The sequence below is a fragment of the Myodes glareolus genome, chromosome 9, assembly GCF_982192425.1.
Source record: "Myodes glareolus chromosome 9, mMyoGla1.1, whole genome shotgun sequence".
NCBI lineage: Eukaryota > Metazoa > Chordata > Mammalia > Rodentia > Cricetidae > Myodes > Myodes glareolus.
In genome coordinates this window covers 53,005,701-53,146,538 of record NC_142034.1, presented here as the reverse complement: position 1 = coordinate 53,146,538, position 140,838 = coordinate 53,005,701, and the positions used below count along the sequence as shown (strand labels likewise).

The 140,838-nt window shown below is 44.0% G+C and overlaps 2 protein-coding genes and 2 pseudogenes across 10 annotated transcripts; 2 read left to right on the top strand and 2 right to left on the bottom strand.

Annotated features, from left to right (window-relative positions):
* Window positions 1-3,665: 3,665 nt before the first annotated feature.
* On the bottom strand, window positions 3,666-37,599 carry LOC125409507 (NACHT, LRR and PYD domains-containing protein 1a-like). Of its 4 annotated transcripts, none has more exons than XM_048448600.3 (17): window positions 37,455-37,599; window positions 36,962-37,206; window positions 36,102-36,426; window positions 34,901-35,065; window positions 31,308-32,970; window positions 25,748-25,918; window positions 24,381-24,551; window positions 21,183-21,272; window positions 19,835-20,005; window positions 17,272-17,363; window positions 16,447-16,618; window positions 12,708-12,931; window positions 10,587-10,846; window positions 9,949-10,074; window positions 6,726-6,867; window positions 5,983-6,027; window positions 3,666-5,589 (listed from the first exon to the last, which is right to left on the bottom strand). In XM_048448600.3, exons 3-17 carry the CDS (start codon window positions 36,349-36,351, stop codon window positions 5,291-5,293), a joined length of 4,041 nt encoding a protein of 1,346 aa, XP_048304557.3. In that variant the 5' UTR covers window positions 36,352-36,426; window positions 36,962-37,206; window positions 37,455-37,599; the 3' UTR covers window positions 3,666-5,290. The 4 variants fall into 4 exon arrangements, with proteins under 4 accessions (XP_048304557.3, XP_048304555.3, XP_048304556.3 ...); XM_048448598.3 differs by having other exon boundaries at window positions 36,102-36,358; XM_048448599.3 differs by having other exon boundaries at window positions 36,102-36,358; window positions 36,962-37,176; window positions 37,455-37,595.
* Window positions 37,600-41,534: 3,935 nt separating this feature from the next.
* On the top strand, window positions 41,535-45,819 carry LOC125409511 (U6 snRNA-associated Sm-like protein LSm5 pseudogene; annotated as a pseudogene).
* Window positions 45,820-51,331: 5,512 nt separating this feature from the next.
* LOC125409508 (NACHT, LRR and PYD domains-containing protein 1a-like) lies at window positions 51,332-124,891 on the bottom strand. Of its 6 annotated transcripts, none has more exons than XM_087910358.1 (17): window positions 124,442-124,889; window positions 121,984-122,799; window positions 120,960-121,100; window positions 119,309-119,473; window positions 117,869-118,033; window positions 95,394-97,071; window positions 91,083-91,253; window positions 84,954-85,124; window positions 82,526-82,615; window positions 74,335-74,426; window positions 73,686-73,785; window positions 72,413-72,636; window positions 67,053-67,315; window positions 66,403-66,528; window positions 65,408-65,549; window positions 55,015-55,059; window positions 51,332-54,601 (listed from the first exon to the last, which is right to left on the bottom strand). In XM_087910358.1, the coding sequence occupies exons 2-17, from the start codon at window positions 122,132-122,134 to the stop codon at window positions 54,306-54,308; spliced, it is 4,020 nt and encodes a 1,339-aa protein (XP_087766484.1). In that variant the 5' UTR covers window positions 122,135-122,799; window positions 124,442-124,889; the 3' UTR covers window positions 51,332-54,305. The 6 variants fall into 6 exon arrangements, 5 of the variants coding, with proteins under 5 accessions (XP_087766484.1, XP_087766486.1, XP_087766485.1 ...); XM_087910360.1 differs by lacking the exon at window positions 124,442-124,889 and adding an exon at window positions 120,193-120,274 and having other exon boundaries at window positions 121,984-122,124; XM_087910359.1 differs by lacking the exon at window positions 119,309-119,473 and having other exon boundaries at window positions 124,442-124,890.
* A 9,389-nt stretch (window positions 124,892-134,280) lies between these two features.
* LOC125409582 (CD2-associated protein pseudogene) lies at window positions 134,281-136,299 on the top strand (annotated as a pseudogene).
* The last annotated feature ends 4,539 nt before the right edge of the window (window positions 136,300-140,838 follow it).

Below are 140,838 nucleotides of genomic sequence, written 5' to 3'. Positions count from 1 at the left end.
GCTTTATCTGGTGATGGCTTCTACTAAGGCAGCTACAACACCATGGAGGAAGCCTGCATGAAAGGCCAGCAGTGAGTGACAGAGGGGCTGGATGCTTAAAACAGTTCACTCTCAGAAGCTAACGCAGTACTCTAAGCCACAATTTTGTGTAACTGGAATCATGTAGTGAGCATTTATTTCCCCTCTAGCATTTTAAATTTAATATTTTAATTCCAAAAATTTTATACCATTTTTTAGTAGTTTTTTTCCCCTCTCTCCAACATAATATTTTAATTAATTATTTGGGAATTTCACCCAATCATACTCATTTTCCCATCCCTCCCAGGTCCACACTCCCACCCTTTCACCCTTGATGGTTTATTTTTTTAAAATTTATTTATTTTTATTTCATGTGCATTGGTATTTTGCCTGTATATGTCTGTGCAAGGGTGTCAGATCCCCTGGAACTGGAGTTACAGACAGTTGTGGGCCATATGGGCCTCTGGAAGAGCAGCCGGTGTTCTTAAATGCTGAGTTATTGCTCCGTCCTAGTAGTTTATTTTATCTTTGCATTTTGTTATATGTTTATTTATTTTTTTAAAGAATTTTTAAATACAATCTTTACTCATTTTACATAGTTATCCCATCCCCACTCCCACCTCTCCATCCTTCTCTCCACCCCACCCCCCATTCACTCCTCAGAAAGGGTAAGGCTTCCCATGGGGAGTCAACAAAGGCAGACACTTCCCTTGGAGGCAAGACCAAGGCCCTCCCCACTACATCTAGACTGAGCAAGGTATCCCTCCAAAAAGAATACACTACTATAGGGCAGTTCAAGCACTAGGGGCTAAATCCTGGTCCCACTGCCAGTGGCCCACAGACTGCCTAAGCCTCACAACTGTCCCTCACATTCTGGGGACCTAGTTTGGTCCTATGCAGGTTCCCCCACAATCAGTCCCAAGTCAGTGAGCTCTCACTAGCTCAGCTGTTTCTGTGGGCATCACTATCATGGTCTTGACCCCTTTGCTCATATTATCGCGCCTCCCTCTCTTGGGCTGGTCTCGGTTTGCTTGGCCCAGTGCTTCGCTGTGGGTCTCTGTATCTGCTTCCATCAGTTGCTGGTTGAAGGTTCTATGATGACAATTAAGGTAGTCATCAATCTGGTTACAGGGGAAGGACAGTACAGGCGAACTCTCCATTGTTGTTTAGTCTTATCTAGGGTCATCCTTGTGGATTCCTGTGAATTTCCCTAGTGCCAGGTTTCTCTCTAGCCCTTTTATGGCTCCCTCAGTCAAGATATCTCTTTCCTTTCTCTGCTGCACTGCCCTTCTCCTTTCTTGAGCATCCCATTCCCTCATGTTCTCCTTATCCCTCTCCTTCTCCCTTTCCCTTAACACCCTTCCTCTCCTCCCTTCCTAATTTTCTCAGGAGATTTTGTCGGTTTCCCCTTCCCAGAAGGGGGTCCAAGTATGCTTCTCTTAGGGTTTTCCTTGTTACTTTGCTTCTCAGGGATCATAGACTATGAGCTGGTTATCCTTTGCTTTACCTCAATGTAAATCCAACCACACTGACGCTCATGGAAGAGAAAGTGGGAAGTAGCCTTGAACGCAGGAGTGCAGGAGACCACTTCCTAAATATAACACCAGTAGCACAGACTGAGAGCAACAATTAATAAACTGGACTTCCTGAAACTGAGAAGCTTCTATAAAGCGAAGGACACAGTCAATAAGACAAAACAGCAGCCTACAGAATGGGAAAAGATCTTCACTAACCCAACATCAGACAGAGAACTGATCTCCAGAATATAAAAAGAACTCAAGAAACTAGACATCAAATTACCAAATAATCCAATAAAAATGTGGTACAGATCTAAACAGAAAATTCTCAACAGAAGAATTGCAAATGGCCAAAAGATACTTAAGGACATGCTCAACAGTCTTAGCAATCAGGGAAATGCAAATCAAAATGACTCTGAGATACCATCTTACACTGGTCAGAATGGATACGATCAAAAACACCAATGATATAACATGCTGGAGAGGATGTAAAGTAAGGGGAAAACTCCTCCATTTGGTGGGAGTGCAAACTTGTACAGCTACTTTGTAAGTCAGTGTGGCAGTTTCTCAGAAAATTAGAAATCAACCTACTGCAAGACCCAGCTTGGGCATATAAGGAAAGGATGCACACTCATATCACAAGGACATTTGCTCAGCTATGCTCATAGCAGCATTATTTGTAATAGCCAGAACCTAGAAACAACCTAGATGTCCCCCAACTGAAGAATGGATAAAGAAAATGTGGGACATTTATACAATGGAGTACTATTCAGCAGTTAAAAACAATGACATCTTGAAATTTACATGCAAATGGATGGAACTAGAAAAAACATCCTGAGTGAGGTAACCCAGACCCAGAGAGAAAAACATGGTGTGTACTCACCCGTAAGTGGATTCCAGCAGTTTATTTGTAATTGCTAATTTTTAAAATTTTTTTATTTTTTATTTTTGAGACATGGTTTCTCTCTAGTTTTTGGTGCCTGTCCTGGAACTAGCTCTTGTAGACCAGGCTGGCCTCAAACTCACAGAGATCCGCCTGCCTCTGCCTCCCGAGTGCTGGGATTAAAGGCGTGCGCCACCACGGCACGGCTGTAATTGCTAATTTTAATACAGTATTCTCCCATGTGCATATCACCACAAAGCATTTTTCTATTTATCTGTTAGTGGGTTTGGGGTTGTGTCTAGATTTTTAACTATTAAAGGTTTAGCTTCTCGGCCACTTGTTTACAAGTCTTTGTATGGCCGTGTGCACTTGTTTATCTTGGGTAGGCACCAAGTTATTTAGAACAACCTGTGTTAGTATATCGACTGCCTGGACCCTGGAAACCTAATCAAGGAACTCTTTGTGTGTGTGTATGAGTGTGCCTTTGTCTATGGGTGACATTAGTCGTTAGGAGGATGCTGGCTCTCAGTGACGCCCTCCCTCTAGCTCTCAGCTTTGACTGCTCCCCACCTGGACTCTTGTCTGCTTTCTCCTCCTCTGCTTACTTACAGCCCCGCATTCAGCCCTCTTCAGAATTATGGGTGCTGTTGCGGCTCCATCCTGCAGGTGGCAGAAGCGGGCAAGCTCTGAAGGCCCAAGGCTAGCTGCTCCCACTAGAAACATTAGCAGATCCTGGGGTTTCCTGTATACACAAGTGGGAGGACTCAGCACTTTTGGGTTCCCCTCCTTTCCCAGGGGAAAGATTGGCAGATCTTCTAGAACTGCAGGCTCCAGTTCAGACTTCTACAGTTCAGCAATGTTTTTATCTTCCAAACTCCTACAGAACAGTCCTCCCCTCTCCCCCAAGCTCAATCAATGAGTTTTCTAGTCCAAAGTCCTTCTACAGTCCTCCCCCAAACACACGGTCAGGTCTCTCACGTCAATACCCCATTATCCTGGTACCAGTTTCTGTCTTAGGGTTACTATGGCTGTGATTAAACACTATGGCCAAAGCAACTGGGGGAGGAAGGGTTTATTTGGCTTACTCCTCATACTTACGAAGTAGATGGAACTGAGGCAGGGTGTGGGTTTTTGCCTCCTAATTTTCTTTTCTTTTTTATGCTTGCCAAGTGGTAGGTGGAGACTGTCTTCTGTCCCCTACCACGTTCTTATCCCTTTCCCCTCAAGAACGGAGTGGGCAGACAGAATTGAGTACAAATGATAGGTATTTTATTTTTCAAATTGGGATTGGCAAGGTTCAAGGGGAGCAAAACAATTTAAAACAGACTTCCACATGGGACTAAAATGAAACAGGTTTGAACTCTCTGTAGCAGTGGGGTGTTCTCACAGTTCTGAGAAGTGTTCCAGCGAAGGGGAGTGTTTCAACTCAGCAGCCTGCAGAGCTCAGGGATGCCAGCCAAGAGCAGCCCCTTGTGGAGCAAGTCCGTGGGTACCTACAGGAGGGGCGTGAACTCCCGCCCGTCTCCTGTTCTCCTGTCTCCAGAGGGTCTGGAAGGTTGGAGTCACAGATCGCTGAAGCAGCAGTTCTTGGAGGCTGGAAACAGTCGCAGGAATAAATTCCCCTTTGCCACCCAGCCAGTGCCAAGTCCTGGAGGCTGAGGCCAAAGCAACTGAGTCCTAGAAGCTGGCTTTGAGCAAGCTCCTTGCCCAGGACAGAAAAACCTCAGGTGCAGGCACCTCCTGCAAGTCTGCCCTCTTCATGAGTGAGGTAGGTGTTTGGGTAGGCTCTTTGAAGTACAAAGGGCGTTTTTGTTTTTTTCCTGGAGAGCAGGAGCACCAGGCTTGAAAGTCTTCCTTTCCTCTTTTTCCATGGGTTCTTGCAATAGTTCTGGCTTTATAGCCCTGAAATGTGGGGACTTGTTTGTCAGGATGCTAGCTAGAGCCTAGCTGGCTAAATGTGAATATGCAAATAAGGTGAAGAAATAGCACCAACCAGAGAAGAGCTATCAAACCCAGTGGTGGAAAGACCCCAGAGCTTCACCCTTCTCTTGCATACGGGTAGGAAAGGCTATAGCGGTTTCTGCTGTGATGTTTGCAGATGCTTGCTGTGTCCAGGCTGCTCACTTCATTCATCAGGGCTTTAAATGAGATTCAAATGAAAGAGCTTTGAATTCTCAGTAGCAGTGGAATGTTGTTCTAGTTCTGAGAAGTGTTACAGTTACTCTGAGTGTTACTGCTCAGTAGTTCTCTGTGTGGGGTGGGGCTCTTTGCTTCTGTTTGCTGCTACTGTTTTAACCACTTTTAGCAGCCTGCTATCTGCAGCTTCTTTGTCCTCTAAGCTTGAGTCTGCTGGGCACTGGAAAGTTCACAATCCTTCTGACATTTGTATACAGTGCTACAGTTCCTAACCGTATAGTTGTGGAATGTTGATCTCCTTCACCCACCAAGCAGTGAAATCAAGATATTGTACCCAGTGCCCGTTGTGTACTTTTTGTTTGTTTGTTTGTTTGTTTTTTAAAGGCAGGGTTTTTAATTAGCTCAAAGTAGAGTGTGGCCTGAAAACATTACATGGACAATTCCAGAAACAAACAATTTTTAAGTTTTAAACTGTAAGCCATTGTGAGTGGACTCATAAAGTATGTCCACTGCCAAGGATGCCTCACAGTCACCCAGATGGCCCCCTTGGCTTTCCCAGGTAGGCTGTCCAGAGGGAATAATGACATCTCTGAGAATGCGTCCTGCAGCTGGCAAGACTGTTGGAAGCTTTACAGACCAAGACGAAGCCAAGGGGGATCACAGATGGTAGGACTGAGGCCAAAAGAAAGATCAGGCAGGAACGTGATTCAAGGCTCAGGCTTCAGCTGCTGAGCTTTCAGGAAACCCATTCCCCAAGAGCCCTGGCCCACACCTCCCAGAGTTCTAAGATCAGGTAAGAATGGGTCTCCTTCAGAGCTTGGTAGAACTGACTTTTGCTGGCCCGGTCCCAGGACTGACTATAGCTGAACAGCCTCCGCATCTTGTTGGGATTGGTGGCCTCAGCACGAATCATCTCGTACTGCTCTTCACTCAACACTTGACCGTGCAGTCTGTCTAAGACAGGGTCCACTGAAGTCACTCGGGCCACCAGCTGCTCCCGATGCTGGTCCACAAAGTGCCGGAAGGGTCTGGCGACTGTGGGTGAAGGCAAGACTGGTAATGATCCAGGAAAGATTCCCACTGCAGCCTCTCCTGGCTCATTCTCCACTTCCGATTCTTATCTCATTGTGTCACTGGCTTCCTTTTCAGTCTGGAAAGCCTTTTGACTACCAGAGAAACCCCTCATCTCCCCTCATGTCGGTGTCCAGCCTGACACCCCCATGGGAACAGGAAAGGTTGTGTGCTATGGCCCCTATTGCCAGCAGCAAGGAGCATGGGGACTCTGGATGTAAAGCTCTCCAACCCCACCCTGGTGAGGCCTGCAAAGTGAGGGTCCCCTCTTTTCTTCTTTCCTTTCCGTCCAGAACCAGATAGTGCATGCACCCTGAAATTCCAGCTACCTCATCTGATCTGGCAGATGCTACTGACCTGTAGAGGCTGCAGCGACCAGGTTGGATGCAGGTTTGAGGTCCCCTAGAGGAAAGGAGAGATGAAGAAGCATCTATAGCAGGGCTATTATAAACTCACACGACATACCCCGAATCTCTCATCTAGATGCCTGGATTCTGAGAACAAGCTGCAGATGAACTCTGTCAGCATCCGGCCCGAGGGTAGGATGGACCTACAGACAAAACTTAGGTGAATTCTTTCCTTATGTCTTTAGGAAGCTGAAGCCAGAAGTTATAATTTTAGACTAATAACAAGAAGGATAATTTCTAAATGAATAATAGCAATTTCTTCCAACATCATCTCAACCCATCTTAGCCTGTCTTAGCCTAAATTAAATTCCTGGAGAAGAACTAACCAAGTCAGAGGATAGGTTAAAGTACTTGACACTTTGAGTAGAAATCTATTCCCTTTCCTCTTTAATATTTTTGAAGAATTATTTTTGTAATTTTAAATTATGCTTGTGTGTGTGCCTATGCACATGCGTGTAGGTGCCTATAGAGCCCAGAAGAGGGTGCTGGATCCCCTGGAGCTGGAGTTATAAGTAGTCATGAAACATGGGTGCTGGGAAACAAACTCAGGACTTCTGGAAGAGTTGAAATTCTGGTCAGATTGTGTCTCTATAACTTAGAGACACATCATTTCTCTGGGGACATTTCTTATCACCTGGCCCATCATAGATCTTTCTCCTACGTGTGTACACCTTGGATTTGTCCTGCATTTACCTGGTTTCAACACGGTTTCCCAAACTACAGCATCAGCATTCTTGTCTTTTATTTCCAGCCGGATCCCTGATTGTAAGCGGCCCACATAGATCTCTGAGAAGAGCTGGGCTTCCGTGGAGCTCCGGTAGCACAGCTCCAGTTCCTGGAGAGAGCAAGAACCTCTGTGTGAGCAGCCATTGCTTGTTTGAAGATGAGGCTTTTCCCACTTTAATACCTTTTGGGTCCTACTCCATTACAGAAGGACATTTTCCTGCCTGCTGAAGCCAATCAACAACATTGACAACATGTCCTACCTCAGAAGGGTGAGAGCCCTGAGGAAAATTCACGGACCAGCTCAAGGGTCTTTCTCAAAGCAGTGCCCAGATATTCTAAGCCAAACACTTTCCCCTTCATCTTTTTCTTTCCTTTAGACAGAATTTCTCTTTATAGCCCTGGCTGTCCTGGAACTCACCCTGTAGACCAGGTTGACCTTGAGCTCAGAGATCTACCTGTCTGCCTCTTGAGTGCTAGGATTAAAGGCATGTGCCACCAACCACCTGGCTGTCCATCTTTAATTGGGACTTCCCCCCTTACTTCCTATCTTGAACCCAAGCCCTTATTCCTTCAGTACAAAATTTCATTCCTAACAAGTCTTAAACCTAAGCTGTTTCCAGTCAACAGAAAATTTACATCTATCCCTTTTCCTAGGCAAATCCAATCCAAGACAGAAGACTTGATTCCCAACTGTCTTTTAAGAATGCCCTTCCCAAGTCTCTTCAAACTCAGAAAATTGTACAACTTTCTGGTGAGTGCTCAGGTCCCCGTCTAGGCACCATCTATAACCTGTTCCTTTCTCTTCCCATAACAACCCGTTTATCAAAGCCTGTTGCCTTTACCAAGAAGATCAATTTGGATACCTGCCACAAAGACCCATGATCCTTTGGGTCCTGACAGTTTCCTGTGCTGTCAGTTTTCTGAGTCTATCAACCATTCACCTCCATGGCTGCTTCCTTAGTTAAGCTACCATGGCCTCTCATCTGCAGCCCTTTGACTCGTTTCTACTCTGCTCTAGTCCACTTGTCATCCATTCTCTCCTAGTGCTAGACACATCTTTATCAGAGTAAATGAAGTCCTGCACAATGTTTATGATTATGATTTATGTCATGTTCATGTGTCATGTTCATGATGGAGTCTTACCTTTGTACTTGGACAAAATCAAAGCCCTTTAACAGGGTCAAATGGACCAATGGCCCTGGGAGATCTCTATTGTGACCCCATTTTCTGCTACATGCACCAACTCTGCCACGCTGACCTCCTCTTTGACACTCAGTTATTTCAAGCTTGCTCTCACCTCTGTGCCTCTGCACATGGTCTGTGTCTGATGCACTTCAGAATCCTACATGCCTCAAGTCTTTATGTCACTGAGGCCTCAACTCAAGTGGCATCTTCTCAGAGGTGTCTCTCTGACTGCCAGTGGGAGTAGCCAACTCATTCTCTGCTAAGTGCAGATCCTACAATTGATCTTGATCAAAAGGCTGAGAAGCGATCCCGAGTCACTCTCTCACAATGCTGTATTTACTTGCTAGCTCTCAGTGGTACTGGTTACTCTTATTCATGCAGGACTGTCTGTCCACTCCACTGACCTAACTTCCTTGAAGCATATTCATGGCACTAGGTTAACACCCACTAAATGAATAGATTATCTCTCTCTTATCAATTGTTAGCAACTGATATGCAGGAGGGCTCCAAACTGAGCGTCTTGCCAATTTATCCTTTGATTCCTAATTTCCAACTCAAAAGCAGATATCACCTCCTTTCAGTACCTGTCACCTAGGTCAATATTAAACAGGACCATCAGGGTGTGTGTGTGTGTGTGTGTACATGTGCCATGGTGTGCATATGGAGGTCAGAGGACAGCTTGATGGAGTCAATTCTCTCCATGTACCATGTGGGCTCCAGGGATCAGACTTAGGTTGTTAGGTGTGGTGGCAAGTGCCTTTATCCATTGAGCCGTCTTGCTCACAAGACTCCACCTTAGTTTTTGCTAGGCTGGCCAGCTTTCCCAAAGGATCCTCCTGTCTCTGTCTTCCCAGCACTGGAATTACATGCAGCTTTTGATCTGTGTCCTGGGGGACTTAACTCAGGCCTTCATGCTTCTATGAAATCATACTTTGCTGTCATTTCCTCAGCCCCTTTTTTTTGTCATTTTGTTTTTTAGTTTTGAGGTTTTTTTTTTTAATTTTATTTTTTTGGACAGGGTTTCTCTGTGTAGCCCTGGCTGTGCTGGACTAGCTCTGTAGACCATAGACCAGGCTGGCCTTGAACTTACAGAGATCCATCTGCCCCTACCTCCCAGGAGCTGGGACTAAAGCATTGTGCCAGCACCTGGCTTATCTGGGGTCTTATATACAGTTGCCAGCCAGTGTCCTGATAGATCTTTCAGACTGAACTCACATGCATCTGACTCTGGCTCAGCCACAGACCACCATTCACATATGCTTTCTGTTCACAAGCAGAAAATCTGAGAGAGTTATGGACATTTGGGGAAAACAGATTAATGCTCAGTAGCTTTTGGTCAAAGACTATTAGGAGAGTATACACTGAGAGCGAAAAAGTCAAAAGCAGCCCCTGGTGTCCTGGAAAAATCTCAGACTCAGAGCTAAATCTCAGTGTTGGTGCAAAGTGTTCCAAGGCTTGCAGGCCAGCTGTATTACTGCTTTTCCACTGGACATGCACAAAGCATCTTCTTTAAACAGGTTACCATGGAGCCCATAGAATCCTAAACACCCTAACAGTACACACTACATGAGTCTTGTATGGGCAACAATCCCAATACTCTACTTGTTTTGGTTTCACCATAATAGCATTCAGTTTGTTGAGATCAGGCATGGAATTGTCCCTGCTCTATGACAATACCCAAGACAGAGGAAATAGGCTTTCTTAGTCCTTCCTGCCAATTACCAAACGACAGACATCCTACAGTGGTTTCTTTCTAGAACCATTTTACTGAGATGCCCTATGATGAATAATAAGCCAGGTTCATTTGACTCTGGCTTTGGCACAGTACATCCTAAACACTACTGTGCCCTAACTTAGTCCATCCATCTAGTTAGCTAGTCTATTCACCGTGGGTCTCAATCGCTTTCCTCCAAACCTCAAGTGTGAGTTCCTGGAAGACCCACCCTACAGGTTTTCCCAAGCCTGACATCAGACCTTGGTGAAGGACAAGTATCAGGTCGTTTACCTTGGGTGTAATTTCCATAGTCCCTGAACCAGACACGGTATAGCGAGAGCCCACATAAAGGGAGCCCATTGGGGGAGGCTTGTGTATTCGCACAAACTGGAACTTCATTTCTTCATCATCTATAGCCTAAGGAAGATAACAGATAATAATTTCTTCTCTATATAATCTCATCGAATAAGGTGAGATGTTGGTTCTTTTGTGTGTGTGCACGGAAGTGGGAGTGACGGTGGTGGTGGGGATGGAAACAAACCCTCTGCAGCCCTCTTTCCCATGTACCGAACAGACCGCCCCACTCTAGGTTGTTCCATGTTCACGGTGGTCATAGAGTCGCTGACAGAGAAGTAGGAGGGAAAGGTTGCAGGTTGGGCGTGGAGCCTCCCTGTTCTTCTAATGCCATGAGAGAAGCCCTAGAAGGCTGTGCAGAGATGAGCAAAGGAACAGTAGATGCAGGGGAGACTTGGGGTTGAGGGAAGCAGACCAAAGCTGAGCAGAGGACAGATCACTCACCCATACCAGGGACCGTTCACTAGAGTCCCACTCTTACTCCCAGGAGAGCACCCCGCTGGGATACTCTCTGACTGCATCTCATGTTTTCCATCAGCCCACCTTGGATGGGCCTTTGTGGTTCTCCGTGTTACCTTTCGAATAGTGCAGTCATTGGGGATGAGGTAAAGGTGGAATTTGTGCTCCTCAGCATGAGGTTGATGGTAGAGCAACGTGATGGAGGTGATGGGTAGGAATCGCCGGGTGACAGGGATGATTTTCAGCATCACTCCTAAGGTAGAGAAGCTGGGTTCTTTTAGAACCGTGCAATGTGGCTCCACTTTGGCTGGCGTCTCCAAGACCACCCCGTCCTTCAGAAAGTGGGCCACTTGGAACTTTGAGGTGTCCTGAATTCCTGTCCAAGAACGGAGTCAGAAGACATAGATTAAGTGCCTGACTGAGCCAGGCTTGGGATAGTAGAGGCCAGGACTCAGTCTCAGAGAGACCTTCTGGGGGAGGTATGAATGACCCTGACCTCTCATAATCCTAATCCAGGGGAATGGATTTGGATGGATCTTTAGGGAGGCAATGAGGGCATGAATGTAGAACCCTCTTGAACGGGCTTAGGAAAGAGCCAAGGGGCCTTTTCTGCCATTTGAAGGAACAGGTAGAAAATGCCATTTACAAAGAGAATAGTCTTTTCTAGACACTGAATGCACTAGCACCTTGATCTTGTCCTTCCCAGGAGACCTCAAAAGACATTGTTACCAGTTTGGTGAATTCATCCCTGTCCAAATCTGACCTGCAGCTCAGGAGGCTTTGGATATATTCCTTTGCACTCAAAGGCCCCCTAATTCCTTGGAGGAAAATTCCCTTTCCCAGGCCCAGCTGATGGATCTCTAGTTCTCAAATGGAAGCTGGTGACTCCCATCTTCTCCATGCCTGTAGGGATGGTAATGTTTTTCACATGCTGACAGACTTTGGTACTAAAGGTTGTCCGTTAGTTCACTTGGTACATAGTCTTTAGAAAAATCTCTTAAAATAGCTTGATTTATCCCATTTCCTGTTAGAAGCCAAAGGAATATGATATGTAAAAAACACTTAAGAAATGCCAGTTAATATTGCTACTGATAAGTAGCCCGGGCAGTGGAGAGATGTCCTCCCTCACCCTACCCCCTACCTACCAATATCTGAGGCAGGTGGGAGAGCTGCCCCTGACCCTCATCCGCTGCAGCACTTGGGATAGTCTCCCCTGCACCTTGCCTGGGCAACACCATAGAGCTGACCTGAAGGTGTAAGCATGGGAGATCTGACCCTGTGGATATGAAAGCAGGAGAACTGGCCCCACCCCTTGCTCATCAGCGCAAAGGGTGAACTCACCAAGACAGTGCAGGAGAGCTTATCCTGGTGGTGAGGACAAGGGAGAACTGAAGGGCTGACCAACCCTGAAAGAACCCAGGCCCAGAACGAGGATTATGAGTTGGCCCAGCACAACATCCACCCCATCTGTGATCTGCTGGAGCACTGTGTAGGGACTGGCCCTGCAAACACAAAGCTGCAGGATCTCCTCAACACAGGGAAACAACAGAATATCCGAGAGGAGTTCCACTGAGGCCCAGAATTAACAGTGTAGCAGAAACCAGAGGCCTTGAACAAGACCAATGATTCTTTGTAGTGAACATTCGCAAGAAAAGATACGTGGATGTGGTGTGACTCAGCGTGTCACACTGAAGCTTACATGATGAGATTGACTTTTTAAAAAGATTTATTTATTTACTTAGTTATGTATACAACATTTTGCCTGCATATATGCTCGCACACCAGATCTCATTACAGATGGTTGTGAGCCACCATGTGGTTGCTGGGAATTGAACTCAGGACCTCTGGAAGAGCAGCCAGTGCTCTTAACCTCTGAGCCATCTCTCCAGCCCGAGATTGATTTTTTTTCCACTTAAATTTTATTTTATTTTATTTAATTGTGGGAGGATGTTGCATGGGCAGAGAACAGATATGAAGGGAGTGGGGAAATGGGATGGAGATGCATGGTTTGAAAGACACAAAGAAAAATAAAAAGAGTTAAAAATATTGCAGCTGAGGACATCAGTTCCTACTTAGGGACTCTTTTAGGTAAGCTCTACCTTCATGACCCTCTGTGTCTCTCTAAGAAAGCCATGAGCTCTTTCCTCATCAACCTCTCTATCATCCTACGTTCTCCTCTATGACCAGGAAAACCTCCCACTACCACTCACCCTCCTGCCTATCCTTCCCTTGGTTACCTTGGAGAGCCACAAAATGAGGCAGATACACAGCGTCAACAGCTCCCTGCTCAGCCTTGATGTCAAACAGAGGCCCAGCCACCATGTGACTCTGCTCCAGGGGAGTCTTGCCCAAGAACTGGCTCCAGGCACAGAATTCTATCTCTATGGTCGCTGCCCTTGTCACCACAAAGCGAAGACCAGTGCTGGGCCAGTGATAGGAGCCAGCCATGGGGAACTGAACTCTAGAAGATGCAGAAACAGACATGAGTTGGACAAGATCTGCTGACATGCTGGATGCAAATCTGATACAAGGCTATGAACACACCGTTTTCAGTCAAATCTCGGAGTCCTGGCTCTTTTGCTCTCTGCATGTGGAGCCTGAACAAAGTATTAGCCTTCTGACTCCTAGTTTCTTTATCTGTAATTAGAGGCAATGACAACACCATCTCATAGATCTGTGGGTACTGAGTGATCTAGAGAAAACCTATAGGTAACACACACCTAGAGCAGTTAGCTGCTCCTGTGATAAAGGTGATGAAATAGGTGTGTGTGTGTGTGTGTGTGTGTGTGTGTGTGTGTTTTAAGTTCTGGGGGTCAAACTCAATACACTTTATATGGTAGGCAAGAGCTCCACTGATTGGCTACATTTTCAGCTCTTAGTGTTCTTATTTTTTTTATCGGGGCCTCTGAGTTTCAGCCTTAGCACCCCTCAGGATTCAGAACAGGATGCTAACAGAGAGTGAAAACTGGCTAAAAAGGTCTGAGGGTGAACCAATCAGCTCAAACACATTTCCTCCTCATGTCTCTTTATTCTACTCATGTCTCTTCATTCTTTGAAAAAGTTCCTGCTCCCCACAAGGCTTCCAGTTTATATATACATATGTATGTATGTATGTATGCATATATATGAATTATATAAGTATATATACATACAGACACAATTAGCAATTCTTTAGGCAATAATAACGATACCAAGCATGCATTTCTTTTTTTTTTAAAGATTTATTTATTATGTATGCAGTGTTCTGCTGGTGTAGGAGTTCCTTTTGTCTTTGTGTTGCTTTCATTGATTAATAATGAAATTGCTTTGGGCCTGTTGATAGGGCAGAACTTAGGTAGGCAGGGAAGACAGAACTGAATGCTAGGAGAAAGAAGGGCCGAGTTGGAGATACGCCATGGATCTGCCAGAGACAGACACTGGGAATTTTACCCGGTAAGCCTCTGCCACGTGGTGATACACAGATTAATAGAAATGGGTTAAATTAAGATGTAAGAATTAGCTAATAGGAAACTCGACCTAACGGGCCAAGCAGGGATTTAATTAGTACAATTTCTGTGTGGTTATTTCAGGTCTAAGCTAGCCGCGGCCAGGATGAACAAGCGGGCCCTTCCCCTGTATGTCTGCCTGCAGGCCACAAGAGGGAACCAGATCTTGTTATGGATGGTTATGAGCCACCATATGGTTGTTAGGAATTGAACTCAGGATCTCTGGAAGAGCAGTCAGTGTTCTCAACTGCGGAGCCATCTCTCTAACCCCCAAACATGCATTTCACAGAACCACAAAACCAGATAAGTCTGACAAAGTAGGGGTCTGTTTTAGCTTACTTATGCCTCATAGCAGGTGTGACTATGGAGCACCCAGGCAGATACTGGGAAGATTAATTAAGGAGGGAGATTTAAATTAGTATAGAATTCTAAGAAGAAAAGCTTTTTTTTGTGTACTAACTACATTTCTTACTAATTAATAAGTGTAGGAAAAAAGGGAATAAAATACGGCAGGGCTGTTGGACTCTCTGAGCGCTTCTGCTGCTGCTTCCTTCTGCAGTGGCTGGGAAAGCAGGATTGTGGTAACCATGGCAACCAGAGTGGGGAAGGAGGGTAGCGGATGGTGCTTGTTTTGTATTGGTGGTTTCTTTTTTCCTAACTGAATTAAAGGACATTTCTTAGCACTAGATCAGAGTGAAAAGCATGGTTATGTAAAGTCCAGAGACTGCCCTTTCCAACCCCTCGCTGAGAGGCAGGGCGCTGTACCTGCTGGTGCGCAGGTGAGAAGGAGTTCCTTTCTCTGGGGCTGGTTTAGTGATTCAAGTATCTTTCCTGTATCTCTAGGGGTAAAGGCACAAACAGTTAATTTCCTAGACTAAGTTCTGGTGTCAAACGAAAGTGAGATAAAGGAAAGTACAGAACGTTAATAGCTTGTTTGGGTAGAATAAAGGCCAGAAGGTTACACTCTCCTGAGTTGGCTATTAGAGAATTCAGGGTTGCCAGGTCACGCTTATTAGTAAGGGCAGACTTGCTCTCTCCTATTCAGTCAGTGCCTGTCTTTGGAGACCAAATGTGGTCTGTTTGCCATGTCTCTCTCCTTGTCAGATGTCCTGTCATAAAGGATGATTGTGGGGGACTAACTTTATGTAGATTTGACTGTGAGAACACAGGTTTTTTGAATGAATATTTTTATACCAGGGCCCTACGCTATGGGGTAAGGCCATCCAGTAACCATACGGAAGGGAGTTACGCTCAATAATTAGTGCACTGTTGAGTTTTTTTTTTTTTGGAAAAATCCCACTATGGAAAAGAGGTGCTATGACTCCACAAGGGTTTACAGAAATGACAGCGACTATTCAAAAGACAGGTATTCCCGGAGCCTTGCCAATCAGGTTCCTTCACTGGAACTAACTGGGAGTTAGTCTAGAGACTTGTCAGCTGTACTTCTCACTGTGTGGCCTTGTGGGCTGTAGCAATGTTTAAAAAGTGTATTTCTTTATAAGGGGCTAAGGCTGGAGAGATGACCTGGCAGGTAAAGGCACTTTCTGCCAAGCCTGAAAATGGCTGTGTGTGCTCACACAAACCCACTAAATAAAAATGAGCATATGCTAAGGCATATGTTACTAGTAATGATAAATTTTTGGCCTTGAAACAGCGCTTTACTGGGACCTTTAGTGACTTTCTCAAAGGCTCCCCATTTGGTGACTGGCAGGAGGGCAAGAGACAGTTTCCAAGGGAGGAAGTCAAGAGTGACCGTTTCTCCAGCTGAGACAAGTGAGCATCACCATGTTGGAGGAAGGTAATAGATTATGGAAGCCCAAGTCACTCATTCCTCATGGGACTATGGTCCTTGGAGAGCAGGGCTGCTGTATTCATCCTGATGCTCGTAGCTTCTAGTGGGTTCATGGCACACAGCGGTTGTTAGCTGAGCAGGATCATTAGGATACAAGGGTTTAAGTGAAATTTAAGAGACATGACACGCCAAACATAAATTAATTGCGTTGCAATTAAAATAATCACCTGTAAAAAAGACATTTCACGCCCTTGAACAAATGTAAGCCCAGGGTGTGGTCTGTTTAATTGAAACGAAAGATTGCCAGCTTTGTTAGATGTGGTGCCATGCTAGCTATGGAAGACCTTGTTTTAGTTTTGGAGGGATTCTTAGTGAAATGTTTATGGAGAGATCACCAGATACTGGAGACTTAAAATACTGTAATAGTAACGAGAGAGACTGAATGAGAGTGGTTGAAAAGAGTCTGGCAAAGCTAGGTTAACAGGATGAGGAAGCATTTTGCTCTTTACTTATGTCAGTGTTTGGAAACATTCACCTCTAAGCTTAGTTTTTCACCGTAAAAGGGACACGCCCACTGTCTCAGCCCTGCCCCTGCCCGCTGGCCTGGTAAGGAGAGGGGTCATGCTATGGGGGACTGGTTTGTGTTCTGTCTTTGGAATCCTTTGTGGGGACTGGAATGGAGAAGGCTAGCTCACTCACCGGTACAGGTTCCTTTCTCTGTCAACCACCTCAGTAGCCACAGGTCCTGTGCTACCCCAGAAGCCATCTTCAGTCTCAAGAGACTCTGTGAGCTTGTTTCCCGGAAAAGAGTGAAGCAAGTGGGGGAGTTTCAGCTGTGCCGTGGGTAGACTTGCTATCTTTGGAGCATCCTCTGGAAGAGGCAGGAAAGTGGCCATGCTTTATCATCCAGGAATGTCTCCCCAGCCTCTGTCTCCTGCTAGACTAGGGATAGGCTCTTCCTGAGACCTGGCTACAGCGGGGAATGTGTCTGCTGTCTCTGTCCCTGCTCCTGGGGCTTCTCTGTTTCTTTCAATTTTCTCTCCCTCTCCTTGTCAGCCCTCCTTCTTCCCCTTCCTTCCTGCATCTATCTCCCTTTTTCTTGTTTTCACAGCTTACCTTCTGAGGACCAACCCCCAAACCTCGGCACCTGCTTCTGCCTAAGGCCTTGCCTTCCTTCTTCCCTGTGGCCCAGTGTTCCTCTCTCCAGCATTTCTCCAGAGACAGGTTGAAAGAAGATGGCTGGGCAGGGCCGGATAGGTGAGTTCCAGGCCTTCCCCCCTGACAATGGACATGGTTCCCTGGTATAGAGTGTGAAGCATAGCCTAGACATGTGTGAAGCGTAGCACTGGACCCTGACACTGCGAGAGAAGAAAGCAGAAATCCTTCCTCTAGATTCTAAATGTGAAAGGTTTTGCAAGAAGGTGTTTCTTTTTTCAATAGGGAACCTTCTTTGCCCCATATCAGAGACAGGGTAGAGATATGATGGTCCCATCCTGATGCTTCAGGTATGGCCCCTTCACATACCTAACTGTAGTCTCTGTCGCTTGAGTGGGGATGGTTCAGCACTTGTTTCTCCTTTATTCAGATCCAGAGTAGAGACCTTCACACGTGGTTTCCTATACACAGAGATGTTCTTCTTCTTAGATGTCAGGGGAAACTAGGCCTGTCTATAAGACATCCCCACCTATAATCTAACTCATCTGAATTTGAACTAGGCCCATGATTCTTCTCTAGGGCACGTCTCTTCAATCTCCCTCCAACAGATCTATCTAGGTACCCACATCAGAACTGATATCATCTTGATCCCCATTTTTTAAAAAAATATTTATTTATACTTTTTATGTATGAGTGCTCTCCACGTATGCCTGCATGCCAGAAGAGGGTATCAGATCCTATTATAGATGGTTGTGAGCCACCATGTGGTTTCTGGGAATTGAACTCAGGGCTTCTGGAAGAGCCGCCATTGCTCTTAATTGCTGAGCCATCTCTCTAGCCCCTCTTGATCTTTTCTTTATCAAGTGTTGTTGGAATGTGTCTATCAAGGTTCACTATTAAGTTAATCTTCAATGCACCTGTGTTGGGAAGGGGAGGTAAGAGGTATTGGGGCACAGGGCCTCTGCCTCTGTGACTGGGTTAGTGTCATAATCACAGGAGCAGGGTCCTGTGACCAACTTGGCTTCTTATTCTCACTGTGCTCTCTGGTCCTTCCCTGTTCTGCCCTGGGATAGCAAAACAAGGAATAATTCCTTAGATGCAGAGCCCACACTTTGACGCTCCTCAGTCTTTAGAACTCTAGCAAACAATCTCATTCTTTTCAATGTATCCGGTCAAGAGGAATTAAGACAGTCACCCACCCTGACAGCACCTCTCAAGTTTCCGTCCTTTCTGCTCTCTACTCTCCACCTTCACAGATGTCACCCATGTCGGAAAGAGGGAGGGAAAGAGAGAGAGAGAGAGAGAGAGAGAGAGAGAGAGAGAGAGAGAGAGAATACGGTGGCCTGAATCACCTGCATCATTCTCCAACAGGTCTCTCTGCCCCTGCTCTCACCCTTCTCTAGTCCAGTTTCTATAAGGTAGCTGACCAAAAGACAGGAAGCTCATGTCCCATCAGTGCTGACGCCTGGAAGGGCTCTCCTCTGCTTCTTAGAAGAAAGCAGGAAGTTCTTAGCAAAGTCCAAAGGCATTGCCACAGCCCTGTCACCCTTGAGCCCCAACTATGCTGCCTTTTTTCCTGATCTAGACTAGTGGCTTTCAAATTCAGTGTGTGTGAATGTCACCCGGATGACCTGCTAAATCAGAGATCCTATTGACGAAAGCTGGTTCACTCCCAGATTCTAAATCAATTGGTCTGGAGTGGGCTTTGAGAAGCTGTGGCTCCTTTTTAATTTTGTGTGTATGATTGTTTGTCTGCACATGTGTATGTGTAGTTCATGCGTGCCTGGTGACCACGGAGGCCAGAAGAGGGCCTTGGATGCTCTGAACTGGAGTTGCAGATGGTTGTGAACCACCATTTGGGTGCTGAGAACTGAACCTGAGTCCTTTTTAAGAGCAGAGAGTTCTCTAACCAGTGAGCTTCCCAATCCCAAATTGCCATGGTCCATGGCATAATGTAGCAGATGACAATTAATAATTCAGATATCAACCCACCAGATAAATAATTCTCTGATGGCAGAAGCCCATTTCAGGTAAGGCTTACAAGGCCACTGACTATGAATACTGTTTGCTTCTGTCTGTAGTTTAACATGTGCAAAAACAGTTGTGAAATCTCCTCAATATCTGTACTGTAATGAGTGTTCTCATGTAATGCGTACATGCAAGCTCATGGTTACATCTCAATCTTGTGGGCATTTATTCTGTGGACTATCTAAAAGATGACCCCTCATTAAGCTGTATTACTTATTTTACATCTATAATGTTAACTTGCACAGAGTTTGATGAATAAATTCAATACAAAGAATTTCTATACTAGTCAGGAATTTTAATTTCCTGAGAACTGTTTAAATTCAGAGCTTAGGCTGACATAAGAAAACGGTTGCATCTCCCCAACTCTAAATGACTAATTTAAGGTTTCAAAGTAACTTTAGATTAAGACCAGGCTGTCTTGCTAATGGATTTTAGGATAGACACTCGCAGAAATAGCAGTCTAGTTTCTAAGGACATACTGAGCCCTCTGGATAGGTTGTAAATACAAAAATGTCCAGTGATTTAGCTGGGGAATGATTTAGTCCTTGCATCCATTCCTGACCTCAGTTTGACTGGTCTACAGAAAATAACTTGACTCTGTAATGCCTAATGAGGACTGTAGGTGTTCTGAGGTAATCAGAAGTTACACATATGCTGGGTGGCCGTAGCACACACCTTTAATCATAGCACTTGAGAAGCAGAGGCAGAAGAAGGCAGAGCTCTTTGAGTTAAGGTCAGTCTGGTCTACAGAGCAAGTTTTAGTACTGCTAGGGCTACATAGAGAAACCCTGTCTCAGAAAACAAACAAACAAGCAAACAGAAATAAGCTACAGACAGGATAAGAAAATATATTTCAAGATTAAAAACACTTTTGCCAGGTAGTGGTGGCGCATGCTTTTAATACCTATGGCAGTTTGAGTGAGATGTCCCCCATAGTCTGTAGCACTGAACACTTGGTCTCCAGCTGGTGGTGCTGTCTGGGAGCAGTGGGCTTGGAGCAAGGAGAACAACACTGGGGGGTGGGCTTAGCCGTTTCAAAGACTCTTGCTGTTCCGGTTCCCTCTCTGCTTCCTGCCTGTGGGTTAAGATGTGAGATCTCAGCTGGGCAGTGGTGGTACACACCTTTAATTCCAGCACTTGGGAGGCAGAGGCAGACAGATCTCTGTGAGTTTGAGGCCAGCCTGGTCTACAAGAGCTAGTTCCAGGATAGGCTCCAAAGCTACAGAGAAACCCTGTCTCCAAAAACCAAAACCAAACCAAACCAAACCAAAACAACCCAACAACAACAAAACAAATGAAAACAAAAACAAAACCAAAGCAGCAACAACAAAAAAAGTCAACCACTTTTATTTTTAGTGTGTTATTAGTGAATGCCCTAGTGAATGCCCTAGTGAACTCATATTAAGAAATTAAGGCAAATCTAGGTTCCTACCAAAGCATTTACAACACGGCTCTTTTTATATAAACACTTCTAGAAAGCCTGGCATTTTCGCTAAGCACAAAATGTTAGATAATGTAATGAATGATTCTTTATTTCCAGCTGCAGTTTATAATCAATTAAGAAGTTGAGATTTATTAATTGGATGTATCAGGATGGCTAGGTTTCATATCATTTACTGAAATGTGACCTTAAAATGTAACTCCTGTTGATTGTATATAGCTGTTGAGATAAAGAAGAGCCTGAGGTCATCGGGAGAAAATAGAGTCTAGATGGGAAAAGAGAGCAAATGAGAGACTAAAGAAAGTTACCACCAGAATGCGTGCGTTCCTTTCCTAAAGACCTTCAAACAAAAAGGTTTCCTGAAGCCTTCGCTACTCTGTGTCATTTCCTTTACCACCCTGAAGCAGCCTTGAAAGCTGGTCTTCTGGCTGCAATACCAAAGGCCTGTGTCTTTGTCTCCCATGTGTGACTTCATTGCTCCAGTGTTCTGGGTTCACTGTGGAACTGGTGGCCACTTATGACACTATGCTGTGCCCAAAGGACTCTCACTCATTTACTTTGTTTTTTTTTTTTTTAATCTTCTCAATTTCCCATGGAGGGACTTAAGAGGCAGGCTATATGATCCCATTTTCACCAAGAACCAAATGAATAAAACCAGCGCAAATGAAATCAAGACAACCTACCTCATGATAGTTGCTATGGTTTCCTGGTTTCTTCCTGTTTTGATTTGTCTCTCCTGCCACCCCAGGGCTGTTTCCTCATCTCTGAGCTCTAGACCAGACCTAGGATCTCAGTTTGGGTCACTCCTTACCGTGTGCTCTCGATGAGCAGCTTGGGATTCTCTGCCTTCAGAGCCTTAAGTTCTGCCATCACCTGGTCATTCAGAGAGCTCGAGTTCAGCCTGCAAGCACAAGGGAAGCCATATTGTCCTGGGATACACTAGGGAGCATGAAAGACTATCACAGTCAGGTTCCTCAGAATTAGTTATGAGATAAAGCCAGTGAGGGAGCTTATTGGGGTGTGTTCTTTGACTAACACCAGGATAGAGAGGAGAGGCCAGTTGCCATGGAGAGAGACAGATGTGGTCATGATGTGGTGTCAGTGAGGTCTTAGCCAGATCACAGGCATATCTGAACTGGGATGATGGCCTTTGGAACTGTCTAGAGTTGACTTTTTATACTTCTACATGGGTCAGACTCTAGATATGGACCATCCTAGGAAGGGGACATGACTGGATGAGGTGGTTCTTATTGGCAGCCATCAGCATCCCAGTGGTTGGGGTTGTGACTTTGTCACAGAAGGGACTCTGGACAGTTGTTTAAAGAGAATATAGAATATCTGTATTCTAGGATTTTGTGAGAATCCTGCTAGACGGAGAGAATCTCTGTCCCACTCCTTTACCCCCATTTCAGTGCTGGAGATGGAAGTCTTGTTCTCACACATGGGTGCTCTCTATCGAGCCACATCCCAGACCCTGGATTGCGTTCAGCCTTCAACTTCCAGAGCTTCTGTTGGTTTAGGAGAAATGCCACCTTCCCTGGGCCTCCATGTCCATAACCAGGGACACCATCACTGCCTCTCAGCCCGCTGTGAAGCAAGGACAAGCAGGAGAGGAAAGACTTCCACACTTGCAAGAGGCTGTGCAATGTCACCATTCCTGCCCTATGGGCTGTTCTCTCTGGGGAAGGAGACGGAGCCATTGAAGCTGAAGTTTGTTCCTATCTCCAGGAGTGAAGGAGGCAGCTAAGATTTGACAAGTCACCGAGATGTGTCCTGAGAGCAGACCTGTGGCAGAGGCTCCCCCGGAAAGGCTCATCAGCAGGTGGGAGAGAGTCGGGGTGTAAGCTGGATGGGCCATCTTCCAAAGAGAGGCCAAAAGCAGACTCCAGCACCATACCCTGCTCTGACTGCTCTCTTGGGTTTCAGAGTAGAAGTGGTGGTCCTGGTGGTGAAAGCCACAGGGCATAGCCTACTTGGACCCTCTGCCAAATGTAAGCACCAGAGGACTCTGGCCAGGAACTGTAGGGAGTGTTCTTCTAGCTCAAACTGGGGAAGGGAGAGGAACCTGGATGCATGGAAGTAGAGAAGGACATTCAGGAGGGAAGCATTCCTAGTTTGCATGCAAATCTATGGCACAGAGACAACTCCCATTTCAGTCACACAGGGCCGACTCAAGCCCCTTCAAGGCTCTAAGTTTGCCCAGGCCTTTGGCCTCCTTTTGTCTCAGGGTCTTCCCCTACTCTGCTTTTGTCGGCTGTCCCCAGGTTGGCCTCAGAGAAGCCCCCATGGACCCTTCCGTGCAGTCTCCCCTCCCACAGCATTACACTCTCACAATACTATTGAGTCCACAACATCCAGCAGAGCGTGTCAATGCTGGATCACGTGATCACAGGTGATCTATGTCTGTCTCTTCCCACCCAGCTTCCAGAGGACAGAGTCATGTGTGCTTGTGTCTGGATCCCTCGGACCTGGACCAGTGCTGGGCACACAGGGGCCTGATATGAAGGAATGAATGAATGAGCTACCATGGAGCAAAGTGAAACCCTGTGAACATGCGGCCTCCTTTTTAGCTTTCTTTTAATTTATTCTTTGTGTCTTTCACATCATGCATCTCGATTCCATTCATTTTCCCGTACCTTTGTATCTACCCTCTGACCTTGCAACCTCCCTCCGAAAATAGAATAAAATTTAGGAGTAAATAAAAAAAAGGAAAATAAATCTCATCATGCATACTTTAGGGTGACACAGTGAGTCACAATTTACCCCTTTATCCATACATCTTTACTTGCAAGTGTTCATTGCAAAGAATCATTGGTCTGGTTCGAGGCCTCTGGTTTCTGCTCCACTATCGATGCTGGGGCCTCACTGGAACTCCTCTTGGCTATCCTGTTGTTGCCCTGTGCTGTGGACCCTGCAGCTTTGTGTCTACAGGACCAGTCTCCTCACATGCTCCAGTAAATCACAGATGGGATGGATGTTGTGCTGGGCCAACTCATAACCCTGGTTCGGGGCTGGGTTCTATCAGAGTTGGTCAGCCTGTCAGCTCTCCCTTGTCCTCACCACCAGGGTGAGCTCTCCAGCTTGCCCTGGCTAGTTCACCTCTTGCAGCAATGAGCAAGGGGTGGGGCCATTTCTCCTGCTTTCATGCCCTCAGGATTGGCCCTCGGACATCTACACCTACACCAGCCAGGTCCAGCCTCAAGGTCAACTCTCCCACTGTGTGGGGAGGGCATCTCTCTCTGCCTACACTACTATATGACAGATGAGGGAGCGTCCAGATCGCCCATGTTCACCTTTATAGGGCTGGCTAATCTGCACCCCAGTCAATAGGGTGAGCTCTATTGTGCTGCCCAGGTGAGGTGCAGAGCCCACTTGCCCAAGTGCTGCCAATGGTAAGGGGGAGGGACAATTCCCTCACCCACCAAAGGTGGTAGGGGCAAGAGCAGAGGGCATCCTTCCTTTGCCCTCACTACCACATGACAGATGATGGAGCTGTGGATCCCATTCTTCCATCCTCAGGGCTAGCACACCTCTCCCTCTACCAACAGAGTCAGTTCTACTGTGCTACCCAGGCGAGGAGCTGGGCACACTTTCCTGAGTGCTGTAGCTGGTAAGGGGAAGGGTCAGCTCCCTTGTTCCTTTGTCTGTTGCAGGCAGCAAGGGGTGAGGGGCAAGGAGTAAGTGGGGCATCTTTGCCCCACCCGTGCTGACAACCTGCAGCCTCATTAATAAATATGATTCCACAGTACCCGGCTGCCCAACTGTTATTATATTTGTTTATACACATGTATATTTTATATCACTAATATGACACTACCACATAATAGATGAGGAAATTAAGTTGGGAAACACAGGGACTTGCTAAGCCACGGTATAAGTGGCAGAAACTGGTCAGGAGCCAGGCTGACTATGCATTATCTGTTCTTTTCTTTTCCACATCAGATCCTCTGGTACCCCATCTTCTGCCCTCCCTGGTCTTCTGGTAGAAGAGACTCCCCCAGAGTCTTACCTCAGGATTGTGAGGTTGCAGGCAGGATTCCTGAGCCCCTCACACAGCAGTCTCACCCCTTGGTCGCCCAGGTCATTCAGCTGCAGATCCAGCTCAGTCAGGCTGCGGTTGGTGCTCAGCATAGAGGCCAGATCCTCACAGCTGCTGGCTGTGATGCCACAGCTGACCAGCCTGCAGGAGAGATGCACTCTGTCATTTGCTGAGAGTTCGCTTCTCTGGATAGTGGGGACTGGGTCTCCCTTTCTGGTACCTGCAAGTCCTCATTAAAGGGAAATCGGGGCTTCCCTGGCTTGTAGAAACTCTCAAAGTTTTAGTTTTCCTTTTGTACCTAAGTTGTCCCTGAGGATGCAAACCACCTTTGCTTCTCACTCCTAGTAAGATTTACACCAATCCTCCTATCCACCACATTAACTATACACATATAATTTATCCAATGTCCAATGTGTACATCAGAGTTTAATTGGCCTACATTGTATACCCAAGTTTAATAGGCTACATTGACCTAGCTAAATAACCAGAGACAATGAATATAGGATGTTTAGGTAGTTTAAATATTAAGATCATTGATAGGCCAGGCAATAAACCAATGAGCTTCTTGCATAAGAATAGAAGGTGAAAGAGAGTATGGCAGGTTTGTTTGGACCTGAGAGCCTGTTTTGGGCTCCCCAGTATATATTGGGATCTGGAGTATGCGTTGCTCAGGCCAGGGCCTTGTCTGCAGTTGGCATCTGTGCTACATCTCTGCCTTTCCATGTCTTATCAGGGTGGAAAATTCTATGTGTCCCGTAGCTGAGCTGCAGTATCAATGGTATATAATTAGAGGTTTACTCCTCTGTTGCTGTTGTGTCAAGGAGGGCCAAGCTCTGTGAAATCCACAGCATCCCACTAGTGTTTCCCAAGAACCATGCAAAAGTGAAATAGTCTATGAAGACATAGACTAGGGCGTGATCTCACTTGTCAAGTGAAACCCTAGTAAAGATGGAGTCCATAGAGTAGAAGGTGGTTACAAGTGCAGAGAGGAGGAGGAAGTGGGGATGCCATTCCCTGGCCTGGAGCTTTCTTCCCTCTGCTTCATTTAGCCTCCTCCTCTGTACTCCTCAGTTCTCCTGCAGCCACTTCCTCAGGATGTTTGCTTCACTGGAGCCCTCATGGGCCTGTTGTTAGCAATAGCTAGTGGGGGTCCTTGCTGAATGTTAGTCTTTCAGGATCCCCAAGAAATCCCATTTGTTTGTTTCAATAGCAAGTCTGGTATCATGAATGTGGTCAAATAGGTTCAGTGAATGTTTGATGAATCCCAAGCCTCACCCTAGACTCAGTTTTTGTCTTTGTTCTCCTGCCATTCAGGGGAGAATCCAGGGCAGACTCACCACAATGTCTTTAGGTGACATTTAGCATGTCTCAGCATCCTACAGAGACTCTGCACTGCAGAGTAGCTCATTGGATTCCCACTTAGGTCCAGCTCCTCCAGGCTTCCTGTGAACTCAAGAGTGGAGAAGAAAACCTGCCAACTGGCATTAGTGATTGGGGTCCACCTAGACCTGAGGGAAAGAGAGGGAAAGGAGGGATGTGAATTACATATGCATAGTCTGAAGTGGACAGACACACACTCCACAGTGAGATTCTATCCTGACTCCAAGGCCTCTGTGGAGGTTTGAACAAGAATGTTCCCCAAAGCTCACAGATTTGAATTCTTGGTTACCAGGGAGTGATACTATTAGGAGGTGTGGCCTTGTTGGAGGAAGTGTGTCACTGTGGGTGGGCTTTGGGGTTTCAAATGCTGAAGCCTGGCCCAGTGTCTCTCTCTTCCTGCTACCTTCAGATCTGGATGTAGAGCTCTCCGGTATTTCTCCAGCACCATGTCTGTCTACACGTACCATGCTTTCTGCTATGATAATAATGGACTAAACCCTTGAGTGTAAGCCAGCCCCAAGTCAATGTGCTTTCTTTTATGACTTGCTGAGGTCATGGCATCTCTTTACAGCAATAGAACACAGACTAAGACAGTTTCAATGTGCCAGCCTCAGGACCGACCAACCTCTACGCCTACTCTTCTTCCCTAGCATCTTGGTCCTTTATCTGTGCTGTTCCTCATCTACGGTCTTTAGCATAGCATGCTGTGGGCTTGTTTTGTGTTCTGTTTCCATTTCAGTCTAGGTGTTCCTCGAGGGCATGGACAGATGGGTGGCATCTTTTCTTTATAATACCAGTGTATTACCTGTACAGAACCTGGCACAGAGGAAGACATTGGTAGTTCAGTCTTATTTTCTTTGACATGTATATACCTGTTTCCTTTTGGTATAGAATTCTGGAGTCACAGTGGCCATATAGGTAAGCTGGAGATGGGAAGTGGAGCATTCAGGAGAGGTGGTTGAGGGAGATTCTGTGATGGGATGTTGAGTATGGTCGTAAACATGATGGCCATGTTGGTTTACATGGACCCCATCCCTTTCCAAGAATAGAAGACCACAGAGAAGTTCCATGGAGAGAACAAAGGGAATGTCTCGGGAGAGAATGTCTGCAGGCTGAGTAGGAGAGAATTCTGGAGTGTTGGAGTAGATTCTGCCCTGTGTAACTCCTGTTTGATTAATTTCTCAATTTTTACATACTCCTTTATCAAGCTTGTTAGTTGCAGGCTTCAGTGACTCAAGGTTGATCCCACACTTCAGACAGCTATTTCTGTTCTCTAGTTAACTGAAGTAAGTTAACTCTTTGACCTAGTGTGTCCCAATTTGTTCCCAAGGGTAATTCATCCCACCACCTGCGCAGTGTATAGAGCCATGCAGAGGTGACCAGACAGCTGCCTGCACCCCAAGCTGTGCCTAACTCAGTCTACTTAGTTGCAAAAGCCTGGACCACAGGGGTCCCTGCTACTCAGAAGACTCATGAGGATGACAGGATATTGCAGTGTACTTATTTGTCATTCTGCCTGCAGGAGCCCCTCTTCCCACCCCACATCCATTCCCTGGGGACTCCACTTCTTGGTGCTGATCCTAGATCCCCTTCGCTCTTTCCCACAGACTTCCAAGCCTTTCATCCTAGCTTAGCCCCACGTCTTTATGTCATCAGTGACCCACAGAAATGCTTTCAACAGGGATCCAGTGGCTACACTGAACTGGGACATAGGTAGATAGCTTTTACTATTCTTCCTGTCCTCCTTGCTAGTCTTTCCAGACTTAAGCAGGTCTGCAGGAGTCTCTTCTCCCACCCCACCTTCATTCCCTGGGGACTCCACATCTTGGTGCAGACTAAAGGTCCCACTAGCTTTTTCCTGATGCTTCTCTCAGTCTTTGTTTCTCGTTGTTCTCCATCCCTTTGTATCATCCACCTAATGGCAGAAACACTCTCTACCAGGGACCCCACAATGACCATATCAGCCTAGGACTGAGAGTAGGCAACAGCGATCACAGAACACAACTTACCTCCAACAAAGACAAGACCAGATAGCTATACCTAGAAGCATCTCAAATATAATTTCAGATGTATAGAATTTAGTGCTAAACAATAAACATGAACAGGCAAGAGAATATGCCTCCTCCAGAAGCCAGCAACCCTTCAATGGGCCTGAGAAATGCAGTTTAGCTGAAGCACAAGACAAGACCTTCAAAATAACAATTATGAATATGTTCAAGGACCTTAAAGAGAATTTGAATAAATGCCTTAATGAAGACCGTGAAAACAAGTTGAGTGCAACAATAAGAATAAGACATGAAAATAGAATTTAGCAAATAAATAGAAACATTAAAGAAAACCCAGACTGAAATAAAAGTGGAAATGAAAAAAAATTCGGGATGTCAAACAAAAACCTCCAAAGTAAGCCTCATCAAAAGAGTACAAGACATGGACAAGAGAATGTTAGGTCTTGAAGACAAGGTAGAAGAAATGAATAGCTCAGTCAATGAAAATGTTAAATCTAAAAGATCCAGGCACGAAACTTCCAGGAAACCCAGCACATGATGAAAACACCAAACCTATGACTAGAGAAAGGAGAAGAAATCCAGATCAAAGGCAAAGGGAATGTTTTAAAAACAAAAACAAAGAACAAAATTTCCTCAATCTAAAGAAGGAGGTGCCTATCAAGATGCAAAAAACACTATGGAACACTAAACAGATAGGACTGGACAAGAACTTCCAATGATCAAAACACTAAATGTACAGGTTGAAGAAAGAATATCAAAGCTGCAAGGGAAAAAGACCAAGTCACATAAAAAGGCAGGCTCGTTAGAATAACATCTGACTTCTAATTGGAGACCTAGAAAACCAGACGGTCCTGTATAGATGTTATATAAACTCTACAAGACCACTGATGCCAGCCCATACTACTATATCCAGCAAAACTATCAATCATAATCATTGAAGAAAGAAAAACATTCCATAATAAAATAAAATTGAACTAATTTCTATCTACAAATCTAGGTCTCATATCCCCATAAAAAGACACAGACTAACAGATTGGATTAGAAAACAGGTTCCACCTTTTGGCTACTTCCAAGAAACAAACCTCATCATTTGGATAGGCAGTGCCTTGAAACAAGCTAGAATTATCTGCAAAGAAGAATCTCGGTTGAGCAAAGGTCTCCATCATTTTGTTTGCAAGCACGTCTACTGGGCATTTATTTTTTTAAATTGATGATTGATGTGGGAGAGCCCAGCTCACTGTGGGCAGTGTCACCCCGGGGATGGTGGTGGTCCTGGATGTATAAGAACGTGAGGTGAGCAAGTCATACTGAGCAATACAGTACACCTTGTTCCTCCACAGCCCCTGCTTCAGTTCCTGTCTGACATGAGTTCCTGTATTGTCTCTCTTCATGATGACCTGTGATGTGGAAGTGTAAGCTTAAGTAAATTCTTTCCTCCCTAGGTTGCCTTTTGTCTTAGTGTTTCATCACAGCAAAATAAACCCTTGTTGGTGAGGTTTTCTGTCCTGCCCAGTTCCTGCAAGTCGTTAAGTCCCAAAGAAATCATACAGAGGTCTACATTACTTATAAATTGATTAGCCTAGTAGTTCAGACTTTTTATTAACTCTTATAACTTATATTAACCCATTATTTTTGTCTATGCTAGCCACGTGGCTCGGTACCTTATTCAGTGAGGCAGTCACATCTTGCTTCTTCTGTGGGCAGTAGCCAGGCAGGAAGTATAGGCGGGACATTCAGACAGGAAGCAGAGGCAGGTCAATGAGAACCGGAGAATTCTGGGAAGGAAGCTCTTCCCACAGTCCTGACCTGGCCACAGACCAAGCAAGATGTGACTGCCTCGCTGAAAAAGGTACTAAGCCATGTGGCTAACACGATAAGAATAATGAGCTAATATAAATTGTAAGAGTTAATAAGAAGCCTGAGATACTGGCCCAATCAGTTTATAACTAATGTAGACCTCTGTGTGATTTCTTTGGGACTTAACGACTGTGGGAACTGGGCAGGACAGAAACCCCAGTCAACATAGAATAATGGGCTAATATAAGTTATAAGAGTTAATATGAAGCCTGAGCTAATGGGTCAATCAGTTTATAACTAATGTAGACCTCTGTGTAATTTCTTTGGGACTTAACGATTGCGGGAACTGGGCAAGATAGGAAACTCCAACAATAACCCTTACTAAGACAATAATCAAATAAAAATGAAAGTCATTTCATTGAGCCACCTTCATGTGTATATATATGTGTGTGTTATATAAATATTCTTTGACTGCATTTATTCTCTTTAACGCATTTCATCCTCTCCTCTCCTCACCACTTTTCTGTTCTCGAATAGTCACTCTACTACATTTAAATCAATTTTTTATTTCTAAAGTGAGTTTTTTTCTCTCTATTGCTCAACTTCTCAACTTCTAAATTCAAAAGTCTAAATTCTAAAGTCTCAAACGTCTAAATTTCAGCTATTTTTGAGCTTTGGCCTTCTGAGTAATGGAATGACAACCCTATGTCGGCAAGTCCAGCTGGAATGTGGGTTTTATCATGAGAAGAAGCTTGAAAATGTGGAAATAGAAGACTGAAAACAAGCCCAAACCCAAATCATTATTCCTCTGAGACTCTTTCCCTTTCTGGTCCACTTCTGTCAACATTCTCTTCTGCAGTGCCTTGTTTGTGGGTGACCATGGCAGGTGTCATTCCAAATGGCAATTAGAGTACAGGACTGCTTTTCCTCCCAAATTGTGAGGTCTTAGGGTAGCAGTTGTATTTTCTTTTTTTTTTTGTGATTGGGCCTGTCATAAAATAAATGCTTAATGAATATTTTTGGAATGACTCAATGGGCATCCGATATTGAGTAACCACTGATACTGAGTACTGATATTGAGTACTCACTACTGCTACTCACTATTGCACAAAGGCATGGGGCCTGGGAAGGGAAATCCACCATGCTGCTAGGAATAGAGGGTGGATAGGGATTATTTAGGTTGAGTGCTAAGGGCCACACTGGCATCACTGACACAAGTAAGTCAGCTTTGTAGAGAAAGATAAGAACACACACACACACACACACACACACACACACACACACACACATTGATGGGGAAGATCTCAGGACCAAGGTCATTGTCATGGGGGGGGAGCATATTGCCTGCAGAAGCTGAATGAGCAGTTTCTCAGAGACAAAGCGTGTTAAGAGAGGGGAGTAGAAGCTGTGGACCCTCTGATGCTGCTGGAGGGTCCAGGCAAGGTGAAGGTCAGCATAACAATGAGCCTGTGCAGCAGAAAAGATGGGTCCTTACATAGTCAGAGGGAAAGACAGCAGTTCAAGGCCCCATCAACAGTCAGCCATGGAGGATCATAGGTGAATTAGACAGGTGGTCAGGTTGGCGGCTTGGTGTCCCTGGAGACTTGTATTCTATACCCTCTTGAACCAGCTGAGAGTGTTCCTGCTGCTCAGAATGTGTGGCCTCATGCCACATACAGAGAAGGTGGAGGGAGAGGCATGTGTAGATACTCACAGAATCAGCCTGGGGACCTTCAGCGCTTGTCCCTGATGTCCACCCCTGTCCAGCTGAAGTGCCTTCACCTGGTGGCAGAACTTAATGCAGAAAGTGACCACCATAAGCTCCACATCTGTCTGAATCACCAGCTGCTTCACGTCTGCCTGGAATCCTGGCTGTGCCATATCTGTCTGGACATGAACCCTTGTTCCTTGAAAATTGTGCATTGCCTGTGTCAGGAGGTCCTCATCCTGAATCTCATACAGACAGTGGAGCAATCCAAGTGAATACGAGTGTTGGAGGTGGGCTTCCTCCAGGACCCTCTTGAGCAGCTCCCACCTCCTCTCCAGAGGCAGCCAGCAGGTGACGATGGTCTCCATCTTATCCATTGCCTGGTCACTCAAAAGGCCACACAGGAAGCGCATGGCAGGCGCCTCAACCAGGTCAAGTCTTCCATAGACTTCTATCAGCTTTTCTACAGTTTTAAAGTTTTCACAGTTGTCCTTTTCCTCTTCGTAACTCAAGACACAGGACATGGCTGCAAAGAACTCCTGGAGACACTGGTGGGCAAAGCTGTAGTTGGTAGACTTAGGCTGCTTCTGAAGGACACCCGTGTTCATGAAAGTGGAGATGACAGACCCAGGTACCTTCTGTTTCCTGAGGTCCTTATCACTGAACAGACTCTTTTTTCTGCAGATCCCTTCAGCAGCCAGTGAGCAGAGCCCTCTGAGCTGGGGTCCCAGGGGCTGAGTCGGGAGAGCCTGGGAAAGGTATTTCAGGCAGAGGGCTGTGGTGGTCCGTGAGGTCAGTGAGAGGTCCTCTCCCTGATCCATCTGCTGCTTCAGGCAGGTGCAGACCAGCCAGGACACCCAGGGCACCAGGCACAGGGTCAAGAGCACTGGGTTTGATTCAACCAAGGTAAAAGCTGTAATTGCTTCTCTTTCCTCTGCAAAGTATGTGTAGAAATATTCCTTCCGTCCAGACTCAGAGAAGCCCAGGACTTCCACCCACCGTGGCTGCTCCAAGGAAGGAATGAGTGTGTGTAGTTCTGTGGTCCGAGCTGTGAGCAGCAAGGAAGCTGTAGGAAGTAAGGATTTCCCCAGCAAACTGCCCAGCAGTGTGTGCACTGGCTGTGACTGGCTCCAGTGCCGAGAGAACTTAGGATTCTGCAAGACCCATGCTGGCTCATCTATGCCATCCAGGATGAAGAGCAGCTTCTTAGGGTGAGACAGGATCTCTTCTATGAGATCCTTGTGGACATTCTCATATTTTTCTATGAGCTCAGCCAGACTCAGCTGCTTGCACTGGGCCAGCTCTCTGCAGCTGAAATAGAAGACATGCTGGAAGCAATCCCTGTAGAGCTGGCCTTCCCCCCATGCTTTCCTCACCTGCCTGGCCAGCACTGACTTTCCAATGCCAGCAGCCCCCTCTAATATGACTAACTGAGGCTTCTTCTGGCTACCTGGGCTAGGGCCAAATAAGTCTTGGATGACAATTGGATGTCCTCTGTCTTTAATGTCCTGGTGCCCTCCTTCTCTCACCATGGACCTCTGGCCTCTGGGGCAAGATTTTTGTAAAAGTAGCAGCTGTGTGTATTTTTGGTGGAAACCTTCAGTTTCCCAGGACCGTGTATGGCAAGGGCTCTCTCTTCTCTGGTTCTTCCATATTCTTATTGAAGTTTCTAAGTAAGCAAGAGAAAGAAAGGACATAAAGTAACAGTGAGTTGTTCGTTCATTCACCCATTCGTTTAGCCAACAACCAAATAAATTTAGACATTTTTAAAAATGGGGTGGGGGCATCATTATGTAGCCCTGTCTATCCTGGAACTTGCTGTGTAGACCAGGCTGGTCTTGAACTCACAGAGATTGATCTTCCTGTGCCTTTCAAGTGATGGGATTAAATATGTGCATCCCCATACCTAGCATGATTTGGGCATTTTTTAAAATTTTTTTATTTTTTGGCTTCACAGTTCAAAGTGTGATGGTTAAGCTTTTTTTTTAAGTTTAATTGACTGTGCTTAAGAAATCTATAAACCAAAAATGCCTCTAGCTGTAAGCCCCACTTGCCCATGGACCTAAGTTCTGTGAATGTGAGATAACAATCTACAGCGACGGTAGAACCTTTGTCCAGCAACTGATAAAAGCAGAGGCAGAGACCTGCAGCAGGGCCCTGGGCTGAGCTCCCAAAGTCCAGCTGAAGAGTGGAAGGAGTGAGAATATGAGCAAAGAGGTCAAGACCACAATGGGAACACCCACTGAGGCAGTGTGTCTGAGCTAATGGGAGCTCACCAACACCAGCCAGATAGGGAAGGACCCAGCATAAGACCAAACTAGATACTCTGAATGTGGGTGATAGTTATGTGGCTGGGGCAGACTGCAGGGCCACTGGCAGTGGCACCAGGATTTATCCCTACTGTTTGTACTGACTTTTTGGAACCCATTCTCTCTGGATGGATACCTTGCTCAATTTAGATATAGTAGGGAGGGCCTTGGTCCTTCCTCAAAGCAATGTGCCTTTCCCTCTTAGGAGTGGATTGGGCGGGGGGAGGTGGAGTGGATGGGAGAAGGGAAGGGAGTAGGAAATGGTATTGCTATGTAAAATGAAAAAAGATTGTTTTCTTTTTAAAAAAATAAAAAAATAAGCCATGTGCTTTGGCTTCTGTAAACAATTATGGTTGCCTAACCCTAACCCTAACCAATGAGCTCGATCACACATAGGTGGGTGGAATGTAGGCAGGGAGTACATCAGGATGTATTCTTGCCCCTGATTGGATGAAGGTAGGAAATATGTAGCCTTATGGGTGTTGCCTTTCTACGTTTCTAACTAATGTATTTCACTGTCATTCTTTGGGAGTCCCAGGTATAAACCTGGCCAGTATCCATTGTCCTGGCCAATATTTGATAAAGCTTGCTTCAAATTTGGTTCGAAAACTGTGGTAGTGGTCTTATTCTCTCCCGGTGGCTTTAACGAAAGGACAGAAATGAGAGACAGTGGTGTACTACTGACTTGTTCCACATCACGCAGGAAGCGGTAACATCTGAGGGCAATGGAGTGTGATCTGGAGCAACCACTGCCAGAACTGGGCGTGTGTTGGGGTAAGAATGGGCCCTGAAGGGAAAGAGAAAGAGAGGGAGAGGGCTGGACTTCTACCAGCAATAACACGGTGGGGGAAGAAGTCACTTTCCCATGCAGGATTGTTCTAGATCCCAGCCTTGGCTCTGCTGATGAGAACTCGTGAGTTTGGACCAGTGACCGTCTCTCTGGCCCTTCTGCTCTGGGCAGAGGTGACTGCTTTGATGTGGTGAGAGGAGGAAGCGGCAAGGGTGTGTACTGTGTCGAGAAGAGGAAGAAGCATAGTGAGGCTAAATACGGCACTGAAATAAGGAAGAAGCAAGGGTTTGGGTTGAGGCTAATGAGATTAGAATAAACCCATCTGACAAGAGCAATTTCAGCACCACAGAGCCCAGAAAGATCATTTCTACCTTGTTCCTCCCACTTCTGAATTCTGGCTGCTTCTTTCACAGCGCCCCCCCCACCCCCACCCCAGGCTCCCATAGTGGGAGATGTTCTGCTGTCTCACAGACCCACACAGGACTCTTAGCTCAGCTCACCTCTCGTTCTGCACCTGGACTTGGTACGTTTCTTTTCAGAAGTTTTCTTCGTGGACATCGGGTCAGATGAAGAGTGATGGTCTGGCCTAAACCCTATAGAAGCGAGCTGGCTGGAGGACTCCATGTGAGATGTGCTCGGGAAACTGAGGAATGAGGGATCATGGGCTGTGGGAATGAGATAGTGGTTGGGTGTTTATCAGGAAGAGGCAGGAGTCCAGGGGAGACACTGAAGTTCTTCATGCTAAACCTCCATACGCCCTTTCATAGACTCTGTGGAACAATGCTCTCACAGGTGTTGCAGGGATACGGTCCTAATCTGGGGCCATGAAGTTCATGCACCCGCCCTGGTTCTGCCTTCTCTAGGTGAATCACTGGTCCTCTCTGATCTTTAACTCCTTCATTTGTAGCTATGCTTTTCTGCCTTTCAGGGTTACAAACAATAATTAAGCAATAGCAGCAATCAAAGGCACTTGTAGATACAGATCGTTTATTACTTGCTAAACTCTGTATGATGTGGATCATCATTTAGCTCAGAGACCTCAGGAAGGCAGGTATTTACTCTCCTGTTTTACACGTGAAGACACAGAGGCAGAAGGAGGTGAAATGACTTACCCAGGGTGGTGAGGCCATGACTGGCACCTGTCTTTGTCTAGTTCCCAACTCATTAGCAAATAACTACGGTACACAAGTGTTCCTCCTAGGAGCTGGCTTCACCTCCATCTTCACCCCTCTCAGTGCCCTTCTGAATGCCAGCTTCTCCCTGTTGCTGCTTCAGAGTGCTCCTTCCCAGTGCCCATTAGGACTACATGGGGTCCTGAGAATGTATTTGGGTAGAAGGAGGTGTGGAGCTCATGGGTTCACTAAGAGATTCCAGCAAGACTTCTAGTTCCAGCCAAGGATGGAGTCTGTGAGCTCTTTTGATGGGAGGTTAGCTTGCCCCAACTGAGACTTGACAGGAGGGCTAGCGATGGCGATGTGATAGTGTAAATGATAGTGATAGTGATAGTGATAGGGATAGGGATAGGGATAGGGATAGGGATAGGGATAGGGATAGGGATAGGGATAGGGATAGGGATAGGGATAGGGATAGGGATAGGGATAGGGATAGGGATAGGGATAGGGATAGGGATAGGGATAGGGATAGGGATAGGGATAGGGATAGGGATAGTGAGGGGAAGGTTGGGATCCTTTGTGTACTCACTCAGTGTCAGGTCCTTTTCTTGCTGGGCCTGGTTGATAAGCTGCTTCATGCCCATCTTTTTCCAGATGTGGAGGGCCATGTTCCAGGCCTGGTGATTCCCATATTGAGCCACCAGGCCTGAGGCTACCTTTGTGCCACTGGCCTCTGGCCAAGTCGTTTGGTTTAACAGCTGATGTTGGAAATTTCTCAGCTCTTCTTTACTCATTTGCTCCAAGAAGTAGGTTAAGCGTTGCTGGGTTCTGTCAGACATGTCTGCCCTGGGAATGGGAATGATGGGCGTAAGGACACAGGGACAGTGGTCTCCCAGTGCCTCGGCCTTTACCACCTGCAAAGGGAAGGCTCTCATTGGGGTGATGTTTCCGGGCCTGGTGAACTCTATTCAGCCGTCAGATCCCAGGTTTAAAAGTCTAAATTATCCGTGTTTGGATGGTTTTGGGAGGTAGGAAGGGAAAAGGAGTGGCAGGAAGTTAGAGGAAGGAGAAGACACAAGGATGCACTGCAGATCTGATCATGAGGATGAAGGGAAGGGCCCAGGTCTAGTCAGGTAGAGTGGCAGACAGCAGCGAGGAGGAGGATGGGGCGTGGGAGGAGTTGGAAGATGTAAGGATAGAAGAAAAAGGAGACGAGAGGGTGAGGGAATCAGAGGATTGAAGGATGGGTGATGGGATATTGACAGATGGAGGAATGGGAGGATACGGACCCGAGGATGGACAGCCTGGAGGATTAGCAAGTGGAAGAATGAAGGTAGTAAGGGTGGGGGAGGGTGGAGGAATGAGGGTCTAGAAGGTTAGAGAGAGGCTAGCAGGCAGAGTGGATATGATGGCAGAGAGATGGAGGAATGGCATGTGGGTGGCACTCACTGTTTTGTGGTTCCCACTTTTTTCTTTTTTTCCTAGAACCCACACTAATGAGGTCAGTCTTTCAGCTCCAGCCTTGACAGAAGGTGAGGTGGTGAGGGACAGCCACAGTGGCACTCAGAGATCACAGGTGAATCCAGGCTAGCCCCTTTGAAGTTCTCTTTAGAAACCTCCTGGTCCAGGACATCACTCAGGGGTAATAATCCAGAGTCAGCTTCCTGGCAGGAAGGACAAATCACCCAGGGAAACTGAAAGAACAGTGAAGTCAGGCGAGGGGAGCATCCTGGACAGGCTGTGGCAGATGCAGGCACATGCGGCATAAGGGAACACCCAGCAGCCTACCACCCACTTGAGCTGGCCTTCGGAGTCCACACAGGGTGGGGCCCAACCCTGGTTCTCAGGATGGAGCCTCACGTCTGCCACAGCACCCACTTAGTAGAGTCTGGCCAGGGAATATCTTTCTTCACCTCTCTTGGTTTGGAGCCCCACAACTCACCTTGCTCTTCTGTGGTGCCCCACGGCTGTGTGTCCCAGGCTAAGGCAGCTGTGTGGATCGCAGAGACCTCAGTAAACACATCCTTTGAAAGTGAAAGTGACCCTGGTTCCTCGCCACAAAGTCAGACATCAGGAGCCTGCGCAGATGATCTCTGTCTTTTGGCAGATCCTCAGATCTCTGGGCTTTCAGACTGAGAATGACATCGCTTAACTTGTTTTCTCTCATGGACTGCCACTAGAAATTTCTAGAGTTCTGATGAGTCCTGGGTTGGAGGATCCAGCTCAGGAGGTTTATCCAGGCTTGCTGAGGCTCCAACTCCCTGAGTTTAGGATTCACTTCCCAGAGCCGCAGTTTGCCCATTTAATATGCGGGATGTCACGGTTTGCCAAGCAGTGTCTGATTACTCTAGATCTTCCCTCCCCTCTTTCTCTCTCTGCTCTTCCCTCTAATGCCTCACCCACGGGTTATTCATTTCAGCAAATGGCTCTTTAGGCCTAAAACACTGGGTCTCTTCTCTCTTCGAACATTTTTATTTTTATTCTACTTGTATGTGTGTGAGTCTGTGAGTCTTCCATGTGTGTGGGTGCATTTGAGAGCTGGAAGAGGGTGTAGGGTTCCCCTGGAGCTGGAGTTATAGGTGGCAGCTAGCCACCTGATGTGGGGTGGGTGCTATACTATGCTGTGATGTGAACTCAGGTCCTCTGAAGAGCAGCAAGAAGTGCCCTTAACTTCAGAATGATCTCTCTAGTCCCACTGGGTCTTTTTTTTTTTTCCTGTGCCATGAACTTTCCCCAAATCTTTACTTCTCTCTGACACCGTCCTTTTTCAGGTGTGTGGTGAGTGCTTGCTTGTATGAGTGTGGGCTCATTGGTTTGGTAGGGCTACAGTCCTTGCTTGCTCTCCAGTTCATTTACTGAGGCAAAGTCTTGCCTTCAGCTGCGAGTTTATGGATTTGGCTAGTCTAACTAGTTAGTCATCCAGCGTGGGTACGCCCTGTTCCCTCCTCTGGAGCTCTGGGATCACAAGCTTGTAGCCACGCCCAGCAGGCATCTGTGAGGATGCTGTGGATCAGAGCACAGGTCCTCATGCTTGCATAGCAGCCGCTTTACCCACTGAGCCATTGCTGCAGTCCTGATACTGGCTTGTAAACAGATCTGTAATCTGACCCTTCTCACTGTGCCCAAGGAGACTGCTGATCCAGCCAGTGTCTTGTATCTCTTCCCCTGCTTCCTAACTTTCCGTGCTGATGTTTTTGGTCTCTCAGTCTTGAATCCAGAGTTACATATCTAATATTTAAGGTCACCTCTTAGCTCACACCTTCCTGTTCTTTTCATCTCACTCTGGGTGAAACACTGGTTCCTTTCAGTGGGTCACAAGGCTCTACCTGTCCTACTCCATCCTACCCTGTCCCTTTCTGACACTATGTCCCAGTTTATGCTCCTCACTCACTCTGCTGTGGGCCATCTGCTCTACCTTCGTATTCCTTGAACACACCAGGAACTTGCTCACCCCAGGACCTTTGCACTGGCTTCTCTATTCTTTTTGAATGACTTCCCACAGGTCAGAAACTTACTACCTGCTTTCTGAAGCAACACTTCCCTTCTAGAATTTTTCATCATTCTCCTTCTTGACATTGTTATCACCCAACAGCACAGACTTTCTTTTGCTCATCTCCTCTTCCCCCTCTTCTTCTTTCTTGGTGAGACAGAGTTTCACTGTGTAGCCCTGGCTGTTCTGAAACTCTATCTATAGACCAGGCTGGTTTTGAACTCACAGAGATCTGCCTGTCTCTGTCTCCTGTGTGCTGGGATTAAAGGTATGTGCCACCACCACTGGCAAGCAAAAACTTTCTTTCTGTCTCTTCTATCTACAAAGAGAATGGAAATTCTTAGAGGCAGGACTTATCCTGTTTGTTGATTGATATAACTCCTGGGTCCAAGTTAGTGCTTGACCTTCTATATCAGCACAGAAATACTCACAGTCTGAGATGTGGTGTCTTTTTTTTAAATATTGATATTTATTTATTTGTGTGTATGGTGATTGGTGTAACATGTGTATATGCACATGCCATGGATCACATGTGCTAGTCATAGGAAACCATTCAGGAGTCAGTTCTTGCCTTCCACCATGGACAACCCTGTGATCCAATTCCGGACATAAGGCTTGGAGGCAACTGCCTGCTGTGTGAGTCTCTTCCTGGGAAAACACGATTGATACAGGAGGGCCACACCCATCTGGGGGGTGCCACTCCTTGGCAGGTGGTCCAGGGTTGTATAAAAAAGGAGGCTGAGCAAACAAGCCCTGAAGAGCAAGCCAGTGAGCAGCACTCCTCCGTGGCCTCTGCTGCAACACTCCTCTGTGGCCCTTGGTTCCTGCCCCGCCTCCTCAGGAAGGACGGTAAGCTGTAAAGTGAAATCAAGCTTTCCCCCTCAAGCCGCTCATGGTCTGTTGTGGTGCTTTTCACAGCAACGGAGAGTAAACGGAGAGGCACCCTGTGTTTTAACAGGTTTCCCTCCAAGATGATTTCATCTCAGGCAAAATTGCTGTATACCCGTGTCTTCACCTGCTGAGCCATCTTGTTGGAGCCCCGAGAGATTTGTTTTATTCTTTTCTACCCTTGCTTTTATTTTCCCCTCCAAACTTTTTCTTATACAATATGTTTTGATCGTTCAAACTACTATAACTCCCACCAATAATGAATAAGATTTCCTCTTTCTCCATATCCTCAGCAGTATTTGTCTTTTGTGGTTGTTCTATAAATAGCCATTCTGGCTGTGGGGAGATGCCGTGCTAGTTGAGTGAGACCAGCCTCCATATATTTAGATGTTTGGGCCCCAGTTAGTACAGCTGTTTGGAGAGGATTTGATGTGTGTCCTTGTTGGAGGAGGGGTGTCACTAGGGGCATGCTTTGAAAATTCAAAACCCCACACAGTTCTCAGTGTCTGTAGTTTTCTCTCTCTCTGCTTGCTGCTTGTGAATCAGGATGTCAGCTCTCAGCTACTGCTCCTGTACCATGCCTGCCTGCTGCCATGCTCCTAGCCATGATGGTCATGGACTCCAATTGTAACTCTCAAATTATTATTAATATTTTTTATCTTTTTTACATAATTCTTTATTGACTCTTTGGAAATTTCACGTCATGCACCCCAATTCCACTCACCTCCCAGTCCCTTTATATACTCCACATCTGGGTAGCGTGCCCCTCAAAATTAATTAAAAACAAAACAAAAAAATCTGGGTTGCTCTGCCATCTTTTCAACACCCCTTCATTCATCCGAGCAGCATAGGAAGCTGCGGTGTGCCACTTCTGTCCAATCATCCCCACCAGCAGAACGTTCATTGCAATGAGTCCTTGGTCTGGTTCAAGGCCTCTGCCACACCATCATCACTGGGGGCATTGAAACACATCTAGGAAATCCCACTGTTGCCCTGAGTCATAGAGATCCTGCTGCTCCACAGGACTGGTCCTTTAGCATCCTCCACTCGGTCCCTAATGGGGCAGTTGTTAGTGTGGGGCAACCCAAGGCCCAGCTGAGCTGGTTGGTCTGGGCCACTGGGTTCACCCTCTTAGGCAAGGGGCAGAGCCAGCTCTTCTAAGCCCTTGTCATCAGGGCCAGCTCTCCCATGCCTGTGGTGAGGTTTGTGGTCATCTCTCCTGAGTGTGTCTGTCGAGGGGTTGGTTAGCACCCCTGCTGCAGTGTACAGCAAGGGGGCAGGGACAGCTATCCTGGGGTCAGTGAGGGGCAGGACTGGCTCAGCACTGCCCTTTGATTTCAACACACGTGGTTTCGATGACCCCCTGTGGTAACTTGAGTCATGGACATCAGCCTGAACCCTGGCTGCTGTTGGACCATGAACCCAGACATGGCCCACAGCAGTAGCCCAAGCTTGGATGATACTGTGGCCTGGTGAAGCTGTGTGGGCCAAACAGACTTGCATAGTCCTGGTTGCAGCATGGCTCTTGGATACCAACATGGCCACAGGATGCAGCCTAGACCATAGGCATTTGTGTGACCACAGGGGCATCATGGGCCACAGACATCAGAGACCCCCAACTGTGATAGGACTGTGGACCCAGTCATGGTCCCCAACAGCAGTCTGGGTTCTGACAGCACCATGGCCACAGGTGGCAGCACAGCCCACTCGGATCGGCATGGCCCCTGCAGCAGAGCAGCTCTTGGACACCAACAGGTGACTGCCCAGACCCCTGGCATCAACATGGCCTTCGACGGTATCAGGAGCCATGGGAGTCAACTCTGGCTACAGCAGGACCATGAACCCAGACATGGCCCTTGGCAGCACCCATTGCCCTAGTGGCAGCATGGTCTCAGACAACAGCCTGGCCACAGGATATGGCCTAGACCCCTGACATCTGTGTGACCTTTGGTGGCACCACAGGCTAGGAATATCACAGACCCCAACTGTGGTAGGACCACAGATTCAGAAGCGGCCCTCAGCTGCAGCCTGGGCCTGGATGTCACCATGTCACCTCATGGCATCGAAGGCCATGTATGTAACTCTGGCAGTAGCATGATCTTCAGATCCCCACCTGGCCTCAGGTAATGGTCCAGACCCCGGGTATTGCATGGCCTTTAGTGGTAGCAGGAGCCATGGATATCAACCCAGTCCCTGGCTGCAGTAGAGCCAAGGACACAGCCTGGGCTCTATGTCACCATGACCCTGGTGGCCTCACAGGCCATCCAGATAGGCCCCAGTGACAGTGTGACTTTTAGACATCAACATGAGTGAGTCCCATAATATAACCTTTTAATTTCAAATGGTCCCATTTGTTAATTTGTCCCATTTTCTTAATGACTAGAGCCGTTGCCAGAGAGGCCTTCCCTGTGCTTGCATCAGGAAGTGTTTCCCCTTCTTCCCCTCTAGCAGATCCAGGGTTTTGAGTGTTGTGTTGATTTCTTTGGTGCATTTGGAGTTGAGTACTCTGCAGGCTGAGAGGAGAGGATCGTTCTTCTACATACAGGTGTCCAGCTTATCAGCACCACTTGTTAGTGAGGTTTTCTCTTTGCCAGTGAATAAGTATTATTGTCACCAATGAGTGTTTTTGCTTGTCATTTTACTGTAGAACAACCCCCCTATTTTATCATCTAAAATATTTTCCGCCCAAAGATTCTTAGTCAATAGACTGCTTTAAGCTAGAACATATTTGATATGTTATTCAAGAAATATATTAAAATAATTTCAAGCTGTGTTACTGAAGTATGAAAACACTGCAAGAATAGGTGATTAATTTATCTTAAAACTTTATGGTTGAATTTATAAATCTTAGTCTGTTTTATTAAGGTGTGGTCCCAGAAGTCTGAAAACCATACATTTGCTGCATATACTTTGTAGAATCATTATAACTTCTCTTGGACAGTTTAGATGAGACAAGAAAAGAAACAAGAAGTAAAATTAAATTTCCTGATTTTAAATAATCAAATAATGTTTTAGCAACACTTGATTATATGCATTTTTATACATAGTTTGTAGCTACATCTTGTGTGTAGTTTCATTTGTGTATCCTCAAACATTTGTTGACCAATCGTGTGACTTTTCTGGGGAGATGTAAAATTAATATCTACACTTAACCTCTGACCTTTCCACATCACAAAGAATGACTCATTAAGCTCATCTTAATGAATAGAAATGAATCTATTAGAGATTATTCATAGAGCAATGCAAGACCCCAGGCGTTTGCAGGGACTCCCTCACCTGAAGTTGCACCCACCCTCTCTCACCACTCTCATAAATCCTTTGACTTTGTCTGCCTTTGAATTGAAAGAAACTTTGCTTCCTAGCACCACCTAGTGTGAAAGTTGCAGAGGTGATCCAGGCTCAGAGGGTAGTCAGTTCTTGCCATTATCAGAGGTTCTGGGGTTTGAACAAACACTGCCCATCTTGGGAAGATTCCCTTGTATCGCTGCAGTCAAACATGTCAGATTAGCCTCATTCAGGCTTGTTGCTAGATGGATAGGACAAGGATTCATAGGTCTGTGTCATTCACCAGCTGGCACGCAGTCCAGACCCCTCACAGTGGCCACATCTCCAAAGAAGCACTACATGTTTGTTTAAAGCAAAACATTCTTCCTGATTGGCCACAGTGGCTAACAGGACCACAAATCTGTCTCAGCCCCTGCCACTAGACCTTAAAGACAAGAGTATAGGATTATGAATTGATGCTGTTATGAGGAGCAATAAAGAAATTATAGGTAAACTTTTAGGATTTGGTGATCTTGTCAATAGGGTGTGTCACAGTTTGAAATTACACCAGAAGCAAAAAGGATACAAATTTAGGCTAGAGTTTACTAAATGGAAACAATGTACTAGTGCTGGTTCCTGTAGAAGAAGGAACTGAAGTAACAATGTATTTTCTTGAGTTATATTAGATTCTGGCTCCCTGAACACACTCCACTAGGAGCTTGTTTTTTTCCTGGCAAAACTGGCCTTTGAGCAAGGAACTGTCCATGCATCGACCACTGACAAAATGCATGATGTCCAGACAGGACAAGCAGGATACAAGAAAAAAAGACTGTCAAATCCTGCCAAGACAGAGTAAGACGGTTTTGAAAAATTTTCTGCCTCTGAAAATGGTCTGTCAGTTACTCTAGGCCTTAGCCAAAGTTGGTTGCTCCAATGTTGCAAATGAGACTTCAGGTGATTGCCCAGGTAGTCAGTTGTGTTTGTCATTTGGTGCACATTTTGGAAGTTACTTGATTGCACTTCCTGCTTACTCAAGTAATATTATTTCCCATCTCAGGTCTTTGATGGAGTTGAAGACTATATAGTTATAGTTTTCCTTAGTTATGATAAAATATAAAGTAGATATAAATATTGCAACTGTAATCTTGCTTGATACCTGTTTTGTTATATGTAATTTTACTATGTTAAAGTTAAAACCTTTCTTTTTGTTTAAGCAGAAAAGGGGAGGTGATGTGGGATTTCCCTCTGTATGCTGTGAATACCATTGGTTAATAAAGAAATTGTCTTGGGCCTGCACAGAGCATGATAGAAATAGGAGGGGAAAACTAAACTGAATGCTAGAAGAAAGAAGTGGGAAGTCATGGAGCTTCCACTAGAGAAAGACATACCAAAACTTTATTGATAAGTCACAGTCATGTGGCAATACACAGATTAATGGAGATAGTTTAGGATATAAGAGGTAGCCAGAAATATGCTTAAGTTGTTGGCCAAACAAAATTGCAAATAATATAGTTTCTGTGTGATTATTTCGGGTCTGAGCAGCCAGGAACAAACAAGCACCCTCCTACAACACTCCCTGCTCCCTTCCCCCTGGACTTTTAATGTTTATATTGTGCAAAACAGAGTTTTTGCTTAAGGGAAATACTTTGAAGACATATGCCCATTTTTCTATGTTAACACAATTATTTTGTAATAAGAGGGTTTTTTTTATAGACTAAAAAAAGAAGATGTTTTGGTAAAAAAAAAACAAACCTGTAAAACTTTTGAGATATCTAGAGCCAAAGATTTTGGTTTTAAGTTCTGTAATATTTCTCCCAATGGATACAAGATATTAAGTAAAAAAATCCTACAATATAAGGAAGGACCATGCAGGAAAATACAGCCACCCCCTCACTCCCCCACACTCCCAGCAAAGAAGCAGGTTCCCTCAGTCCTCTGTTATGACTATTGATGTCAGATCACACTGAGAAGCACTTTTTTTTATTGATGGCTAAGCTACAGATGGTAACTTGACAGAAAACATTCACTAACCTGTATTACAGGAAAAAAAAAAAAAACCTGTTCCCCCAGCAGACAGTCACTTAAGTAGATAGCTGACATTTTACAGCCTAATGTCAAATGAATTTCCATTATGCAACCTACTGACTTTAGGACATTTAAAAACAATCAGCCCTTAGTCATCTTTAAGTTCAATTTTCAGAAGTTTCCTGCTACGATCATGCTTATTAAAACGTAAAAACGTGTCAATAAACTCCTTGTTTTCATTGTGTAAAGCATATCTCTCCCAAGTCACTGGCTCATGTTGGATGAAAGTGTATTTTAGAGTCTCCATTTCTAAATTCTGTTGTCTCTTTAGGACTTATTAAAGATCTGAAACTTACGGCAGATTCAGGAGTCTCTTGGTGACACCACACTGTGTGTACTAAACTGACAATAGCTATGTGGGCTGCACAGATCACATCTTGAAATGCTAAGCACGAGAAAGGCATCATAACATTTTTTTGGGAAATTAATACCAAGATATTCTATTCTCTAACTATTGTCCTTGCAAATGTGCCATTATATGAGTGACACAACAAAACCCTTGTCCACTGTCCAGATTGCTTGTGCTTTGCACCTGCAGAGTCCAGAGGAGAAGATGGGAGGCACTGGGAAGCGAGACTAGCAGTTCTGGCCATGGGTCCGGCAGGTAGGGAGCAGAGGCTTGATCTAGAGGGAAACCTGGTGGCCTGGGGAAAGAGACTGGCAGGGATACCCTTGGGACAAGTACACAGCATTGCAAGCCTCAAGTGCCACTGTGGCAGGTGGGTGAACAGTAGAGAGGAATCCCACCTTTTTGTCATTCTTTTTTAAAAATTAAGAAATTATTTGTGTATTTGACTGTGCACTTGTGTGTCAGTGCTAATGGAGTCCAAAATAGTCTGTTGGGTCCCATAGAGTTGGATTCACAGGTGTGAGCTGCCTGATTAAAGTGCAGGGAGCAGTGCTCTGATCCTCTGCAAGAGCTTCAAGATCTCTGGCTTTTCTGTCTGCAAGGTTCTTAGAACCCTGCAAGAGACCCTGCTCCCATGCTGAGGGGATCTGGAGAGGTGAGTAAGTGGCCACATGGTCAGACAGCCTGAAGTGCCACTCTCTGGGACAGTCCTGCGGGTACTGAACCTATGCCTCCTAAGCTTTTCTGGCCATCCAGCAGGGTGTATCCCCTGCTGCTGGCTTTCTTTACCCCATTCCACCCTGCCCCCAAGCTCGCCTCTTCATCTGTGAGGTCCTTGGATCCCCCAACACAGCCTGCTTCAGGGTAGAGGGGATCTGAGAGCCTGCTCCAGTGCTGAGGGGACCTAAGAGAGGGTAGACCAAGAAAGACCCCCAAGTACACAATCAGCCACAGCAAAGATTGGACCAAGATGCCAAGACTCTGCTGGCCTCATTTGAAGGAAGAGATAGGTAGGTGACAATGCAAGAATTCCTCCAGCATCCTGAAAAGCAACATGATAGCACCAGAATCCAGCGAACACACAACAGGAAGACTTGAACATCCTAACCCAGAAGAAGTAGAAGAAATCGACTTTAAAGTAACCTTATGAAAATGATAGAGACCCTAAAACAAGAAGTGAAAAACTCCCTTAAAGAAATGGAAGAGAAGACAAACAAAAAGTTAGAAGAAATTAATAAATCCCTCAAAGATAACCAAGAACACCAAGAAAAAGCAATCAAACAGGTAAAGGAAACAGTTCAAGACTTGAAGACTCAACACAACTCAAAGAAGGGAAACACACAAACACTACCACCAAAATATAACCGGAGTTAACAACCACTGGTCATTAATATCGTTTAATATCAATGGACTCAATTCACCTATAAAAAATCACAGGTTAAGAGAATGAATATGAAAATAGGATCCAGCATTCTGTTGTTTACAAGAAACACACCTCAACCTCAAAGACAGACACTACCTCAGAGTAAAAGGTTGGGAAAAGTTTTTCCAATCAAACGGACCTAAGAAACAAGCAGGTGTGGCTATCTTAATATCTAACAGAATTGATTTCAAACTAAAATCAATCAGAAGAGATGGAGAAGGACACTTTATACTCATAACAGGAACAATTCATCAAGATGAAGTCTCAATCCTGAATATCTATGCCCTAATATAAAAGCACCCACATATGTAAAAGAAACATTACTAGAACTCAAATCACACATCAAACCCCACACACTAATAGTAGGAGATTTTAACACTCCTCTCTCACCAATGGACAGGTCAACCAGACAGAAACTTAACAGAGAAATAAGAGAACTAACAGATGTAATGAATCAAATGGACTTAACAGACATCTATAGAACATTCCACCCAAACAGGAAAGAATATACCTTCTTCTCAGCATCTCATGGAACCTTCTCGAAAATTGATCACATACTCAGTAACAAAGCAAACATCCACAGATACAAAAAAAATTGGAGTAACCACCTGTGTCTTATCAGATCACCATGGAGTAAAGTTAGAATTTAACAACAATACCACCCCCCAAAAAGCCTACAAACTCATGGAAACTGAACAGTCAACTACTGAACCACCCCTGGGTCAAGGAAGAAATAAAGAAATTAAAGTCTTCCTTGAATTCAACGAAAATGAAGACACAACATACCCAAACCTATGGGACACTATGAAAGCAGTGCTAATAGGAAAGTTTATAGCACTAAGTATCCACAAAAAGAAAACAGAGAAAGTTCACATTAGAGACTTAACAGCACACCTGAAATCTCTAGAAAAAAAAAAGAAGCAGACTCACCCAGGAGGAGTAGAAGACTGAAAATAAACAAACTGAGAACTGAAATCAACAAAATAGAAACACAGAAAACAATCCAAAGAATCAATGAAACAAAGAGCTGGTTCTTTGAGAAAATCAACAAGATTGACAAACCCCTATCCAAACTAATCAAAAGGCAGAGAGAGAACACTCAAATTGACAAGATTGGAAATGAAAAGGGGGACATAACAACAGATACTAAGGAAATACAGAGAATCATTAGGTCTTACTACAAAAACCTGTACTCCACAAAATTGGAAAATGTAAAAGAAATGGACATTTTTAAAGATAAATACCATATACCAAAATTAAATCAAGACCAGGTGAACAATTTGAATAGACCTATAAATTGTGAGGAAATAGAAGCTGTCATCAAAAACCTCTCAAACAAAAATAGCCCAGGGCCAGATGGTTTTAGTGTAGAATTCTACCAGAACTTCCAGGAAGAACTAATACCTATGCTTCTTAATGTGTTATACATAATAGAAACATAAGAGTCATTGCCAAACTCTTTTTATAAAGCTACAGTTACCCTGATACCAAAACCACACAAAGACTCAACCAAGAAAAAGAATTACAGACCAATCTCACTCATGAACATTGATGCAAAAATTTTCAATAAAATATTGGCAAACCGAATCTAAGAACACATCAAAAAAATCATCCATTATGATCAAGTAGGCTTCATCCCAGAGATGCAGCGCTGGTTCAACATACAAAAATCTATCAATGTAATCTATCATATAAATAAACTGAAAGAAAAAACCATATGATCATTTCATTAGATGCCGAAAAAGCATTTGACAAAGTTCAACACCCCTTTATGATAAAGATCTTGAAACAATTAGGGATACAAGGATCATATATAAATATAATAAAAGCAATACACAGCAAGTTGACAGCTAACATCAAATTAATTTGGAGAAAAACTCAAAGTGATTCCACTAAAATCAGAAACAAGATAAGACTGTCCACTCTCTCCATATCTCTTCAACATAGTGCTTGAAGTTCTAGCAATAGCAATAACACAACATAAGGAGATCAAGGGGATTTGAATTAGAAAAAAAGAAGTCAAACTTTCATTATTTGCAGATGATATGATAGTGTACATAAGTAACCCCAAAAACTCTACCAAAGAACTCCTACAGCTGATACATCCTTCAGTGATGTGGCAGTATACAAGATCAACTCAAAAAAAAAAATCAGTAGCCCTCTTATACACAAAGGATAAAGTAGCTGAGAGGGAAATCAGAGAAACATCACCTTTCATGATAGCCACAAACAGCATAAAGTATCTTGGGGTAATACTAACCAAGAAAGAGAAAGATCTATTTGAAAAGAACTTTAAGTCTTTGAAGAAAGAAATTGAAGAGGATACCAGAAAACAGAAAGATTACCCATGCTTGGATCGGTAGGATCAACATAGCAAAAATGATCACCCTACCAAAGGCTATCTATAGATTTAATGCAATTCCCATCAAATTCCAACAAAGTTCTTCACAGACCTTGAGAGGACAATAATCAACTTTATGTGGAAAAACCAAAAAAACCCAGGATAGCCAAAACAATCCTATACAATAAAGGAATTTCTGGAGGTATTACCATCCCTGATATCAAACTCTATGACAGAGCTACAATAATGAAAACAGCTTGGTATTGGCATAAAAACAGAGATGTTGACCAATGGAATCAAATCAAAGACCTGGATATTAATCCACAAACCTATGAACACCTGATTTTTGACAAAGAAGCTAAAATTATACAATGGAAGAAAGAAAGCATCTTTAACAAATGGTGCTGGCATAACTGGATGTCAACCTGTAGAAGAATGAAAATAGATCCATATCTATCACCATGCACAAAATTCAAGTCCAAATGGATAAAAGACATCAATATAAATCTGACCACACTGAACCTGATATAAGAGGAAGTGGGAAGTAGTCTGCAATACATGGGCACAGAAGACCACTTCCTATGTATAACCTCAGTAGCACAGACAATAAGAGCAACAATGAATAAATGGGACCTCTTGAAACTGAGAACCTTCTGTAAAACAAAGGACACAGTCATTAAGACAAAGAGGCAACCTACTGAATGGGAGAAGGTCTTCACCAGCCCAACATCAGACAAAGGTCTGATCTCCAGAATATATAAAGAACTCAAAAAACTAGACATTAAAATTATAAATAACCCAATTAAAAATGGTATACTGAACTGAACAGAGAACACTCAAGAGAAGAATTTCAAATGGCCAAAAGATACTTAAGGACATATTCAACTTCCTTAGCTATCAGGGAAGTGCAAATCAAAACAACTTTGAGATACCATCTTACACCTGTCAGAATGGCTAAAATCAAAAACACCAATGATAGTTTATGCTGGAGAGGATGTGGAGTAAGGCGAACACTCATCCATTGCTGGTGGGATTGCAAACTTGTGCGCCCACTTTGGAAATCAGTGTGGTGGTTTCTCAGGAAATTGGGAATCAACCTATCGCAGGATCCAGCAATACCACTCTTGAGAATATACCCAAGAGATGCCCAATCATACTACAAAAGCATTTTTTTCAACTATGTTCATAGCAGCATTATTTGTAATAGCCAGAACCTGGAAACAACCCAGATGTCCCTCAATGAAAGAATGGATAAAGAAAGTGTGGCACATCTACACATTAGAGTACTACTCAGAGGTATAAAACAGTGACATCTTGAAGTATGCATGCAAATGGATGGATATAGAAAACACTATCCTGAATGAAATAACCCAGACCCCCAAAATATGAATATGGTATGTCCTCACTCATTAGTAGATTCTAGCCATAAACAAAGGACATTGAGCCTATAGTTCGTGATCCTAGAGAAGCTAAGTAATAAGGTGAACCCAATGAAAAACATATGTAGATCCTCCTGAAAATTGGAAGCAGATAAGATTGCCAGGCAAAAGTTGGGAGCATGGAGGTGGGTGGTTGGGGAGCAGGGGAGAGGGTGAGTGAGAGGGGAGAAGGGGGGGTTGGGGAGAGCTTGGGGTAGTGGGATGGTTGAGATGGAAGAAGGATGGATATGGGAGCAGGGAAGGAGATATCTTAACTGAGGGTGCCATTTTGGGGTTGGTAAGAGGCTTGGCTCTGGAGGGGTTCCCAGGAGGCCACGGGGATAGTCCCAGCTAGGAACCTGGGCAATGGAGTACAGGGTGCCTGAACTGGCCTTGTTCCGTAGTCATACTGATGACTATCTTGAATATCACCACCATAGAACCTTCATCCAGTGAAGGATGGAGATAGAGACAGAGACCCACATCGGAGTGAAAGAGCACCTAGAGGGTGTCTTAAACACTCGGAGACCCTCGCCCAAGAACCAAGTCCGAGCCACTGGATGCAAGAGCAAGAGGCAATTTTTTATTGTTCACAGGACCTGCGGGTGCTACAGTCACATAGAGAACTGAGCACACCGGGCTGGGTTTGGGGCAGATTATATAGGGTTGGGGTAGGCAGAAGCAAACGTACAGAAGCAGATGCATGGTTACAGGGTTCTCATTGGTCAGTTTGGATGAGGCGAGGGGTGAATTTGAGGGCAGGTCCCTTGGCCCCCTGGCTGGGATCAAAGAAACCAGATATCCCCTGGTCCCTGGCCGGGATCAAAGAGACCAGATAATAGCTGACCTGACCCTATCTAAAGCACATATGGTTTCCGTTCCCCTCCCAGGCCAGGTGTCTGACCATAAATCTCCTGCAGCCTGTGAGGCTGCCCTCGCCCCCTGACCTCAGATATCCTGCCAGATGTCTGACCATAAATCTCCTGCTTTGCAGCCTGTGAGGCTGCCCTCGCCCCCTGACCTCAGATATCCTGCCAGATGTCTGACCATAAATCTCCTGCTTTGCAGCCTGTGAGGCTGCCCTTGCCCTGACCTTCCATTATTTCTATCTGTTTGTGAAAGAGCCTTGCAGGATGGTGTTACTGCAGCTAAAACTGGGTCGGGGTCTTCCATTAGCACTGGACTGAGCTCCCAAGGTCCAGTTGAAGATCGGAAGGAGGGAGAAATATGAGTAAGGAAGTCAGGACCATGAGGGGTTGGTCCATTCACTGAGACAGTGTGCCTGAGCTAATGCGAGCTCACCAAATCCAGCTGGACTGGGACTGAACGAGCATGGGATCAAACCGGACTCTCTGAATGTGGCTGACAATTGGGGCTGACTGAGGAGCCAATAATAATGGCACTGGGATTTGTCTCTACTGCATGCCCTGGCTTTTTGGGATCCTAGTCTATTTGGATGCATAACTTCCTAAGCCTGAATGGAGCGGGGAGTACCTTGGACTTCCCACAGGGCAGGGTACCCTGCCCTCTCTTAGGACTGGAGGGGAAAGGGGAAGAGTGTGTGGGGAAGCGGCAGGGAAGTGTGAAGAGGGGAAGAAGTGGAAATTTTGATTGGTATTATTTATAAAGTAATAATAACAATAAAAGAACTCTGAATCACGGAACCTTCTGTTCAGCCACCCAGTTTACTGCTGTTCATCAGTTTCTTTTTCCTTTTTCTCTTTTTCTCTCTCTCTTTCTTTCTTTCTTTCTTCCTTCCTTTCTTTCTTTCTTTCTTTTGTTCTTAAGATAGGGTTTCACTGTAGCTTTGGAGCCTGTCCTGAAACTCACTCTGTAGAGCAGGCTGGCCTCAAACTCAGAGAGATCCACCTGCCTCTGCCTCCCAAGTGCTAAGATTAAAGACTTGTGTCACCCTCACCTGGCTGTGCATCAGTTTCTTAACCTGTGAATCCCACCCTCCATATGAATGACAGATCTAAAGGTGGTTGTTGCAAAATTTTGCCAAGAGCAAAATGTTTGTGCATATGCAATGGCCAAGCTTAATTCAAATGTGCATTGAATCTGAGATGTTTCTGACGTGTGTGCCATGTTGGATCACGTGACTTCCTCACACCTGTGCATCTGAGCACACAGCCTGAGTACTTTGTACTGCATGAACCTGCACACCACACAACCCCTATGATACACCTGAAACACGTTGCCTAGGTCTAGGCTGTTGTTAACTGTGATTGCAATATTTTTCTATACATACAAGATCTTCTGCTGTTATAGAAACATGATAGCTTCATCATGAAATATAAATATTTAAATATTTTCTTATTTTAATTCTTTAGCATGTAAGTATCACGTTAACATATCTTTGCATTTTATTATGTGAAATCATTTGGTTTTAAAATTTGTATTTTTAGTTGCTGACTTGAGTTACATAAAGAGATGCTAAGTAAATTTTGCCTTGGAATTAGAATGGAATTTCCACCAGCTTCTGAAACGTGCATTGCATGTCTATGTAAATCACAAGAGATGCAAAATATCCACTGTGGCACAACTGACTCAGAGACAGATATTGGGGTTCAACCTGAAAGTCAGAAAAGTAAAACAGCTAGTCACTGGCTCTTACCTCTACCTCTGTCCAAAATGGTCAACCTGCTTCTAGGAATCTCAGAATGAGACTGTGTCAGAGAGCTGTCTTCTGTCTTATACTCCTCTCTAGTGCTGGGATTAAAGGCATGCATCACTACCACTCAGTTTCTATGGCAAACTAATGTGGCTACTGGGTTTAAAGGTGTGTGCCACCACTGCCTGGTCTGTAAGTCTGACCAGTGGGTCTGTTTCACTCTCTGATCTTCAGGCAAGCTTTATTTATTAAAATACAAAGGAAATATCAGTACAATTCACCAACTCTGAGACACATTGAAGTTTACCTATATCTTACAGCATCAAATCTTCAACAGAGATTTAATTCATTATGCAAAAAAATAATCCACCTCGGTAGTTTTCAAATTTGGTGTCATCTTTATCAAATTGTAAACTATAATACAACAAGAAGTTATTTTAATATAAATTTATTTAAGATTGAAATTCAGTAAAAAATGTTCGTTTTATATTCTTATATATCTATATACCTAGGGTTATATAAAATTTATTTGGGAAAAAGAGGCAGGAAATGTTTAAGAAGCCCCCTTCCTTCCCTATTCATAAGAATTTACTTTCCAGGGAAAGCACCATCTCATTGTCTCCATCCCCATGCTCCCAGTTCTGCTTGTGTCATGGTTGGTCAGGTGGTTTTGAGACTGGTCACTCATAAGAGCAGGCTGGCCAAGGCCTGAATAGACTTGCTGACTCTGTTGGAAGTTTCCTGAGATGCTCATCCCACATCAACAGGCTGGGCAAGGCCAAAAGGAAACATCTGGGTCCACAAAGAGCTGTCCTGGAAACAGTGGCATCAGAAAGGCAACTCAGGTGGCCACTGGTTTGTAAACAGAGAAATCGAGGGCCAAAGGAAGGTCAGGCAGAGCCAGGACTCAAAGGAGAGTGCTCATCCCTCAGAGATCCCGCCTGACTTCTCAAAGAGGTCCATGATCAGGTGAGGATGGGTCTCCTTCAGAGCTCGGTAGACTTGGTCTTTGCAGGTCCTGCTCCAGGACCTGCTGAGGCTGAAAAGCTTCCGCATCTTGTCTTGGTTAGTAACTTCAGCCCGTACAGCCTCATATTCCTCTTCCCTCAGCACCAGACCATGCAGCTTGTCCAGGAGAGGGTCCACTGATGTCACTCGGGCCACCAGCTGCTCCCGATGCTGGTCCACAAAGTGTAGCAAGGCGGGAGCATCTAGGGCTGAAGATGAGACTGACAATGAGCATAGAAAGGCTCCTCTGTGAATTCTCTCCCTGGCTGCCCTCTTCCTGTTCTTTTCATCCATCTCATCTGCACTCCTGGCTCCCTTCTTCTTCTGGAAGGTCATTTGAAAAATATCTGTACCTTCCTGAGGTCAGTTACTAGTCTGGCAATTTGTATGACCAGGGCAGGGGTTCATGGTAGGGTGTTCAGGTTGGGAGTGGGTGGAGTTATTGTCTCCATGGAAAGCAGCAAGGGGCCTGAGAGGAACTCTGTCCTGAGCATGCACCTCTTCTACCTGTCCTGGTGAGTTAGCGAGGGTCCCTCCTTTCTCATTGCCATTGTCTCAAAGATCAGGTGATCTCCCAGCAGAATGCTATTGGTTTCTCTGGCCTCATATAGTTGTTTCTTACCTTTGTGAACTGCAGGCATCATGAGCTGTGCAAGTCTGAGATCCCCTGGAAGACAGGAGAGATGAAGCATCTGTAAGGATGTCTGTCACCGACACTCAGTGCTCTCTGTGCAACTCACAACCGTGCCTGAGATTTTGAGAATGAGCTACATAAATTCTGATATAATCTGGAAGGTGAACATTTCCTTACTCACATGGAAAATCTAGGCACCAGGCCTATCATTGTTGAGGGAGAAGACATGTGAATGAGAAAAAGGCTTTTCTTTCACATATCCACAGCCTCAATTTTATCCTAGACTGAATTCTCATGGAGAAATAATCTAGTCCTTTGCTGACTTCAATCTTTTGGCATTTGATTCAGGGTAGAAAGCTACTTTCTTGTCCTTGTTTGACCTTGTACACCCACAGGCAACAAAATTCTAAAGTCACTCTTCTCTAACAGTTTAGGGAAGCCATCTGAAGGACTGAGCTTGTAGTACTGGAATCCCTGGTTCCATTTGTATGATGGAAAGATGATATTCTTTACACTCCATGTTAGGAGGGCCATTTTGGTGCATCCTGACTGAAGCATCTAATGAAGACAATGAGTGACCATGAATTTAAAACCAAAATTTAAGATTGAGGACACAAGAGGGCCATGATTATAATCTCCTAGTATCTGAATTCTTTCCCACATGGAAGAAAATAGATCTTAATGAGTCCCAACAAAAATAATTAACATGTAGAAGAGGTTGGCTTAATATAAAGAAAAATAGCAACATTGCCCCTATCAGCTAAGGATCACACTATGAGATGGGTATGAACAGTATTTAACCTTTCCAACCATCTTACGAGTTACTCATTCTGATCTTCAGGTGAGGAAGGTCAGACACATATGAGTTAAGTCATTTTCAAGATTCCTAAGGAATAAGTGCTTGAGTGAGATTCAAATGCTGGCCCGCTGCTGGGGCAGGTCAGTTCTCCACCTGTGGCTCACTCAGGTCAAGGCTGAGCAAAAACCTATTCTTTGACCATGTGTGGAGCCTGTGAGTAGCAGCTCAGGAGCAGGAACCACCATTGTCTGACAGCTAACATGGGTGTCTCTAGAGCTACTAATGACAGAAGCTTAGTTTTGGCATTGTGGGTTCTGGATTAAGACTGTATTGTTAACTGTACTTATAAAATTTCACTATTTGTTTATCTCTTGTCAGCTTGAAAACATGGATGAGGCTACAATAGCCAAATAAAGAAATAAATAAAACCCACAATTTTGGACAGAAAAACCTAACCATGGAAATGAAAGTACTCTATAAGAAAAAAAATTAAAGATTTAAGCATCAAAGAAAAGAATTGAGGAAGGCCTTAGAATATGCAACGACACCTTTACCATAGCCATTGTTTGGAAGAAATACACCATACTAAAAGCATGCTACATACTCAAAACAGTCCCAATGAAGAAGACAGGGACATTCTTCACAAATAGAGTGCAAAAAAATGAGAAACACAAGTGGAACCACAAGAGAATAGATGTCAGAAACAACTTTGTGGAAAAATTCATCATACCTTATTTCAAACCAATATTATAGCCAGTGCAAAACATGTCCAGATCAATAGAGCAGAATAGACGACCTGGATAAAATCCCCATAACCACTATTTGGCCTTTGACAAAGAATCCAAAATACTCTTTGAAGAAAGAACAGCCTGCTCAACAAAAGATACTGAAAAAACTACACGGCAACACATGGAAGAACGAAACATCTTCCCTTTAAAAAGCCAACTCCAAATGACCTAAGAGGTCAATGTGAGACCCAGTGCCCTGAAACTGGGAGAGGAAACGTAGAGAGAGCCTTACAACACAGCAGCATAAGTCAGGATTGTGTGACTAAGACTCTGACAGTCCAAGACATAAATCCAAAAGCTGATAAACTGGATCTCAGGACACTAAAAAAATTCTGTATGACAAAGGAGACTCAATTGAGTGATGATAAGGTGGAGAGAGGAAGAAATGACTTCCCAGCTAACATGAGACAGGAGTACTCATGGAACTAAAAAAATCCTAAACAAGAAAATAACCCAGTTCTATGATTGGCCATAGCAGTAACAGAATTCTCAAAGAAAGAAATGCACATGGCTAGCAAACACTTAGCTATTAGGGAAAGACAAGTTTAAATTACTTATGATTCCATCTCATCCCTTGAGAATGTCCAATATCAAGGATACAAATGTTAATGAATGCCAGGAGGTGGTGGCACATGCCTTTACTCTCAGCATTCATGAGGCAGAGGTAGGTGGATCTCTGTGAGCTCGAGGTCAGCCTGGTCTACAGAGAGAATTTCATGACAGCCAGGGCTACACACAGGAAACCCTGTCTTAAAAAAAACAAACAAAAAAACCAAATGATAAATATTGTTGGAGTGTATGTGGGGACAGAGACACACTTATACACTAGCATATTAGAGTTTAAACTAGTGAAGCCACTGTGAAAATCAGTCTGGAGGCTTCTTAAGAACTAGAAACAGAACTGCTATATAACCAAACCCTAGCACTCCTGGTAACATATTCAAAGGAATATATAGTCTACTGTGGAGACATTTGGATAACCATGCTCATTGATGTTCTGTTCACAATATCTTGGAAATGCAGCAAGCCTAACTGTCTATCAATCGTTAATTGTGTGGCATTTTTACACAATGAAATTTTATTCAGGTGTGAAGAAAATGGCCTTATGAAACCTAAGTGTACACAATAGGAAAAATAACGAGGAAGATAAGCCAGGCTCAGAAAGAAAACTCTGCATCGTGCCTGGCAAGACATTCCTTTTGCTGCACTAGTGGCACAAGTATGATGGGAGCAACCAGTAGCTCCCTATTTACACTTCGGCCCACTCCACATGATAAGATCCATTCCTAGCTTTTTAAACTGATAAAGCAAACAAACCCAGGTCTTTGGAGATCTTAGGCCCTTGAGAGAATATTGTTTAAAAAAGGGCCTCCTAGGTATCCTTTAGATAATCTAAAGTGGCCCCTTAATGGCACCTTTGATCCCAATATTCTGTCGGAGCTTTCTAACTATTATCAGCACACAGCCAGATGGAAGGAGTTTCCTTTTATCTAAGCCTTTTACTATCTGAGCTCTAAGTCCTTACAAGCTGTTCATCTGCTCACATGTTCCTGGCTATGCCATCTAAGCTGGAGAAACACCCCACTTACGCTCTGGACCTTGCTAATGAACCCCCACCTTTCTGACCTCAGCAGGCAGCTACATCTACCTCTTTGCCTCTCCAAACCTCTTCCCCTCACCAACTACTCTGTCAGCCCCTCTGGATCCTTCCTCCTCTCTGGTGGCATGCTGTGGCAACCGCCCGGCTCTAGCACGCATTTTTACTCCTTCTTTCACACGCTCACGTGCTGCTAAAGAACCCAACCCTGACCAAGCCAAGCCGCCGAAGTTCTCCCGTTGCGAGAGGTGGCCAGTATAGATGGACTTGTCAAGGTACATGTTCCTTTCTCCCTCTAGAACTCTCCCACGTAGAGCAAAAACTGGGTTCTTATATATCTAATTCTACCTCTTTCATAAAGCAATCCCAATACATCACCCATCTTATATTCTCACCTTTCATGATATTTATATAATCCTATCTAATAACCTACTTCCTGAGGAGCACAGGTGAGTTTGGGAGAAGACCAGAGTACATGCAGATGAGGTTCACCAGACTAATGCAGCACACTTCCTGGGGGCAGAGGTGGTCCCTGAGCAGGAACGATTCTGGAATTATAATACCCCAGGTGGTAGTTTAGCCAGAGACCAGTTTTTAGCTTGCCTTCTTGCGGGTCTCCGTAAGGCTGCCCCCAAGCCAGTAAACTATGATAAACTCTTAGTGGTTATTCAGGATATGAAGGAAAATCCATCTGCATTTTTAGAATGCCTCACTAAAGCTCTGTTACAGTATACTAACTTAGATCCAGAGACCACAGAAGGCAGACAGTTACTCATAACTTATTTTTTTTTTCCTCAGAGCTACCCTAACATTACGGCTAAACTTAGGCATTTGGAGAAAGACTCCTTGACCCCACAGGCAGAAGTCTTAGCGTTGGCTTTTAAGGTGTACCATGCAAGGAATGATAAAACTCATAACCATAACTGTCAAATGCTAGCCTTGACCACCCGACTGGCTGAGGCGACAGACTGCCCGATCCCTGCTGTCCGTGCTGCTCCCTTGCCCCTCAGGGCTCAAGAACCACTGGGCCCATGTTCCAAATGTGGTAACATTGGTCCCTGAGCCAGAGCATGCCCTAATCCTCATCTTGGTCCCACGAGACCTTGTCCAAGATGCCATAGGGAAGGGCATTGGACAGCTAATTGTCCTCGTTCACATGGTGGTATGGAGACATCAAACCCAGAAAATTCCCAAATTGGACTTCTAGGTCTGGCCATGGATGACTGAGGCTGCCCTTTGACCCAACTACAAACATCATCTGTATATAATAGGAAGCCAAATATCACAGTATCAGGATGGTCCATCTCTTTTCTCTTGGACACCGGAGATACATACTCAGTATTGAGGGAGTTTTGGGGACCTGCCTGTCCTTCTAGTTTTCCTGTTGTTATGGTAGGGGTTCAGCTTTACCTACCTCAGCAGATCCCACCACTTAACTGCGTTTTTTGGGTATTTGTCTCACTCATTTATTTTTAGTCATGCCAACCTGCCTGGTACCTCTTATGGGAAGAGAGACTTTTTTTTAAAAGCTAAAGTAGGAGTTTCCATTTTGTTTGCTCCTTCCATTCTCCTCTCCCCAGATTTGCCAACAGCTCTCCTCTTCCTCCTCCTAGCCTCCTAACCTCCCAGCTCCAACGTGTCATTTCTTTGCCAGCCTCTCAGGTGGACCCCCAAGTCTGGTACACCCCAAACCTCTTTATTGCTAAACACCATTTCCCCATTGTTATCCAATTACAGGATTCTACTAGATACATTACCCAAGCTCAGTACCCTCTCTCACTCCAGATCCTTAGGGGACTTAAGCCTACCATCTCTGACCTTCTAAGGAAAAAGCTACTTTGCCCCACCTCTTCTCCCTTTAACACCCCTACACTTGCCATTAAAAAGCCTAATGGAGCCTATTGCCTGGTTCAAAACCTCTGGCTCATTAACTGCAGTGGTCCCCCTTCATCCTGTAGTGCCTAACCCTTACACACTTTTTTTTCCCACTATTCCTCTAGGAACCCCCCACTTCTCAGTTCTAGATCTCTAGGATGCTTTTTTCTCTATTCCTCTCAGCTCTCAATCTCAAAATATCTTTGCCTTCACCTGGACTGACCCCGACACTCACCTCTCCACACACCTCACCTGGACCATCCTTGCCCAGGGATTCCGGGACAGCACACACCTGTTTGGTCAGGCTTTAGCTTCTGATCTACTCTCACTGTCTCTCCCTAAGCCTAAACTCATACAGTATGTAGATGATATTTTACTTTGCAGTCCATCCTTGGAGATCAGCAAGACTGATACCTCTGCTCTTAAAATTTTATGTCCAAAAGGGGCTATAGAATCTCACCTTCTAAGGTCCAACTGTCTACTTCTCAGGTCATTTACTTGGGATTAACTGTTACCCCAACCCAAAAAGCTATTACCCTAGAGAGGAAAAAAACTAATTCAGTTCCTTGAAGTTCCTTCTACAAAAGAGGAAATTTTTTTTTATCATTCTTAGGAATAGCTGGCTTCCTGTGCTTCTGGATTCCCTCTTTTTCACTCCTCGCCCACCCCTTATATGAGGCTGCTCTTGGCTCTCTGTACGAGCCCCTTCTCCATCCCATTACTAAGCCCTTCCAGAGACTCCAACAAGCCCTTATCCAGGCTCCAACTCTCCATCTCCCAGATTTAACTCGTTCTTTCTCCTTCTGTGTAACAGAAAAGGAGGGATATGTGCTTGGAGTCATAGGACATCAGCTGGGACCTTCCTTTGCACTTGTAGCGTACCTGTCAAAGAAGCTAGACCTCACTACTCAGGGCTGGGCACCCTGCATATGTACTTTAGCAGCCGTTAAGCTTATTCTTGAGTCAAAGAAACTAACCTTTGGGTCACCTACCACTGTCTTCTCCACCACAATGCGTCCCATATCTTAACTTATAAAGGTTTACAAACCCCTCCTTCCTGAGTTCTTTTCTTTCAGGTGCCACTAGTGGAAGATGCCACACTCACTTTTACTTTTCAATCTTGCCCACCCCTTAATATCTAAAATCTCCTACCTCAACCTAATATTAATTATTCCCCATCTTATTCTTGCATAGGAACCTTAGAGGATCTACTGCCCCACTCCTCACATATACAGGAGGGCAAACTGTCCCAGGCCACTTATACCTGGTACATAGATGGCAGCTCCCTTTTAGGTGAGGGGACCCGCAGAGCAGGCTATGCCATAGTGTCAGATACTGGGGTAGTGGAGGCACAGGCACTCGCTGCCCATACCGCTAATCAGCAGGCTGAATTAATAGCCCTTACCCGTGCCTTCCAGTTAGCACAGGGGCAATCTTTAAATGTTTACACAGACTCCAAATATGCCTTTCATATCCTCCTGTCCCATGCAGCTATCTGGAAAGAGCACAGACTTATGACAAAAGGAGGATCCATAACTAACTCAAGTTACATTATGGACCTGTTAAAAGCCTCCCATATCCCCAAAGCTATAGGAATTATTGACTGTCAGTCTCATTAGACTGACAGTTCCATTATTTCCAAGGGAAATAACCGGGCTGACCAAGCAGTTAGAACAGCAGCATTTCAGAGTCCAAACCTACCTCAATCACTTCAGGAGGTTCATACAGTACAGCTCACATTCTTGCAGACACTCCCTAACACCTAGCAAATTCTGTCCTATCTACATCAGCTCTTTCATCCTAATAGCAAGGCTCACCTCCAACCCACTCCTGAAGACTTAGAGACTTAAAAGCTATCACTGCCTCTTGTAAAATCTGTCAAAAGCCAGATTCCAAGTCCAAATATCATAGTTTTCCCTTTTCTCACTCATCAGGCCAGGGGCTCCCTTCCAGAAACTGGCTGGCAGCTTGCTTTTACTCATATGCTCACAGTCAGATGAGTTAAATGAGTTAAATATTTCCATGTCTAGGTGGATTGAAGCATTCCCCACCACTAACAAGAGGGCCCAGACAGTTTCTGATATTCTTCTTTGATAAATTATCCCGTGGTTTGGAATCCCAACCCCTCTTCAGTCAGATAATGACCCAGAATTTACCTCCCAGATCTCTCAAACTTTATCTAAGGCTCTTAATGCTCCTTGGCATTTTCATATCCCATACCATCCTCAGTCCTCAGGGAAGGTAGAACAAATTAACCGTTCCTTAAAGAATGTTGTTGTTAAGATGTCACAGGAGCTTCACCTTGACTGGGTGAAGAGCCCCTGGCTCTTCTCGGGCTCTGGCTCTGGGTTCTCCTATCTATCTTGCCCTTTGAACTCATCTATGGGTGACTGGTTTTAACTCTGGGCCTCTCACTTGATCACCTGCTTATGCCACTGCTGTTTCATCTTTGCTCCCTATTATGGAATTTTACTGAATACTCACCACCTCAGTCATACACCAACCCCTGCCCATTTTCAGTTAAAATCAGAGATCAGGTTCTTTTATGCCCCCCCAGACCAACACCCCTTTCCTCTAAATGACAGGGTCCCTTTAAAGTAATTCTTGTAACTCTCATAGCTGCCAAGCTCAAGGGCCTCCCTCATTGGATTCACCTGTCTCATCTCAAACTTTTTATTATTCCAGTTTGGGGCACCCCCTCCTTGTATACAGTAACTCAAACAGGGACCTACTCCCTTAAGTTCCAGAGGACATCAAGATCAGTTATGTTTTCTCCAGTTCCAGAAGAATGAAGTCTCACCACCGTACTCAACTCTCCTGTGTCAAAACTCCATATGCTTCCCTTTCGAATTCTCCCTTTTTCTTTTTCCCCTATTTACTTTGCCAATTTCTACGTATCTCCAATGCTATACTTAAATTTCCAGTTAATCATTCAGCTGTTGTTACAGGGACCAACATTAAACACAAAGCCAGAAGTACAAAGACTTTCAGAGGCTCAGGCAGTAAGAAACAATAACAAGTTTGGGAACATTCACAGCCCCAGACGCCCAAGGGAGACTCACAAAACGGGCTTTAACATAACAGGTTTAGCACTGGCTGCAGCAGTGTCTCCTGGATGTTAAGGTAATATCATGGTGCTAAAGAGAACAATTGCCTTAAGGTTTGCTTCAGGTAAAGCATTAAGAGGTCTAATAATTCCCCTTTCTTCTCCTCTCCTCTCCCACTATACAACTATCATCTATTCAAACACTATACTATCATAACCATAAGCTTTTAATATGTCTAAAACTTATCTCTTTTTCATTCCTGGTCTTGGGACCCCTGGGAAAGTCCCTCCTCCACCTCGGGAATCCAGGGAAACCCCCCTCTACCTTCCATCTTGGGACTCTCCTCCCTCAATCACCAGGATCTAATTTTTTTTCTAAACATAATCTTCTGCCTTGTCCAAGCTGCTGGCCTGCCACTTCTACAGAGCCCAGGATCACGGAAGTAACCAGCTACCCCAGGATGTGGTCAAGCACTTCAACTCTCTGATGCCCACAATGCCAGCAGAAAGCAGCCTTGAGGATTCAATACCCCATTCCCACCCACTGGAGACCCCTAAGCCCCCCAATTTTTTTATAATAAACAAAAGGGTGGAACGTTATGGTTCTTACTGCACAACGCTGCGGCCGGCACTTCCGGGTTCCAGGGCCACGCATGCACCGAGCAGCGCCCAGGCAAATTAAATAGCCACCTAGGGTCCTTAGGCCCTATGTGACCTACATGCAACGCGATTGCGTCACCTATGCATGACACAGCTACATAAGCGCTTGTGTGCATGCGTGAGCTTCAGTCACCTATGATGTGGCTATGTACGCCACTGTGCGCATGCGCTAGGCCATCTTTACCAGCAGGACAGGTCCAAACTCTCTCCCTGCACCAACTTTCTCAGGCCTGTGTGCATGAATCTTTCTCTTTAATAAACTCTTAAAGTGAGTTTCATTGTGTGTTTCGTGGTCTGTTCTCTCTTGCGCCGGGTAATTTCAGAAGTGGAAAGAATGTTGAAACAGATACGGAGAAGGGCTGTGAAGTGCTTTCTTCTAAGCAGGACATGACCATCATGGACTCATAGCACCTGCACCTATTGTCTCTAGACCACACAAATAGGGCTTGCCCATCACTCAGCTGGACATGGGGAAGCAGTTCACAGGGACAGTACCACTTACTGCTAAATTATTGGCAAATAATAGATTATGAGGACAAGGGTCATCTGTATGCCTGCTAGTGAGCTCATTGGGTTTTACTGAATAGTGCAAAACCCATGGGTACACAGTTGGTCCCAGTTAAACTCTGTGAGACACAAAGCAAAACTTTGTGAATGTGGAAAAGAGATTTGTATTGAAGAAGAGGGGCTGGCAGGAGTAGGAGGGAGATAAGAAGGTGTGTTTAGGGTGGAGTTACTAGAATGCACTTTATGCATGTATAGAATTGTCAACAAATTTATTTAAAAATGTGTGTGGATTTGAGATTGAGCATCTTATGTTAGCAAAGTCCTTTCATCTTAAAACTAAGATATTATGTAAACTGGAGCCAGATGCTTTGTGCATCTCCAAATCTGTCACTTCAAGAGTAGTGGGGAGGAAATTAGGATACAGGACTGAGAAAATGAGACTTATAGTATGTGGTGATTTGGACATGATAATGCTCATGTGTTGAAGGACCAATCCTACAGCCATATTAGAAGGTGATGGTTCTGAGGACTGTGAATTTATGAATGACATCATACACTAATGCACTCATAATTGTGTGAGCACTGAGAACGGACACTATATAAGAGTGTACATGGAAGAAGTAGGTCACTGGAGGCATGATCTGGAAGAAAATATTTGCATGGACTTCATTCCTTCTTCTCTTTCTCCTCCTCTCTTCTTTCCCCTGTCTCCTTCATTTCCCCTTTCTCTTCTCTTCCCTGGCTCTCATTCTAGCTCCTGCTCCCACCTCTCTGCTTCTGAGCTACCAGGTAAAGAGCCTCCTCTTTCACCAGCTCTCACTCCATGGAATCTTGTCTCACCTTTGGCTCAGAGAGATGGAGGCAGCTGACCATGAACTGAAACTTGGTTCTAAGACCATGAATCAAAGAAAAACTTTCCGTTTTTAAGTTGTTTACCTCACCTATTTTGTCAAAATTGGGAATCGCTGACTAACACAGCATCATAGATTAAACTGTGGTCAGACCCCCAGTTTTGGATCTAGCAAATACCAATAATTAATGAGAACACACCTTCCCCACTCATTGCCTTTCTTTAACTTTTGGGGTATCTGGACCTAAACACATTTTACCTGGTTTCAGCAAGGCTTCCCATATAAGTTTCTTATTCTTCTTGTCTTTGATTTGCAGATTAACCCCTGAACCCATACAACCAACACAGATCTCCGAGAAGAGCTGGGATTCCCCAGTGCTCCGGTAGCACAGCTCCAGTTCCTGGAGAGAGAAAGAATTACTGTGTAACTACTCACCCTGTGGAAGGGATAAAGGTGGGCTGTCCCCACCCCCATACTTTCGCGATCTTGTTCACCACATTAGACACTGGCTATCTTTCACACCGAGGTAACCCACAGCCTTTGCATACACGTCTTTACTCAGAAGGTTGAGGACCCAGCTGGGACCCCCATCCTGCTGATTCTGTTCTCATCACTCTGACAAAAACCGGACAGAAAGCAACTTAGGGAAGGGCTGATGTTGTTTAGTTTCATGGTGGGAAATTCATATAAGCTGGAGGTCCATTCTTTGTGGCAGGAGATTGTTGCTGGGCTCATTATACCCCAGAGGATCAGCAAATCATACCCTGAGGTGGGAAGCAGGGCATGGCTATAAGCGTAACGCCTGAGACTAATGACAGGCTTCTGATAACCAGGGCTCACATATTTGTTTCCACAAACTCTCAAAATGCTATCACTCACTGGGGACTAAGTGTTTAAACATGTACATCTGCAGGAGTCTTCAGATTCAAACACTAACATCTGAGGATGAGTGAGAGCTCATCCCAGAAGTCCAGTTCACACTGCCTAAGCCAGGACTTGCTCTCTAAGCTTTGTTTAGATGGACTCTCCTCTGGGACATATTGAATCTAAATTCTTAGCTCTTCAGGTCCAACCTACACTCCTGTGTGGCCCCTTAAATTGCTTTCCACCTAACTTTGATGTATCTTTGCTCATCCCAAACCTCATTTGTTTTCTCCCCAATTTCAGTTTGCTGCAAAGCCTTGTAACCTGCCCCACAGGTTTACCATGCCTGACATCTGACCCTGAAGAGTAGCAAACACTTGGATACTCACCTTTGGGATGATTGTCAGCTTCCTGGAACCAGATATGATGTAGCGGGAACCAATATAAAGGGAGTCTACTGGGGGTGGCTTGTTTATTCGAACAAATCGGAATTTTATTTCTTCATCATCAATGGCCTAGGGAACATTGCAGACAGCGATTTATCTAGATTTCTGGGCCACAACATCCGGTTTGAATAAGGTGAGACAATCATTTAGTACATTTTTTCTTTTTTTTGGTGATTGGTTGGTGACACCTCCTGACAACTGTGTGTTCTGCAACACAGATTGTTGACTAATTGGCTCCTGCCATGTTCATTGTGGGGACAGGTTGTTGTACCAGAAGAAGGGAGCTGGCTACAAATTGTGCATGGAGAATTCCCACCTTCTGATGGGGGAAAGAGGTCATAGAAGGATGTTCAGAGACTGGTAAATGAGCATCAGAGGCATTTGGGGGAGAATCTGTTGTAAGGGGGCCAAAAACAGAGCAGAATCACACACACACACACACACACACACACACACACACACACACACACACTTTCCCCCTATAGAACTGCAATCCCACTACCAGTTAAGAATCTCTCCAAGGGGCTCACTGTCTACATTTCATGCTTTCTGCCAACCCACCCTGGCCTCACTATTGTGGTCCTCAGTGTCACCTTCCGAATGGTGCAGTCATTGGGGACCAGGTAGAGGTGAAATGTCACATCCTTGGGATTGAGGTGATAGTAGATCAGTGTGATGGAAGTGATGGGGATGAAGCGTACAAAGCCAGGGATCATTCTCATTAGAACTCCCACTGGGGAGAAGCTTGGGTTTTCCAGCACTGCGTAATGCCGTTCCACTCTGGCTGGAGTTTCTAGGACCATCCCATGTTCTTGAAAGTGGGCCACACGGAACGAGGAGATGTCCACCTGTCCCTCTGTGAAAGAACAGATTTAAAGATATATATATATATATATATATATATATATATATATATATATATATATATATATATATAGTTTTTCCTGTTGAGCCATTCTTGGCTAGAAAAATGGCACCCTAGGACTTAGAATGATTGTGGTGGTTTGAATGAAAATGGCTACCATAGTTGGTGCAATTGTTTGGGAAGGAGTAAGAGGTATGCACTTGTTGGAGAAGATGTGCCACTGAGGTGGGCTTAGACATTTCAAAAGCTTGTGCTGTTTTCAATTTCCTTTCTTTCTCCTCCTTTACAATATGTACGTTCTCAGTTACTGCTCTATTGCCAAGCCTGCCCCCTTTCTGCCATGCTTCCTGCCCTGATGGTCATGGACTCACCCTCTGAAACTGTAAGACCCAATAAAATCTTTCTTCTGTAAATTTCTGTGGTTGTGATTTATATTTCACTTGTATTTACTTTTTGATGCTTAGAGAAAAACTATGATCAAAATTTAAGTTTTATTCATTAACTCCCAGTGAAAACACAGCAAAACTATCAGCTGTTTCTTCATTATCCATTCACCGTGCCAGGGAGGGGAGTGTAAGCTGCTGCCAGTTGTGACTCCTGCAGACTGACCCCTTTGGAGGCAGTTTACCTTTGACCCTGTCTAGTTGATAGTGGAGCATTCACAGTGGAGTGGAAGTTCTTGATTTTCTCATTCACGGATGCTGTAAAGAACACAGCCTCAGACACCTCTGTCAGAAACTTGAAAATCAGCAAGTTCTTTGAGGTGCTGCCGTCACCAGCTTCATTGTCTTGGGATTTGCAGTGTTTTCTAAATTCTGAGTTGCAGAATAGAGTTTTGCTGTTATTAAAGAGACCCAAGGGTATCTTTTTACACGGAAGAAAAACTGGATAGATCCCTGGAATGATTAATGTCAAGTGTGAACCTGATGAAATATAGCATCATCTTGGATGTAGGCCTCAGGGTATGAGAGGAGGAGATCATCTTGATTGGAACAATTGAGTACGGAAGACCTATGCACTGTGTATACTATTCTGAGGACTAGGACCCAGGGCTGTGTAAAATGGAGATGGTCACGAGAGCATGAGCATTCACTGTCCTCTGCTTGCTCTGTCCACACAGGCTTACCAGGTGCCACAAGCTCTGTGTTCTCAGACTCCCATGTCATAATGAATGGTTCCTCTGGACTGGGAGGAAAATAAATCCTTTCTTTCTTAAGCTTCTTTGGTCAAGTATTTTGTGAGAGTTATAAGAAAAGTTAACCTTGACAGAATATTGATATCAGGACTCAGACTTTTGCTGTAATAAACACAATCATGTGGTTCTTAAGCCTCTGGAACTATTTTATGGCTGGAATGTGAAAGAATTTTGTAGCAAGGACTAGGAACTCACTTCCATGCTGATGACAGAGCTTATGGGGCTATTTGGGTGGAAGCAGGAAGACAAGATTGCTGAGAGAGACAGTGGAGGCCAGCCTACTGTTGCAGAGAGTAGCAAGGTTTCTATTGGGAACGGTAAAAGGATCCATTCAACCAGTAGTTTAGCCAAGAATCTAGATTTATTGGGTTAATGTCACGAATATGTGAAGATTAATTTAAACATAAGGGACTAATTTGGCAGGAGAAGTTTCAAGACAGAAAACACTCAGAATTAATTATACAAAATCAGCTGTAATTCTTAGGGATCAGTATCACTGAAGGGAAAGCTGCCCTGCACGGTGACAAGGGGAAAGGTGTCCTGAGGACAAAATCTCACTCTTTGTAGGCTCATGTTGTAAAGATCCAAATTCCTTTAAAGGCACAAAAGCCTTTAGTTATGGTGCTCCCTGTTCCACAAATGCAAATGCCCGTGGAAGTGTTTTCCATGGTCAGGACATCTTATAGCTATCATCCAGGGAGCAGAGCCAGGCCACATCTCAAGCTATCAAGAGAACTTGGCAGTGTCATCCTGTAGTGTTTTTTTTTTTTTGAGTTGAAAGATGCTAGATTGATGGATCACCGAGTCATACTGCACAGTTTCAGATAAAAGCTGTGATGAAAGTCAATGCACTTGTATCAAACATTCTGCAAGCTTGAGAGCTCATTCCATGGACCTTTGAAAGTGAATTCTAAGGTGGAATGGAAATCCTTGGGTATTGTAGAAGCCAGGCCCACATATTTTCTGCTAAATAAAGTTTTAGGCAAGGAGTAGAGAGATGGTCTAAGGAGAGGCTGTTTATGTTTTATGTGATAGAACTGGAGGGGTGGAGTTGTTTGGAGTCCAGTGAATGACATCATGAGTTTAATAGCCAGACATGAGGCTGTAGAATTCGGTGTTTATGCTGACAGAGTTTTGTCTTGTTGTGGTCTGGTCATTTGATTTCCTGATTCTTCTATTTTTGAATGGCAGTGTTTATTTGTGCCATTGTATGTTGAAAGAATGTATCTTGTTTTTTTATTTTATAAAAGCTTATATTTAAGACATCGCCTTGAATATCTGATAAGAGATAGTCTTTATGAACATTTAGACTGTTGGAATTATTAAGAACTAAGGGGACCTTTGAAATTGTATTTTGCATTATGAGACAAAGCTGAAACTTTAGAGACATGAGGTAGAAAGTTATGAATTAAAGTGATGTGTTGGGTGTCAAGTTGACACTAGATAGAATCATGATGTTGAATCTCACTTGTCACCTTGATGTGACCCTTGCTAATGGAGGCACCACTCTGCAACCCACCATTTGCCTGTCCTTTCAGCACTGAGTTTGCTTCAACTTGCACCATGACAAACAGTATTGCACTGTGTATTGTTTAGCAGGGAACATTTCTATTTTTCACGGGTGGCTGCTTGGGATCAATAATTATTAAGAAATAAGACAAGAAAATTACTCTAGCATAAGGTTATACAGTTTAGGATTTCCATCAACGACATACTAGCTAATAGTTTTACTTATTAGGGTGAAATAGAGAACCACATTGCACTGAAATGCCCTATGTGTGACAGATTGTGGCCTTGAAATCCTGACTTTCTCTAGGTCACCTTCAGCCCCAGCACCAGACCCTTGACTTGCCTATGCTTTGTGCTGTGCAAATTTTCACAGAATCCCAGAAGATGCTGTACCTCGCCAACTTCCCTTCTTGCTAGGGTAAACTCTAGTCGTGACCTTCTCAGGACTTGAGGGGAATGTGGGGGGATGGACCTGCTTTGCTAAGACCAGAAATTTCCTGAGGCATCTGAGATGACTTGATAAGTTTTTCTATTTCTTTTCTTCTTTTGGGATTTGGATACAGGGATTCACCATGTATCTCTAGGTAGAAGTCACCCTACTCTTGCCCAGCCTTCAGAACTCTGGGATCACAGGTATGTGCCACCACCTGACCCTGTAACTGTCCTCCAGTGTATATTGTTCTTCTATAAGCTTTAACAGAATCATTCATATATATCTGAATATATATATACACTTTTCCAACTGTGTAGTTTTTTGATCTGAGAGTGGGGGTAGGAAATAGAAAAGGCGTTGACTTTCAGGGAAGAGCTTCAGTGGTGACTGGCGAGGTGTTGTTCTTAGAGAGACCAGGAGCTCTGTGTGGAGCTGCTGGACTGGTGTCTTTAGACACACTGGGAAGCCACCATCCGGGTAGCAGTGCTCCTGTGTCAGGGTCTGGAGTGTAAGACCTCATGAATTTATGAATGTAACTATTGTCTTTCTTTGTTTTGTGAGTTCTTTTCAACTGAGTCCTGCTTGTTTACTTCATCTTCATTGGTTTTCTTCTTGGGGCGTGGCATTAAATGAGAATATTTTTAGTCTGAGGGATACTTTGCTTTCTATTCATGGTTCTTACATCAGCTGGAACTGTCTGCATTTCTATTTTAGTTTTTATGACTTCTTCAACTGTCAGGTCTTCCTCCTTGGACCTTCTCCTCGTCTTCATCACCATGAACAAACACCACCTCCATCTGCAGTGAACTGGGTTCTCCTGGTCTCTATGGGGGAGCAGATGGCTGTGCTCCTTGAAGCAGGAGAGGAAGTTGGTCTCAGCAGCCACTGTACAACACCTTGTTCCTTGATGTTGTTACTTTTTTCTTTCATAGGCATAGTCTGGCTGTGTAGACTAGGCTGCTCTTGAATTCTAAATTCTCCTGCCTCAGCCCCAGGAGTTCTTGGTTACAGACATACAGTAATGGCTTTTTTTTCAAAAAATGAGATCTGTCACTGAGAGCATTGTATATATTAAAACAATGTTCTTTTTGGTCACATATTGTAGTTGTTTAGCTTGGTGTTCTTGTGGTACTCTTAACAGTGGGAGTGGGCTGTCTCTGACTCTTTTTTTTCTGTACTTAGGACTATTTTCTTCTTACCAGATTGCCATATCTACCTTTGATATGAGGGTTTGTGCTTAGTCTTACTGCAACTTTTATGCTGTCTTTGGTTGATATCACTTTGACCCTGGCTATTTTCTGAAGAGAAACAGAGGGGAGGGCAAACTGTGTGGAGCAGAGAGAGGGAAGCTGCAGTTTGAGATGTTTGCTATGAGAGAAGAATGAATAAAAATAAAAATAAAATCTTCAGAAAGATTCTTTGGAAATCATGGAGGATGGGACACTTTATGAGTTCCTCTCTTAGGAAATCCTTCTTTTGTTTTTCCTGTTCTCAAGTGGAATCTGGTGACATCATTTTCTCCCTGCCTGTAGCAGTGTAATGGCTCACAGTGTTGGTAGACCCTGAATACCAAATGATTCTTGTTAGTTTTCTTACTCTTACACTGCAACAATCTCTTTAAATTTCTCAGTTATTCTCAATTCTGTGCTGGGCCCCCGAGGGACTAGATGTGTAAAGAACATTTAATAATCACTAGCAAATATTGCTACTGAGGACATCACTTTCCACTCAGGGACTCCTTCAGGTAAAGCAGAAAGAAAGTCATAAGGCTGGGAGACACGTGCTTCAAAGAGGGGATGAGAAAACAACTCAGTGTCCACCTTCACAGTCTGCTCTGCCTCACTAAGGAAGCCATAGGCCTTTCCTCGTCACCATCACCCTGTGCTCTGCTTTAGGACATGGCAGGTCCTCCCATCACCTCCACCCAACTCTTTATGCTTCCCTTGGTTACCTTGGAGATCCACAAAGTGAGGGAGGTACACAGCAGCCACAGCTCCTTGCTCAGCCTTGATGTCAAACAGAGGCCCGGCCACCATGTATATGTACTGCAAGTGAATCTTGTCCAGGTGTTGGCTCCAGGCACAGAATCCAATCTCGATGGTCACGGCCCTCGTCACCACAAAGTGGAGTCCTGTGTTGGGACAGTGGTAGGAACCAGGCATAGGGAACTGAACTCTGGAAGAGGGAGAGGCAGACACCAGTGAACATCAATACTGCTCATCTGCTGGAGTAGACCCAGTGCAGGGCTGGGGACACTGCAGACTTGAGCCAGATGGCTCTGAGTTCTGTTTCTTATAGCTGTAGGTGGATTCCTGACTAAGTCACTTAACCCCCAAATTCTCATCTGTACAGAGGGATGATGACATCATCTTATAGACCTGTAAGTACTGATGGATCTAAGGCAAACCTACAAGTAACACATACCTGCAGCAGTTAGATATTCCTGCGATGATGAACTAGGTCTCTCTCTCTCTCTCTCTCTCTCTCTCTCTCTCTCTCTCTCTCTCTGTGTGCGCGCGCGTGCGTGCATATGAGAGAGAGAGAGAGAGAGCGAGCATGTGTGTTAAGTTCTGGGGATCCAGCTAGGACCTTGGACACTCGACAAAGGTTCTACCACTGAGGTTCATCTTCAGTTTTTAGACTTTATGTTCCTGAAGTTAAGAGACAAGAGAACCCAAATATAAAGAGGGAGCTGATACTCATTAAAACATGAATAAAATAATCTGCAGAAAAACCACATTTAAGATAATAAGCAAAGTTGAGCACAGATGTTTAGATGGAATGAAGGACCCACATCAGCTCTGTTGATGTGGTAATGGTGTGCTAGGTCATGGAAGACAAGGTCCTGTCTTAACTGTGGGAGGTTTTAGTGAAATCTTTATGTTTAAATCACCTGATGTCCTGGACTCACACTACTGTGACAGTGATGACAGAGGGGGAATGTGAGCAGTTGAAATGAACTTGGAAAAATGGCTGCTGGAACTGAGTAACTGGACAGGGATGTTCTTGTGCTCTCCCGTTTTGTAAATAGCTGAAAATTTTATGAAAAAGGTCCCACTTTTTAAATAACAACCCAAACTTCTTATTCCAGTCCTAGCCTTGCCTCCTGGGTTGGTGAGGTGAGGAGGAGACACAGTAGAGACTAAGTGGATGCTATCTGTGGGGGATCCCTTGTGGAAAGTGTGCTGGGGAAAGCCAACCTTTGCCAGGCAGAACTCACTCACCGGTACAGGTTCCTCTCTCCGTCAATCACCTCAGTAGTCACAGGCCCTGTAGGACCCCAGAAGTCATCGTCAGTCCCCTGTGGCTTCATGTGTTTGTGTCCTGGAGAGGTAGGGGAAGATGGATGGAAGGCCCCGGTTGTGCAAGTGTTCCTCCTCTAGAAGAGGCCAGGCACTGCTCACTCTGTGTCTCCTCAGCTCTCTTCTCCAGGTTGACCAGGCCACTTCCCGAGTTTACCTGCATGTTATCTGTCTGTCTGTCTGGCAGTCTGTCTATCTGTCGTCTGTCTGTCTATCTACCTATCTATCTGCCTATCTACATACACACATATGTATACACACAAACCTATAGTATTGTTTTCCTACTGCTACTTGCATTTTGAGCAACCATAGCACCCCATATCTGCTCCCAATCCAGTTGTTGTGTTTCACTTCCTATTGATCCAGAAGTGTTGGCTGTGGGCGGTCACAAGGAGATTTGGAGTGGGCAGATAGAGGGGTAGAAATGATATAAATACAATACTCTCACTCATGTTTAAAATTCTAAAAAGATAACAAAATAATTTTTAAAAAGAAAAACATGACGACTTCCTCCCGCAGGTGCCCCTTCATCCAACAGTCATGACGCCCTGGGTCTGAACCCTTCACATACCTGACTGTAGTCTCTGCTGCTTGATTGAGATCGAGGTCTCACCCATTTCTTCTCCATCTGGGTCCTTAGTGGGTACATGTGACTCCCTACACCTAGATATGTTCTTTCTCTCAGATGTCAGGAGAAACATGATATCCCCACATAAAATCTAAGTCTTTGAATTGTGACTCAGTCATATGCTTCTTCTCTGGGCCAGAACTCTATGAAGACCTTATTCTCCTAGGCATCCATGACCCAGACCTGGGATCATCTCGACCCCTTCTTTGCTTTAGTTTGAGTGTGTTCCCCAGTGTTTACTCATTAGAAAGTTAACCCCCAATGTCACAGTGTGACAGAATGAAGGATAAGACACAAGGAGGTCACAAGTGCTCTGCTGCCACGAAGGGGTTAATGACAGGAGTAGATTCCTGTGGCTGGACAGGAATCACAAAAGTCACGTTGGCCTTTCACTCTCAGCCCTCCCAGTTGCACAATCAGATGGAACAAGAAGGATTTTTTAGATGTAGAGTTCATGATCTTGCCCTTCCCTGTATCCAGAACTGCAAAAAATAATCTCAACTCTTTATGATAAATGCCCAGTGTCAGACACTGTGTTAAAGCTGCACAAAACAAATAATCATTCACCCTGAATTCCAATCACCTAGACATGACCTTCTGAATCTCTCTCTTTTCTATTCTCTATTCTCCCCCTCCATGTACTCTATTCTTGTCCCAGGATGGAATGAGCATTGTTCTGAACCTCTTGCTGGCGTCCCTGCTTCTGATCTGGTCCCTTCTTGCTCATTTTCTACATAGTAGCTGACCATATAAAATGGGTGGAGATGCCCCTTCATGACTGAAGCACTGGACTGCCTCTCATTTTCTCTGGAGAGAAAAAGAAGCCACCTTGTTGTGGCTCCTGTCCACCTCATGACCCTCCTATGTCACTCTTTCTTGCTCAAATCTAGACCAGTGTCTCTTAAATCACTGTGTTAAAAATGTCACCTGTACAGACTAAATTAGAAAGCTCACTGAAAGAAGCTGCCCCTCCTGAGATTCTGAGTCAGCAGGGATGGAGTAGGATCTGAGAACCTGCATTTCTGTGGAGCTTCCTGGTGATGGTGAGGCAGAGCAGATGGTCTCACACATGGTTTCCTGTCCCTCAATGGAGCTATTCTCTCTGCTTTCTTAAAGCCTCTATGTATGGATCTCCATGAGAGCAAGAGTAGATTCAGACCAGGGTCATTTGTCGAGGCAGGACTGAGCCAGCGACCTGGGCCAGAGCAGACCTGAGACAACAAACTCCAAAGGAACAGGTACAGGAGACAATCACTGAGTGAGTGGGCCAGTGACAGAGACTGTTGCAGGTCTGGACATGAATCTGGGACCTCCAAGGGAGTAGATCAGAGCCAGAGACTTTTGCAGGACCAACCCCAAGCCAGGGACCTCTGCAGGAATGGATCCAGATCAGGGATGTTTACAGAAACAGGTCTGAGCCAACAAACTGGGCCAGAGTAGGCCTGAGACAGCAAACTCCATGGAAGTGGAGCAAAGCATGGGAGCACTGAGTGACCAGCAGGAACACAGAGTGACCAACAGGGTAACTAGAAATGTGGTACTGACTATACCACAAGGAAAACCCATCTGACCCTTGGATCCACTGGCACCTAGAAGACTGATTATCAGAATTACAGACATCCCCAACTACACCAATTAGAGAAAAGATGAGTAGACAAGAACACACACAATACCACAAAGAGCAACACAATACCAGTAAAATATAGAGACCTTACAACAGCACGACTTGAATGACCAAATAGAGATGAAGCAGAAGAAAATGACCTAAAAAATAACTTCAAAAGAACGTTTGAAACTCTTAATGAGGAAATGAGAAATTCCCTCAAAGAAATGGAGGAGAAGACAAACAAAAATTGGAAGACATCAGCAAATCCCTTAAAGAAAACCAAGAAGAAGCAAACAAACATATGAAAGAAACTATTCAAGAATTGAAAACTGAAATAGAGACAATAAAGAAAATATAATCCGATGGATTTATAGAAATAGAAATCATGAGAAAACGATCAGGAACCACAAATGCAAATATAAACAGCAGAATACACAAGATAGAAGAGAGAATCTCAAGTGCTGAGGATACAATAGAGAAAATAGACTTATCAGTCAAAGAAAACATTAAATCTAACAAAAGTTTAACCCAAAATATCCAGAAAATATGGGACTCCATGAAAAGACCAAACCTAAGAATAATAGCTATAGAAGAAGGAGAAGTTCAACTCAAAAGCACAGAAAACATATGTAACAAAATCATAGGAGAAAATTTTCCAAACCTGAAGAAAGATATGCTTATGAAGATACAAGAAGCATATAGAACACCAACCAGAGTGGATCAAAAAAGGTCCCCTCACCACATAATAATCAAAACACTAAACATACAGAATAAAGAAAGAATATTAAGAGCTGTAAAGGAAAAAGGCCAAGTAACATATAAAAGCAGACCTATCAGAATTACACCTGACTTCTCATTGGAGACAATAAAAGCCAGAAGGTTGTGGTCAAGCATTATGTAGACATTAACAGACCACGGATGACACCCTAGACTATTATATTTGGCAAAACTTTCAATCACCATAGGAGAACAAAACAAGATATTCCTTGACAAACCAGATTTCACCAATACCTAGCCACAAACCCAGCCCTATACAAAGAACTAGAAGGAAAACTCCAACCCAAGGAAGTTGGCTACATCAACAAAAACACAGACAATAAATGATCACACAGCAACAAATTCCAAAGAAGGGAAAAACACACAAATTAGCATCATCAACAACAAAAACTAAATTAACAGAAGATAGCAATCACTGGTCATTAATATCCCTTAATATAAATGAACTCAACTCACCTATAAAAAGACACAGGCTAACAGATTGGATACAAAAACAGAGTCCATCATTCTTCTACATACAAGTAACACATCTCAGTCTCAAAGACAGACATTGCCTCAGAGTAAAGTGTTGGGAAAAAATATTCCAATCAAATGGACCTATGAAAAAAGTGGGTGTAGCTATCCTAATATCTAACAAAATAGACTTTAAGCTACAATCAATCAAAAGAGACAAAGAAGGACATTTCATATTAGTCATAGGAAAAATCTTTCAAGAGGAAATCTCAATACTGAACATCTATTCCCCAAATACAAGGGCACCCTCATATGTAAAAGAAACACTTCTAAAGCTTAAGTAAAACATTAAACCCCCCACACTAATAGTGGGAGACTTCAACACTTTACTCTCACCACTGGATAGGTCAGTCAGACAAAAAATGAACAAAGAAATGAGAGAACTAACAGATGTTATGACTCAAATAAACTTAACAGATATCTATGGAATATTCCATCTAAACAGAAAAGAATATACCTTCTTCTCAGCATCTCATGGAACCTTCTCAATAACTGACCACATACTTGGTAACAAAACAAACCTCAACAAATACAAAAAAATTGGAATAACCCAATGTATCTTATCAGATCACCATGACTTAAAACTAGAATTCAACAGCAACACTAATTCCAGAAAGTCCACAAATACATGGAAATTAAACAATGCTCACCTGAATCATCAATGGGTCAAGGAAGAAAGGGAGAAATTAAAGACTTCCTAAAATTTAATGAAATTAACCACACAGCATACCCAAATTTACGGGACACAATGAAAGCAGCGTTAAGAGGAGAGTTCACAGCACTAAATGCCTATATAAAGAAGCTGGGAAAATCCCACAATAGTGAATTAACAGAACACTTCAAACCTTTAGAACAAAAAGAAGTAAACTCACCCATGAGAACTAGAAGGCAGGAAATAATCAAATTGAGAGCTGAAATCAACAAAATAGAAACAAAGAAAACAAAACAAGGAATCAATAAGACAAAGAGTTGGTTCTTTGAGAAAATCAACAAAATTGACAAACCTTTATCCAAACTAACCAAAAGGCAGAGAGAGAGAGAGAGAGAGAGAGAGAGAGAGAGAGAGAGAGAGAGAGAATCCAAATTTACAAAATCAGAAATGAAAAGTGGGACATAACAACAGACATGGAGGAAATCCAGAGAATTATCAGGTCTTATTTAAAAAACCTGTACTCCACAAAATTGGAAAGCTTAAAGGAATTGAACAACTTTCTGGATAAATACCACTTACCAAAATTAAATCAAGAACAATAAGCAAATTAAATAGACCTATAACTGCTGAAGAAATAGAAACAGTCATCAAAAGTTTCCCAACCAAAAAAGCCCAGGTTTCAGCTCAGAATTCTACAAGACTTTCAAAGAAGAACTAATACCAACAATCTCCAAATTGTTCCACACAATAGAAACAGAAGGAACGTTTCCAAACTCTTTTTATGAGGCAACAATTACCCTGATACCCAAATTACATGAAGATATTACTAAGAAAGAGAATTACAGACCAATCTCACTCATGAACATTAATGCAAAAATAATCAATAAAATATTGGCAAATCAAATCCAAGAACGTATTAGAACCACCATCCACAATGATCAAGTAGGTTTCATTCTAGAGATGCAGGGATGGTTCAACATACAAAAATCTGTCAATGTAATCCACCATATAAACAAATTAAAACATAAAAACCACATGATTATCTTATTAGATGCTGAAAAAGCTTTCAACAAATTACAACATCCCTTCATGACAAAGGTCTTGGAGAGAGCAGGACTACAAGGAACATACCTAAACATAATAAAGGCAATATACAGCAAGCCAACAGGCAACATCAAACTAAATGGAGAGAAACTCCCAGAGATCCCACTGAAATAGAAACAAGACAAGGTTGTCCACTCTCTCTATATCTATTCAATATTAGTTCTTGAGGCCCTAGCTAGAGCAATAAGACAACAAAAGGAGGTCAAGGGGATACAGATTGGAAAAGAAGGAGTCAAACTCTCACTATTTGCTGATGATATGATAGTTTACATTAGTGACCACCAAAATTCTACCAATGAACTTCTACAACTCATAAACATTTTCAGTAATGTAGCAGGATATAAGATTAACTAAAAAAATCAGTAGCTCTCCTGTACACAGATGATAAATGGGTTGAGAAAGAAATTAGAGAAACAACACCCTTCACAATAGCCACAAATAGCATAAAATATCTTGAAGTAACTCTAACCAAACAAGTGGAAGACCTGTATGACAAGAACTTTAAATCTTTGAAGCAAGAAATTGAAGAAGACACCAGAAACTGGAACAATCTCCTATGTTCTTGGATAAGTAGAATTAACATAGTAAAAATGGCAGTCTTACCAAAAGCAATCTACAGATTCAACACAATTCCCATCAAAATTTCAGCAAAATTCTTCATAGACCTCAAAAGAACAGTACTCAACTTTATATCAAAGGACAAGCAAACAAACAAACAAACAAACAAACAACCCAGGATAGCCAAAACAATCCTGCACAATAAAAGAACTTCTGGAGGCATCACAATACCTGACTTCAACTCCACTACAGAGCTACAGTAATGAAAACAGCCAGGTATTGGCAGAAAAACAGACAGGAGGACCAATGGAACTGAATAGAAGACCCACATATTAATCCACACACCTTTGAAGATCTGATTTTTGACAAAGAAGCAAAAAATGTCAAATGGAAAAAAAGAAAGCATATTTAACAAATGGTGCTGGCATAACTGGATATCAACATGTAGAAGAATGAAAATATCTATCACCATGCACAAAACTCAAGTCAAATGGTTCAAAGACCTCCCTCAACATAAAGCCAGCCAAACTGAACCTTATAGAAGAGAAAGTGGGAAGTACAATTGAACACATTGGCACAGGGAACCACTTTCTAAATATAATCCCAGCAGCACAGATACCGAGAGAAACAATTAATAGATGGAACCTCCTGAAACTGAAAAGCTTCTGTAAAGCAAAGGACATGGTCAACAAGACAAAATGGCAGCCTACAGAATGGGAAAAGATCTTCACCAACTCCACATCAGACAGAGATCTGATCTCCCAAACATACAAAGAACTCAAGAAATTGGCCATCAAAAGAACACATAATCCAATAAAAAATGGAGTACAGACCTAAACAGAGAACTCTCAACAGAGGAATCTAAAATGGCTGAAAGACACTTAAGGAAATGTTCAACATCCTTAGTCATCAGAGAAATGCAAATCAAAACAACTCTGAGAATTCATCTTACACCTGTAAGAATGGCCAAGATAAAAAACACTGATGACAACTTAAACTGGAGAGGTTGTGGGGTAAAGGGAACACTTCTGCATTGCTGGTGGGAATGCAAGCTGGTACAACCCCTTTGGATGTCAGTGTGGTGATTTCTCAGAAAATTAAGAAACAACTTTCTTCGAGTAATTCCACTTTTGGGTATATATCCAAAGAATATTCAATAGTGCCACAAGTGCTCAACTATGTTCATAGTAGCTTTGTTTGTCATAGCCAGAACCTGGAAACAACCTAAATGCCCCTTGACTGAAGAATGGATAAGGAAAATATGGTACATTTACACAATGGAGTATTACACAGAAGAAAAAAACTAATGGCATCTTGAATTTTTTAGGCAAATGGATGGAGCTAGAAAACATCATCTTGAGTGAGGTAACCCAGACCCAGAAAGACAATTATCACATGTACTCACTAATAAGTGATTTTTAAGTATAAAGTAATGAAAACCAGCCTACAAATCACAATCCCAGAGAATCTAGACAACAATGAGGACCCTAAGAGAATCATACATAGATCTAACCTACATAGGACTTAGAAAAAGACAAGATCTCCTGGGTAGATTGGGAGCGTGGGGACCTTGGGAGAGGGTTGAAGAGGAGGAGAGAGGTAGGGAGGGGAGCAGAGAAAAATGTAGAGCTCAATAAAAATCAATAAAATTTTAAAAAGCAGAGTCCTGGGGTCCTGGTGTTAGGGAGGGACTCAGGTCCCTTCTACCTTTTAGTTGTATGAGACCTGGGGAATCAGTTCACTTTTCTGAGTGTTCATTTCTTCCTTTATGTATGCTTCCCTTCATCACATTCCCGTCCATCCCGAGTGACTGTGAAGATTGACCTTGGTGGTTTTTCAACAGGTTTTGTGATTGGTAGATTAATAAAGTTATTGTATATGAGATTGCCTCTCAAGCCTGTGTGTCAGTGCCTGAGCGGTAGGAGGTGATTTGTTTATGGTCTAATAAATATATATTTAAAAAGTAAAAAAAAACCCTCTATGTCTGCATGAATTTTTTTTCCTTTTTTACTCATCCCTCATTTCTCATTTTTGAGAGTTCACTTCTGCTCATTTCAGTTTTGGATGAGGTCATAAGGACCACCATGGCCCTCATAAAGTCCCAGGTACAATTGTGTGGACTGCGGGAGAACAAGCGTCTCCTTCCTTCTAGACAGAGTTCATATCTACCTTACTCACTGATCTACCCTCAGATCCTGAAATAGTGCATGATGTGCAGTAGGTCTACAGGAATGTCTGTTCAATGAATGTCTGACCCTCTAAGCCTTTAGTCCCCCTCCATTTCATGTGTGTCATAGCAGCTGGGACCTTGGGAACAGAGATTGACTAAACTGGGAGAATGTGGGGCTTCAGCAGTCTTTCGAGTGGATGAGTCTCTCCTGTCCTATGGCTTCCCCTCCCTCCCATAGTACAGTGTGTGTGTGTGTGTGTGTGTGTGTGTGTGTGTGCGTGCGCGCACACACATGTGTCTGAATATTGGGATTGGGATAGTGATATACATATTTTTTTTTCTGAGAGTCTTTCTGTCTGTGTCTTTCTCTCCTCAGTGTGGTGACTGCTGTCATTGTTCCTGTGCCCTGGGTTCACTGCTGGCTACTATTACCTACTGTCATCACACTTGTAGGGCTTGAGGACTCACCACTCCCTCAGCTTTGTATATTATTATATCCTGATTGAAGAAATTAAGAAGGCATGTTATATAATTCTATTTTTTTTAAACTCACACAACTGTAACACACACACACACACACACACACACACACACACACACACACACACACTACTCATACCTCATTTGGTTCCTGATTTCTTCCTGGCTCTGTTTGTCTTTCCCACCACCTCAGGACAGTTTTCCTACCTCTCAACACTGGAGCAGGCACATAGGGCCTGGGTTGACCAGTAGGAGTTCTGTGTCTACTCCTTACCATATGCTGGAGATGAGCAGCCATGGATTCTTTGCCTCTAGGAGCCTGAGCTCTGTCATCACCTGGTCACTGAGAGAAGCCAGGTCCAGCCTGCAAGCAAAAGAGAAGGCTATTTCTTGTGGGATCCACCACAGTATCATGAGGCCTCAGAGTCCAGGACCCTGGACTCTGTTGCCCGTAGAGCCAATGAGGAGCCTTATGTAAGCTTATTTTTGAGTGAAATCCAGGAGAGCAGCAGATTGAGCAGAGGGAGGTGCGTCCATGACACAGTCTCAGTGGGGTTGGTCAGTGTGCAAGGAGAGCTGAATTCAGGATGAGGACCTTTGGAACTTTGAAGAGCTGAAGTAGGGTCTTACCACTTATACACGTATATACCTCCCCCACATACCAGTCATTGGAAACAGACTGTCTCAGAGAGGGGGACATGGCCATAGATGAGGGGACTAATTTGGCAAAGACCAGCACAGTAGTCATCAGAATTCTCAGTGACTGGATGCGATGGTCATGTCCCCAAAGGGATTCTTGGCAGCTCTTCAAAGTAAGCATCCAGTGCTGGGATCATGGGTGTTCACCTGGATGGAAAGAACCTTGGTTCCCTTCTTGCCTCCCTCCCCATTTCCTTTTGTGCTGAGGAAGGAAGCCTTGTCCTTACACAGCAGCCACAATCTGAGTTCTGCTAGTTGCATTCTTATGGTCTTCAAGTTGCAGGATTTCTGGGAATTAGGGTAGCGTCCCTCTCTGGGTTTCCACATCCTCAGTCAATAATACAGACCACTGTGTTATTGTGAAGCACTGTGAGAATCTCACAGGGTTGAAAATAGGCTGGGGAAACAAAGGTGACAAGCAGTTGTGTAGGTTTCAGTTCCCAGAGAAGTGGAGGAAGACTCTTCACTGTCCAGCTGCTCCTGTGTGCTCAAAATTGAACCAGAGAGCTGGAGAGAAGGCTCAGTGGGTAAGAGCCCGTACTACTTCTTTAGAGGACCTGAGTTCAATTCCCAGAACCCACTTCATGCAGCTCCAGTTCTGGGAGATTTTGACTCCTCTGGTCTCTGGGGGCACCTGCACCCACATATAACAGCGGTTCTTAGACTGTGTGTTGTGACTTGTGTGTGGGGGTGTTGAATAATCTTCTCACAGAAGTTGCCTAGACTACTGGAAATATCAGATATTTATTGCAATTCAGAACAGTAGCAAAATTACACTTATGAAGTAATGAAGAAAAATTTTTATGGTTTTGGGTCACCAAAACATAAGAAGCTGTATTACAGCGTTAGGAAGGTTGAGAGCCACCGACATAAACAAACACATAATTAACATAACAATAACAACAATAATATAAAAAATAATAGAGTTGGAGCAGAAGACCTGACAGAGGGGAGTCCCAGGGAACAGGACTGCTGGCCTTCTCCTGTTGGCTGGAAGAACCAGAAGACTCTGGGTACAGGGATGGGAGCCTCTGTGGTTTTCTGAGCCCATGAATGGCACTGGCCAGCACCCTCCAGAAACTGTTTGTGGCTTGTGCTGGGGAGGTGGAGGTTCAGGAGAGGGAGAAGCTTAGAGACAGCATGAAGGGGCTGAGTGGAGGACGAGGGTCTCCAGGGCTGTAGTTTGGGGACTTGCCGAGTTTGTGTGAAACTCTAGTGAAGGCAGAATGGCACCATTTCCAGTACAGAGGACCATCTCAGGCTCCTGTAGTTAAAGGAGGCCTCCAGGCTCTTTCTTTTCCAGAGTTTTCTCCAACTCTGTTTTGTCTGGGCCCTGGCCTCAGCTTGGCCCAACCAAGCCCTATTTCTCCTTCAGGCCTCAGACAACCCTCGTGGGCATTCAATAAAGTTGCACCTCTCACAGCATGACAATCTCACAATACTGTGACCCCATGGCATTCAGCAGAGCCTGCCAACACAGAGTCATGTGCTGATGGGTGATCTATGTCTGTCTCTTTCCACCCAGCTTCATCAGGACAGAGCCTTGTATGTTTGTGATTGTATCCCTAGGGTCTGGAGCAATGCTTACTTATGTAAGGCCTGATAAGGATGCATGCATGGATCCTTGAATGAATAAGTGATTGAAGCACTGTCCTGGAGTAAGGCAAACCTGGGAGTCTTTCAGGATATACAGCCTTGCTAATACATATGATTCCACTGTGCCCAGCTACCTACCTAGTGTTACCTACTCTTTTACATATGTACATTTTGTGTCATTGCAATCCATGAGGTGGGTATGACATTCCATTTAATAGGAGAGGAAACTGAGTTTTAGAGAAGAATGTCACTTGCCCTAGTCACGGGTGTAAGTGACACAGCTGGACAGGAGCCAGGCTGACTGTGCACTATCTGTCTCTTTTCTTTTCTATGTCTTGTCATCTAGTAATGCACCTGTGTCCTCTCCCCTGCCTTCTGCCCAGAGGGAATACTGGGGTCTTACTTACCGCAGGATTCTGAGGTTGCAGGCAGGATTCCTGAGGCCCTCACACAGCTGCCTCACACCATGGTCTCCCAGGTCATTCAGCTGCAGGTCTAGCTCAGTCAGGCTGGAGCTGGCACTGAGCACTGAGGCCAGGTCCTCACAGTGGCTGGATGTGAGGCCACAGTTGACAAGCCTGCATGGGAGATGCTCACCATCAGCTTCTCCAGGGCTCACTGCTCTCGGGAACTGAGCTTAACTCTCCCTTTGTGAGCCCTAGCATGCTGTGTTAGCAGTGCTTAGCTCTCTGGAGTGCCCTATCTACTCTGGGTGTGTAATTCCATGTTTCCCACAGCTGAGCAGCAGGAGCAATGTAATACAGTTTGGGGACCACTGCTCTGCTGTGACTGGCCATGGCAGAGCTCCACAAGGCCCAGGACAGCTCACCGATATATTTCATTTTTAAATTGTTTTTATATATATATATATATATATATATATATATATATATCTACTCCTGTTCCTTCCTCTCCTCTTCACTTCTACCCTCTCTCATGATCCCCATGCTCCCAGTTTACTCAGGAGATCTTGTCTTTTTCCACTTCCCATGTACAATAGATCTATGTATATCTCTCTTAGGGTCCTCTTTGTTATCTAGGTCATCTGGGATTGTGAATTGTAGGCTGGCTTTTCTTTGTTTTATGTCTAAAAGCCACTTATGAGTGAGTACATATTATATTTATCTTCTCAGTCTGGGTTATCTCATTCAATATGATGTTTTCTAGATTCATCCACAAAATTCAGGATCTCATTATTTTTTTTCTGCAGTGTAGTATCCAATTATGTAAATGCACCACGTTTTCCTTTTCCTTACCCATTCTTTGGTCGAGGGACATTTAGGTTGTTTCCAGGATCTGGTTATGACAAACAATTCTGCTATGAACATAGTTGAACACGTGTCTTTGTGGTACGATTGAGCATCCTTTAGATATATATCCAAAAGTGGCATTGCTGGGTCTTGAGGAAGGTTGTTTCCTAATTTTCTAAGAAAACACCAAATTGATTGATATCCAAAGTGGCTGTACCTGTTTGCACTCCCACAAACAATGGAGAAGTGTTCCCTTTACTCCACATCCTCTCCAGCATAAGTTGTCATTAGTGTTTTTGATCTTGGCCCTTCTTTCAGGTGTAAGATGGAATCTCAGAGTTGTTTTGGTTTGCATTTCTCTGATGGCTAAGGATGTTGAGCATTTCCTTAAGTGTCTTTCAGCCATTTCAGATTCCTCTGTTGAGAGTTCTCTGTTTAGGTCTGTACCCCACTTTTTTATTGGATTATGTGTTCTTTTGATGACCCATTTCTTGGGTTCTTGCATATTTTAAAGATAAGACCTCTGTTTGATGTGGGGTTGATGAAGGTCTTTTCTCATACTGTAAGCTGCCGTTCTGTCTTGTTGACTATGTTTTTTTTTTTTAACAGAAGCTTCTCAGTTTCAAGAGGTTTCATTTATTAATTGTTTTTCTCAGTGTCTGTGCTACTGGGTTTATATTTAGGAAGAGGTCTCCTGTGCCAATGAATTAAGTGTAATTTCCATTTTCTCTTCTATGAGGTTCAGTGTGATTGGTTTTATGTTGAGGTCTTTGATCCATTTGGGTGAGTTTTGTACATGGCTATAGATATGGATCTATTTTCATTCTTCTACATGTTGATATCCAGTTATGCCAGCATCATTTGTTAAATATGCTTTCTTTTTTTCCCATTTGGTATTTTTTGCTTCTTTTTCAAAAATCAGGTGGGTGTTCGAAGGTGTGTGGGTTAATATCTGGGTCTTCAGTTTAGTTCCATTGGTCCTTGCATCTGTTTTTCTGCCAATACCAGGCTGTTTTCATTACTGTAGCTCTGTAGTAGAGTTTGAAGTCAGGGACTGTGATGCCTCTAGAAGTTCCTGTATCATGCAGGATTCTTTGGGCTATCCTGGGTTTCTTGTTTTTCCATATGAAGTTTAGTACCATTCTTTCGAGGTCTGTGAAGAATTTTGCTGGGCATTATATTGAATCTGTAGATTGTTTTTGGTAAGATTGCTTTTTTATTATGTTAATTCTACCTACCCAAAAGCATGGAAGATCTTTCCATTTTCTGGTGTCTTCTTCAATTTCTTTCTTCAAAGATTTAAAGTTCTTGTCATACAGGTCTTCTACTTGTTTGGTTAGAGTCACTACAAAATATTTTATGCTATTTGTGGCTATTGGCAAGGGTGATGTTTCTCTGATTTCTTTCTCAGCCCGTTTATCATCTGTGTAAAGGAGGGCTATTGATCTTTTTTTCTATGTAATCTTGTATCCTGCTACATTACTGAAGGTGTTTATGAGTGGTTGAAGCTCCTTGGTAGAATTTTTGGGGTCGCTTATGTAAACTATCATATCATCAGCAAAACGTGAGTGTTTGACTTTTTTTCTGATTTGTATTCCGTTGATCTCTTTTTGGTGTCTTATTGTTCTAGCTAGAACCTCAAGGTCTACATTTAATAGACACGGAGAGAGTGGACACCTTGTCTTTTTCCTTATTTCAGTGGGATTTCTTTGAGTTTTTCTCCATTTGGTTTAATGTTTTCTGTTTACCTTCTTTGGAGATTGCTGGTGTGAGGTTATCTGTTGCCTGTGTTTTTGTGTGTGAAGTTAGCTTCCTAGGGTTGGATTTTTTCTTCTAGTTCTTTCTGTAGGGCTGGATTTGTGGATAGGTATTGTTTAAATATAGTTTTCTCATGGAATGCCTTGTTTTCTCCATTGATGGTGATTGAAAGCTTTGCTGGTCATAGTACTCTGGGCTTGCATCCAGACCATGGCAACTCTAATAAGGAAAACATTTAATACAGAAGGATTGCTAGCAATTTTAGAGGTTCAGTTCATTATCATCATGGTGGGGATGGAGTGTGCAGGCAGATGTGGTGCTGGCTATATCTTTATATGCTGGTTACAGCAAGTCGACTGACACCTTCAGGGGTATCCTGAGCCAAGGAGACCTCAAAGCCTGCCCCCACAGTGACACACTTTCTCGAACAATATAGCACACACTCAAACAAAGCTACACCTTTTAATAGTGCCACTCCCTATGAGATTTTGGAGGTCATTTACATTCAATTACCTAAAGTAAAATATAAATAGCTGGGCAGTGGTGATGCACGCCTTTATTTCCGGCACTTGGATGACAGAGGAAAGAGGATCTCTTGGGAGTTCAAGATCTGCTTGGTCTACAAAGGGAATTCCAGGACAGCTATTTACACAGAAAAATTCTGTCTCAAAAATCAAAATTAATTAATTCATTAAACTTTTTAAAAAACACAATCCCTTAAATTTTAGTATTTTGTTTTCTTAACATTCTTTGGTTTTATAAAAGCAAAAGAAAACATCCTATACTTTCTGCTTCAGTCAAGTCGGCCATCTTTAATCTGTGTTTTGAGACTGGTTTTATTTTGAGTTTGTTGCCTTGTTTAGTTTAAAGTGTTATTGATGAAATTCTGCACATACTAGATCCTTAGTTACTCGCAGCTCCTTGCAGTTTGTAACTTAGGCTGGTTCAAAATTCATGGTTCTCCTTTGCATGATTGGTTACTGACATTAAAGGAATGCCTTACCATTCAGGGTGATAAATATTCTCTCCCCTTCTATCTCTTTCTCTTTGCTTGTCTCTCTGTTTCTCTGTGTGTGTCTATAAATTTATGGCTTTGTGTGTTTCTGTCTCTCCCCGCCTCTATCTATCTTCCTGTCAGTCAGTCTGTCTGTCTGTCTGTCTGTCTGTCTGTTTGTCTATCTCTCTTCTCCCCCTTCTTTTGGAAAGATATGGTGACATGTGAACCAGCACATCTGTAGAGTTTATGCCCATGCTCAGCCTCCCACCACAGAATCATTCTCAACCACCTCTCCTTATCTCTCTTCCCATCTCCTCTTTCCAGTTTTCCTTTATGAGACTCTAGAATTCTGCTCCAAATGAAAGCAGGTACATTCACATCAAATGGAAGAGGCTGTCTGAAATACTAAGGTCCCCCCTTTGTCCCAGGGCCTGTACTGAGTACTCTAGATTAAAAAGAAAAGATACTAGCCACCTGTTCACACCCTGTGGGACACTATACTGCAGTCTAGAGAAGAATCAACTCCTAGGCTGCCCAGGGTATTGGAAAAAAAATCCACGAGTCAATGCACAAAGACTTTTCTCTCTGAAGGGTTTGGGGGAAAGAGACACTTATACACTTTCCTGATGGTTTCCTTTCTATAGTCTCTTAAGATGTTTCTCTAAAGATGCTCTTCTCATGAAAGCATCTTTTTTTCTTTAAAGCTTAAATACCTGCAACTTGAGGCTTCTCTCCTGCACACCAGTTCCCTAATAACCACTCTGAGGCTTAATATTAATAACAAACTGTTTGGTCTATTAGCTCAGGCTTACTATTAACTAGGTCTTACCACTTAAACCATTTTTATTTTTCTATATTTTACAATAAGGCTTGTGGCTTGTTACTTCACATCTTGCTTCTCTGGCGACTTTTGGAGTCTTCCTAACTCTACCCCTTTTCTCACATTTGTGGTTCCTGATCATTTTTTCATATTTTTCTGTTTCCAAAATTCCTTTGGTTTGTGTTTCCTTTTTGTTTCCATTTCAGTTTTCGAGTCTTGAATCGTTTCTTTCATCTGTTTGATTGCTTTTTCTTAATTTTCTTTAAGGGATTTGTTGATTTCTTCCATTTTTTTGTTTGTCATTTCCTCCATTTCTTTGAGGGAATTTTTAATTTCCTCTTTAAGGGTCTCAAACATTCTCCTAAAGTTATTTTGTAGGTCATTTTCTTCTGCTTCATCTATATTGGGGTGTTCATGCCTTGCAGTTGTAGAGCCACTGGTTTTTGTTGGTGTTGTGTTGCTCTCTGTGGTGTTGAGTGTGTTCTTACCTTGTCTACCCATCTTTTCCACTGATTGGTGTAACTGGGGTTGTCTGTGTCTCTGATAATCAGTCTTCCAGGTGCTAGTGGACCCAAGGTTTAGATGGTTGCTCCTCGTGGTGTCGTCAGGGCCACGGTTCTAGTCACCCCAGAGGTCACTTGATGTTCCTGGAGGTTGCTCAGTGCTCCCAGGGGTCCCTCTGAAATCCCAGAGTTTGTTCATGTCTGCTCCCAGGGAGGTGACTGGCTCAGCCTCTTTTTTCAGAGGTCCCTGGGTCAGGCCAGGTCCCACAAAGGTCCCTGTCTTTGGCCTGCTCCCTGGGCGGTTTCTCCCTTGTACCCGTTCCTGTGGAGGTTGCTGTCTTGGGCCTGCTCAGATGGAGGTCACTGACTCAGGCCTGCTCCCTCAGAGGTCCCTGACTCGGGCCCAGTCCCGCAGAGATCTGTGACTTGAGCCTGTTCCCTTGGTGGTTGCTCCTGTGGAGGTTTCTGCCTCAGACCTACTCTACTTCATTTTTTAACATTTTTAACATTTTAAAATTAAGCTAGACATTTTTCCCACTCTCCTTCTTTCTCCCCTCTCCCCTTCTACCATCCCCATGCCTCCCCCACACTTCCAGTTTACCCAGGAGATCTTGTCTTTTTTCTCCTTCCTAAGTATGTCTCTCTTTGGGTCTGCTTTATTGTCTAGGTTCTCTGAGGCTGTGGGCTGTAGGCTGGTTATCCTTTGCTTTATGTCTAATAGTTCACTGGTCTGTTTCAAGAGCCATCGGAAGTGACATTCACCAGCCATAGACCAGGACAGAATCTCACTTCTCATGTGAAATCTTAGTAAAGATGGAGTCTATAGAAATAGAGTAGGAAGTGTTTGCAAGGGCAGAGAGCAGGAGGAAATGGGGGCTGACATCCCTTGGGCCTGGAGTTTTCTCTCCTCCTGCTTCACTTTGTCTCTGTGTTCTGTGTCTCCTAATCCCTTTCTCAGAAAGTTTGCTGCACTGGTGACCTCATGGGTTGGTTGGTAGTGAGGTTCCTTGCTGCATGTCAGTTTCTCATGATCTCTAAGAACAGAGCCCCATTTGTTTATCATAGCTAACCTGGCATCTGTCACAGGGGTGGTCAAGAAAGCTTGGCGAATATCTGATGAATACCAGGCCTCATCCTAGACTCAAGTTTTGCATTTGGTCTCCATTCCATCCACCTGGGCTTCAGGGAAGAACCAAGGCCCGACTCACCACAATCTCTTTAGGCGACATCCAGGGCATCTCAGGGTCCTACAAAGTCTCCACAGTGACAAGTAGCTCATTGGGTTTCCACTTAGGTCCAGCTCCTCCAGGCTTCCTGTGATCTCAAGAGTGGAGAAGAGAATCTGCCAACTGGTATCTGTGAAAGGGATCCACCTCGACCTGAATGAGAGAGATATAGCGGGGGTGGGGAGAAGAAATGAGGGATGTAACTTGTATGTGCACGATCTGATGTGCACAGCCCTACACAGCAGGTTAGGTTCCTATCTGCCTGAGCACCAGGCCTCAATATGCCACCCCTAGAATTCATCAACTTCTACCTCCTTCTTTGTTCCAATATCTTGATCCTCTCCTCTGGGTGGTTCCTCATCTACATCTTTAACATAGCATACTGGGTGCTCATTTTGTGTGTCTGTGTCTGACTAGTCTGGTGCTCTACAGGGTGTGAACAGGTAACTGGTGTCTTTTCTTTTTACTCTAGAATGCCAAATACGATGCCTGGCACAAAGCCTTCTTCCTTTTGATGTGAATATACCGGATTTTCTTTGGAACAGAATTCTAGAGTTTTGTAAAGATAACCTGGAATGGGGAGATGGGAAGAGAGCTCAGCAGAGCTAGCTGAGTATGCCTGTGATGGGGTGTTGAGCATGATCAAAACCACAACAGACGTGCTGGTTCACATGGTTCCTGTATCTTTACAAGACTAGAAGAGTGCAGAGAAGGGACAGAGAATGAGAAGAGAAAGAGAGAGAGAGGAGAGAGAGAGATCAGCTTAGAGTGGTAGTGAATTCCTTTAATGTAAAAAGCAAGCATATGAAGGCAGGAAAGTGGTGAGTTCTAGGCCAGCCTAAGCTACAAACCTGAAGGGGCTAGGAGCAGCTCAGGCCTGACCTGTGCAACATTCTGTCCCAAACTCTACAAATAAAACAAAATAACAACTCAAAAACCACAACTCCAGAAACACAGATGAAAAGTGACTAACATTAACTGGAACAAAAACTATAAAATATTTCATTCCAGTTTCATAAAACCAAGGAGTTGTCAAGGAAATAAAATACTAAACTTTGAAGGATGGTGGATTTTAAAAGAACTTACTTATTTTTTACTTTATGTGTGCATTTGTATGCCTGCTTGTCTGTGTGTGCTATGTGCATGCAGAATACTGCAGAAGATAGAATCAGAGCTTTGGACCCTCTGGGACTGAGGTTAGAGGTGGTTGTGAGCCATCTGGTGGGGTGCTGGGAATGGATCCACATCCTCTACAAGCCCAGCAATGGTCTTAAGCACAGAACCCCTCCCAGCCCTCAAAGGATGGCAGTTTTGGTGCATGGTCAGTATTTGCACTGACTGAAAGTGGAACTTCAGAATGCATTATTCCAAAATCAAGAGGTGACATTAATAGCCACATACAGAAATTGATCACCTTGCAATCTTTGATGCTTTAATTCCCTGGGCTGGTCCTTTCCCTTGGCTTTGGCAAGTCTTCACACCTGAAATGTTTTCCTAGTGTGCAGTGGCCTCCTGCTTGCGTCCCTGCTTTGTCTGGCTGACTTTCCCTCTCAACTTTCCCTTCTCTCTAGGAGCTGAAGCCTCTCCCGTTCTCACCGGATTGTCCCAGGATCCTAAGGCCACTGTCCTTAGGATCAAGCAGGCTGCTGTTCCTGGTTTCTCTGTACCTGTCTCTGTACCGACTTAGAATTCTTCTAAAGGTCTACATCAGACCACTTCTACTTGCAACATCTGTATTAAGGTCATCCAAGGCTGACTTGTTTATAACTATAGACAGGAACAACCTTAAATAGCCAAGCACAGAAAAAAACCTGTCCTACTGGCCAAAGTGTTCTCTCTAGGGAATATTATTTTTAAACTGTTTTTATTGAGCCATTCAGAATGGTAACTAGACTTTTAGTAACTAGAGAAGACAGTCTTAATTCATTAAGAAAATAAATGTGAATATAATATATTGTGTGACTCAGTTATACTGCAGAAAAGTATATAGAAAAAAGATTAATAGCTATACTCCAATTCTTTACCTCATGCTCTGTACAAAATCTAGGGGCTTGGGATTCTTAAATGTGGTGTTTTAAATGAGATGTGACCAAGAGTCGTGGACATTTGAATGCTTTGTCTTTATTTGGTGGCTCTGTTTAAGGATGCTCCTGGGGTGTGGCTTTGTGGACGGAAGTATGTTACAGGGCACAGGCTTTAAGATTTCAGAATCCTGAGCCATTCCCAGTGCACTCTTTCTGCTTTCTGCTTGTGGTTCAAGAATGAACTCTCAGCTGGGGCTCCAGTCACATCCATTCCCTCTGCCACGATGGACCCTGAGCCTTCTGGGACCAGAAGCCCAAATAAACTCTTCTGTAAGCTGCTTTGACCTTGACGCTATCACAGCAACAGAAAATTAACCAACACAGTAGGCAATCTCTCTAACAATGAGTTACATCCTTAGCCGGTAATATTTTGAGACAGCATCACACTAGGTAGCTCAGGCTGTACTGGGACATATTGGTCTTCTTGCCTCAACCTTCTGAGTTTGGGAGGACAGATGTGCCAGACCAAGATCAGCTACTCCAATTCTTAAGGCTGTCCTTCCTGATACATGGAATTATAAAAGCTACTTTTTTGTTTTGATAATTGATATATCCTTACTCTTTTACAACAAGTAAGTTTTTAATTAGGTCATTCTAATCAAATGAGTCATTGAGACAACTTCCCATATGTGTGTAACATAGTTTGATCACATCTGTGCTCTCTGTCTCATTTTCTTTTCTCTCTTTACTCCCTCCCTGTTCTCTAACAATTGCTACACTACTTTTAAGTCATTTACTTTTTATGTGGGCTTTTCAAAGCTTTTGCTGTGTTGTTCCCGTTGGTGTCAAAGCCAGAACTCAAGAAATATCCCAGTTTTAACCATCAGAATAATGGGATTTCAAACTTTTGCTAGCAAGTCAATTCAGCCTATCTGGGAAAAGTTTCAGTGTGTAGAAACAGAAGACTCAAAATGAAAACATCTCCTCCTCTGTGAGGATTTTCCTTTCTGGTTCACTTGAGTGAGTATTCTCTTCCCCGATACTTGGTGTGTGCCTGATTGTTGCAAGTGTCATGCCCTATGTAATTAGTGTACCTGACTGCCTTAGCTCCACTTTTTGAGATCCTCTTGGCAGTACCTGTAGCTTTCTTCCTGTAGCTGATTGGTTGTGCTTGCCATAAAATGAGTGCTTAATGAATATTGATGGGTGTGAGTCATCTAGAGAGGAGAGAGACACATCCTGGTACTGAGTCACCACTACAGCACAGTGGAAGGCAAAGTCTGTGTTGCTGCTGGGATTGGAAGGCAGTTAGGAAGCCTTCAGGCTGAGTGCCAGGGCCATGCTGCCTTCATGACACTTACAAGGAAGACATCTGGACAGGAAAAACAGGAACTCTTACAAGTATGCATCCTGAGGTGTTGGTGGGAAGACCTTAGGGCCAAGGTCATTGTCCTGAGGATAGTGGATGGTGCCTACCAGGAGCTGAATGGGCAGTTTTTTAGAGACAGAGCATGGTGTGAAAGACGGTCAGCTAACTGTGGGCCATTTGAACCTTGTGAAGGGTGGAGATGAATTTAATCAGAGAAGAATTTTTATCAGTTTTTGAGGTGCTCAGATAGGAACAGTTTTTCCCCTTGTAATTGATTGTTAGGGCCAGCCATAAAAGCAGTGCTTTGGAGTGAATCATCTGGAAGGAAGAGAGACACATACTGATCCCAGTCAGCATTCTGCCCAGTGTAGGCAATCTTGGAAGGGGAGGTCTATCTTGCTGCTGGATGGGCAGGTAGTTAGGAAGCCTTCATGCTGAGTGCCAGGACTAGGCTGCCTACATTGACACAAGCTGGGTAGGGAAAACATAGGAATTCTCATACATATGAATTCTGAAGAGATGGGGCAAGACATCATCAGCGTCAAGGTCACTGTCATGGGGAGAGAGGATGGTTCTTGCAGGAGCTGAATGAGCAGTTTCTTAGGAAGAAAGCATCATGAAACCAATAACATTTGAGCCTTGTGGAGGGTGAAGATTTGAATCAGAGCAGGTAGGTAGTCCTTACTGAGACAGAGAGAAAGATAAATGCTTATAGCTCCATTGTATAGTCAGGCACACAGAGGCAAATAGAGAAAGGCGATCAGATCCAGCAGTTAGATGCCACTGGTGACCTGTATCCTGCTGCCCTGGAGCCAGCCTAGGGTGGTGCTGGTGCCTAGAACACGTGTGCTTATGGGATCCACAGAGAAGTTGGAGAGAGGGCTGTGTCTGGATACTCACAGAACCATCCTGGGGGCCAACAGTGTTGGTCTCTGCTGTCCATAACCACTCAGCTGAAGTCTCTTCACATGGCGGCAGAACTTAATACAGAAAGTGAACACCATGAGCTCCATGTCTGTCTGGACCACCAGGTGGTTCACATTTGTCTGGAACACTGGGTAAGCCATATCTGTTGGGTCACAAACCTTTATTGTTTGAAGATCGTGCATCACCTTTGTTAGGAACCCCTCATTCTGAGTCTCATAAAAACAGTGAAACAACCCCAGAGAACAGAGATGCAGGTGCTCGGGCAATGCCCTGGCTTTATATAGCATTTTCCAGATGGTGTCCAGAGGTAAGCGGGTGATGAAGATCTTCTCCATTTCTTTTACCCTTTGTTTACTCAACAGGCCAAACAGGAAGCGAATGGTGGGTGCCTCAAACAGGTCATCTCTCCCATACACTTCTATCAGTGTTTTCACAATTCTGTCTATTTTCATATCACCACATTTCTCCTCATTATTCTTCAAGATGCAGAACATTGCTGCAAAGAACTCCTGGAGACACAAGTGGGAAAAGCTGAAGCTCAGAGAGCTGGGCTGCTTTTGAAGGATACCAATCTTCAGAAAAGTGCCAATGACATCACCAGATAACCCTTGTTCACAGAGATCTCTCTCACTGAACAGGGTCCTTCTTCTGCAGATTCCCTTAGCAGCCAGTGAGCAGAGCCCTCTGAGCTGGGTTAACAGGGCTTGGTCTGGGAGAATCAGGGAAAGGTATTTCAGACAGAGGGCTGTGGTGGTCTTTGAGGGGAGTGAGAGTTGTCTCCCCTGTTCCATCTGCTGCTTCAGACAAGTACAGACCAGCCAGGACACCCAGGGCACCTCACACAGTGTTGAGAGTACTGGGTCTGAGGCAACCAAGCTAAAAGCTTTAATTGCTCCTCCTTTTTCTGAAAAATATTTGTAGAAATATTCCTTCCGTCCAGACTCAGAGAAGCCCAGGACTTCCACCCAATGTGGCTGTCCCAAAGAAGGAATGATCTTATTCAGGTCTGTGGTCCGAACTGTGAGCAGCAAGGAAGCCTCAGGAATGATGGATTTCCCCAGCAAACTGGCCAGAAGTGTGTGCACAGGCTGTGTCTGACTCCAGTGCAGACACAGCTCAGGATTCTGATCTTCCAAGACCCATGCTGGCTCATCTATGCCATCTAGGATGAAGAGCAGCTTCTCAGGGTGAGACAAGATCTGCCTGATGGGAACTGGGGGCACAGTCTGGTCTTTTGCTATGAGCTTAGCCAGGCTCAGTTGCTTGCACTGGGCCAGCTCTCTGCAGCTGAAGTAGAAGACATGCTGGAAGTGATCCCTGTAGAGCTGGCCTTCCCCCCATGCTCTCCTCACCTGCCTGGCTAGTGTTGACTTCCCAATGCCAGCAGCCCCCTGTAATACAACTAATTGAGGCGTTTCCTGTGTATCTGGGCTTAGGTGAAAGAAGTCTTGGATCTCAATCATACGTCCTCTCTTCTCTGCTACACATTGATACCAGCTTTTCCCGACCATGCTCTCCCAGTCTCTTGGACAAGATTTTTGTAGGAGTAGTAGTTGTGTGAAGTTTTGGAGCAAGCCCTCTGTTTTCAAGGTCTCTGTCTTACAAAGATCATCATTTTCTTCAAGGTTCTGGCATATTTTTGGAACACTTCCTAAATAAGGGAGAAAAAAATGGAATATAAGTGTACACAGTCGAGTTGTTTATTCTTTCATTCCTTTCTATCTTCCTTCTTTCCAGTCTACACAACTGGACCTGCTTAGGCATCTGTCTAAGCTGTACAGCAGACTGGCTGTGGGCACTGGGATATTCTGAACAGTGCAGTGCAAAGAACTTGCGCTTAGAGAGTAGAAGAGTCTAGTTCAAGTTTCACTTCACCTGTAACAATGCTGTGTGACCTTCATCCACACGTCAGGTATTCACCAGTGTCTTACTCTGTGCTAGACCTGTTCTCATGGCTGAGAATAAAGGGTGAGTTCCCAGATACGGCTTTGTCCTCATTCCGTTCATGTGATGATACCACAGCTCCACTGAGCTCAGTGTTCCCATCTGGAATTTGGGGGCTGTGGTCTCTCCTGTAGTAGGCATTGGAATACTGGGATGATTACAGACAGTGGATTCAATGTCTGCTCCTGATAGATTGCACAGACCCTACAATTGCAGTCCTGACAACATCGTTCTGTAGGTTCTGAGATTCTAGGTCTGATGAGATGATCTTGGGATGCCTTAGAGTGTATGTTTCAGGACCTAGACTTGCCCCTGTTCCCAGTACTGGCAATCCCAAGCTTATTTTGTAGCCTTTCAGATATCATTCATAATAGCAAGCCTTGTTTGTGACTACTGTTTGGATGTCCTTTGTCCCCACTGCCCAGCATGGAGTATTTCCCTAGAGTTACTGGTCATGGAGGATAGAGAATGGCAAGTATGGAGTACCTCCCTAAGAGTTACTGGTCAGGAAGATGCAGAACACCAAGCATGGAGTACCTCCCTAAGAATTACTGGTTAGGAAGATGCAGAACGCCAAGCATGGAGTACCTTCCTAAGAGTTACTGGTTAGGAGGATGCAGAATGCCAAGCATGGAGTACCCCCTTCTAAGAGTTACTGGTTAGGAGGATGCAGAACGCCAAGCATGGAGTACCTTCCTAAGAGTTACTGGTTAGGAGGATGCAGAATGTCAAGCATGGAGTATCTCCCTAAGAGTTAATGGTCATGCAGAGACTCCACAAACAGCAAAATCTGTTGCTGTTGCTCTTGGTAGTCTACCAGAACTAGAGTTAAGACCCGATTGCTGAAGACACAACATACTTTTGTTACAGGATTTAGGGAAACCAAGTTGGAACAGACATTTAGCTTCTTCCATCCTGTCTAACTTTCTTCAACCCTTGTAAGGTGTGAGAAGAAAAAGTAAACATTAAGGAAGGTAAATATACTTTGTTTTCTAGACTAAATCAAAGTCATCCTTTTCTGCCATGTGCACCACTTCCTTACTGTAATCCCAGCCTCAGGCCTCCATCTTTGGAAGCCCCCTCTTCTGAGCCCATCAAACCATGACCCCTCCCCAGGGAGGGTCAAGGGAGCCTGCCAAACCTTGACCCCTCCCCAGGACAGGTCAAGACCACTCCCACAGGCCATTTAAACTGCTCCTTAGAAAATAATCACATAGTGTTCCCTCTTCCTCTCTGGTGGTCATTTTGGTGGCTTTCCATTCTCCCCCTTGACCATCCGAGAGTGCAGACATCCAATTATTTTTTAAAATTTTTTTATTTTTCCATTCAATTATTTACACTTCCTTCCCTCCTCCCAATCCCCTCCTGCTCCCCCACATCCCCTTCTCCCTCCCCAGCCCTGCTTGAGGGAGAGCTGGGAACCCTACTCTGTGGGAAGTCCAAGGCCCTCCCATCTACATCCAGGCCTAGGGATCTGTGCATCCATATAGACTAGGGTTCCAAAAAGCCAGAACGTGGAAGGCATCCAATTAAACATTGATATCTTTTAATTTGGTCTGATTCAGTTTGATTGGGATTATTTGCACCAGCAGAGAGGTTGGTTTTAGGAAAATACTCCTAACACTACTGAAGGGGCCTGTACAATGGCAGCCTAATTATTACAACATCATTTGTGAATGCTATACCCTTCATACCTGTGTTAATTCTAGTATGTTTTTAAATTCGACCTTTGAAAATTTAAATATTCTTAGAGCAAAGTCAGCAATCTAGATACCATTGAGGTTGTCGAGGCCATGGTATATGGTATTTTTGTTGAAGCTGGTCTCTGACATCATGGCAAGACTGTCCTGTGATGATCCTGGTGCAAAAACTCACTGAGAGAGTATTAGAAAGAACATGTCAAATAGTTGGACTGCTTATTACAGTTATTATGGGAATCATTGCTTTGATGGCTATGGCAGCAGCAGCTGGAGTGACGTTTTATAAAGAAATGAAAACTGCTGAATTAATTAGAGACTGGCATAAACATTCAACAAAACTTTTCACTGAATAAAATAAAATTAATAATGAGATAGTGAATGAATTAGCTGAATTAAGTCAAGCTGTTATATTGTTAGGAGATCAGTTAGAAATTTTGAAGGAACGGATAAAATTAAAATGTAATTGGAATGATTCTTCTTATTGTATTACATCCTTAAGACTTAGTGAAAGCAAGTATGATTGGGATAAGGTCAAGATGCATTTGATGGTTCATCCTAATTCTTCTCAAATGTTTTATAACTTACAAAAAGAAATAAAAAAAAACTTTTGCAAAATGATACCTGATATGACAGGAATGAATATTATAGAAAGTCTTGCAGGTAGCATAACATCATTCAACCCTATGAATCACTTTAATAGATTTCTTATTGTAGCAGATATTACTCTTGTCTTAGCAATTGTAGCCTTGTTATCTTTAAAATGTGTCTTGGCCTACTTATATAAGATTGCAAGACAGATAGAAAAACGGTTATATATACTGTGAGGGTGCATAATCTGCAAAGTAATTAAATTTTATGTAAAAGAAAGGGGGATCTGCAGCAGAATTTCCTGCTGACCTGGTGATGGAGAGTTAGCAACTAGGACCAATCCCTACTAGCCCACACCTGGCCTAACTCCAGAGTTAGCAACTAGCTCTAATCCATCCTTTGTGTTACACATCCCTTTTGTTGCCCTAAGTGAATCTTGTCTGAGAGTTTCCCAAGGGTACAAAGCTATGCAAAACTTGATTGAGAGGGAAACCTAGGAAACTGTGGTACTATCCTTTAGCAAGACTTTACATTGGCATTGTATTTTTAGAAGCTTCAATCAGGTTGTTTGGAGCATATGGAAATTAACTGCCATAAATTAACTGGCATAATTGTAAATATGAAAAAAAATTCCCCAAGGGAAGGTGCTTCAGTTCACCAAGACTGGAGACTACCTGTGGCCACCAAAGGCAAAATTCATTCTCAAGATGTCTCTGGGACTTCAGAGGGAGTAGGCCTGAGCCAGGATATTTGTGGGTCCCAGCATTGGTCTGGGACATCAAATGGAATAGGCAGGAACCTGGAACCTCTGCGGGTTTGAGTATGAGTCTGGGACCTCTGAGGGAGTAGCCTGAGCCAGGTCCTCTGAAGTTCTGGGCACAACCGAGCCTGGGAACTTCTAGGCAGTAGACCAGAGCCATAGACCTTTGCAGGACCAACTCTAAGGCAGGGAATTCAGCAGGAGGGGATCCAGATCAGGATTTACAGAAACAGGTCAAAGCCAGTAAACTAGGACAAAGTAGGCCCGAGACAGCAAACTCCAAGGGAGTGAAGCAAAGCACTGGAGCACTGAGCTATCTCCAGGAACACAGAGTAACCAACAGGTTAACTAGAACTGTGGCACTGACTGTACCATGAGGAACAACCATCTGCACTTTGGACTCACTGGCACCTAGAAGATTACTCAATAGAATCACAGACAGCCCCAACCACAACTATTAGAGAAAAAGATGAGTAAAAAAGGTAAGAACACATGCAGCACCACAAAGAGCAACACAACACCAGTAAAATATAGAGACCTTACAACAGCACGACTTGAATGATCAAATAGAGATGAAGCAGAAGAAAATGACCTAAAAAATAACTTCAAAAGAACGTTTGAAACTCTTAATGAGGAAATGAGAAATTCCCTCAAAGAAATGGAGGAGAAGACAAACAAAAATTGGAAGACATCAGCAAATCCCTTAAAGAAAACCAAGAAAAAGCAAACAAACATATGAAAGAAACTATTCAAGACTTGAAAATTGAAATAGAGACAATAAAGAAAACAAAAACTGAGGGACTTATAGAAATAGAAATCATGAGAAAATGATCAGGAACCACAAATGCAAACATAAACAGCAGAATACAAGAGATGGAAGAGAGACTCTCAACCACTGAAGATACAATAGAGGAAATAGACTTATCAGTCAAAGAAAACATTAAATCTAACAAAAGTTTAACCCAAAATATCCAGAAAATATGGGACACCATGAAAAGGCCAAATCTAAGAATAGAAGAAGGAGTATAGAAGAAGGAGTTCAACTCAAAAGCACAGAAAAATATATTTAACAAAATCAAAGAAGAAAACTTTCCCAACCCAAAGAAAGATATGCCTATGAAGATACATGAAGCTTACAGAACACCAAATAGACTGGATCCAAAAAAAGTCCTCTTACCACATAATAATCAAAACACTAAACATACAGAGTAAAGAAAGAATATTAATAACTGCAAAGGAAAAAGGCCAAGTAGCATATGAAGGTAGACCTATCAGAATTACACTTGACTTCTCATTGGAGACAATGAAAGCCAGAAGGTCCTGGTTAAGCATTATGCAGAGATTAAGAGACCATGGATGCCAGTCCAGACTACTATACCTAGCAAAACTTTCAATCACCATAGGAGGACAAAATAAGATATTCCATGACAAACCGAGATCTCTCTCATCAATATCTAGCCATAAATTCAGCCCTACACAAAATACTAGAAGGAAAACTCCAAGTCAAGAAAGTTGGCTACACCAACAAAAACAGAGACAATCGATGGTCTCATAGCAGCAAATCCCAAAGAAGGGAAAAATGCACAAATTAGCATCACCAACAATGAAAACTAAATTAGTAGGAGATAGTAATCATTGGTCATTAATATCTTTTAATGTAAATGGACTCAACTCACCTATGAAAAGGCACAGGCTAACAGATTGGATATGAAAACAGAATCCATCCTTCTTCTGCATACAAGAAACACATCTCAACCTCAAAGGCAGACATCACTACAGAGTAAAGGGTTGGGAAAAAATATTCCAGTCAAATGGACCTATGAAACAAGTGGGTGTAGCTATCTTAATGTCTAACAAAATAGACTTCAAGCTGAAATCAATCAAAAGAGACAAAGAAGGGCATTTCATATTAATCACAGGAAAAATCCATCAAGAGGAAATCTCAATACTGAACATCTATGCCCCAAATACAAAGGCACCCTCATATGTAAAAAAAGCACTTCCAAAGCTTAAATAACACATTAAACCTCACACACTAATAGTGGGAGAATTCAACACTACCCTCTCACCAATGGACAGGTCAGTCAGACAAAAAATGAAAAGAGAAATAAGAGAACTAACAGATGTTATGACACAAATGGACTTAACAGACATCTATAGAATATTCCATCTAAACAGAAAAGAATATACCTTCTCAGCACCTTATGGAACCTTCTCAATAATTGACCACATACTCGGTAACAAAACAAAAACCTCAGCAAATACAAAAATTGGAATAACCCAATGTACCTTATCAGATCATCATGGTTAAAACTAGAAGTCAACAGCAATACTAATTCCAGATAGTCCACAAACACATGGAAATTAAATAGTGCTCACCTGAATCATCAATGGGTCAAGAAAAAAATAAAGGGAGAAATTAAAGACTTCCTAAAATTCAATGAAAATGACCAACAACATACCCAATTATGGGACACAATGAAAGCAGTGTTAAGAAGAAAGTTCATAGCACCAAATGCCTACATAAAGAAGCTGGGAAAATCCCACACTAGTGCATTAACAGAACTATTGAAAACTTTAGAACAAAAAGAAGCAAACTCACCCATGAGAACTAGATGGCAGGAAATAATCAAATTGAGAGCTGAAATCAACAAAATAGAAACAAAGAAAACAATACAAAGAATCAATGAGACAAAGAGTTATTTCTTTAAGAAAATCAACAAAATAGACAAATCTTTATCAAAACTAACCAAAAGGCACAGAGAGAATATCCAATTTAACAAAATTAGAAATGAAAAGTGGGACATAACAACAGACACAGAGGAAATCCAGAGAATCATAAGGTCATATTTCAAAAACATGTACTCCACAAAATTGGAAAACTTAAAGGAAATGGACAATTTTCTGGATAAATATCACTTACCAAAATTAAATCAAGACCAGATAAGCAAATTAAACAGACCTATAACTGCTGAAGAAAAAAACAGTCATCAAAAGTCTCCCAACCAAAAAAAGCCCAGGACCGATGGTTTCAACTCAGAATTCTACAAGATTTTCAAAAAGAACTAATACCAACTCCTCAAATTATTTCACATAATATAAACAGAAGAAACAATGCCAAACTCTTTTTATGAGGTTACAATTGCCCTGATACCCAAACCACGGAAAGACATTACTAAGAAGGAGAATTACAGACCAATCTCACTCATGAACATTGATGCAAAAATACTCAATAAAATACTGGCAAATCAAATCTAAGAACATATCAGAACCATCATCCACCATGATCAGATCAGTTTCATCCCAGAGATGCAGGGATGGTTCAACATATGAAAATCTGTCGATGTAATCTACCATATAAACAAACTGAAAAGTAAAAACCACATGATCATCTCATTAGATTCTGAAAAAGCTTTCGAAACAGTACAACATCTCTTCATGATAAAGGTCTTAGAGAGAGCAGGGATACAAGGAACATAGCTAAACATAATGAATGGAATATACAGCAAGCCATCAGACAACATCAGACTAAGTGGAGAGAAACTCCCAGTGATTCCACCGAAATCAGGAACAAGACAAGTCACAGAGATAGAAAAAATTTCTAAAATTCATATGGAGCCACAAAAGTCCCCAGATAGTCAAAGCAAGCCGAGCTAAGCAATGCAAGAAGGATTACCGTTCCAGATTTCAAGATTAATTGCAGAGGTATTGTAATTATTCAACCACAAATAAGGCTGCACTTCCGGGTTCTAAAGCCATGCATGTGTAGACAAGCCCTCAGGCAGAAGTTCCTGAATGTTAAAGGGCCCCGCATGACCCACGTGCGTGCATATGTGGTTATATCCACCATGACTCAGCTAAGCCCTTGTGCGCATGCGTGGTTACATTCATGTGGGACTCAGCTAAGCACTTGCATGCATGTGTGAGCTGGGTCGTCTGCATATGTCATAGGCGAGTCCCCAGGCCTGTACATGCCCTCTTTAATAAACTCCTAAGTGGATTTGTTGCTTGTTCTGTGTTTCCTTCTCACCCCCCACCCCCTGTAATTTCATTGGTGCTATGAGACTCAGGAGGCTCTCCCATCCGGAGCCCCTCTCCCAGGGTCGGGATCTGGAATCTGGAACCAGGTATTTTTCTCCTCAACAACCATGTGCTCCATATGCCTGAGTGTGATTTCTGTACACAACACCAGCTTCAATTGGTGAGTTTCCTCTATTCTGGTCAGCTTAACCGTTTCTTTGAACCCAAGGAATTGATCATTGAGCTCCAGCAATCTTCTGGTGTTCCTAGAAACAGGGGGACTGCCCCCCCCCCCAACTACAGTTTTTAAAACTATGGTTGAGTCCTTCACTGACATTCATCTCTGGATTGCTTCCCTTAGCTAAAATCATGTTTGGATGGCCAGGGCTGGTCCTCCTGTGACTGGGGGCCCAGGGTTCCTCAGATTCTTTTTCCTCCTCTTCTCTTCTCTTCTCTTCTCTTCTCTTCTCTTCTCTTCTCTTCTCTTCTCTTCTCTTCTCTTCTCTTCTCTTCTCTCTTCTCTTCTCTCCTCTCCTCTCCTCTCCTCTCCTCTCCTCTCCTCCCCTCCCCTCCCCTCCCCTCCCCTCCCCTCCCCTCCCCTCCCCTCCCCTCCCCTCCCCTCCCCTCCCCTCTTCTTTTCTCTTCTTTTCTTTTCTTTTCTTCTTTTTCCCAGCCATGAAAGGCCACTTGGAACGGCCTCTGGCCTCTTTGGCTTTAGAGCTGCCCTGACCAGATCTAGTCAGGATGTAACACTCCATCCTGGGGTGGATAATGTTTCCCATGGGTCCTGCGGTGTTCGCACGGCTGATTCACACCCCGCCTATAGTGGAGAGACGTCTCACTGTAGGCCTTGTGGTGTAGCCATTTTTCTTGGGTTTTCAAGGTTTCAGCTATAGGTAGCAAGCCATCCAAGCCCATCAATCCAGCCTTCCCCTGGGATGCCTTTTAGAGGCCCTGAAACCCCAGGCCTTAATGCCCTACCTACAGATTCCCACACTTGTTCATCTTTGTTTTTAAAAATGGCCTCATTACAATTTAGATGACAATCTAAAGTGGCTGCCTAATGGCACCTTTGATCTGAATATTTTACAGGAGTTTTCTAACTACTGTCAACACACAGGCGAATAGAAGGAGTTTCCTTACATCCAAGCCTGTTACTGTCTAAGCTCTAAGCCTATGCCCTCTGTCCTTGCAAGTTTTTCACCTGCTCACATGTTCCAGGCTATGTCATCGGTACTGGAAGAACCTTCCACTTCCATTCTGGACCTAGTTAACAAACCCCCGCCTTTTTGACCTCATCATGCAGCTACCTTCATTCCCCCAGTCTCTACCCCTGCTCCTTCAGTTCCTACCACCATTCCTTCAGCCCCAGTCCCTATCCCTGTTCCTTCAGCTCCCACCATAGTTCCTTCAGTCCCTACCCAGTCCTTTAGTTCCTACTGCCATTTCTTCAGCCCCAGCCCCTACCCTGGTTCCTTCAGCTCCAACTCCAGTTCCTTCAGCTTCTGCTCTGGACCCTGCTAAGGAATCCACACCTTCCCAACCCCAACAGATACTTCTGCTCCTTTACTTCCTGCTGCCTCACCACCTCCCTCCAATCACTCTTCAGCTCTCTTCCCCCAGAGCAGCCCTGCTGAATCATTCCTCCTTTCCGGTGCCTGACCACAGCAGTCACCCAACTCTGGCACCCACTTTTACCCCTCCTCTCACATGCTCACATGCTGCTATGGAACTAAACCCTAAGCAAGCCAAGCCTGCTGCAGTTCTTCCGTTGCAGGAGGTGGCCAGCATAGATGGATTGATTAGGGTACATATTCCTTTCTTACCCTCAGAACTCTCCCATATAGAACAAAAACTTGGGTCCTATATGTCTAATTCTGCCACTTTCATAAAACAATTCCAATATATTACCCAGTCTTATAATCTTACCTTTCATGATATCAATATGATCCTATCTAATAACCTACTTCCTGAAGAGCGCAGGTGAGTTTGCGAGCAGGCCAGAATACATGCAGATGAGATTCACCAAACTCATGCAACAAACCCTCCGGGGCAAAGGTGGTTCCTGAGCAAGAACCTCACTGGGCCTGTAACACTCCAGGTGGGATTTTAGCTAGAAATTGGTGTTTGACTTGCCTCCTGACAGGTCTTCGTAAGGTTGCCCTCAAGCCAGTAAACTATAATAAGTTCTCAGAGGTCATTCAAGATTCAAAGGGAAATCCTTCCACAGTTTTGGAATGCTTCACTAAAGCTCTGTTACAATCTGGAAACTTAGATCTGGAAACTAAGGAAGGCAGACAGTTACTCATGACTCATTTTTTTTTCTCAGTGATACTCTGACATTAAGGCTAAACTTAGACGTATGGAGAAAGGCCCCTTGACCCCGCAGGCAGAAGTCTTAGAGTTGGCTTTGAAGGTGTACCATGTGAGGAATGACAAAGCCCATAGTCACTGTCACTTGCTAACCATGACTGCCCGACCGGCCGAGGTGACAGACCACCCAATTCTTGCTGTCCGTGTTGCTCCCTTGCCCCCCGGGGCTCTAGAATCACCAGGCCCATGTTTCAAATGTCGTAGAACTGGTAACTGGGCCTGAGCATGCCCTGATCCTCATCTTGGTCCCATGAGACCTTGTCTGAGATGCCATAGGGAAGGACATTGGGCAGTCGATTGTCCTTGTGCACAGAGTGGCATGGAGACATCAAACCCAGAAAATTCCCAAATTGACCTTCTAGGTCTGGCCATGGACAAGTAAGGTTTCCCAGGCTCCTTTGACCTGACCACAACTGTTATCTGTAACAGGGAGCCATGGGTAAACATTATGTTATCATGATGGCCCATCTCCTTTCTCTCTGACACTGGAGCCACAAACTCAGTACCAAGGGAATTCTGGGGGCCTACCTCTCCCTATTGTCAGGGTAGGGGGTCAGCCTCATCTACCTTAGCAGACTCCACCACTTAACTGTGTTTTTAGGGTTATTTATCTCACTCATTCATTTTCAGTCATGCCAACCTTCCCGGTACCTCTTATGGGAAGAGATATTTTAGTAAAACTAGGGGCTTTCATTTCATTTTCTCCTTCCATTCACCTTACTCCAGACTCGCCAGCAGCTCCACTCCTTTTCCTTTTAGCTTCCCAACCTCCCAGCCCCAATGCTTCTTTTCCCCTACCAGCCTCCTAGGTGGATCCCCAAGTCTGGGACATCATTCCCACATTGCTATCCAATTACAAGATCCTACAAAGTGCATTACTCAAGCTCAGTACCCCCTCTCTCTCCAGAGCCTTAGGGGACTTTAACTTATTATCTCTGACCTTTTAAGAAAAAAGCTACTTCGCCACACCTCTTCTTCCTTTAACACCCCTACACTTGCTGTTAAAAAACCTAATGGAACCTATTGCCTGGTTCAAGACCTCTGCCTCATTAAGTGGTCCCCCTTCATCCTGTAGTGCCTAACCCTTACACACTTCTTTCCACTCTCCCTCCAGGAACCTCCCTCTTCTCAGATCTAGATCTCAAGGATGCTTTTTTCTCTATTCCTCTCAGCTCTCAATCTCAAAATATCTTTGCCTTTACCTGGCCTGACCCCGACACTCACCTCTCCACACACCTCACCTGGACCATCCTTGCCCAGGGATTCCGGGACAGCACACACCTGTTTGGTCAGGCTTTAGCTTCTGATCTACTCTCACTGTCTCTCCCTAAGCCTAAACTCATACAGTATGTAGATGATATTTTACTTTGCAGTCCATTCTTGGAGATCAGCAAAACTGATACCTCTGCTCTTTTAAATTTTATGTCCAAAAGGGGCTATAGAATCTCACCTTCTAAGGTCCAACTGTCTACTTCTCAGGTCATTTACTTGGGATTAACTGGTACCTCCACCCAAAAAGCTATTACCCTAGAGAGAAAAAAAGCTAATTCAGTCCTTTGGAGTGTCTTCTACCAAAGAAGAGGTTTTTATCATTCCTAGGAATAGCTGGTTTCCTGTGTTTCTGGATCCCCTCTTTTTCTCTCCTTGCCCACCCCTTATACAAGGCAGCTCTCAGCTTTCTGCATGAGCCCCTTTTCCATCCTCATTACTATTGTTCTTTTTTAAAAAATATTATGATGGGATGTCCCGGGCGGCTCGCGGAGTCCGACGCGCCATGAGGCCGGGGGAGTCAGGCGGGTGGTTACGGCGGATAAAAGGCTCATAAGACATAGTATTATTTAAAGAAGAGGGAGACATTTATTGTTTAAAGAAGAGAAAAACAGAGAGAGAACAAAGACACACGTACACACAAGACGAGACAAACAAACACACACACACACACACAAATTTCAAAAACTCACAAAACAGACTTTAACAGGTTTATCACTGACTGCAGCAGTGTCTCCTGGATGTTAAGGTAATACATGATGCTAAAGGAAAACAAGTGCCTTAGGATTTACTTCAGGTAAAACATTAAGGGGTCTAATAATTCCACTTTTCAATAATTCACCCTTCTTTTCCTACCCCTCCCCACCATCTTTCATTCCAACACTATACCACTGTAATCATAAGCTTTTAGTATGTCTAATATTTATTTCTTTTCAAACATTTTTTTTCCATAAGCTTCAGGGAGTCAATTGAATCTACCTAAACAGACCAGACTTGCCCAGAATAAGTATTATTTAATTCTTTCCTTATCATTCCTGGTCTTGGGAACCCCTGGGAAATTCCTTCTTCCTCTCTCCTAAAAGAACCCTCCTCTATCTTCCATCATGGGACTCTTCTCCCTTAATCACCGGGTCCTAAATTTTTTCCCAGACATAATTTTCTGCCTTTCCAGCATCTTGCGAGGCCCAAGCTGGAGCCAGCCAGTTCCACAGAGCCCGGAAACAACACAAACTTAATCAGTCACGCTAGGACATGGTCAAGCCTCTCAGCTTCCCAATGCTCACAAAATCAGCAAGATGTCCACAAAATCAGCATGAAGCAGTCACTAAAGACCTTACAATGCCCCATTCCCACCCATTAAATGTTGTGATCCAGCTGCCCTCACTCTCCCTGGTCCTTGTGGTCTGTAATTGACAAGGATGTTTGTGTTCTTTCTGGCCGGTGGGTCTCCACAGAAGGAGTAGAGCTATAAAAGGTTGCTGGGCAAAATAAAGGTTGCTGTTCTTCCACCTGAAAAGAAGCCTCCGTGTCTCAATCCCAGCACCCCACGCCAGTCTTGGCTATCCAGGCTGCGCTGGCTGCAGCAATTAAAGACCCCCAAACTTCCAGTTTTTTATAATAAACAATAGGGTGGAATGTAATTCAGCCGCAAATAAGGCTGCACTTCCAGGTTCTAGAGCCATGCACATGCAGACAAGCCCTTAGGCAGAAGTGCCTGAATGTTAAAGGGCCCCACATGACCTACGTGTGCACATGTGTGGTTACATCCATGTGTGACTCAGCTAAGCCCTTGCGCGCATGTGTGAGCTGCGTCATCTGCATATGATGTAGACATGTCAACCTCCCTGTGTGCATGTGCTAGGCAGCTTTTAAAAAGCTGGACATGCCATCTTTCTCTCTCTCTGCACACCAATTCCCCAGGTCTGTACACACCCTCTTTAATAAATTCCTAAGCGGGTTTGTTGTGTGTTCCATGTTTCCTTCTCACTAGTGCCAGGTAATTTCAGGTATAGTGATGAAAGCACTTTGATACCAGTGCAAAAATAGGCATTGAGGCCAGTGGGGGGAAAAATAGAAGAGTCTAATAGGCATCCACTTAACTAGAGCCAACTGATAATTAACAAGGACCCCACAAGTGTACAGTAGATAAAAGACAGTATCTTCTCAAAGTGGCCCTGGCGGAACTGGCATGTGTTTAGAAGAATAAAGCTCTGAACTGTGAAACTGCTGGAAGAAAACAGGCTACAGGATATGGGTGTAGGAAAGGACTTCCTGAATAGGATTCCATTTGCCCAACAATTAAGTCCAACAACTGATAAGTGGGACCTCATCAAACTAAAAAGTTTCTGTGCATCTAAGGAATAATAAGCTGAATGAAGCCCACGGAGTAAGAGGAAATATTTGCCGTCTATACATCTGACAGAAGATTAATATACAGAATATATAAAGAACTCAAAAAATAAGGAGTCAAAAACCAAATTCTCCCCACCTCTGACACTGCCTGGAGTTCTAGGACCCAGAGGTTGGGTAGCACGGAGACCTATGATAGAACTAAATACAACTGGAGAAAAAAAGTCAATGTAATGATGCCCAGTGATATTCTGCTCTAACCATAGATTGGTGACTACCCCAAATGACATCAGAGCCTTCATCCAGTAACTGATGAAAACATGTGCAGGGACCCACAGCTGACGTTAGGCTGACTTCAGGGAATCTTGCTGAAGTGAAGGAGTGTGCAAGCCAGAAGGGTCAAGGACATCAGAGGAAAGCCTACAGAATCAAGCAACCTGGGCTCACAGGAGCCCATAGAGACTTAACCAACATCCAGGGAACCTACATGGACTGACCTAGGCCCTCTGCATATACGTGACAGTGTGTAGCTTTGTCTTCCTTGGGGACTCCTAAAGGTAGGAGCAGGGGCTGTCTTTGAGTTTTGTTTGCTGGCTTTTGGAACCCTACTCACCATACTGGATTTCCTTGCCCAGCCTTAATACAAGGAGAGGTGCTTAGTGTTATCATTTTGTTGACCTTCCCTGTCACCTGTATACCTTGTCCCTTTAAGAGACAAGCTCTGCCCAATCACCCTACTTTGCACAGACGCAAGTTGATCTCATGCCTTCTCTCCATCTTCTCCGCCTTTTCTCTCTGTCTGTCTTCTGAATTACCTTCTGAAGAGGTAATTACTGCCTCCCCCTCCCCTCTTCCCCCCCCCTCTCACAATCCCCTTACCCATTAAATCAACTCTATACCTAAGCTCTCTGCACTGCATATCCGTCTGTCTCCCACTGGGTCTTTTACCTGCCAGGGTCCGACCTCTGTAAACCCTTCACTGGTGCTGTGAACTCGGCAGGCTAGCCCTTGCAGCTGAGGACTGCTAGGGATCCTATAATCCTCTACCTTTCAATACTGTCGCTTTTCCAACTTAAAATTGCTGCAATTCTATACCCAACATCAAATGGTAGGTTCCTCCCACACATCTGGCCATGCCTCCATGAGTGTGCGATCCCTTGGCAGTAGTTCCCCCCACATAAAAATGACCCCGTACTGGTTAACTGCTTGCCTTTCAGGCTTAAGGCCCCTCACTCAGACCCCTGACTCCATGTGATGATGTAGCGGTATGGTTTGTGCCGACTCATTCTCATGGCCTCTGGACTTTGAGAGTGATGACCCAAAGCCAGTTTGAGCTGGGATCCATGCTGAACCTTTGGGATGCTGGAATTTTGTCTCTGGATCTTCTTGCCTTACTCATGGAGTGTGTGCCTCCCCTCCTCAGATATCAAGCTACATAGCTGCCTATCATCAGCTTACATTCTACCAGCAATTGTTAGAAATGCAGCCTACTTCTTCTACGCTTTCTATCTGCCTTTCATCCCAGGCACATAATCACTCTGCCCACCGCCACCGGTGCTGCGCTGTCTCCCGCTCCGGCACAGTGCTGGAGGAATCTGTCTCTCTTCTGCTCATGGAGCCCCATTTCTGCCACCGCTGTACCGAAGGCATAAGGTCCAAGCCACGCGAAAATCCTGGACCTGGACCTTCTATCAGCCCACTTCCCAACTTTCCCTCAGTCTGCTGGGACACTTCCCAGGAGCAAGGTTCTCGGGTTCTCCACTAGCAATGCACTCACTGAGCAGCATGTTTGTTTTGCGGGCTCAGGGTCCCTCGGATCTATGGATCCCTTTGGGATATTGTTCCCTTTCAGCCTAGTACCTCTCATGCAACTACCCTTCCTTTGCCTGCCTCTCCTCGAGCCCCCACCCCGTTTTAGTGACTTCCTGTTGCCTGCAAGATGTAGGACTCCCAGCTATCTCTCCTGTATTATGTGTGCCGGCACGCTCCCAAGCTCTCAATCATGGTGATAATAGGCTGTACCTTGAAAATATAAGTAAGCCCTTCAATTAAGTGTTTTCCTTCTAAGAGTTGCTGTGGCCATGGTGCCTGTTTACAGTCTAAAAACCCAAGCTACGACAGCGGGTAAATGAATATAACTAGAAAATAGATTGAGTGGGGCAACTGAGACCTAGGAAAACACATTCACATTTTCTGTCACTTGTACTTTTTAGCTTCAAATCTTCAGAAGTCATGTAACCTAAAATATCTGCAGACACCAGAGAAGAAGAAAGGACCATGGGGTTGGGAAGGAGCTCTAGAGAGAGGAATAGAATGATGCAGGTTCTATAAAGGGGAAATGGGAAAAATGAAGTGTGGAAGCCTGTAATTGGGAGAGGGGAAGGAGGAGAATATAGAAGTCGAGGGGAGAGGAATAAACCACACTAAGAATATTATTTAGAGAATCATATCAATTTGTATGTACTTAAAATTACATATATTGTTTCTAAGTGCATACACACACATTAATAAAGATAATCCATTTGGGATGATATTGTTTCATAAAAGCCATTTTATGTAATTCTAGTAAGAGGTATGAGAAACCTTCTTTTAGTTGTTAGTCAAGGGAATACAACGGTTTCCCAAAACAGTAGAAGCTATTGCTATTGCCCTTGATTACCTCTTAGAAGGTAAAGTAAATCCTTATTGCTGAAACACCTCACACTTTGGACACAGGGCTTGGAAATTCTAGGTATATCCGACCCAGGAGACTTCTCCCTGAGGACTAGCTTTCTTAGTGCTGGAAGGAGCTAAGTGAATTACCAAGGGTTGAAAGTAATCAGCAGTCCTCTACTGGCTAGTTTTAAGTCAGTTTGACAAAAGCTGGAGTCATCATAGAGGAGGGAATCTCAACTGAGAAAATGCCTGTATAAGATCGGGTTATGGGCAAGCCTATGGGACATTTTCTTAGTTAGTGATTAATTAAGGGATGAGGGAGGGCCAAGCTGTGCTGGGTGGTGCCATCTCTGGTCTTGAACTACAGATCCAGCCAAGCGCCCATGGCTAGTGAGATCATGGGGCTTAGAGGAGATTCTACTCTTGTCACTGTACTAAATCAGTCTAATCCTGAACTGCATTCTAAAGACTTGTGCTTACATCGACAGCTAAGTGTAGCTCTTCCCCACCCTCTATTAGCTTCTTTTGAAGCAGATGGAGACTGTTACATAAAGTCTACCTGGTTAAAATGCTGAGAATATTGACTGCTGTGAGAAACATCTCCAATCAATGCATCTCCAACACAGCTCCTTCACCTAGTGCTCAGGGAACATCGTGGAAGAGGAGGAAGAAAGACGGGAAGAGCCAGAAAACTAGGGAGTCTGCTGTAAGTTACAGCGGGGAAGCTGCACCCGTGAAATCTCAACAGTATGGCTGCTTAAAGAAGACATGAACAATGACAATACCGGCTGACACACCACTGTGGATGTGTTTCTCTCACAGGTCCCATCCCTAGATGAAGAGCTGTGGTCATTTAATGACGGGTGAGAGTAGGAGCCTTTGTTTTTCCAGGGATGATATCCTAATGGTTATGGGGTCCAGGTGGTCTTGAGAAATGCTCTCTAATCATATACATACAAGCAACACTCCATGAGCTCAGCAGTTATATGTAAATATTTGTTTGACTATATGTATTTATGTATACATATATGCATGTGACAATAATTAAAGAAAAAGAGGCCATTATGAATTTGAGAGGGAGCAGGGTGGGGCCATAAGGAAAAAAAAAGTTATTTAAAATATGAGAAAGAGAAAAACTTTTGTTTCTCTAGTTTGGTTTCCCTTAGAAAATTCCCTGCTCCTATGCTCCTGATGAGGTTCACTTTAATATTACCTCGACCAGGGGCTAACAAACCCCAGTGAAACATACAGAGGAGGGGGCAACCTGGGTATATTCGACTAGTGCTTGCCACCCTCAGCTAGTCATTTGTTTTTGCAAGCTGAAAATAATAGAAAAAAATAGCTATGGGTGTAAACAGATAAAACCAGGAGAGGAATACTACATGTCAGGAAAATATATGAAATTAAAATTTAGTGTTTAGTGTAAGAGGACTGACCATGAAGGAAAGGAAGAAATCTGAAGGGAGGGGGAGGGGACAAGAAAAGGTAATAGAGCCCATGTGTCATGAAAGGAGGGAGGCTGTCTGGGGAGAGGAAGGGGCCAGGAAGAGAGGGAGGAGCAGAGGGGAGGAGAGTAGGGGGAAAATATGAACAAAGTTTGAATATATATGTATATGTATGTATATATACATATGCATACACACACATATATATGTATGCCATGAAACCCATCTCTGGATGCTAATCAATTCAATGAAAGAAATAGCATGATACTGCAACCACGGCAAAACATAAAATCAAACAAAAGGTAGTGTCTACAAACAGCATGGTGCACAGTTGGAGCACAGCATGGTCATTTGATGTTCTGTCGACTGTTCACCTTTGAGACTGCGTCAGCAGAGCTGTACAGGTGTGACAGAGACCCACAGAGCCTACAATATCAGTCATCATGTCCCTTACTCAGTTTCCCTCCTTTCCTCTTGATACGTCATAAAGCATGCCTTGTGGATTGAGCATTTGCTATGAAGTTATTGTTAGATATTATGTTATGTTCTCAGATGAGACGCCCTGTCGGTACTTAGAATCAATGAAAAGCACCTCTATCTTCAACTGGTCTTTGCTCCACTGTTGATAATACCTAATACAGAACCCCCTTCCCCATTGCCCTGCCTGCCAGGGTCCTCTAATCCATGGGCTGCTCAGTTACAGCAACTCTTTAGTCCTCATGGCTTCACACTTGCTATTGTCGTTCCTAAGGTTGCTGCACTGCATGGATGTTACTGCATTTGTATGTGTGTATAGATGCCTCAAGTCCTTCCTGTTTTCCTTCTTCCCTTTCTTTCTGTTTTGAATGGGAAGTGGTGGGACTGATTAAGTCAGCTGATGGTCTTTAAGCCTGGACCACACCACATTTTAAGGCCCTGGAAGCTACAAGTGGGCAGTAGAAGGAACATCCTTTCTTTCTTTCTTTTTCTTTCTTTCTTTCTTTCTTTCTTTCTTTCTTTCTTTCTTTCTTTCTTCCTTCCTTTCTTTCTTTCTTTCTTCCTCCTTCTCCTCTTTGTCCTCCTCTTCCTCCTTCTTATTTTTTGTTTTTTTGAGACAGGGTTTCTCTGTGTAGCTTTGGAGCCTGTCCTGGAACAAGCTCTTGTAGACCAGGCTGGCCTCAAACTCACAGAGACCTGCCTGCCTCTGTCTCCCAAGTGCTGGGATTAAAGGCCTGTGCCTCCACCACCCAGACTGGAATGCTTTTCTTTGAGTGTAGCTCGGATTTCAAAGGTGGCATCTCCTAGCCCTGAGAGGCTGTGCCCCTTGGCATCCAGACCCTGTACTTCCCTGTCTTTGGTGTGACTGTCCTCATTGACCTGATGTCAGAGAGAGGTGTTAAGTGTGAATCCTGACATTGAAGGCTGAATACAGTTCTTCCACTGTGAGTCTCCACTTCTCTAAGCCTCGCTCTTCTCATCAGGGAGGGACAATAGCAGTATTTCTCTCGAGAGTGTTTGTGAGATTCAAGTGCAAGCCAGATGCAAGTGAAGCCCTGGGCACAAGGCCTGACATAAGTGGGGTGCTCAGCAGACCCTTGGTAACCCCTTGGCCCTTGGGAACAGAAGTGACGAGGAAACCTATGGTAATGGATTCTCCTCATGTCAGCTCCCTGCTCAATATACCAGCTGTGTTCTTGTGTTGGAGAAGACAATGCACCTAGTTCCAAGGGCCTCCTGGGAGCAGGGCTGAGCCCAACAGTGAGAGACTCCAGGGACAGGATGTCTACGCTGCCCTCTAAGGTTCTCCAGGTTCTGGGTGCTATGCTGGCATGTTGCCCCAGGGAACTGAGTCTTTGTTCATGTCTTTGTGTCACCTTAAAAAGCTCATGCCGCCTGAGCAGTGAATTTAGAGTTTCTGCTGGAGGCCATTTCTTTCTCAGAGATTTCTGATTGTTGTTCTATAAGTTGGATGGAGGATCTCCAGCCCAAGTTAACCCCTCTGATGTTGAAAGATTGGGTGACTCTTGGTCCGGAAACTTGTGGTCTGAGGGTGTGGCTGGAAAAGCTTGCTGAAAGTGTGAAAAGGGCTCTTTGAGTGAGAAAAGACTGGGAGAAAACAGCTACTTCCTCAGTGCCCACTATGCTTCAGACAAGTACCCTTTGAACACTTACAACGATCCTATTATATGGTGTGATGATCAGTATTGTCAGTTAACACAGGATCTAGACACTCCTAGCTGAAATGTCCCTGGGAACACTTGTGGGGACAGGTTAGGTAATCTGAGGTAGGAAGGTCCACCTTAATTGTGGGCAGCACCATCCCAAGGGTTGGAGTCCTGCACTGAATATGAAGGGAAAGTGAGCTGAGCCCAGCATTCATCTCTGTTTTCTGACTAAACACAACGTGAGCAGTGGTTTCATCCTCTTGTGCTCTGACTTTTCTGCTCTGATGGACTGTGTTCTCTATCTGTGAGCCAAGCAAACCCTGTCTTTTCCACATTGCTTCTGTCACAATGACACAACAAGTAACTAGCACCCTGGGGTTAGTAACTTTGTCACAGTGACATACCAAGTACTAGCATCCTGGGGTTAGTAACTTTGTCACGATGGGATACCATGTAACTAGCACCCTGGGGTTAGTAATTTGAATAGGATTTCACCATGGAGCCCAGGTTGGTCCTGAACCCAGGCTCCCTCAGCTTTGGTGGAAAGAATGGACTTTGAAGGGAGAGACAAGAGTTCGGTGTGGGCAGGAATTTCACAGAGCAGGAGCAGGATGAAGGAGGATGAAGTCATTTCTCAGGTCTCACTGTTCAAGATCCCGGCCCTGCGTCTGCCTGTATGTGCCGTGATCCTGGACAAGGTAACCTCTGACTCTAGATCTTGTGCACCGGAGAGAGAAGGCTCATTTGTGAAGCTACTTGTTGCTTGAGAAGAGGAAGAGGCAAGGGTATAACCTGTGTAAGTTGAAATAAAGGAAGCCAGTAGAGGACACTGGCTGAAGCTGAGGCAGGAGGTTGTCCTCTTCTCAGGGCCCAGCTCAAGAGAAGAGACCTTGAACTCCAAGACCTGCATGAACCCCAGAACCCTCAGTTCCCTCTCATATTTTGATCTGAGTTCTGGGTGCCGGTTGGACTAGGCTCATAGCTGACCCCCATGGGTTCCAGTTTCCCTTGTGTCCAATGCAACTTCAGCACTGCAGAGCCCAGAAGGATCATTGGCAGCCTGTGACTCCTAGTACTCCACTATGGCTCCTCTGACTTTCCTTTTAAGTTCTCTGTCCTAGGTCCCCATAGGGTTGGAGGCTCACCTGTGAAGAAACCTCATCTAGTGGACTTGAAGTCCCTTCCGCAGTCATCAGCTTACCTTTGCTTCTGAATCCAGACTTCACAGGTTCCCATTCATCAAGTTTCTTCTTTAATATCTGAAAATGTCTCTGAGATTCATGGTCTGTGCTCAATCGTTTCTCGGTATCTGTCCATTCAAGGACCTGCATGCTGGCTGTGCTTATGGTTGTGGAGGAAGAATGTTCTATGGGAAGGAGACAGTGGTTGTGCGTTTATTAGAGAGACAGCGGTAGGAGCCCGGCAAGCAAGGCTGGGGTCCTTCCTGTTACCCTCGTACCCTTCTCTGTCATCTCATGAGGAGAAAAGCATGGGCACAAGTGCTGCTGGGAAGCAGTCCTGCTACACTCTGGACTCTTCCAACGATCCTGTCAGATGGTGTGATGACCAGTATTGTCAGCTAACACAGGATCTAGATGCTCCTAGCAGAAATGTCGCTGGGAACACTTGTGGGGACAGGTTAGGTAATCTGAGGTAGGAAGGTCCACCTTAATTGTGGGCAGCACCATCCCAAGGGCTGGAGTCCTGCACTGAATACGAAGGGAAAGTGAGCTGAGCCCAGCATTCATCTCTGTTTTCTGACTAAACACAACGTGAGCAGTGGTTTCATTCTCTTGCTTTCTGACTTTTCTGCTCTGATGGACTGTGTTCTCTATCTGTGAGCCAAGCAAACCCTGTTTTTTCCACATTGCTTCTGTCACAATGGCACAACAAGTAACTAGCACCCTGGGGTTAGTAACTTGAATAGGATTTCACTATGGAGCTCCGGTTAGTCCTGAACCTAGGCTCCCTCGGCTTTGGTGGAAAGAATGGACTTTGAAGGGAGAGACAAGAGTTCGGTGTGGGCAGGAATTTCACAGAGCAGGAGCAGGATGAAGGAGGATGAAGCCATTTCTCAGGTCTCACTGTTCAAGGTTTCGGCCCTGTGTCTGCCTGTATGTGCTGTGAGCCTGGACAAGGTAACCTCTGACTCTAGATCTTGTGCACCGGAGAGAGAAGGCTCATTTGTGAAGCTACTTGTTGCTTGAGAAGAGGAAGAGGCAAGGGTATAACCTGTGTAAGTTGAAATAAAGGAAGCCAGTAGAGGACACTGGCTGAAGCTGAGGCAGGAGGTTGTCCTCTTCTCAGGGCCCAGATAAAGAGAAGAGACCTGGAACTCCAGGACCTGCATGAACCCCAGAACCCTCAGTTCCCTCTCATATTTTGATCTGAGTTCTGGGTGCCGGTTGGACTAGGCTCACTGCTGACCCCCATGGGTTCCAGTTTCCCTTGTGTCCAATGCAACTTCAGCACTGCACAACCCATAAGGATTATTGGTAGCCTGTGACTCTTATAACTCCACTATGGCTCCTCTGACTTTCCTTTTAAGTCCCCTGTTCCAGGTCCCCATAGGTTTGGAGGCTTGCCTGTGAAGAAACCTCATCTAGTGGACTTGAAGTCCCTTCCGCAGTCATCAGCTTACCTTTGCTTCTGAATCCAGACTTCACAGGTTCCCATTCATCAAGTTTCTTCTTTGATATCTGAAAATGTTTCTGAGATTCATGGTCTGTGCTCAATCGTTTCTCGGTATCTGTCCATTCAAGGACCTGCATGCTGGCTGTGCTTGTGGTTGTGGAGGAAGAATGTTCTATGGGAAGGAGACAGTGGTTGTGCGTTTATTAGAGAGACAGCGGTAGGAGCCCGGCAAGCAAGGCTGGGGTCCTTCCTGTTACCCTCGTACCCTTCTCTGTCATCTCATGAGGAGAAAAGCATGGGCACAAGAGCTGCTGGGAAGCAGTCCTGCTACACTTTGGACTCTTCCAACGATCCTGTCAGAGGGTGTGATGACCAGTATTGTCAGTTAACACAGGATCTAGACGCTCCTAGCAGAAATGTCGCTGGGAACACTTGTGGGGACAGGTTAGGTAATCTGAGGTAGGAAGGTCCACCTTAATTGTGGGCAGCACCATCCCAAGGGCTGGAGTCCTGCACTGAATACGAAGGGAAAGTGAGCTGAGCCCAGCATTCATCCCTGTGTTTAGTTTTCTGACTAAACACAACGTGAGCAGTGGTTTCATCCTCTTGTGCTCTGACTTTTCTGCTCTGATGGACTGTGTTCTCCATCTGTGAGCCAAGCAAACCCTGTCTTCTCCACATTGCTTCTGTCACAATGACACAACAAGTAACTAGCACCCTGGGGTTAGTAACTTTGTCACAGTGACATACCAAGTAACTAGCATCCTGGGGTTAGTAACTTTGTCACAATGGGATACCAAGTAACTAGCACCCTGGGGTTAGTAACTTTGTCACAGTGATATAACAAGTAGCTAGCGGTCTGGGGTTAGTAACCTTGTCACGATGACATACCAAGTAACTTTAATAGGATTTCACTTTGGAGCTCAGGTTGGTCCTGAACCCAGGCTCCTTCAGCTTTGGTCGGAAGAATGGACTTTGAAGGAAGAAATAAGAATTCAGTTTAGGCAGGAATTTCACAGAGCAGGAGCAGGATGAAAGAGGATGAAGTCATTTCTCAGGTCTCACTGTTCTAGGTTCTAGCCCTGCGTCTGCCACTGTGTGCTGTGAGCCTGGACAAGTTAACCCCTGACTCTTGTGCACTGGAAAGAGGAGGCTCATTTGTGAAGCTACTTTCATGCTTGAGAAGAGGAAGAGGCAAGGGTGTGATCTGGATAAGCACCAGCGCTCTTAACCATTGAGCCATCTCTCCAACCCGAGAATGAAATAAGGAAGTCAGCAGACAACACTGGCTGAAGCTGAGGCAGGATCCTACCCTCTTCTCAGGGTCCAGCTCAAGAGAAGAGACCATGGAACTTCAGGACTTAGACCCCTGGGATCCTCAGTTCCCACTCATAATTTCCACTGAGCTCTGGGTATCAGTTTGGCCAGACACACTGTTAACCTCATGGGTTCCAGTTTCCTCTGTGTCAACTTCAGTGCTACTTCAGCACTGCAGAACCCAGAAGGATCATTGGTAGCCTGTGACTCTTAGAACTCCACTATGGATCCTCTGACTCTCCATTTAAGTCTCTTATCTCAGGTACCCATAGGACTAGAGGCCCACTTGTGAAGAAACATCATCTATGTGTACTTGAAGTTCCATCCACAGCCTCGCTTACCTCTGCTTCTGAATCCAGAGTCCTCAGACTCCCATTCATCAGATTTCTTTTTTGAGCTCTGAAAGTGTCTCCAGGCTTCTTGGCTCATGCACAATTGTTCCCTGGCATTCATCCATTCAATGAATTGCATGCTGGTTTCAGCTGTGGTTGTGGAGGAAGGAACAGTGGTTGTGTGTTAACAGAGAGGCAGAGGGGCAGAGGCAGAAGGGCAGAGGCAGAAGCCAGACAAGTAAGGCTGGGTTCCTTCCTGCTTACCTTCACATGCTTCTCTATAGTTGCATGAGGAGAAAGACACTGTCCCAAGTGTTGCTGGGAAATGGCCCTGCTCCGGGACCATGCAGTTCACCTGTCCTGGTTTTACACTAGTCCTCTGTGTGAGTCTCTATTCCTCTCTGAGCCTCAGCTTCCTCATGTGGGGCTCTGAGTTTCTGTCCCACAGGGTTGTAAACTATGTATGTATGTATAAATATATGTATGTATGTATATATATGTATATATGTATATATATGTATATATGTGTATATACTGAACATTTATTGAATATTATATTGTTTAATATTCATTGTGGTTGTCACTTTACTCCCACAGCCCAAGGAGACAGCTGTTTACCTTCCCATTTCCCAGATGAAGACACTCAAGAGACTGCAGTCAGCCTCTGCCCAGTTCCAAGGCTTGGGTTTCTAGCTTCAGTGTCACCAGGTGCTCCTTTAGGAAGACAGCTTGAACCCTGTGCTGACCCCTCTCATAATCCTTCTAAAAACCATCCTCTCCCCAATAGAGCTTCTGAGTGCTTCTCCCCAGGGGCTCTGAGTACCACACGAGCCCGAGAATGCACCAGTGTAGGAGAGTGTGTGTGGGTTAGCATTCTTTCACTACCTTTGTCAAGCTTTCCTGTTCCAACCTCTCCTGGGGCCTGTGAACTCTTTTGACAGGAGGTTAGCTTGCCCATAGAAACCTGTCGGGAGGGCTCAGTGGTGATGAAGGGATCACAGCAGTGGTGGGTTGTAGTTCTTGGTGTACTTACTTAGCATCAAGTCCTTCTCGGCCTGGACTTTGATCCCTTGCATCTCCAGTCTCATCTGTCTCCTTGTGTGTCGGATATGTTCCAAGAACCGTAGACGCCTATACTGAGCCTCCTTTGAGCTACTTGCCTTCTTGGACTGAGCTGTTCCCATGGTGACAGAGCCCTCAGACGATGCCTGGATGTGCAGCTAAATCCCATACAACTTCACATCTTCCTTCTAGTATAACTCCAAGCAGGAGGCCAGTGAATTCTTGTCTCTGCCACCCATTTCTGCTCTAGGAAAGGGTGTTTGATCAGAACTGATGGGGGAATCCTGGAAATAAAGAAAATGCAGAGCAGCCTCTACAGGGACAGATTGTCCTCTGATCAGAACAACGAAAGGGCTCAGGTCTTTCCTGGGGATGGAGCCTGTGTGTCCAGGTGCAGGGGCTTGGTCTTTATAGGGCAGAAAAGGGAACTCTGGGAAGTGAAGTTTATCAGTGGATGTGTTCTCTGTAGTTTCATGAACAAAGCCAGAGGAAGTTCTCTTTACTGCTTTGGCCTTCCTGTCAGGCAAGTGTGCTGTTATGCTGAGCCAGCGGTTTCTCAGTTTGTCTAAGTTTCCTTTTTTTAGGTCATTAAGGTCATTTGTCTGACCCTGAGGACTCTTTCATTGGCTGCTTCCTGTGGGAGGGGGATGATGGAGATCATAGCAGGCTCTGTCCTTGGATTTAAGAGGGTTTAAGTTGTGGGGTGGCTTCATGTAGCAGGAAAACAATTGTAAATTGATCTGCTTCAGTGGATCCTGTGATTGCTGTCATTCACTCCTGGAGAAACCTGTAAAAACAGTTAATAGATGGGACTACAGTGAGTCAGAGGAGACCGAAGACAGGGGACCCAGTAAGCTCCTAGCCAGTGTACCCATTGTCCTAACATGGACCTAGTGATGGCAGTGATTTGACCCAGGAGGAATTTGTGTGACACTTTTAAAGGACAGGGAAAATGGAAGGACGAGGATGAGGAGGAATGGAGAGATCAGGGGGAGGAGCTGGATTGGGAGAGAACAAAAGCCCATCTTCAGGAAGATGACTGTCACTGAATCTTTATTTGGTCCTTAATTAAGTCTTGGGGCCCTGTTGACCAGCTTGGGTTTGTTGGTGCAGAAGCAGCGCTGTCCCTGGAGGAGGGCACAGTTCCTACCAGCAGCAGCAGACAGGACATCTAGGTCTCTAACTTTGGAGAACCACAGCAGCAAAGACTTGGCTCAGGCCTAACTATGGAAAGTGATGGAGAAGGGGGAGTGGGAAGGTGGCATCTGGAGAGTGGAGGGTGGGGAAATGTAGGGATGGGAAAGCAAGAGGATGGAAGGATGCAGGACATGGAGCATGACAGCTGGGAGGAATAGAGGATGGGAATCAAGGGAGAAGGGTTGGGGATGGAGGAAAGGGTGTTGAGATTACAGGGACAGGATTTGAGAGGATAGGAAGACAGGGATGGAGGGTGCAGGGATGGAGGGTGCAGGGGTGGAGGGTGCAGGGCACTCACTGCTCTGTGTTCCTCAGATTCTTCCTTTACTAGTGTCCCACTCTAAGGCGATCAATCCTTCAGCCATTACTGTGGCAGAGGGTGGAGTGGGGAGATTCTGCACAGAGGGGGAGTCAAGAGCTTGCTGTGAGTTCAGGCTAGTCCCCGTGAAGGGATCTTTAGAAATCTTTTGTCCCTGCGTGTCTCACAGGAGGAACAATCCAGAGACAACTAAGCTGGAAGGATAAACTGCACAGAGAAAATCAAAGAGCCACGTGGAAAAGTGTGGGGAGCCGGACAGACCCAAGGCTTTCCCAGAGCTCCTAAGAAAAGGACAGAAAGACATTAGTTCTGTATCATTGTCCAGGAGTGCACCTGGGAAGGCATTGGAACCAGTGCCTTGGAGGATGCTGTGGCTTCCAGGGATCTGACTCTTCCACCCGGGCTGTGGTTATCAGTTCTAAGGCAGCTCTGTCCAAGGGATCCTGTGTTCCTTTTGCCAACATTGTCTGACTTAGCTTTCTTTTGACATTAGTCACTTTCCCCTGCAAATAGTTTATATGAGATTGTACTTTTAAACAAACTGCATGGCATATGTTATCATCTTAGGCAAGCCCTGCTGGTCCCATGGACTGCTTTTGTCTTCTTTATTTCTCATCCTCAGGCTTCCCACTTAGCACCTCCCCACTCAGGACCCTTATTCCTGCAGGTTCACGACAGACAGGAGAGAGGAGGGTGCAGGATAGGCTATGACAGGAGCAGACACATGAAGTATACAGGGAAATCCAGCGACCTTCCACCCACTAGAGCTGCCCTGCAGATTCTCCAAGCAGGGGTGGAGCCTGGGCCCTGGATCTCAGGAAAAGGTCCCCCATGTCTGCCACGGTATGCCTTAATGCACTTATCTTCCCATGACTCAGATAGTTCGGTGGACTCTGTTGGTCCCACTACTCACCCTGCTCTTTTAGGGGGCTCTCTGATATGTGCTTCCCTGGCCAAGGCTTCTCAGCTTGTAAAAGTATTTTTGAAAGTGAAAGAGACCCAGCTCCTCCAGGAAGCCAGGCAGGCATCAGAGTCTGCGCAGATGGCAGATGTTCTTCCTCTGGACCCTGTGAGTGGAGGTTTAGCAATGTTCAGCTGGTTTCCTGTTGTGAATTCTCTGCAGAAGCCTGGGCTGGAGGAGTCAGGCTTGAGAGCTTCAGTCAGGCCTGCAGAGGCCCTGCCTGCTGAGTGCAGGACTCAGGTCTGAGCCTCACTACTTCTTTCAGCCAGTAAAGCAGGGTATCCCAGGTTTGCCAACAGGTTCCAGTTCAGCAGAATCTCCTGGATCTCCCAGGTTTGTCCTCTGGATCTCTGGACTCTCTCTCCTCCCTGTAGCCGGTCCAGTCCACAGGCTCTTCATTTCAGGAAGTGGTTTCTAGCACAAGCCCGGTGTATTTTTTTTTTTTTTTTTGACTCCTGAAGTCTTGTGTTGATGTCTTTGGTGCATTTGGAGCTGAGTGCACTACAGGGTGAGAGCAGAGGAAGGTTCTTTACCTGCAGACATCAGGTTTATCAGCACCACTTGTCAGCAAGACTTTCTCTTTGCCAGTGAATAAATACTTTAGTCACCAATGAGGATTTTTTGCTCATAATTACACTTTAAAGCAACAACAACAAATCCCCTTATTTTTATCATCTGAAACTTTTCCTATCCAAAGCATTGTTATTCAATAGATTGTTTTAAGCTAGGACATATGTGGCAATTTATCTAAGACATACTTTAAAATAATTTCAAGTGGTGTTATTATAGGATGAAAACCCTGCCAGAACACATGATTACCTTAAAACTTAAAATCACTGCTGGATTTCTAAATCTTAGTCTGTTTTAATAAGGTGTGATTTCAGAAGTTTGAAAACTACATGCTTGCTATATGTTTTTTGTAGAATCATTTCTTATTTCTCATGAACTGTTTATAACTTAAGGAAAGAAAATAAAGAGCAAATAAATTAAATTTCTTGAGTTTAAATAATCTGAAAATATGTTTGAAATAGCAGTCAATTGTATATATTTTCACCTTAGTTAGAATCTGCATCTAGTATATAGTCTCATTTGCATATACTGAAATATTTGTTGACCAACTGTGGTGTGACTTTTCTGGGGAGATGTAAAATTAACATCTCTCCTAACTTCTGACCTTTCCACTGCCCAAAGACTGACTCATTAAGTTCATCTCAATGAATAGAAATGAATTTATTAGGGATTACTCATAGAGCAATGGGAGACCACAGACATTTGCATGGACCCCCCTCCCTACCCCGAAGATGCCACACCCTCTCTTACCCAGCTCTTTTTACCTTGGGCTCTGTCTGCCCCTTAATTGATGAAAACTTTGGTTCCTAGTGCAACTTAGTGTGAAAGCAGCAGAGGAGACCCCAGGCTAACTATATGTTCATGTCTAGTCTGCCCATGCCCTTGTCAGGGGCTCTGCTGTAGGACAAGCACTGTCCGTATTGGAAACGTTCACTTGTTTCACTGCAGTCATGAATGTTGGGAGCCTCAGTCAGTCTTGCTGCAAGATGGAGGCAATGTGTCATTCTCCAGTTGTGTCCAGACAAAGCATGGGTGCCGTAACTGGAAGGAACCACTGCACACGTGTTAAAGTAAAACATACTTCCTGCATGGCCATGGTTTGTAATGCGACCATGAGCCTATGACAGATCCTGCCACTAGAGCTATGGACAAGAGTATAGGATCAAGAGCTCACACTGTGACGAAGAGTGATAAAGAAATCGTTGCTGGACTTCTAGGATTTGATGATCTTGACAATATGGTGTTGGAAGGTGTCACAGTTTAAAATTACACCAGAAGAAGAAGGATACAAAATTAGACCTGATATTACTGTTATGGATTTGCTGCGAGTCCCCAGCAGCTGGCTGCAGGATCCCAGTGGCAGCAGGTGTACAAACTAAGGTACAAAACCCAGCTATGTGGTGATGGGCTGGTCCCCGGTGAGCCTGGCGAGTGGTGTGAGCAGGCAGCAGGTGGGAGGCACAGTGACAGGCACATCATACAGAATAGAATTGGATATTTATTAGTTGGGTTATGGAGGGGAAGGAAAAAGGGGAGAACGGGGATGAGAGAGAGAGAGAGAAGAAGAGAGAGAGAGAGAAAGAGAGAGAGAAGAGAAAAAGAGAAGCAAGACAGAAAAGGGGGAAGCAGAGAAGTGGGGAGAGAGGCAGGCAGAAGCTTCCTCTCCCAGAGAGGGGACCGGAAGTGAGGAGAGTGGGGCAGAGGCTGCAAGGAAGGAGGGAGTGGGCATGGCTTGTCTCTTAAAGAGCAATTACTAAATGGAAATTATGTAACAATGCTGGTTTCTGGAGAAGTAGAGCCTGAAGGAACAATGGATTTCCTTAGACTGTGGTTTCTATTAAACTGCTAATATTTAGATTCCATGAAGGGAAGTTTCCAATAGATGAAAGTACTTTGAAGATATGTCAGGTCCAAAGGAAACTCCAGTCCCCAATTTCTAATGAACATTTCCCTCTCATACGGGCCATTCCTCATCAACCTCCTAAGGGACAGAAGGCTATCTGTGGTGTCTATTGGCATACCTAGGCACATACTGGACCCAGGCTCACCCAAGGACCTGTGACTCTTCTCAGGTATTCTCACCCTTCCCCTAGACTAAACTTCTCCAGGATTGGGCTTCCCTTCCCCAGCTCCTCATTCCTGTACAGCCCTGCCTTTTTGGCCATACACTTTCATTTTGCTCTCTCCTTCGTCTTCCTCTTTTGGTTTTCTGAAGTAAGATTAATAAAAACTCAGAGATAGATGTTGGGTTTCAACCGGAAGACCAGAAAAGCAAAGAAGCTAGCCACTGGCTCTTATCTCAATCTCAGTTCAGAAATGATGATCCTGCCTATAGGAAACCTCAGCATGAGACTGAGCCTGAGAGCTGTCTCCTTTAGTTTTATAATCCTCTTTAGTTCTGGGATTAAGGGCATGTAACACTACTGCCTGGTTTCTAAGGCAAGCTAAAAAATAAAGTGTGGGTAAAAAATAAAGAAAAGAAAAAAGGAGGGTAGCAGTCAGGCCCTGCCAAGACAGGTGGTCAAACAAGTGGCCAAGAATGACCAACTCGACAACAATCTGGTCCAAGATCCAGTGCTTTGAGTTGTTCCACTCCAACATCTACTTCATCTAAGAGCTTCTGGATCACACAAAGGAGCTAGTACTACAGACCAAAGGTCACAGGAAGACCATGACTCTTGTCAACAGCAGGATATCCAGGAGGAATCTCAGTGATGAGTCAGTCTCTACGATGTGTAAGAAGCGAGAAACGTAGAACCAGACTAACAACTTATTGCAATGAATAGTTGCATGTATAGCTGTCTGAGCAAAAAGTTTTCTTTGTGACACTACAGTTTCCAATGACACCATGATAAATTGGTATATGATGCATAAGTGGGAAAGATGAAGGAACAATGTGGTGGGTGTTCGGTGGAGGCAGAACCAGGGACACCACAGCTGTGACAGGTGTGAGAGATGCCTGTGATTGACGGGGAACCTGTAGATGCCCAATAGGGTCGGTAGGATGGAGTTCAGAAACCTGGAGTTTGTGCAGTCTCAACACCCAGCAAGCTGCTCAGCTGCAAAATTGCCCTGGCTATGAACAATGACAGGATGTCCGAGATAAAGAACAGTTAATTTTCAGGCCTGGTCCTCCATGAAATACCTCCATGGTCCATTCTCTCAGAGGCCGTGTTGGTATTGGTGGTCAATGCTGCTGCTCCAGGCACTGATAAAATCTGAGGTCAATGCAGATGTCTGTGGTCTATGCTGCAACCTGAAGCCATTTTGATGTCTGTGGGCCATGCTGTGGATGCAAGGCGATGTTTGGGTCATTGATCCTACAGCAGCCAGGGGTTGTGTTGAAGTCTGAGGTCTGTGTTACTGCTCAGGGCCATGTGGATGTGCGTTGTCTATGCCACTGTCTGAAGCACTGTCTGTTGACATCCATGGTCCCTGAGCCCTCTGAGGCCCATGTTGATGTTGGTGTCCTGAGCGTTCACCTGAGGCCATGTCGATATCCGTGGTTCATGCTGTAGCTGAGGGCTATGTATGGGTCATGGCCCTGATGTGACTGGGGCTGTGCTGATGAACGTAGGCCATGTCACCACCTAAGACCTTCAGGGATATCAATGGCTAGTGCCATTGCCTAGACATGTTAGAGATGTTGATTTCTGTGGACTGTGCTGCTTTGGAGGGCCATTTTGACGTGGGTGGCCTTTGAGTCTCATGGGTACATGTGGATATCTGTGGTCTGTGCCATTACCAGAGGCCATGTTGATGTTCATGGGCCTGGCTGTCACTGCGGTTCATATTGGTGTTCATGGCCCATGTTACCCCAGAGGCCTTGTTGACAACTTAGGCCTGTGCTGCTGATAAAGAGTGTGATGGCGTCTGTGCTCTGTGTTTCAGTTGTCTGTTGTCTGCACTCCCACAGGAGATCAGAAGGAAGTTCCTGGAAAGTGCTGAATCCGTAGACCAGGTGGATGTTCGTAGTCAGTGCTATTGCCAGAAACCAGGTAGAAGTCCATGAATCATGATCCCACTGACTGTAAAGGGCAAGGAAGCTACTTTTACAGTGATACTGGTTACTGCAGATTGACAGTTTTGAAACAGAGACACAGAGGTTTCTGTGACAACCCCACCACCACTCTGCCACCCCCAAAAAGTAATAGCAAGGTAAAAAAAAATAGTAAAGTATGGTTCTCCAAAATTGATGATGTCTTTTAGGGGTACAGGTGAAGAAGGTCTCAGTGTCCTTTAAGGGGATGAACACTGGGAGTTTGACCATGCTCCAGTGAGTACATGGGCAACCAAAATTGAACTCAATTTTTTCTTTTCTTATTTTTTCTTCCTTCTTTCCTCCCTCCACCCTTTCTTTTTTCTTTTTTTTATTTGTTTGTTTATAAAAATTTCCACTTTCTCCCCTCCTCCCCATACCCTCTTATTCCCCCCGCTCCCTCTCCCCCCCCCCCACTCCCTCTCCTCCTTCCTCTCCAGTCCAAAGAGCAGTCAGGGTTTCCTGCCCTGTAGGAAGTTCAAGTTCCTCCCCCCTCCCTCCAGGCCTAGGAAGGTGAGCATCCAAACAGATAGGATCCCAAACAGCCAGTACATGCAGACGAAACAAGACCCAGTGCCATTGTTAATGGCTTCTCAGTCAGCCCCATGTCATCCACATTCAGAGAATCCGGTTTGATCACATGCTCGTTCAGTCCCAGTCCAGCTGGCCTTGGTGAGCTCTCATTCGATCAGTCCCCTTGTATCAGTGGGTGAACGCACCCCTCCTGGTCCTGATTTCCTTTTTCATGTTCTTCCTCCTTCTGCTCCTCATTTGGACCATGGGGGGCTCAGTCCGGTGCTCCAATGTGGGTCTCCGTCTGTATCACCATCCATCGTCTGATGAAGGTTCCCTCTGGTCCTATCTTGCTCACGTTTTCCCTCCTTCTGCTTCTCATTTGGATCTAGGGAGTTAAGTCCAGTGTTCCAATGTGTGTCTCTGTCTCTATCTCCATCCATTGCCAGATGAAGGTTCTATGGTGATATGCAAAATATTCATTAGTATGGTTATGGGCCAAGGCCAGTTCAGGCACCCTCTCCTCTGCTGCCCAGGGAAGAATCTGGGGACCTCTCCTTGGGCCTGAGAACCCCTCCAGAAACAAGTCTCTTTCCAACCCTAAAATGGCTCCATTAGTTGAGATATATACTTGCCTGCTCCTATATTCATCCTCCCTCACCCCATCTCATTCCCCCACGCCATCCCCAATGCTCCCCCTCTCCCTTCTCTCTAACCATCTCCCCTTACTTCCATCCCCCAACCCCCCATGCACCCAAGTTTGCCTGGCAATCTTGTCTACTTCCAAAAAATTATTAGTAACCACCTGTGTCTTGTCAGATCAGCATGGATTAAAGTTAGAATTCAACAACAATGCTACCCCCAGGAAGCCAACAAACTCATGGAAGTTGAACAGTCAACTACTAAATCACCCCTGGGTCAAGAAAGAAATAAAGAAAGAAATTAAAGTCTTCCTTGAATTTAATGAAAACAAAGACACAACATACTCAAACCTATGGGACACTATGAAAGCAGTGCTAAAAGGAAAGTTCATAGCACTAAGTGCCCAATTAAAGAAAACGGAGAAAACACATATTGGAGACTTAACAGCACACTTGAAAGCTCTAGAAAAAAAAGAAGCAGATTCACCCAGGAGGAGTAGAAGTTTGGAAATAATCAAACTGAGGACTGAAATCAACAAAATAGAAACACAGAAAACAATTCAAAGAATCAATGAAACAAAAAGCTGGTACCTGGAGAAAATCAACAAGATTGACTAACCCCTAGCCAAACTAATCAAACGGCAGAGAGAGAACATGCAAATTAATAAGATCAGAAATGAAAATGGGGACATAACCACGGACACAGAGGAAATTCAGAGAATCACCCTTTCATTTTTCTTTCTTCCTTCCTTCCTTCCTTCCTTCCTTCCTTCCTTCCTTCCTTCCTTCCTTCCTTCCTTTCTTTCTTTCTTTCTTTCTTTCTTTCTTTCTTTCTTTCTTTCTTTCTTTCTTTCTTTTTCTGGAATAGGTTACAAGATGAGGATGATCATGCAGGGACCAGGAAGTCAGTGTGATTGGGTTGTATTATGGAAATTTTCAAATAATCAATACAAATATTATGTCGGGAAAAAAGAAACTTATTTGAGCAGTCATGAGCCAAAGACTGTGGTTTTTAATTTTGCAATGTTTCTCCTGGAAGACACAGAATATTAAATAAAATTTATAATTTAAGAAAGAATCAGGCAGGAAAATGCAGCCAGCCCTCCACTCTACAATGAAGAAGCAGGTTCCTTTTGTTCTCTTTTGTGACTATTGGTATCAGGTCAAACTGCCAAAGACATTTTATTGACAGTGAAGCCACAGCTGGAAACTTGACACACACACAAAAATTGTCACTAATGTCTTTTTACAGTAAAAAACAAAAAAGTCTGTTTTCCGCAGACAGCCACTAAAGTAGATAATCTGCAATTTATAGCCTAATGTCAAATAAGTTTCCCATATGTGAGAGACTGACTTTAGGACATTGTTAAAAAACAATGGGTCTTTAATTATCTTAAAGTTCAAATTTTAAAAGTTTTACTGTTATAATTGTGTTTAATTATCATTAACACAAAAGGAGTAAACTTGTGAGTATATTTCATTTTTTATTGTAGAAAACATATCTCTCCCAAACCATTGTCACATGTTGTTTAAAAGCATATTTCAAAGTCTCAATTTCTAAATACTTCCTGTCCCTTTGGGACTTATTAAAGGATCTTCAGTGACCCATGAGGCTCTACATGACCTACTCCATCCTACCCTATCCTTTTCTGACAGTAGATACCACTTCATACTCCTCACTCACTCTGCTGTGAAGTGGGAGTCCCCTCTTTGTGCTGTGATTCCCATTAATGAATAAAGAAACTGCCTTGGCCTGTTGATAGGGCAGAAGTTAGGTAGGTGGGGAAGATAGAACTGAATTCTGGGAGGAAGAAAGCAGAATCAGAGAGACGCCATGCTTCTGCTGGAGACAGATGCTGGGAATTTTACCCGGTAAGCCACTGCCATGTGGCAATATATAGATGAGTATGAATAGATTAAATTAGAATAAGAGTTAGCCAATAAGAAGCTAGAGCTAATGGGTCAAGCAGTATTTTAAGTAATGCAATTTCTATGTAGTTATTTTGGGGCTAAGTTAGCTGGACAAACAAGTGGCCTGGTTCTCCTTGCAACACTGCTGTGTGTTTTATCTGCTCTACCTTCATAGTCTTTGATCACACCAGGAACTTGTTCTCCTTTGCACTGGCTTCATCACTCCTTCGGAATGACTTCTATTAAGTAGAAGACTGCTACCCTCTTTCAGAAACAGCACTGCCCTTCCAGAATTTACCCTCCTTTATTTTTCTGCTTAACACTTGTTATCATCCAACATCACAAACTTGATTTGTTTCTGTCACTTCTACCTACAAAGAGAATGGAAACTCTTGGAAGACAGGGCAAAGTATGTTTGTTGATTGTTATATCCCATTGGCCCAAGTCAGTGACTGACCCACAATAACAGCATGAAGGTGCTCACAGTCTCTGAGCGGTGGTTATTTCTTTAATATTAACGTTTATTTATTTGTGTTTGTGTGTGGTGTGTGCATTTGTGTGGTGTATGTGTATGCATGTATATGTGTGGTGTGTGATTGTATTGTATGTGTATCTGTGTGTGACGTGTGTTGTCTGAATGTTATGAGTTTGATGTGCACTCGTGGTGTGTGTGTGTGTGTGTGTGTATGTTTGGTGTGTGTGTGGTATGTGTGCACATGCCATGGAGTTCATGTGCAAGATATAGGCCAGCTCTTAGGATTCAGGTCCCTCTTTCTACCATGTGTAACTGTGTAGTCAAATTCAGGATATCAGGCTTCAAGGCAGGTGCCTATTTAAACAAAATAATGGTTCTTAAGATTAAGTTCTTAGACCACATTCTCAGCACAAAGGAGATTTATTTGTCACAGATGGACAGAGGCCAGGGACAGGCAGCAAAGTCAGGAGCTAGAGGAAGAGGGAGAAGAAGGAAACAAAGGAAAGGGGAAGGAATATTTGTCCTGGAAGACAAAGAACAGCCTCTGGATGGAAGGGTGGCAACATAGGAAAATGGCCGTTTATAAAGGTCCAAGGGGAAATCCTGCGTTAGGATGAGGTGTTTAATTTTAATTGGACATGTTAATTAGGTGAGTCAAAGGGGGCTTTTGATGGTTGGGTTTTAATATTTTCCTAGCTGGCTCTTGGTGGTCAGCCTCAAGAGGAGGGATTGGCACAATAAGGAAATGGGCGTTGGTCAGTAGCTGCAGGAATATAAAGTAACGGTTTTTACCGAGGCGGAGAGAACTGGGGAGAAGGGCAAGGCCTGCCAGGCCAACTAGCTGGAGTGGGTTAATGTTCCTTCACCGGTTGTATGCATCTCTTCTGAGAAAACATGGCTGATACAGGAGGGCCATGCCCATTGTGAGTGGTGCCATCCCAGAGCAGGTGGTCCTGGGCCATTTCAGAAAGCAGGTTAAGCAAGCCCAGAGAGCAAGCCAGTAAGCAGCCTCCTCCATTGCCACTGCTGCAGTCTTCTGGCCCTTGGTTCCTGCCCTGTCTCCTGCCCTGTCACTGTAGAGTGAAATCAACTTTTTTCTCCCCAGGCTGCTTGTGGTCAGTCATGGTGTTTTTTATCACGGTAGCGAAAACCAAACAATGACACATCCTCTGTCTTAACAAATTTCCCTCCAAGATGGAGATTTCTGTTCAGATAAAGTTGCTATAAACCAGTGCCTTCCCCTGCTGAGCCTTCTAGCTGGAGTCCAGAGAGATTTGTTTTGCTCTTTCTTATTTTTAATTTGTTTTTTTTTAAAAACGTGTGTGATGCTGTGGTGGTTTGAGTAAGAATGGCCTCCACAGGGCCATATATTTGAATGATTGGTTTCCTTTTGGTGGGACTGTATGGGAAGGATTTGAAGGGCTTGTTGGAGGAGGTGTGTCAAGGATGTGGCCTGTAAGGCTTCAAAACCTCACATATTCCCGGTTAGCTCTCTGTGGGTGTTCTGTTTTTCATGGGTCATTTGAAGAAAAAGGCTCGCTTCAAAATGTCATTTAGGCTCAGCAAAAGAAGTAGGGGGCGTCAGTCTTGATGGGCTGACCAATCTTGGCTTTGCAAAAGTCTCCTTTATTGCCTAGGCTGGGCATAGGGAGCGGCAGAGAGTGCTCGCTGGCACATGGAGCCTCCTCCCCTTTGGGCCTGAGCGGGTGCACAGAAGAGGCCACGCTCTCCCCGCCAGAGCCGCAGCATGGTTGACTATATGGTGGAGTATGACTTTGACGCTATACATGATGATGAATTAAATATTCAAGTTGGGGAAACCATCAGAAATGTGAGAAAACTACAGGAAGAAGGACGGCTGGAAGGAGAACTAATGGGAGAAGAGGGAGGTTCCCTGATAATTTTGTTAAGGAAATTAAGCGAGAGACGGAACCCAAGGATAACAATTTGCCCATCAAACGGGAAGGGCATGGAAATGTAGCGAGTCTTGTACAGCGAATCAGCACTTACGGACTTCCAGCTGGAGGAATTCAGCCACATCCACAAATCAAAACCCCTAAGAAGACAAAAAAGCGTCAGTGTAAAGTTTTTTGACTACCTTCCACAAAATGAGGACTAACTGGTGCTGAGAGTGGGGGATATTATTGATACTAATGAAGAGGTGGAGGAAGGCTGGTGGAGCGGAACCCTGAACAGTAAGTTGGGGCTTTCCCCCTCAAACTTTGTGAAAGAGTTAGCGCTCACAGATGATGGGTGAAACTCACGAAGGTCTGGATGAATCAGAAATAGCTTTGACTGGCCCTACATCACCATTACTGCCTCTGGGAAACGGGAGTGATTCTGGATCAATTACACAGTCAAAGAAAGTTTTCCAAGGAGTTGGATTTGGAGATATGTTTAAAGAAGGCTCTGTGAAACTTAGGACAAGAGCATCCAGTAGTGAAACAGAATAGAAAAAACCAGAAAAGCCCTTAATTCTGTAGTCACTGGGATCCAGAACCCAGAACGTGGAGGTGACAAACCAGACACTGATGGCGAGAGTAAAGCTAAGGAATATTATAGAGCGTTATTTGCTTATGAAGGAACCAATGAAGATGAACTTACTTTTACAGAAGGGGAGATAATCCATTTGATAAGTAAGGACCCTGGAGAAACAGGCTGGCGGAAGGGTGAAACAATGGCAAAAAAGGAGTGCTTCCAGACAACTCGGCTGTTCTGATAAGTGAACTAGATAAAGACTTACCAAAACCAAAGGAACCAACTCCTCCTGCAAAGGGTCCAGCTCCAAAGCCTGACCTGTTAGCTGCAGAGAAGAAAGCTTTTCCTCTAAAGTCTGAAGAAAAAGATGAAAAATCACCAGAATAGAAAACCTTCTAAGTCAGTTGTTCCTCAAGTCCCACCCCAAAAGCCCACTCCACCTACCAAAGCCAATAATTTATTGAAATCTCATGGAACCCAAAAGCGGCCAGACAAACCAGTTCCTCTTTCACCTCCAGCATCCAAAATTAATGGAGAACTTTCTACAATTTCTTCAAAGATTGAAACTGAGTCAGTATCAAAACCAAAGTTAGATCCTGAACAACAACCAGTCAGGCCAAAATCAGTAGACTTTGATGCCTTTTTAGTCAGATACTCCAAAGAACAGATACTGTACATTTTGATGACATAGCTTCCTCAGAGAACTTGTTACATCTCAGTACAAATAGACCCAAGATGCCTGGAAGAAGGTTGCCTGGCCGCTTCAATGGTGGACAATTCCCCAACTCAAAGACCAGAAAAAAATGTTGTAGTTACCAAAAGAAGAAGATAGTGACAACCTAAAGCTGGTGGAGCTTAAAAGGGACACACTACTCTTCAAAGCCATCTCTTCCAGCACCTTCAAGTGCTTCGAAAGTAAACACAACTGCTTCCCCAACTCCCTTAGAACTCAAAGCTAAAGCAGAGACAGAGGATGGGAAAAAAGTCCTCTGGATGAACTTAGAGCCCAGATTGTTGAATTACTGTCTATTGTAAATGCACTGAAAAAGGATCATGGGAAAGAACTGGAAAAGCTACAGAAAGAATTGGAAGAAGAGAATCCATGCGGAGTGACCTAGAGGTGGAAATTGCAAAGCTGAAGTTGTTCTGTCTTCTTGAGGTGGTGTGGACCCAGTGTTCTTAATGCTCCAGTGATTTAGGAGCAACACTAGAACTTAACTGACTTGTTAAGACAGCAGATGTGGTGTTGTGATGAAGAAATGAGAGGACATGAACTGTGATATCTACCGAAAAGTTAGGGAGTGTGACAATTATATATATATTGTTTTGTCAATATGAGAAATGAGGCCTTATTTCCTACTGTGCTGGGCTAGCAAACATTTATGTTGTTTGCTTGAAAATACTACTGAATCTGTACAAAAAGGAATGAAAGTTCACAATAGTTTTTTTTATTGAAACTTGTATTATTTTTAAAGAGTTCTATACTATAAATATTGTACTATCTTTACAAATAAGCTGTAAGATAAACTATTTGTGATGGACGGGTTAGCTTTATGGTAACTAGAACCACTGCTTTCCTGTAACAAATAAGGACATACACTTGCATAATGCACTACATACACCACACACACACACACACACACACACACTTTTAGCTTCGTACCCAGGATTACACTGTTGCGCCTGTGTCTGCAGTGCTGTTTGTACATTGGATGGTAAAATAGGAGTTCCTAATTACCAGGTTCCTCACCCATGCATAATGAATTGTTAATGAAATAAGAAAAGCAAATTAAACTTCTAGGGTGTTCTATAATGCTCACACTATAGGATTCATTAAAGGAAGTTAGTTAAATTTACTGGATTAATCTTTGGGAAAATATGAGCTTTGTTCTCATTCATGTGACCTAAGGAATCTAAAAATGTCATGCTAATTCTTATTTGTGCCTAGACTGTGCAGCACATGTTAAATAGTATAAACCCCAGCCTTATTGCTGTATTCTTGTGCCCATTCTACAGTTCTAAATATTACTCATTCCATTATCTTACAATTAGCTCTTTGTAGCCTTCCCTTAGTTTTCACTAATGATAACCTTAGGAAGCAAAGCCTCTAAACCTAGATCTCTTCAAAATTTCAGAATGAAATTTATTGGGAAAGCTATAATGTAAACTCAGGGTTTACAGACATAATCTCTCTAATAGAACACACTAACTCCTAGATATATTTTGGATTGTTACTTATGTAAGTGTTAAAAGAGTGTTAGTACTTCACAAATAGTAACATTTTGGGTTATGAAAATCAAATATAATTAACCATGTTGAAGATCATTTCAGAATGGATGCTTAGCCATTTTCAGCATCACAAATCGATAGTGGAACATCTTAGACAAGATCAGCCACATTCAGGGTGGTATGGCTCAGACCTGGCAAACATTTAAAACTTTGTATCTGTAGGGCAGCGTGTCTAAAATCAATGAGGAAATGGTATTATTTGTTAAAAGTCAAGCTAGGTTTTAAGGTTTACTTTATTAAATTAAATGAATGTCAGATTGGAGGTATCATACTTCTTAAAAAATACTTTTTCTTTACATTTTAATCTTAAAATGGAAAAATCTTTTAAAATAGAATTTCTTGTGTTGCTTCCAATAAAAGAGAACTGAAGTAGAAAACGGTTCACTTGCCAACACAAAATTACACCTGATTAACTTCTAGGGACAGCATTAATTGTACATCAAGTATGCATTTTAGTTGTTTTGGTTGTTTGAAAAAGGGTCTTATATTGCTCGGGCTGGACTCAACCTTGTTATGTAGCAAAGGTGATTTTAAATTTCTGACCCCCCTGCCTCTGCCCACCACGTGCTAGGATGACAGACACACCACTGTGCCTAGCCGTTTTAACCATTTCAAGTCTTAGCTCATCTACTGAGGGGTTATTGATGGACAAAAGATTAGTCAAATGAATCAGTTTGCTTTTTGTTAATAAATTAGCTCCTGATGACAGTTTTCAGATAAAAGTAAATCATCCCATCTTAGAAATCACCCCCTGGTTTCCTCACTGGAGATTTGTCTTCCTCCACAATGCTGGATGGGAAAGGCTCCAGCAGGTCAAGCTTTGTTATTTTCCCATTGAAGGTTATTTTAATAGAAAAATAATGTAAATATTCAACAGTAAGGGACTGACTAATGTATGCTTTCTGGACAAAAATGTAGCTCGCAGATGCCAATTAAAATGTAAAAAAATGGGAAAATAATTCTTATAGAAAAAGATAATAGAAAACTGAATTTATGTGATATAAGCATGAGTAAGGAAAATAGAAGCACAATCCCTTATTGTATATTAAATTTGTGCTGTGTGGTTCCTTTTGGAACTATTATGTATCATTTATCTGCTTAGTGACCTTGGCCCTGGCAACACATATGAGCTACTAGAAAGTTAACTGGAGTCATGTATGGTGACTGCATGCCTGTAGGTTGTAGACCGAGGAAGGAGAAGCATGAGTTTGAGGCCAGGCTGTGCAATATAGGGACCCAGGGTCTGTAAGAAAGGAAACAATCTTCCTTTGGTGGTGATGATGGTATTAGTGTGTGCTCTGCGCTCGCCTGTACAGTCAGAACAGCAGTGGGTGCTGCAGTGCACACTTTTGCCTTCTCCGTGAGAGAAGTTATTCTGTATGTCTGTTTTCTGACATTAACGGAAGAATTCAGAAAAAAAAAAACAAGCAAGCTTGAACTTACTAAAGGGAAAAAATGATTTCCTTTAAATAATAATTTGCCAGTCTTTGCCCCTGATATGGGAACTGTCATTCTTCCTAAAGTTAATATCACAAAATGATATTAATAATAACTTCTATTTGGAGGTAAATCTTCCCCATGTATGAGTATAAAAGACAGCACTGAATCTATCATTGCCAAATTATTAGTGAATGTCAGATTTGCTGTTCTTTGAAACACAATACTACTACGTTTCTATGGGATTTCAATGTTATTTTGGTGTGCTTGTGACCTTGTGACCACTAAGCTTATTTCTTACTATAAAGCCATCACCTCCATAGAGCTGTGCAGACTTCACTGGGAAGCTGGAAGATGCAGAGAGAATGGGCCTGATTTACACTCCCCTACGGTGGTTACATACAGGAAAACGCTCCAAATACTCTAGATTTTTTGATGAATGTTTATGCTTACATTTAAACTTGAAATGTATGAGCAGAATGAGATGATCTTTACAATCAGAATTGAGAAGTGTTACAGTTGAATGATCTTGTGCTGTAGAAATAAAATGACCAAGTGCAATGACTTTAATAAAAATCATCTTTCAAAAGTTGCTGCTATGAATATTTTTAGTTTTAAAATTTTATCCTTGTGTAGTCTACCTTGCCTTCAGTAGCTATCAATGCGATGCAGTTGATGTTTGGACAATCCAACATTCCAAAATCCGTATATATATTCTCAGAATAGTATATTCATTTTTTATAGGCACTGTTAAAAAAGGAAATGAAAGAAAACATGCTTTCTCTAAAAAATTAATAATAAAAAGAATTGTATTGCTAAAAGAAACCTTCATTGTTACACAAATTACACCTCTAGCAAGCCAATTCCTACATACAAAAATCTCTTATCTGGAGTTGTTTGAAGGAACCATTTGCCAAAGCAATTCTCAGTCATAAGACACCCTGGTTTGCCAGGTACTCCAAGAATAAGTTATGCAAAGGCTCTGTAATTCCTTTAAAAGAGCAGCTCAGATAACAATCTCTGACATATACAAAAGGTTGTTCAAAGCCTAGGTCTTATCACTACAAAATGCAGGTTATGTGCAAGGGCTCTGTGGAATCCCTTACTATGTCTCCTCATTTTGTTTAAGTATAATTAATTACATTGAAGATTATGTAGCCTTACAATAAATACAGCCCTCTCTCTATTTTATAGTCATAAGCAAATAAGCCAACATGCATTTTAAAAAAAGATTTATTTTATACACAGCGTTCTACCTGCTGGGCCAGAAGAGGGCACTAGATCTCATTATAGATGGTTGTGAGTCACCTCAAACTTGCCAGGAATTGAACTTAGAACTTCTAGGAGTACTCTTAACCACTGAGCCATCTCTCCAGCCTTGCCAAAATATATTTTAAAGCCAATAAAGTTATTATTGCTGGAACAAGAATAGCAATCACTAGAACAGAAATTTATTAAGATGACGTGCAGGATTAAAAAGGCTAAGGTATCTGTAAGGCTTTTGATAACATCCATGCCTATCACATCAGGTAACCTTTTTGAAAAGATTTCCTTAATTTCTTTCTGTAAACCATAAATCATTTGAGAAGAATTAGGATGACCCATCAAACGCATCTTATCCTTTTCCCAGTCATCCTTGTTATTTCTGAGCTTTAAAGGTGTAATGCAATAGGATGTAACATTCCAATCACAGTCTAATTTTATCTGTTCCCTCGGCATATCTACCTCTCTCCCATTAGTATTGCAGCTTGTCTCAAATCAGCTATTTCATTAACTGTCTCACTATTTTATTCTGTTGGGTCCAAAGTTCTGTTGAATGGTTACATCTGTCTCTAGTTAACTCAACAATATGAATTTCTTCATGATGCGTGGGCCAAGACGTAACAGCTACATTAGTTAATGCAGTAATTCCTGTAACCACAGTAATATTCAGTCCAATAATCTGACAAAGAGAGGCCTTGACTTGGATTTCAACTCCATGCCATCAAATAGGTTC

Excerpts from the sequence above, each read along its gene's own strand:
- LOC125409507 (XM_048448600.3), bottom strand. The coding sequence starts at position 36,351 with ATGTCTGACAGAACCCAGCAACGCTTAACCTACTTCTTGGAGCAAATG. Across the intron at positions 17,364-19,834 it reads TCTCACTCAAACTGCCATAG|GAAACCACGTGTGAAGGTCT; the intron begins GTATTAAAAGCA and ends CTCTGTGTATAG. Across the intron at positions 6,868-9,948 it reads CTATGGAAATTACACCCAAG|GAACTGGAGCTGTGCTACCG; the intron begins GTAAACGACCTG and ends TGCTCTCTCCAG.
- LOC125409508 (XM_087910358.1), bottom strand. The coding sequence starts at position 122,134 with ATGGGAACAGCTCAGTCCAAGAAGGCAAGTAGCTCAAAGGAGGCTCAG. Across the intron at positions 74,427-82,525 it reads CTGCTCATCTCCAGCATATG|GTGTAGGGAGTCACATGTAC; the intron begins GTAAGGAGTAGA and ends GAACATATCTAG. Across the intron at positions 72,637-73,685 it reads GGAGAGAGGAACCTGTACCG|AGTTCAGTTCCCTATGCCTG; the intron begins GTGAGTGAGTTC and ends TCCCTCTTCCAG.